The sequence below is a fragment of the Gigantopelta aegis genome, chromosome 9, assembly GCF_016097555.1.
Source record: "Gigantopelta aegis isolate Gae_Host chromosome 9, Gae_host_genome, whole genome shotgun sequence".
Classification (NCBI taxonomy): domain Eukaryota; kingdom Metazoa; phylum Mollusca; class Gastropoda; order Neomphalida; family Peltospiridae; genus Gigantopelta; species Gigantopelta aegis.
In genome coordinates this window covers 30,660,957-30,763,456 of record NC_054707.1, presented here as the reverse complement: position 1 = coordinate 30,763,456, position 102,500 = coordinate 30,660,957, and the positions used below count along the sequence as shown (strand labels likewise).

Here is a 102,500-nt window from a genome sequence, read left to right as displayed (position 1 = left end):
TGAATCAAACAGTACAATCATAACATGGCATGTATGGACCAGTTACAGCAGCGTGTATCTGAATCAAACAGTACAATCATGACACGAGCAGGTGCCGATCCATGTGCGGGGTCTAAAGGCTTTGGACTCCGTCCCCCCCCCTCCCCCCCCCACCCCTTCTGCTCAAGGTTGTAAAACAATTCCACTCATTTTAAAATATCTACCATATAGTTTTAATACACACATAAAGGTTACGCTTATTTTAAAGTATATTCCCATACAGTTTTAATACACAGGCAAAGGTTCCAAGTATCTATCCGTAGAGTTTAACACACACATACACGTTCCACTCATTTTAAAGTATCTACCGTACAGTTTTAGCATACATGTACACATAAAGGTTCTAATCATTTTAAAGTATCTACCATACAGTTTTAACATACACATAAAGGTTCCAAGTATCTACCCGTATAGATTTAACACACACATAAAGGTTGCACTCATTTTAAAGTATCTACCATACAGTTTTAACACACACACAAAGGTTCCACTCATTTTAAAGTTCCTACCATACAGTTTTAACACACACACATAAAGGTTCCAAGTATCTACCCGTACAGATTTAACACACACATAAAGGTTGCACTCATTTTAAAGTATCTACCATACAGTTTTAACATACACATAAAGGTTCCAAGTATCTACCCGTATAGATTTAACACACACATAAAGGTTGCACTCATTTTAAAGTATCTACCATACAGTTTTAACACACACACAAAGGTTCCACTCATTTTAAAGTATCTACCATACAGTTTTAACACACACACATAAAGGTTCCAAGTATCTACCCGTACAGATTTAACACACACATAAAGGTTGCACTCATTTTAAAGTATCTACCATACAGTTTTAACACACACACAAAGGTTCCAAGTATCTACCCGTACAGTTTTAACACACACATAAAGGTTTCAAGTATCTATCCGTATCCCTCCTCTCCCCTGCCCCCACCTTTCCTGTTATGGACAGAAGACCTGACCTATCCGTACAGTTTTGACACACACATAAAGGTTGCACTCATTTTAAAGTATCTACCATACAGTTTTAACACACACACACAAAGGTTCCACTCATTTTAAAGTATGTACCATACAGATTTAACACACACATAAAGGTTGCACTCATTTTAAAGTATCTACCATACAGTTTTAACATACACATAAAGGTTCCAAGTATCTACCCGTATAGATTTAACACACACATAAAGGTTGCACTCATTTTAAAGTATCTACCATACAGTTTTAACACACACACAAAGGTTACACTCATTTTAAAGTATCTACCATACAGTTTTAACACACACACATAAAGGTTCCAAGTATCTACCCGTACAGATTTAACACACACATAAAGGTTCCAAGTATCTACCCGTACAGTTTTAACACACACATAAAGGTTTCAAGTATCTATCCGTATCCCTCCTCTCCCCTGCCCCCACCTTTCCTGTTATGGACAGAAGACCTGACCTATCCGTACAGTTTTAACACACACATAAAGGATGCACTCATTTTAAAGTATCGATCCGTACAGTTTTAACACACACATAAAGGTTGCACTCATTTTAAAGTATCTATCCGTACAGTTTTGTTTAACGCATTGATTTATTAATCAATGGCTATTGGATGTCAAACATTTGGTAATTCAGACAGATTCTCTAAAAGTGGAAATCCCCTACATTTTTTTTTCATTAGCAGCAAGGTATCTTTTATATGAACCATTCCACAGACAAGATAGCCACGACCTTTAATATACCAGTTGTGGCTGGAACGAGAAATAGTCCAATGAGCCCACCGATTGAGATCAATCCTAGACCGACCGCACATCAGGCGTGCGCTTTACCACTTGGCTACGCCCCACCCCTACCTCCTACCACTGGGGTACGTCTCGCTCCTACCACTGGGGTACGTCTCGCTCCTACCACTGGGGTACGTCTCGCCCCTACCACTGGGGTACGTCTCGCTCCTACCACTGGGGTACGTCTCGCCCCTACCACTGGGGTACGTCTCGCTCCTACCACTGGGGTACGTCTCGCTCCTACCACTGGGGTACGTCTCGCCCCTACCACTGGGGTACGTCTCGCTCCTACCACTGGGGTACGTCTCGCCCCTACCACTGGGGTACGTCTCGCTCCTACCACTGGGGTACGTCTCGCCCCTACCACTGGGGTACGTCTCGCCCCTACGACTGGTGTACGTCTCGCTCCGAACTGTATTGAAGATTTAAAAATAACCCAAATTAAGGCCGGAAAAAACGTCGGTCTCTGGTCAGACCAAAGTTCCAGAATCGATGCGGCGATGCGGCTTTTTTTTCATTTTTGTTTTAAAGCATGGAATGCATGTAGAAAAGGGAGGTATATTTAGTTTTTTACGTCCTCCTCACCTACCTTGGACTATCCTCAGTGGCCATGGTGCCCCCTCTTTTGCCTTGGTACCCTAAATATTTTCCTAAACCCACAGGTTACTTCTACAAAATTAGACGTAATACCGCGGGAAATTTATTTTGTTTGGCCTAATATATGGATATTCGTTTCTTTGTTACCCTTGTAGGAAGACAAGCTTGTGTTTCTGTCAATAGAAAATCGCAGCTCTAAGTGCGACAGGCACGGAGCTGATGTAGATGCCCTGTAAGACAAGCCGCAACCGCAACAGACGCAATCGTCGAAACGCATTGGCCATCTTTACTGTTACTTACATATTTAGTAAACAGAGAGAATCCCAATAGGTCGACTTGTGCACGTTTCAGCTCGCTACGATATGTATAGGCCTACAACTATGTGTACTATAGTGGATTATTAAATGAGAACTTACACAGTCTTTAAAATCACGGTGCGATACATTTTCACATTCTTGCTTTTTTTTATATTAAGTGATTTCTTGATTGTCCTCGCGTACAATTACTGTAGTGTTTATTTATCACGCCTTTTTTTTCTGTCCCAACATCTTTATGTTCACTTGTCACCCGATAACATGACTCCCCCCAAAATATAACCCTGGCTACGCCGATGTCAAAGCACCCCACCTCCTACTCCGTCGGTCCTGATAAACAAACGAACAAACGAACAATCAAACACTTACCTCTATTGATCTAATATATAATATATCCAGAAAAATAGTACAACATAACAGCACAGTAGTTAGATGTTATAAAGGTAGTATTATATTATATTATATTATATTATATTATATTATATTATATGTTTATCAATGTCAAAGAGCGATTTTGTTCGCACATTTCTGAAGTAAAACTTTATTCAGAGAAATGTACGTAGTATCGCTTTGACATCAATACGCATATTACTATAAAACGTCAAAGCATTGTTGACGTCACGTCAAAGGATTGTTGACGTTTTCATGGTAACGTTCTCGGTAATTTTCGTAACTTAAGGGAAAATGTTGAAATACCATTGGAATGTGCACGCCCAGACCCTTACCCTGGATCCGCGCCTGACAGGGCATTAAAGTAGTGTAGAACTATACACAGTAATAATCCATTGTCCGTGAAAATGTAGTGTCATGTCGGTCATCATTGGATCAGGCTAGTGACCCTTAACTTTCTCTAAAGGAGGGGCCACGGGACCCCTGTGACCCCCTGGGATCATTGGTCCTCCAATACTAATCATAACAGATTTTCAGCTTTACGTTGATTTGATGTACGTTTATAGTTAAAAGCTATTTGGGTCATAGTCCACTTGTCCTTATGCATACATACGTAAAAAAAAGAGTATATTAAACTCGCTACCATTTCGTATCATGTTTATGTCCCTTGTGAAATAATTTTCACTGTCACTCATTTCACTCGGGACATAAATATGATACGAAATGGAAGATCGTTTGATATCCTATTAATACGTAATACGCTCGTGCTTTGGACATGTAGGTAGTACTATACCAAATAACTTCCGGCTGGGTCAAAGTTGGAGGTGCACCGAACTTTTGATAGAGAAGTGAACACCACAAGTCCTGTGATTGGTTATAAATGTGAGTGTGTTGGTTGTAAAAAATAATAGTTTCATCTGGGTAAAATAAATGTGCAATTTTATTTCATCTAGTACCAATGTGTCAAGTAGCCTTGTGCTTGAAACATGTATGGGGTACCTGTAAAAAAAAGTACTCAAATTTTGTGCGAAACTAGGGTAGTCATAGACGCTACCCGTTATCTCAGAAACGAGCAGCTTGACCCCCATTTTTTTCTGATTCACTTTAAGTGTAAGGGGTGGTAGTATTTATATCCGTGGCGTTTATGTAGGTTGATACGTTGCAGGTAGGAGTTTTAGCCATATATGTTACTATTGTCGTCTATGGGATTTGATTTGGTAGTATACACCCTGTAAGGTGAGAATTGATGGCGTTTGGGTTTGCATATAAGACAAATACTAAATAGGTATGAAAAGTGAACATAGTGAAATTCGTAGGGTCTATCCTCCTAATCACGACAATAGTAATACATATAAAATTATGTTCGTTTTTATGTCGTAATTATATTATGCGTATGCGTATAATTACGTATACGTATACGTATACATATAATATATATATATATATATATATATATAAAATCTATATGTATATGTATATGTATATGTATATAATAACATTTAATATAATTCGTAATGCGTATTTATCATAAAATGTCTTTCTAAGCAAATAGGTTGTGTAGATTCCACTTAAATGTGTCTTCGTTAGAAATGAACTGAATGTTATAGACTTAAATTTTTATGTCCTACTACGAACTTTTGAACAGAATGAACAAAAATATCAGAGAATTTACAAACATTAGTTCGCTCATAACAAATATAAAATTTGCTTCATACCACACACACATACATATAAAAGCATTTTATAAAACTTTCAGAGGTGTTATTCTTACCCCGACTACTCGTTTGGTTCTGTCAGCCCAGTCTGGTATAACAGCAAGTCTATAGAAAGCTTGAACCAAATATTTCTCTTGCACAATTTTGAGTTTTTTATTAAGGTTAAAGTTATTTGGGTTCCAGGTGCCAAGGACTGCCCAGCCACCCATGTCTGGTAGGACCTTCTTAATAAACGGGCTTCCTTTTAACTTCTCCGTCGTGTAATCATCCATGCACGAAGCGTACAAATCCTTCAGCTTCACTTCTGACGACCATGATGCCACGCGAGTCTTCGATCCCTCCAGGATCACACGAAGCTTTTGTCGGTTTTGGTAATACAGTTCGTTTAAAGTGGTTCTCGACTGACGGTCCGGCCGAATGGGCTTCCACGTCTTCCACCCCCCGCACGCATACTGGTGGAAGTTGTCGCACGGGTCTACGGATGTGTTCAGGTTGGCTAAAATGTAAGCAGCACTCTCCAGGCATAGCTTGGTGGAGCAGGACCCGCCCAGGTTCCCACTTAGAGCAGATGCAGAAGGATTCGAATGTTTAGCCACGCCAAGAAGAGATGCTAGAATGAGACAGATTATAACCGTAAAGATCACAACTGCGCCCAAGATCAGTTCACGCATAGAAAAAGACTGCAGAGAAACTTTAGTTCCGAATTGTCCAAATATTTGGGCTTTGTCGTGTTGAACTTCCTTAAACTCGTCGGCCATTTTTGTATTTACTGCTGGTACGTCTGATGCAGCCAGCGAGCAATGGAAATGACTGCACACACGCCCCCAAACGGCTTAAGCTCGTTAACCATGTGACTAGTATTTGAAACAAAGCCAGTATGACAGGTCTGGGGTGGGTTGAAGGTTCTAGCTGGATCCAGTTACAATTTGAACCTCTGTATTAAAACAATGGGTATGTGTGTAGGTGTGTACGTACATCAGCATATCTGTTTGTGTTTGTCATCCTCATGCTCGTCCACACTTCATCCTGCCCGCTCGCATGTCTACTTACCAACACACTTGTCTTCGCACCATGAGAGTACCTGCCCCACCCCCACCCCACCCTCGGATTAGACCTGAACTTGGGTTTTTATGTATATTCGCCAGTTGAAGTATATGTTAGCTTTACATATTTAAAATATTGGCGTTTACCAACACTTACCATTATTAATTTTACGTGCAGAAAGTAAGAAATTGCATTCTAGAACATCAACCGGCCTCGGTGGCGTCGTGGTTAGGCCATCGGTCTACAGGCTGGTAGGTACTGGGTTCGAATCCCAGTCGAGGCATAGGATTTTTAATCCAGATACCGACTCCAAACCCTGAATGAGTGCTCCGCAAGGCTCAATGAGTAGGTGTAAACCACTTGCACCGACAAGTGGTCCATAACTGGTTCAACAAAGGCCATGGTTTGTGCTATCCTGCCTGTGGGAAGTGCAAATAAAAGATCCCTTGCTGCCTGTCGTAAAAGAGTAGCCTATGTGGCGACAGCGGGTTTCCTCTAAACACAGTGTCAGAATGACCATATGTTTGACGTCCAATAGCCGATGATAAGATAAAAAATCAATGTGCCCTAGAGGCGTCGTTAAATAAAACAAACTTTACTTTTTCTAGAACATCAAGTTTTCAAAATGTTCCGCGGGAACATACCTTGAATCCGTGCAGAATTGACATAAATGCTACCAAATGAGTGAAACCAAGTTCAGATAAAAGTTTTAATATAAAGTCCTACATAGTAATTACATTGTTTGTTATTGATATTCATAGGTGTTTATAAATTCAGTGTTCACACTTGCATACAAATGTTATACGTTGTGAAAAAAAAAATGCATCTAAAAAGTGTAATAATGAATTTTGCTGAAAAGTGTAATGCAGAAAAGTAAATTTGAGAACATCAGTAGTAAAGATCACTCGCCTAATGTGCGGTCGTTCTAGAATCAATTGCCGTCGGTGGACCAATTAAGCTCTTTCTTGTTCCAGCCATTGGTGTAACAAAAGCTGTGGTATGTGCTGTCCTGTCTGTAGGGAAATACATATAAAATATCCCATATGCTGCTAATAGAAAAATATAGTGGATTTCCTCGAAGACTACGTTTCAAAAAGTACAACATTTTGGACATCCAATAGCCGATGATTAATAAATGAATGTGCTCTTGTGGTGTCGTTAAGCAAAACAAAAACATTTCGTGTATAGATATATCCCGCACTCATGAACAATCAAGAAAATAAACAAACACACCTACATCTACAAAAACTACAATCTTAAGCAACAAATTAAATGACTGAATAGTGAGCACCCCTAGGCCAGTAATACTTCCTTTGTTTTGATGACCTGACCCCCACCTTTTCCTTCTGAGTAGTGAAACGGCTACCTAAATATGCATGCTAAAAGATCTAGCGTTACAAAGTGCCACTATACGACGTGACGTGGTGAAACCGAAACGCTTGAAGCCTACCTTTGATTATGTTAATTCGTTTTGTATTAATCTGCACACGTCTCGGCTGATAGGAGGTTGTCTCGGCTGTATTGTTTCTCAGTTTAATTTCAGGTGACCCACCAAGACAAGATATTGGATACGTTATACCTACAGCCCATCGTATTTAGAAACATTGTCCGTACCTCACCCACTTAACCACCTGTGGGTTTTACATTTTGAATGATTTGAAAGAAAAGAAAAACTATTTCCCTCAATTATCTGTTATTTACGGATTAAATAGCTTAAGACATTAATTCACAACCTTTGCTTATTAAATAAAACAAATCTGCATAAAATATCAGTGTCTGAGTATTAAAGGTGTTTCTGATCGCCCTAGTATTAATTTGTTCTAGGTCAAAGGTCACATTATTTCCTAATATATAATAAGGTTTTCGTACGTACGAAATTATTGGGAAACCAAATCCAATTTTAATTACTTAAAAACTTTCGAACGAAAAGAAACAGTATGAATACATAGACACTGGTATTCTAAACAAGCATATATATATATTTAATGTGTAACTCTAGTCACGAAAAAGGCTCTGTCAATCGGAAATATTTTACAATGAACAAACCCAGGCCTGTAAATTCGTCTTGGTGAAAAAGGGCAATAGATTAACATGGCGTTGTTCTACGTTGCAGTTTGAACGGCTCAGTGGAAAGGTGGGGATCGTGTCTATGTTCCCTCAGCTCTATGTTCCTCAGCTAACCCTAATCCTAGCCCTAACCCTAACTCTGAGGGAACATAGAGCTGAGGGCCCTAACCCTAACTGAGGGAACATAAATCTGAGGGCCCTAACCCTAACTGAGGGAACATAAATCTGAGGGCCCTACCCTAACTGAGGGAACATAAATCTGAGGGCCCTACCCCTAACCCTGAGGGAACATAGAGCTGATGATCCTAGCCCTAACCCTGAGGGAACATAGAGCTGATGATCCTAGCCCTAGCCCTAACCCTGAGGAAACATAGAGCTGATGATCCTAGCCCTAACCCTAACCCTGAGGGAACACAGAGCTGATGATCCTAGCCCTAACCCTAACCCTGAGGGAACATAGAGCTGAGGGCCCTAGCCCTAACCCTAACCCTGAGGGAACATAGAGCTGAGGGCCCTAGCCCTAACCCTAACCCTGAGGGAACATAGCGCTGATGATCCTAGCCCTAACCCTAACCCTAAGGGAACATAGAGCTGAGGGCCCTAGCCCTAACCCTGAGGGACCATAGAGCTGATGATCCTAGCCCTAACCCTGAGGGAACATAGAGCTGATGATCCTAGCCCTAACCCTAACCCTGAGGGAACATAGAGCTGAGGGCCCTAGCCCTAACCCTAACCCTGAGGGAACATAGAGCTGAGGGCCCTAGCCCTAACCCTAACCCTGAGGGAACATAGAGCTGATGATCCTAGCCCTAACCCTAACCCTGAGGGAACATAGAGCTGAGGAAACATAGAGCTGATGATCCTAGCCCTAACCCTAACCCTGAGGAAACATAGAGCTGATGATCCTAGCCCTAACCCTAACCGTGAGGGAACATAGAGCTGAAAGCCCTAGCCCTAACCCTAACCCTGAGGAAACATAGAGCTGAGGGCCCTAACCCTAATTTTACCCCTGAGGGAAAATAGAGCCGAGGACCTAGTCCTAGCCCTAACGGAACATAGAGCTGAGGGAACATAGAGCTGACCCCGAAAGGTGTATGACCACTACACCGACTTCTCTCTCATTAATCACCAACCAGTAGGCCTACCCTGGATTGTCAGCATGGTTAAACTGCAAGTGGATATTATATCACACAAGTAAATGAATAACGAAGAAATTCACATTTTACGTGCGTTTCAAGCAAACCCAACAAGAATTAGAAAGAAAGAAATGTTTTATTTAACGACGCACTCAACACATTTTATTTACTGTTATATGGCGTCAGACATATAGTTAAGGACCACACAGATTTTGAGAGGAAACCCGCTGTCGCCACTACATGGGCTACTCTTTCCGATTAGCACCAAGGGATCTTTTATTTGCGCTTCCCACAGGCAGGATAGCACAAACCATGGCCTTTGTTGAACCAATTATGGATCACTGGTCGGTGCAAGTGGTTTACACCTACCCATTGACCCTTGCGGAGCACTCACTCAGAGTTTGGAGTCGGTATCTGGATTAAAAAATCCCATGCCTCGACTGGGATCCGAACCCAGTACCTACCAGCCTCAAGACCGATGGCCTAAACACGACGCCACCGAGGCCGGTCCAACAAGAATTAGATTATACATTATATTATAAATATTAATAGTCACGCCTGCTAGTTGGCTATTCAACGTCAAAACGTTCACAACATTAATATGAAAACCGAGATTTTAACCAGCCTGGTTTACTGGGACATTAGTCGTGAATGTGAATATGTTCATAGTGTATTAGCAGAAAACGCACGTGCTCTCTGACATGTTGATACAATTCAGAACACCTAGATCGTTGTTGCATTGGTGGTGTTTCCAGTTATAACGTGAACCACGGCTAAATAGTCCATGGGCCAGATACCGAAACCCTCCCCCTCCCCCCAGGGATTTTTGGAGACAAGTATTTTTAGATACCTCATTATATGTGAATTTAATATCTGCTTGTCTGCAGCAAAAATGTTGGTGGATTAAAAAAAATATCGCCATTTGAATGGGGGTACCGTTGCACATTTTGTGTCCCAAAAACACTATATTGAACAATTAAATATAGTGATAAAGTTGTCATCCATATACATTTTTAACAGATATAAGGCCAAAATGAATGATATTCATCCTATACTAGATGTTAATCGTAACAAACCAAATAACAATGCAATATGTGGTACGAATAATGATATACTCATCGGCAAAAGTTAAGCAATGCCTGAAATGCATTTTTTAAAAATATTTACACATATTTTGGGCTGCTTGAACCTTTTACTGTTAAAAATTGAACTGTATTTATTATATTGAGGCAGCATTATTCAAATATGGTTCAGTATATCTGCCTATACTATACTCAACAAAATTAATGAAGGTCCAATAGATATTTTAGCATTTTCCTTTAAATATGGGGGAAAATACAACTTCTTCCGTTGAAAGTTGTCAGCATTGTTGCATGTTCTTAAACTTAATGACTTAAATAACAATTTAGAGGGAACACAATGACAAAAAACATTCTGAACAAATATGTAATAAATTCTAGCCTAATGCTCATTTCAATATGTGAAATACCCAGTATTTTTTCGTGTATAACCAGTAAAAGTTTACTGAAACAATGTATAGAAGCCATATATATGACCAAAACATGCTAAAATAATATGACAGTAACAAAGAATTATATTATAAGAAAGTTTACAAGCCCTTAATTAATTTTGTTGAGTATACATGTATGTGCATCAATATTATGAATATGTCCCTATTTACTAAACACCAGTGTTAAAAATTTAAAGCATCAGTTTTGTGTACCTACCATAATTTCTTTTGCATTGCATGTACAAGTCATCTATCTCACAGAAGTTCATCTTATACTAGTCTGTGTTTGTAATATTTTTAGATTTGCCTTTATATTTACATTGTGCTTAACTTATGCTCAGGTATATATAATTAGTTTCTACATCAAATATTGTCTAGGAAAGTTTTGACTTCCTTTCATATTCCTTTGCATTTTCATGCAATTAAAATATGTCTGTCATGTTCACAATTTTTGGTATTCTCCTTCTCCAGACTCTGCTCTGGTTCCTCCATTAGTATGTCCATCAGCGCTCATAGTATAATATCACTATTTCATCTCTGGTGTTCCTTCTAAAATTTCTCAGCCATATGACCATTTGGTTGGGGAATAGCCTGGTATGTGTGGCATGACTGATACCAAATGACAACTTGGCAATTTGTTCTCTTTATGTGCATTCTCAGAGCATTATCAGTGAATACATGCATATAGAGTGGAGAAGGCTGATTTATACTCTACTGTAGTTCAATATTATCATCCAGGGCATTAAAGTAGTGTAGAACTATACACAGTAATAATCCATTGTCCGTGAAAATGTAGTGTCATGTCTTAGCATGTCGGTCATCATTGGATCAGGCTAGTGACCCTTAACTTTCTCTAAAGGAGGGGCCACGGGACCCCTGTGACCCCCTGGGATCATTGGTCCTCCAACACTAATCATAACAGATTTTTAGCTTTACGTTGATTTGATGTACGTTTATAGTTAAAATCTATTTGGGTCATAGTCCACTTGTCCTTATGCATACATACGTAAAAAAAAAAGTATATTAAACTCGCTACCATTTCGTATCATGTTTATGTCCCTTGTGAAATAATTTTCACTGTCACTCATTTCACTCGGGACATAAATATGATACGAAATGGAAGATCGTTTCATATCCTATTAATACGTAATACGCTCGTGCTTTGGACATGTAAGGTGAGAATTGATGGCGTTTGGGTTTGCATATAAGACAAATACTAAATAGGTATGAAAAGTGAACATAGTGAAATTCGTAGGGTCTATCCTCCTAATCACGACAATAGTAATACATATAAAATTATGTTCGTTTTTATGTCGTAATTATATTATGCGTATGCGTATAATTACGTATACGTATACGTATACATATAATTATATATATATATATATATATAAAATCTATATGTATATGTATATGTATATAATAACATTTAATATAATTCGTAATGCGTATTTATCATAAAATGTCTTTCTAAGCAAATAGGTTGTGTAGATTCCACTTAAATGTGTCTTCGTTAGAAATGAACTGAATGTTATAGACTTAAATTTTTATGTCCTACTACGAACTTTTGAACAGAATGAACAAAAATATCAGAGAATTTACAAACATTAGTTCGCTCATAACAAATATAAAATTTGCTTCATACCACACACACATACATATAAAAGCATTTTATAAAACTTTCAGAGGTGTTATTCTTACCCCGACTACTCGTTTGGTTCTGTCAGCCCAGTCTGGTATAACAGCAAGTCTATAGAAAGCTTGAACCAAATATTTCTCTTGCACAATTTTGAGTTTTTTATTAAGGTTAAAGTTATTTGGGTTCCAGGTGCCAAGGACTGCCCAGCCACCCATGTCTGGTAGGACCTTCTTAATAAACGGGCTTCCTTTTAACTTCTCCGTCGTGTAATCATCCATGCACGAAGCGTACAAATCCTTCAGCTTCACTTCTGACGACCATGATGCCACGCGAGTCTTCGATCCCTCCAGGATCACACGAAGCTTTTGTCGGTTTTGGTAATACAGTTCGTTTAAAGTGGTTCTCGACTGACGGTCCGGCCGAATGGGCTTCCACGTCTTCCACCCCCCGCACGCATACTGGTGGAAGTTGTCGCACGGGTCTACGGATGTGTTCAGGTTGGCTAAAATGTAAGCAGCACTCTCCAGGCATAGCTTGGTGGAGCAGGACCCGCCCAGGTTCCCACTTAGAGCAGATGCAGAAGGATTCGAATGTTTAGCCACGCCAAGAAAAGATGCTAGAATGAGACAGATTATAACCGTAAAGATCACAACTGCGCCCAAGATCAGTTCACGCATAGAAAAAGACTGCAGAGAAACTTTAGTTCCGAATTGTCCAAATATTTGGGCTTTGTCGTGTTGAACTTCCTTAAACTCGTCGGCCATTTTTGTATTTACTGCTGGTACGTCTGATGCAGCCAGCGAGCAATGGAAATGACTGCACACACGCCCCCAAACGGCTTAAGCTCGTTAACCATGTGACTAGTATTTGAAACAAAGCCAGTATGACAGGTCTGGGGTGGGTTGAAGGTTCTAGCTGGATCCAGTTACAATTTGAACCTCTGTATTAAAACAATGGGTATGTGTGTAGGTGTGTACGTACATCAGCATATCTGTTTGTGTTTGTCATCCTCATACTCGTCCACACTTCATCCTGCCCGCTCGCATGTCTACTTACCAACACACTTGTCTTCGCACCATGAGAGTACCTGCCCCACCCCCACCCCACCCTCGGATTAGACCTGAACTTGGGTTTTTTATGTATATTCGCCAGTTGAAGTATATGTTAGCTTTACATATTTAAAATATTGGCGTTTACCAACACTTACCATTATTAATTTTACGTGCAGAAAGTAAGAAATTGCATTCTAGAACATCAACCGGCCTCGGTGGCGTCGTGGTTAGGCCATCGGTCTACAGGCTGGTAGGTACTGGGTTCGAATCCCAGTCGAGGCATAGGATTTTTAATCCAGATACCGACTCCAAACCCTGAATGAGTGCTCCGCAAGGCTCAATGAGTAGGTGTAAACCACTTGCACCGACAAGTGGTCCATAACTGGTTCAACAAAGGCCATGGTTTGTGCTATCCTGCCTGTGGGAAGTGCAAATAAAAGATCCCTTGCTGCCTGTCGTAAAAGAGTAGCCTATGTGGCGACAGCGGGTTTCCTCTAAACACAGTGTCAGAATGACCATATGTTTGACGTCCAATAGCCGATGATAAGATAAAAAATCAATGTGCCCTAGAGGCGTCGTTAAATAAAACAAACTTTACTTTTTCTAGAACATCAAGTTTTCAAAATGTTCCGCGGGAACATACCTTGAATCCGTGCAGAATTGACATAAATGCTACCAAATGAGTGAAACCAAAGTTCAGATAAAAGTTTTAATATAAAGTCCTACATAGTAATTACATTGTTTGTTATTGATATTCATAGGTGTTTATAAATTCAGTGTTCACACTTGCATACAAATGTTATACGTTGTGAAAAAAAAAATGCATCTAAAAAGTGTAATAATGAATTTTGCTGAAAAGTGTAATGCAGAAAAGTAAATTTGAGAACATCAGTAGTAAAGATCACTCGCCTAATGTGCGGTCGTTCTAGAATCAATTGCCGTCGGTGGACCAATTAAGCTCTTTCTTGTTCCAGCCATTGGTGTAACAAAAGCTGTGGTATGTGCTGTCCTGTCTGTAGGGAAATACATATAAAATATCCCATATGCTGCTAATAGAAAAATATAGTGGATTTCCTCGAAGACTACGTTTCAAAAAGTACAACATTTTGGACATCCAATAGCCGATGATTAATAAATGAATGTGCTCTTGTGGTGTCGTTAAGCAAAACAAAAACATTTCGTGTATAGATATATCCCGCACTCATGAACAATCAAGAAAATAAACAAACACACCTACATCTACAAAAACTACAATCTTAAGCAACAAATTAAATGACTGAATAGTGAGCACCCCTAGGCCAGTAATACTTCCTTTGTTTTGATGACCTGACCCCCACCTTTTCCTTCTGAGTAGTGAAACGGCTACCTAAATATGCATGCTAAAAGATCTAGCGTTACAAAGTGCCACTATACGACGTGACGTGGTGAAACCGAAACGCTTGAAGCCTACCTTTGATTATGTTAATTCGTTTTGTATTAATCTGCACACGTCTCGGCTGATAGGAGGTTGTCTCGGCTGTATTGTTTCTCAGTTTAATTTCAGGTGACCCACCAAGACAAGATATTGGATACGTTATACCTACAGCCCATCGTATTTAGAAACATTGTCCGTACCTCACCCACTTAACCACCTGTGGGTTTTACATTTTGAATGATTTGAAAGAAAAGAAAAACTATTTCCCTCAATTATCTGTTATTTACGGATTAAATAGCTTAAGACATTAATTCACAACCTTTGCTTATTAAATAAAACAAATCTGCATAAAATATCAGTGTCTGAGTATTAAAGGTGTTTCTGATCGCCCTAGTATTAATTTGTTCTAGGTCAAAGGTCACATTATTTCCTAATATATAATAAGGTTTTCGTACGTACGAAATTATTGGGAAACCAAATCCAATTTTAATTACTTAAAAACTTTCGAACGAAAAGAAACAGTATGAATACATAGACACTGGTATTCTAAACAAGCATATATATATATATTTAATGTGTAACTCTAGTCACGAAAAAGGCTCTGTCAATCGGAAATATTTTACAATGAACAAACCCAGGCCTGTAAATTCGTCTTGGTGAAAAAGGGCAATAGATTAACATGGCGTTGTTCTACGTTGCAGTTTGAACGGCTCAGTGGAAAGGTGGGGATCGTGTCTATGTTCCCTCAGCTCTATGTTCCTCAGCTAACCCTAATCCTAGCCCTAACCCTAACTCTGAGGGAACATAGAGCTGAGGGCCCTAACCCTAACTGAGGGAACATAAATCTGAGGGCCCTAACCCTAACCCTGAGGGAACATAGAGCTGATGATCCTAGCCCTAACCCTGAGGGAACATAGAGCTGATGATCCTAGCCCTAACCCTAACCCTGAGGGAACATAGAGCTGAGGGCCCTAGCCCTAACCCTAACCCTGAGGGAACATAGAGCTGATGATCCTAGCCCTAACCCTAACCCTGAGGGAACATAGAGCTGATGATCCTAGCCCTAGCCCTAACCCTGAGGGAACATAGAGCTGATGATCCTAGCCCTAACCCTAACCCTGAGGGAACATAGAGCTGATGATCCTAGCCCTAACCCTAACCCTGAGGGAACACAGAGCTGAGGGCCCTAGCCCTAACCCTAACCCTGAGGGAACATAGAGCTGAGAGCCCTAGCCCTAACCCTAACCCTGAGGGAACACAGAGCTGAGGGCCCTAACCCTAACCCTGAGGGAACATAGAGCTGAGGGCCCTAGCCCTAGCCCTAACCCTGAGGGAACATACAGCTGAGAGCCCTAGCCCTAACCCTAACCCTGAGGGAACATAGAGCTGAGGGCCCTAGCCCTAACCCTAACCCTGAGGGAACATAGAGCTGATGATCCTAGCCCTAACCCTAACCCTGAGGGAACACAGAGCTGAGGGCCCTAGCCCTAACCCTGAGGGACCATAGAGCTGAGGGCCCTAGCCCTAACCCTAACCCTGAGGGAACATAGAGCTGATGATCCTAGCCCTAACCCTGAGGGACCATAGAGCTGAGGGCCCTAGCCCTAACCCTAACCCTGAGGGAACATAGAGCTGATGATCCTAGCCCTAACCCTAACCCTAAGGGAACATAGAGCTGAGGGCCCTAGCCCTAACCCTAACCCTGAGGGAACATAGAGCTGATGATCCTAGCCCTAACCCTAACCCTGAGGGAACATAGAGCTGATGATCCTAGCCCTAACCCTAACCCTAAGGGAACATAGAGCTGAGGGCCCTAGCCCTAACCCTGAGGGAACATAGAGCTGAGGGCCCTAGCCCTAACCCTAACCCTGAGGGAACATAGAGCTGATGATCCTAGCCCTAACCCTGAGGGAACATAGAGCTGATGATCCTAGCCCTAACCCTAACTCTGAGGGAACATAGAGCTGAGGGCCCTAGCCCTAACCCTAACCCTGAGGGAACATAGAGCTGATGATCCTAGCCCTAACCCTAACCCTGAGGGAACATAGAGCTGATGATCCTAGCCCTAACCCTAACCCTGAGGAAACATAGAGCTGATGATCCTAGCCCTAACCCTAACCCTGAGGGAACATAGAGCTGAGGGCCCTAGCCCTAACCCTAACCCTGAGGGAACATAGAGCTGAGGGCCCTAGCCCTAACCCTAACCCTGAGGGAACATAGAGCTGAGGGCCCTAGCCCTAACCCTAACCCTGAGGGAACATAGCGCTGATGATCCTAGCCCTAACCCTAACCCTAAGGGAACATAGAGCTGAGGGCCCTAGCCCTAACCCTGAGGGAACATAGAGCTGATGATCCTAGCCCTAACCCTAACTCTGAGGGGACATAGAGCTGAGGGCCCTAACCCTAACTGAGGGAACATAAATCTGAGGGCCCTAACCCTAACTGAGGGAACATAGAGCTGATGATCCTAGCCCTAACCCTGAGGGAACATAGAGCTGATGATCCTAGCCCTAACCCTAACCCTGAGGGAACATAGAGCTGATGATCCTAGCCCTAACCCTGAGGGAACATACAGCTGAGAGCCCTAGCCCTAACCCTAACCCTGAGGGAACATAGAGCTGATGATCCTAGCCCTAACCCTAACCCTGAGGGAACATAGAGCTGATGATCCTAGCCCTAGCCCTAACCCTGAGGGAACATAGAGCTGATGATCCTAGCCCTAACCCTAACCCTGAGGGAACATAGAGCTGATGATCCTAGCCCTAACCCTGAGGGAACATACAGCTGAGAGCCCTAGCCCTAACCCTAACCCTGAGGGAACATAGAGCTGATGATCCTAGCCCTAACCCTAACCCTGAGGGAACATAGAGCTGATGATCCTAGCCCTAACCCTGAGGGAACATACAGCTGAGAGCCCTAGCCCTAACCCTAACCCTGAGGGAACATAGAGCTGATGATCCTAGCCCTAACCCTAACCCTGAGGGAACATAGAGCTGATGATCCTAGCCCTAGCCCTAACCCTGAGGGAACATAGAGCTGATGATCCTAGCCCTAACCCTAACCCCGAGGGAACATAGAGCTGATGATCCTAGCCCTAACCCTAACCCTGAGGGAACATAGAGCTGATGATCCTAGCCCTAACCCTAACCCTGAGGGAACACAGAGCTGAGGGCCCTAGCCCTAACCCTGAGGGAACATAGAGCTGATGATCCTAGCCCTAACCCTAACCCTGAGGGAACATACAGCTGATGATCCTAGTCCTAGCCCTAACCCTAAGGGAACATAGAGCTGAGGGCCCTAGCCCTAACCCTAAGGGAACATAGAGCTGAGGGCCCTAACCCTAACCCTAAGGGAACATAGAGCTGAGGGCCCTAGCCCTAACCCTGAGGGAACATAGAGCTGATGATCCTAGCCCTAACCCTAACCCTAAGGGAACATAGAGCTGAGGGCCCTAGCCCTAACCCTAAGGGAACATAGAGCTGAGGGCCCTAGCCCTAACCCTAACCCTGAGGGAACATAGAGCTGAGGGCCCTAGCCCTAACCCTAAGGGAACATAGAGCTGAGGGCCCTAGCCCTAACCCTAACCCTAAGGGAACATAGAGCTGAGGGCCCTAGCCCTAACCCTAAGGGAACATAGAGCTGAGGGCCCTAACCCTAACCCTAAGGGAACATAGAGCTGAGGGCCCTAGCCCTAACCCTGAGGGAACATAGAGCTGATGATCCTAGCCCTAACCCTAACCCTGAGGGAACATAGAGCTGATGATCCTAGCCCTAACCCTAACCCTAAGGGAACATAGAGCTGAGGGCCCTAGCCCTAACCCTAAGGGAACATAGAGCTGAGGGCCCTAACCCTAACCCTGAGGGAACATAGAGCTGATGATCCTAGCCCTAACCCTAACCCTGAGGGAACATAGAGCTGATGATCCTAGCCCTAACCCTAACCCTAAGGGAACATAGAGCTGAGGGCCCTAGCCCTAACCCTAAGGGAACATAGAGCTGAGGGCCCTAACCCTAACCCTGAGGGAACATAGAGCTGATGATCCTAGCCCTAACCCTAACCCTGAGGGAACATAGAGCTGATGATCCTAGCCCTAACCCTAACCCTGAGGGAACATAGAGCTGATGATCCTAGCCCTAACCCTAACCCTGAGGGAACATAGAGCTGAGGGCCCTAGCCCTAACCCTGAGGGAACATAGAGCTGAGGGCCCTAGCCCTAACCCTGAGGGACCATAGAGCTGAGGGCCCTAGCCCTAACCCTAACCCTGAGGGAACATAGAGCTGATGATCCTAGCCCTAACCCTAACCCTAAGGGAACATAGAGCTGAGGGCCCTAGCCCTAACCCCAACCCTGAGGGAACATAGAGCTGAGGGCCCTAGCCCTAACCCCAACCCTGAGGGAACATAGAGCTGAGGGCCCTAGCCCTAACCCTAACCCTGAGGAAACATAGAGCTGATGATCCTAGCCCTAACCCTAACCCTGAGGGAACATAGAGCTGATGATCCTAGCCCTAACCCTAACCCTAAGGGAACATAGAGCTGAGGGCCCTAGCCCTAACCCCAACCCTGAGGGAACATAGAGCTGATGATCCTAGCCCTAACCCTAACCCTGAGGGAACATAGAGCTGATGATCCTAGCCCTAACCCTAACCCCGAGGGAACATAGAGCTGAGGGCCCTAGCCCTAACCCTAACCCTGAGGAAACATAGAGCTGATGATCCTAGCCCTAACCCTAACCGTGAGGGAACATAGAGCTGAAAGCCCTAGCCCTAACCCTAACCCTGAGGAAACATAGAGCTGAGGGCCCTAACCCTAATTTTACCCCTGAGGGAAAATAGAGCCGAGGACCTAGTCCTAGCCCTAACGGAACATAGAGCTGAGGGAACATAGAGCTGACCCCGAAAGGTGTATGACCACTACACCGACTTCTCTCTCATTAATCACCAACCAGTAGGCCTACCCTGGATTGTCAGCATGGTTAAACTGCAAGTGGATATTATATCACACAAGTAAATGAATAACGAAGAAATTCACATTTTACGTGCGTTTCAAGCAAACCCAACAAGAATTAGAAAGAAAGAAATGTTTTATTTAACGACGCACTCAACACATTTTATTTACTGTTATATGGCGTCAGATATATAGTTAAGGACCACACAGATTTTGAGAGGAAACCCGCTGTCGCCACTACATGGGCTACTCTTTCCGATTAGCACCAAGGGATCTTTTATTTGCGCTTCCCACAGGCAGGATAGCACAAACCATGGCCTTTGTTGAACCAATTATGGATCACTGGTCGGTGCAAGTGGTTTACACCTACCCATTGACCCTTGCGGAGCACTCACTCAGAGTTTGGAGTCGGTATCTGGATTAAAAAATCCCATGCCTCGACTGGGATCCGAACCCAGTACCTACCAGCCTGTAGACCGATGGCCTAAACACGACGCCACCGAGGCCGGTCCAACAAGAATTAGATTATACATTATAATATAAATATTAATAGTCACGCCTGCTAGTTGGCTATTCAACGTCAAAACGTTCACAACATTAATATGAAAACCGAGATTTTAACCAGCCTGGTTTACTGGGACATTAGTCGTGAATGTGAATATGTTCATAGTGTATTAGCAGAAAACGCACGTGCTCTCTGACATGTTGATACAATTCAGAACACCTAGATCGTTGTTGCATTGGTGGTGTTTCCAGTTATAACGTGAACCACGGCTAAATAGTCCATGGGCCAGATACCGAAACCCTCCCCCTCCCCCCAGGGATTTTTGGAGACAAGTATTTTTAGATACCTCATTATATGTGAATTTAATATCTGCTTGTCTGCAGCAAAAATGTTGGTGGATTAAAAAAAATATCGCCATTTGAATGGGGGTACCGTTGCACATTTTGTGTCCCAAAAACACTATATTGAACAATTAAATATAGTGTTAAAGTTGTCATCCATATACATTTTTAACAGATATAAGGCCAAAATGAATGATATTCATCCTATACTAGATGTTAATCGTAACAAACCAAATAACAATGCAATATGTGGTACGAATAATGATATACTCATCGGCAAAAGTTAAGCAATGCCTGAAATGCATTTTTTAAAAATATTTACACATATTTTGGGCTGCTTGAACCTTTTACTGTTAAAAATTGAACTGTATTTATTATATTGAGGCAGCATTATTCAAATATGGTTCAGTATATCTGCCTATACTATACTCAACAAAATTAATGAAGGTCCAATAGATATTTTAGCATTTTCCTTTAAATATGGGGGAAAATACAACTTCTTCCGTTGAAAGTTGTCAGCATTGTTGCATGTTCTTAAACTTAATGACTTAAATAACAATTTAGAGGGAACACAATGACAAAAAACATTCTGAACAAATATGTAATAAATTCTAGCCTAATGCTCATTTCAATATGTGAAATACCCAGTATTTTTTCGTGTATAACCAGTAAAAGTTTACTGAAACAATGTATAGAAGCCATATATATGACCAAAACATGCTAAAATAATATGACAGTAACAAAGAATTATATTATAAGAAAGTTTACAAGCCCTTAATTAATTTTGTTGAGTATATATGTATGTGCATCAATATTATGAATATGTCCCTATTTACTAAACACCAGTGTTAAAAATTTAAAGCATCAGTTTTGTGTACCTACCATAATTTCTTTTGCATTGCATGTACAAGTCATCTATCTCACAGAAGTTCATCTTATACTAGTCTGTGTTTGTAATATTTTTAGATTTGCCTTTATATTTACATTGTGCTTAACTTATGCTCAGGTATATATAATTAGTTTCTACATCAAATATTGTCTAGGAAAGTTTTGACTTCCTTTCATATTCCTTTGCATTTTCATGCAATTAAAATATGTCTGTCATGTTCACAATTTTTGGTATTCTCCTTCTCCAGACTCTGCTCTGGTTCCTCCATTAGTATGTCCATCAGCGCTCATAGTATAATATCACTATTTCATCTCTAGTGTTCCTTCTAAAATTTCTCAGCCATGTGACCATTTGGTTGGGGAATAGCCTGGTATGTGTGGCATGACTGATACCAAATGACAACTTGGCAATTTGTTCTCTTTATGTGCATTCTCAGAGCATTATCAGTGAATACATGCATATAGAGTGGAGAAGGCTGATTTATACTCTACTGTAGTTCAATATTATCATCCTTGGTTTGGCAACAAACATTTCCAGATATTTTTCAAATCATGATGTTTTTGTATGTTATTCGCACCTGCACTCCCATAGAGAAGATATATGAAATGATCTGCTTCTTAAATATATGAACATCAATGTTTGCTGAACTTCCATGAGCTAACAACATTTCAAGGAAGTCTTGGTGTTGCTTGAGAATATTCAAAACCTCCAGTTTTTCATTCTGCATAAAAGCACTGTTGGTATCATAGCCAGTAATGGCAAGCACAGCTGGAATTGCTAGTTGGTGTCGTCTTCCCTGCATCCTTAATGATGCTGTGCACATCTATAAGATGCCTCTTGTTGCCAAGTTGAGTGTATGAAATCTTTTGTATCTGGGATGGTGAACTGGCAGCAATGTACAGACATTGAAGTATAATTGTTATTCCTGCATCTTCTTGTGTACTTTACAACACCTCCAGACATGGTTTGCGTTTGAAACATGTACTTTGTCTCACAAATAGACCCCTCTTCACAACACGCTGAGGGCAGAGTTTTCTTTTTTTCATTTAAAAGGTCTTCCAGTCTCTTAAGACCTTTGTAGGGATTCCTTAGATCAAGTGTGGCTTGGAAGAACCCCTTTCACATGAGAAATTTAGTGCCAAACCACGAATGCTGTTATTATGCTACTGTGGATTAGTTGCAAACCTTCCATCCAGTAGATATTCCCTGAAAATATGCTGTACCAATAGAGCAAATTGGAAGAGAGCAAATTGCCATGGTCTCATATGGTATTAGTCATATCACAAAGTCCAGGGTATTCCTCAACCACACAGAAATGGCTGAGAACTATCCAAAGAAATACTAAGCTGAATTGGATGGCTTGTGATCTGATAATGCAAGAGCTGTTGACATATTGAGAGAGGAACAAGAGCAAAGGCCCAGAGGAAAAATAAGAATTTACAGATATTGTGAACATAATAGACATTATTTTTGAGTCAGATGATAAGAATGAAATAGGAAAGAAAGTCAAGTGCTAGATATGCCTGATGACTATATCTGATTTCAATTATATAAACCTAAGCATACATTAAGCACAATTTAAATACAAATATGTTTTTAAAAATAGTACAAGCTTCTGTGAGATAGATGAATTGTAAATGTTTTAACACACATGCCGAGGAAAGGTACTTATAATTGGCTGGTACCAAGAACAGAGGGACATCTTCATAAATTTGTGAACATAGTATATAAACTCCATATACTTAACCATATTTGAATAATGAAGCCAGGTCAATTTGTTTTTTTTAATAAAAGCTTCAGGCAATCCTAAGTATGTGTATACATAGAAATTAATACATTTCTGGCATTGCTTACTAGTAACTTATTTTGAGAAGTATATAATTATTCATACCTCATATTATATTGTTTTGTAATTGTTATTGACATCTACTTTATAGAATAAAAGGAAGGATGTAGAAATAGAAAATTGTAAAGTTCACATATATCATATTTGGGTCACATAAAATGATTGAGAATTGGGAATGAAAGTTAGATTTTTATAGTGCTAATATTTGCCTGATGACAATATTCTATGTAGATATCAATTATATACACCAAAACATAAGTTAAGCATAATATAAATAGAACTGCAATTCTAAAATATTACAAAAAGCAACAAACAAACTAGCTATTGTAAGATGAACTGTTGTGAGATAGATAAATTGTATATGTAATGCAGACTTGCCTAGAATGGTATGTAAATTCACTTTTTATGTTTGTAAGACTTGTGTGTAATATAAAAATATTCAAAATATCCATGTAAATGGTTTAGACGGCATGTACTGCACCATATTTAAGTAATGCTGTCCTCAGATATTAAATACAATACAATAATAAAAGGATCAGAATATTTTAGGTACGGTATGTATATATACATGTACACATGTACATAGAGAATTACATATATCGGGAACTGTGTAACTTTTGCTGATGAGTATACCCTGGTACTATATCCATACCACATATATTGCATTGCTTTGTGGTTTGTTGTTACGAACATGTAATTTAGCATGAATAACATTCATAATTTGGTCTTAAACCTGTTCAAAATATGTATGCATGTTAACTTCAACATTGCCATGCAGTTTTTTCATATTTCAAATTCATTGACTCACTATACTTAGTCAGATGCCAAAAACTTATTATTGTTTGGTGGAATACATTCACCAGTAACCCAGCTTTAAAGTAAAAGCAGTCATATACATGTAGTCCAGAATTATTTTCAAATATTTTTGAAAATTATATGGAACATTCACCGTGATCAGAAATTTGCCCTGTTAAAAATAAATAGGGTGCCTACACTCAAACGTGCCCTCTCCATTAGTTTATGATTAAAATTAAAAGTTTGTTCTGTTTAACAACACCACTAGAGTACATTGATTTATTAATCAAACATTTGGAAATGTTTACATAGTCAGCTACATTTTTACAATAGTAGCAAGATATCTTTTACATTAACTTTCCCATAGACAGGACAGTACATACCACAGCATTTAATATACCAGTTGCGGTGCACTGTCTGGGACGGGAAATGGGTTTATTGAGTTGATTCAGTCCTACAACCCAAACACCTTAGGCGAGTGCTCTATATTCCACCCCGCCCCATTATTTATGTTTTCTTTTAGACAATAACAATTATAAAAGTTTCAAATTTCTATTAATTTGTAGTATCAAGCTTTTAAGGAGATGAGTGTTTGTGTGAGTGGGATGCAGCCCAGTGGTGGTTGTTCTCTTGATGCTCCTCAACTGGTGGTTTTCTGTCGAATAGTGCATATAAAATATCTCTATAAAATATAAACAAGCAGACTATCAGCCTATAGAGCTCTGCTATTTAATTTCCAATTTAGTAGATAATTTGTTAATTTGTAAAGAATATCTATCATGTATATTTACTGCTGTTCAGTATTTATTTCTGTTCATATTTAAATTGCAAAAACAATATATTACTGTTGTGACGTATGTATTTTGGAGAAGGCCTAGTAAGTTGTGTAACTTGTGCCTAATCCATTTGCTCTTTTAAAAGCAATAAAATATGTTTCAATCAATCATGTGTCAAGTTTAAGAACTAACAAATTAAAACTGTATGAGACATATTTTGAGATTAGTAAAATAACTTTTTTATCATGAAATTTGTTTTGTTAGTTTTTGGAGATATAAACTGTCAGTGTTTAGCTGAATTTTATTTACATTATATTTAAACATTTATATTATTATTTTTTATTTTATTATTATTTTAGTTAGTGGAAGCAGCCTGAATGAATCGCTCTGTTTTTAACTACATTTCAAAAGTACCAAATCGATAAACCATCAGGAGACAGACTTACTTTTTATAATGTTTGGGTTTAATTTTAAAGTGTTTTAATTAAAGGGAAGTAAATGATGGAGTACATCAAAGAATGTTTGTACTAAGCTTGAAAATAAACAATTCTATTATCTCTATTAGTTTGTGAAGACTGCCCCTGAGAATAGTAGTACCAAGAGGCTGGACGTAGCCCAGTGGTAAAGCATCTGCCTGATACGTGGTCAGTTTGGGATCGATCACTGTCAGTGGGCCCATTGGGTTATTTCTTGTTACAACCAATGCACCACGACTGGTATATCAGAGACCGTGGTATGTGTTATCCTGTCTGTGGTATGGTGCATATAAATGATCCCTTGCTACTAATGGACCATATGTCAAAATTACCAAATGTCTGACATCCAATAGCCGATGATTCATAAACCAATGTGCTCTAGTGGTGTCGTTAAACAAAACAAAACAAACTTTAACCTTTTTTAGTTTGTGAAGGCTGTCCCTAAGAATAAATTCACAACTATCTCCAATTTAATAAAAATGCACAAATTAAAAAAATTCTAAATATCTTTACTGAATTTACCTATAGAAAATAAACTTTCAGATGTTCTATTTAAATTTTGAAAACATTTAATTAAAAAAAAAATAATGTTTCAAAATCTCTATTAATTTGTGACACCTTCCCCCGAGAAAACCCATACCATGTTTCAGAACTATCCAATCAAAACTCTACAAGATAAGACTTTTAAATGTTAATTGTTAAATTTATATTTAAAATGTTTAAATTAACAACAAATACACAAATATCAAAATTTCTAGTATATATCTCCATTAATTTCTGAAGTCTGCCCCCAGAAAAATCAGAATACAGTTTCTGAACCATCCCATCAACACTCTAGAAGATGGACATTCAAATTGTCAATTTAAACTTTAAAAACATTTACTAAAACTTAAAAATATCAATTAGTTCGTGGATAGTGCTCCAGAGGATCATTGTACCAAGTTTCAGAACTGTAGAAGATACACTTCAAAGGAAAACGGGTACCAGAAATGCTCCGCAGATGAATGTCATAACGGTGCTAATATTGATCACATTACTAATGTGATTAGCTCATGGAGTGGCAGCAGTAGGGTTTCTCTCTCTCATAGCCGTAAAAACAAGCATTTTGATAATACTGCTAATGCAATATGCGTCTCCTACCTGACCCAACAATTTTTCCTGAATTCAAATTCTGTGAAAGGTGGGTAAATCACCATGAAAGTTAAACTTGACCAGCTATATACAAAATTTCACCTCAATATTTTCAGGTATTGCAAAACAAGTCCTGATTTTTTTTTCATTTTTCCTAAGTTCAAGGGCAATAACTCTGTCAAAAAAAGGATAAATTTGCCATAAAAGTTTAACTTCATCTGTAACAGTACATGATAAAGCTATATACAAAATTTCAGTTCAATATCTCAAGACCTTCTAAAAAAGAAGTCCGCAAAACCAATTTTTACACTGCACAAGTTCAAGAGCCATAACTCCGTCAAAAATGGGTAGATCGCAATTGACATATAGTCTTAAGAGATGAAACCCGTTACTGTTTCCTTTAGTAGAAAGGAATCTTTTATATGCTCCATCCCGCAGACAAGATAGCACATACCATGACCTTTGGTGTACTGGCTGGAACAGAAACGGCCCAATGGGCCCTCCAACAGGGATTGATCCACCATGCAGGCGCTTTACCACTGGGCTACCTCCTGCCCCATGCAATCACAAGAACAATGATCATGGAAAGAGGATTAATTCACCCCTCCTTGGTCACTCGCCTGGTCATTTTAACCAGTCACTCCCACGTCATGGTGTCTCAACCATTCATTCAACATAGTTTTGTGCCTATATCCAATTAAGGTTCATGCACGTTTGACACACCTAAAGCTATCTGGGCTGTCTATCCAGGACAGTGTTAGTTGGTTAGTGAGAGAGAGGAGGGTGTAGTGGCCTTACACCTACCCATGAAACCTTAAAAACTCGCTCTGGCAGCAAACCCTGTACCTACCAGCCTAAAACCTGATGGCTTAACCACTGCGCCAGCGTGACCGGTCTCAACCACTGGTGTAGCCAGGCTTTTATATTGTGGGGGGGGATATATCAGTGGTGGGGGTGAAAATGTGTGGGTGAAAATGTGTGGGAGAAGACAAAGCATGCATGACCCCAACCCTCTCCTTTTTGGGAATTAATATCGTTGTTGGATTGGAGCTCTTGTGATAGACTGCAACATACAGTACTACATTTATAATGCATTATCAGTGTACTATCAGAAAACTGTCGGTGCCCCATTTTTAAAAAGGCATAACCCCTAGAAACATCCTGCACTCACCCCTTGGATATACCTGTCGGCATGGAGCCAGTCACAACATTTCGAATATCGGCTGCCAAAACCCATTACAGCGAGAATACTATTTACACCGTCAATACAGTAAGGCCTAACCAAAAAAAGGTTTCTGGAACTATGACCATACCTAAAATAAGACAAACACCCCCTTTTTTAATTTTACAAATTAATATGTAGGTTAAAAAAAAAAGCAAGCAAGAGACCTATCCTACTTAATTTGTTTTCAACACATTCCCAGAAACCCACACATTTTCATTTTCTATTTGGAAGACACACACTTCTCATAAAGACAAAGGAATGTTATATTCTTATCTACAAAGGGATTTTAAATAAAGTTCAAAAGAAAACAAGAATTAACTTGGAGATGTTTTTATTTCCTAAGCACAGGCAAATTTGTTACAACAATGCATGGGAAATAGACTTTTAAAAAAACAAAAAACAATACAAAAGTAGTCGGTTTTAAATATTAAAGTATGAATATATGTAAACACATGTCTTGGTGAAATTCTATCTTTTCGTGAATTCAATTTAAAATGGAATCCTTTCAAGTACGTATACAAAATGGAACCCAGATTATTCATGAAAACATGCAATTTTCTTCAAGATAAATGTCAATAACAATAAAATCCAGTACTATTACTGAAAGTAACTAGTAATATTCACCTAAAAATACATCATAATAAATAATCATAAAATAAAGAGATCCAAGATATGACACAAAAACGAAACAAAAATTAATCAACTGAAAATGCCTTTCAGCTACACAATAAAGATAAACAGATTCTACGTCACTAAATACCAATGTTACAATCAGAAATAGGACATGAAGAAATTACACGTTAGAATATTAAATGTTAATAACTTGCAACATAATTTTACCAGTTTAAATTATATTTATTTATCATTGCAGTCAGACCTAAAACCATTATTTCTACAAAACATTTCCAAATTAACTTCAGGTTTTAGGAATTTTTGGACAATTAAAGAAATGCAAAAAAACACTCTGAAAACCAATTTTAAAAACATAATACAAAAACAAAAACAACTGCAGTACAGTAAATTCTAACAAAATTTATGACTTTTTATAAAAACAATTTTTCCTACCTAAAATTAATCTGCAAAACAAAAAAGAATGGAAAAAAACAACAACCCCAAATTACATTTAAAATAGGCAGACAGCATAATTCATTAATGACTATTTCATCAAAACGCATCTGTCCAGAACTGCCAGTGCAAGAAGCAAATACTGAAAAATGTGAATGTCATTTGAAATTATCAGTCCACTTCTGTACAGTGCAAGTAAGAATTAAAGATATAAAGTACAATGTTTGATTAATATCCAACATGTATTTGTCATCTAGTGACCATATGGACAACTTTGTCAGATATCAAAGGATGGTATTTGTCATCAAGTGACCATATGGACAACTTTGTCAGATATCAAAGGATGGTATTTGTCATCAAGTGACCATATGGACAACTTTGTCAGATATCAAAGGATGGTATTTGTCATCAAGTGACCATATGGACAACTTTGTCAGATATCAAAGGATGGTATTTGTCATCAAGTGACCATATGGACAACTTTGTCAGATATCAAAGGATGGTATTTGTCATCAAGTGACCATATGGACAACTTTGTAAGATATCAAAGGATGGTATTTGTCATCAAGTGACCATATGGACAACTTTGTCAGATATCAAAGGATGGTATTCGTCATCAAGTAAAGTTGCACTAGTATTAAAATCAGTTGCAATTTCATCCTCAATTATCAGTTTCAACTGATCAACCGAGTTAAACAATCAGGTTATATATGAACTTGTGTATTTTATTGATTAGTAGTGTATACCAGGGTAGGTGTTATAAAATGTGCTAATTTCACTGTGTAGGACAAATTACAGTAAACATTTTCTACAACCAGTGATTCGGCAAATTAATTATGTGTGTTTGTCGTTAAACTTTACTGTAAAAAGAATCACAGCAAACCCTTATTTTTTATATATATATATATATGTGTGTGTGTGTGTGTGTGTGTGTGTGTGTGTATATATATATATATATATATATATATATATATATATATATATATATTTTAAAGTCACATGTTGCTGGATTCACTTTTAAAGGGAAGGTAAACTCAAATAAGAGCTTTATGTGTTGGAAAGATGCATACCCGGACCCCCAAATATACGTACTGACACTTTAACAAATGAAAAACGCGTAATTTTAAGAGTTAATAAAAAAACATGATTATTCCTGTTAACTGGGGGCCATTTTGTTTCGTTTTTGTGACGTCCGGTGGTATAGCTTTGGGCGAAGTAGCGTCAGCTCCGTCCAAAACCTCTAAGCACAGTGTAAACAAACACTCTAATTTACAACAAGGCGCTTCACTTTTATCAACCTGACTTGCAAAACAACATAAATGACTTGATAATATCATAAACTATTAAACTAAATATATTTCAATTTGCATCAATAAGAACGAAATGGAGTTCAAGTATTTTTCTCTTTAAAAAAATCCAAAGATTTTATTTTTATTATTAGGCCTATTGGTAGGGTACGTTCGAGCTAAAACGACCACTCACGATACCCAAGTGATAATTTTCTTTTCTTTGGGACTATGTAATTGGTAATTTTTGTGATTTTAGATGGGAAAGTCTACTTAATAAAGGGTTTTACAGATTACTTACAGTAATAAAGCCCATTACGATTTGAGGGGTGTCCGCGTGGCTATCAAACAATACCTTGTGATCTTAATAAAAGAGGTACGTCTTTTTAGTGTGTCTAGACACAGTGTCTTGGGACCGTCTAAATATACACCTGCCAATCAGGAACCACAGGTACAGGCCTCGGAAAGGAAAGACCAATTAACCAAGAAAACACTCCGATTATTTCAGTATGTGGGTTAATTTATGTACAAAACATAATAGTTATTTCAACACTTTGACAATGGTGGTTTATTTTGTATTGAAAAATAATATATACTTGTTGTCGGCTTACTAAGATGGACATTATAACAGAACATTGCGATGCATCCGCAGAAATCAGGTATGTTTTGTTTCTTCAGTTCGAAGACTAATTTCTGACGTGACACGTTAGGTATTAGGTAACCACCAGCTCGCCAGCAGGCATATTCACTGGAATGGTACAAAATGGCCACGGCCGTTATATATAATAGCCATCACATTTAACTGTTTTATTAATTAACTATAAGATTATACTTGTTGATATTAAGCAATAATGTGCATTATATATCGTTGAATATGCATACCAGGCCAAATGCCTTAATTGTCCCTTCCTTTAAACTTTGTCTTCTGAAATGACAAATTTTATCATGAATCACCGGATTTTACAAGACACCAAAGAAAGTATGACTAGCCAAAGTATACCAAATTTCCTGATGAAAAAAGATGCAAGATTGGAATATGGCAAACCTTGAAAACTTTTTGTACTTTATAAATATGTTGTTTTAGTTAAAGTACAATTTTGTTCACTTCTAAAACATGTACTGTATTTAAAATCCGACATGACTTTCATAAATAAATAACATAAAAAATACAAATTTTAAACATTACCAACACATAGTGGTTTTGTCATAATAAAAATACCCTTAAAAATAAAATTAAACTAAGCACCTCTGCAGGTTAAAATGAAGAAAATCATTAAAACCTTTTCTTTCTTTTGTGGGTGTGGGTAATTTTTGGCATTCTTCCATCAGAGAACTGTTCAAGCACGTCTGTCATGGGCACAACCTCAGACTTCCCCCAGAGTTCTGACATGACAGAGATTCTTTCTTTTTTCATAAAGAACACTTTATAATTATATGCTTTCCTAGTCTGTAAAGAGATTTAATTTTGAGTGTATTACAATAAAAACAAATTGTCAAACTATCAAACTCTGCCTCAAATGACAAAGTATCCTCTACATGCGAGCGACATGATTCTTAACATCTGGTTCTTACATGGGTCGTGTCAGGATGTGTGGTCTCACGATCACAAGAGGACGATAATAACCATGAAATGTTCATCTCCTGCTCAAGTTGGTGGTGAAATTCTTTATCACAGTCTGGATGCATGTGAAACATGTAGCAGGGCCCTCAAAACTCACCCGATTATTCCTATAAAAGGGCATAAAAATGTTTGGCACACAAATCATTAAATCACATGCCAAGCTACAAATCCATGCAAGTTATAAATCACTTGTTATTTACAATCATCGTGGATAACAACATTATCCTTCACTAGTTTGTTTCCTGGATAATTTGGACCGTGCCCAATATTACGGCTATCTGATGATAAAAAGGTGATGTGATATCATTCTCTCTTCTAGCATCATTAACTATCTTTTACTACAAACAGCACATATTAATAATAATATTACACACCTAACCCAAGTTACAACAAAGTAGTCATATTGCAAGCCTATGTATGATATGATAAACTGCATACAAACTAAGCAATATTTGATTATAATCTACATAATATATTGTATAGTGTACATGTAGTTTTTAGTATATTCCCCCCATCAGTCTGTATATGAACTTACTTGATGACCCGACTTTTTCAAACATCTATGTTTAAAAATAAGACATTACATTTTCTAAGACAAAAATACCAAAGTACCAAATGAAAATATGCTTGTTCAAAGATGCCACAGGTGGATTGAACAAACATATTTTATTTCACAATTATCTCAATAGAAGCACCAAAAATGTCATCAAAACTGTCTAGTGTGGCCATTCGACTGAATACAAGCAATATTGGCCAATAGTAGCAACCAATATGACATCAAGTTTAACGTTTCTTTTTATAGTGTGTACCTCGAACGATCTACATTATCCAACCTGAAACAGGAAATCCAATTTAAAATGTGCATCGAAAAGTTCAAATCTCATCTTCACCGCTGGGCTTGCTTGATGTGGCAGTTTCCGACAGACGGTTTTGCTAGGTCAGTCGTCTTTACAGGCACCTTGTATGTCGAAGAGTTGAATGTCCAATTAAGTTAAACAATTATTTAGTTTTAATGCCCCTATTAAAGGTAAACAACTCGGATACATGATTGTCATTTACTTCCTACTTCTCTGCCTCCATGCTGCCATCGTCTTCTTCTTCCCAGTGTCTGTGGTAGCCATTAGTGACATCACATGCTCCATTTGACACGATCTTCTTTCCAACTTTCTTCACTTCTGGCACCGAATGCAGAGCTGGAGGTAGTAGGGTAGTTATTCTCTCATGCTTGTACTCCATCAGCATGTGATTAACAGGCGCGAGTCCAATACAAGCACGGAATATGTTCTCGATGCATGCCCGCTGGCGGAACAGAGCGTTGATGACTGGGGTTCCCTTGGGAACCAGCGGAGCCTTGCACAAGAAGCTGAGGATGGACAGCACTGAGTTGAAGGTCTCGAAGTCGTGAGCGGGGTCCACTCTGAACTGAATGCGCTCGCACAGCTCTGCCACGATGACAAGGTCAAGAATGAGGGGGCAGGCCAGCAGGGAGTCCTCGCACGTGTTGTGGATGACGATGGTGTTGGTGCCACCCATCATGATCTCCGACGTGTACTCGTCCATCGCGCGCTTGCTGTCGCCCACACTCGGCACGTACTTGATCACCACGCAGTGGTCCGGCTTCTTCCCGTCTTTGTACAAGATGTTGTTTGACTGCACCATGTCGTCAATCACATTGCTCTTTGACAACTGCAAAACATTGATGGAAATTCTAAATATCACTGACAATGCCAGTAAATGAATTGTTATTGCCAACACAACAAAATATGAGCAAAATCAGGGCAAGCAGTAGACAACTCTCATGAAATGGGACATGGCAAGCAATCACATGAAGTTTCAAATAAAATGTATACAACATTTAACTGCAAGGTGATCCTCAAACTGTCCAGGTGAGAATAGGTTTTGTATTTTTTAGATAATTTGGCAAATGTTTTTGATTACCCATGACTAGCCTTGTGTGACGCCACCTGCCAATACATTTTTGTCACCCTCCCTATTTTCACTATTTTGAAAGTAACTGCAAAAACTACTGTAATTCCATATTGTGAACAGCTTAACACCATTGCAGTGTTCTTACTGGTTCATTTCAGAGAATTGCAGCACCAAACCCCCATGTGTTAATATTCTTCTTTAGTTTTTTGCATTCATCTTTATTTTTACCCACCCTTAAATACTACTCAAACCAGTTACGGGTCATATTAATATATTTTATGTCATATATTTTATATTTCACCAAATACCATAATACTGTTCAAATGTAAAAAGAATTACTGTTCAGGGGATCAAAAGTCCCACCACCCAACGCCTGAGTTGGGCAAGTAATTATTTTAACTGCATATGCATATATAGGCCCGATGACAAATGACTAATGTAACACCTAAAACTTATTTTCATTTTGTTACAAATCTGAACATTACAATTTGAAATGAGTTCCAATCGTTTGAGCATTTACACAGCTCTAAGGAGAACTAACTCTAACCCTAAACGCTGGAACGATCGGAACTCTTGCCTATGCGTTAACACACCAAAACGGACAACAATGTGTTGAAAAGTTCGATAACAATTTAGAGTTATTACCCTTTTACTATCAACTGAGATTGGTAATTCCCTCCACTGAACGTTCGATTGAAATTGTACAAGTAATAGGTTCGATGATCTTCAAATTGGAAATAGTGTCCAATACACTTTACTGCTTATATAAAAATAAAGTATACATACCTTGTGTGTGCAATCAAAATGTTTAATCATTACAAACATGGTATATGAGGTGGGAGCAGTTTAAAATTGCCATATTAAAATTAAATTAGATGGTAATGCGGTTCCGGAATCTGCTCTTTGCAAATGAACGGGGACATAAAGCAAGTGCTACTAACGAGTTAATAATTTCCGAGTTCACTCAAACAAAACATAAATATTATGTAGTGGATTCTTATAAAAGTTGTAAGATGTTTTAGTTTAATGTGATAAACCATGTAGCAGAACTTAATGTTTTTCAGGACTTTGCAAATATAAATAATTTTGTTTTGTTTAATGATACCACTGGAGTACATCGATTAATTTATCATCGGCTTTGCAAATGTAAATCTACGTTTGTGTAAAATGAATGTCTAAGGTGAAGTTAGATTTCATTAGCCCTACGCCATAATTGTGATGGTGCGATGCCCTCTAAACATACAAGAATATATGCATGATTTTTTTTCTGCTTTATTAATTTTGTTTTTAACAAATAAATTATGATAAAAATACAAGGCTGTAATCGATGTACAACTCCCCTCCCCCTGCTGTTGTTTACCAAGCCTGCAATATTTAAAAACATTTGTAATAGAGCTCTTGTTTACTTTGAGCCCAGTGTTTTAACCTATTGCCAAGATTATTACATTATTGAGCACTGTATTAAATTAAACACAGTAACACAATTGGTTACCTCAAAAAGTATGAGCTCGTGGAAAAATATATGGGGCAAGTGACCATCTGATTGGCACTTGCCCTGTGCGAGTAATATTTCTGAAAATGTTTAAACCCCTGCTGTTGTCTCTTAATAAGCAAATGCAGTTCTAAACAATCCTTGATGTTTTATCTGTGGCACTGACAGTCCTAATACTAGTGAATAGAATTAACAAAAACAACGAAACAATACCTCCCTCAGATTTGTATCAAATACACACAGAAGTATTTATTGTGTAAATGGTTAATTTTGACAAACATGAAATGCATATGCAATTGTTGCTGTAAGTGTGTATTTTCGTTCAACCTATTGGTCACGCCTGGTATGAACATGGATACGCGTAGGAAGAGGGTTCTTGCTTGGCTCCAAGGTGAACATTTACACACAAATGTTGCAATTTGACTAACACTGAGCCTGTGTGTAACAGTTAGTTCCACCGAGGTTTATTTCTAATCCATCAGTAATTCATCAGTAAATTGATATGATAAAAAGTTAATCTTAAAAGGCCAGCCTACAGAAAACGTGTTGCAGTGACTAACCAAAACAGAATGACTGCAAACAGCCAGGTCATCTGAACTCTAAATTATGGAGCAATTAATTACTACTTGCAAAACTTTTTCATGGCGGGGTCGGCTAAAGTATAATTTAGAAAGTGTTGTTGGTGTTTTTGTTTTAATTATCTCATTATTGACCGAGCTGAAGTGATCAATAGCAAAAGAGAATCTAGAATTATTTTTTTTTCAATGCATTGCTACTTTCAAAGATATAAACACCCACACGTACTCACTGTCCGGAACCCACTGAAGACGAAGGTTGCTGCAGAAAATAAAAATGGATTAAGACAAACTCACCTCTTTAGAACGGAATGTCTGAGGCGCAGAGAGGTTTTTGCCGTCATTGTTGCCGAGATGGTTGTAGCTCACAATGGAGATGGGTTTGATGCCAGCGCTGATCAAGAAGTCCACCAAAACAGACTTCAGCTTGGTCTGACCCGACTTGAAGTCGTCGCCAGCAATATGCACTTTTTTCTTCTCAGCTAGTTCGAGGACGCCTGGTACAAATGTATTCTGGGGTGACCCATTGATGTACGTGGCACCTTCCAGTATGGCCGCCGTGGCGAACAGGGTGGACGGCGACACATCGGCTGCGTTGTATTTGATACTGTGCAGCAAATTCTCGGCCGTGTCGTTCAGACCCTCCCGCACGTCACAGAAGCGCTCTGTGTTTGCCGTCCACAAGACGATCACCTTGTCGACGCCACTCGCCTCCCTGAAGTCGCGGATGTCCTGACGCAGGCGAACCAGCAGCTCCTGCTTAGTGGCCAGATTAAGGACGTTGTCCGCGCGGTCCGCCTGGTTGGCAGCGATGAAGTCGGGAAAGTAGACAGATGGGCGGGGCTTCATCGCCTTCATGTAGGGAACCAACTGCTGCTGAATGTTGTAGTCGAGAACACGAGCACGGGCCATCGCATCCGCCATGTTCAGAGACGAAATATCCCACCCTAAAGAACACAGCTTTCATAATTCACATAAATGGGCAATAAAGAAAGGAAATGCTTTAACAACACACTGAACACATTTTATTTGCGGTTATATGGCGTCAGACATATGGTTAAGGACCACACAGATATAGAGAGGAAAGCCGCTGTCGCCACTTCATGAGCTACTCTATTCGGTTAGCAGCAAGGGATCTTTTATATGCACCATCCCATAAACAGGATAGTACAAACCAGACTTTGTCACACCAGTTGTGGAGCACTGGCAGGAACAAAAAATAGCCCAATGGGGCCAACGACAGGGATTGATCCTAAACTGACCGTGCATAAAGTAAGCACTTTACCACTGGGCTACATCCCGCGCCAAATGGGTAATAAGTGAAATAGCAACTGCGACAGTATTGTGACCCACTGACTAAATTTGCCAATATTTATACAAAGTGGCTACAATATTTAATATACATGTATATATATGAATACCAGTTAAGCAAGAAAGAAAGAAATGTTTTATTTAACGACGCACTCAACACATTTTATTTACGGTTATATGGCGTCAGACATATGGTTAAGGACCACACAGATTTTGAGAGGAAACCCGCTGTCGCCACTACATGGGCTACTCTTCCGATTAGCAGCAAGGGATCTTTTATTTGCACTTCCCACAGGCAGGATAGCACAAACCATGGCCTTTGTTGAATCAGTTATGGATCACTGGTCGGTGCAAGTGGTTACACCTACCCATTGAGCCGTGCAGAGCACTCACTCAGGGTTTGGAGTCGGTATCTGGATTAAAAATCCCATGCCTCAACTGGATCCGAACCCAGTACCTACCAGCCTGTAGACCGATGGTCTGCCACGACGCCACCGAGGCCAGTACCAGTTAAAGGGACATTCCTGAGTTTGCTGCAATTTTAAAGATGTTATCGACTAACAGAGACTTTTTAACGATTGTAATTACATATCAAATATATTTTTTCTGCATAAAATTTTGTGGCTGTATATTAAATGTGTTTCTGATCATTCTAATATTTGTACTAGGTTAAATTTCATTTTATTTCCTCAAACATATTTTTTTCGTACATACGAAATTATTTGAACACAAAATCCAGTGTGGGCTTCTTACAAATATTAAGACTACCAGAAACAAATTGAATATACAGACACATATATTCTAAACAAGAAAATATATTTAATATGTAAGTTTAATCGTAGAACTATTTTATTAGTCGGAAACATCTTACAATGCAGCAAACTCAGGAATGTCCCTTTAATGACTTTAAAATAATAATAATAATTCCAGAAAATATATATACTCTGCACTGGGTGATTATAAAAAGAAATTTAAAGTAGGAGACTATTCATTGAAAGCAGCCCAAGCGAGCACAAACGTGCATCTGTAAATAGGGCATCTATCTAATGTAGCCAGTGCACGACAACTGGTATATCAACAACTCCTGCAATTGCCCGCAGCAATCGGCAATGCCCTGGAGATTGCCGCAGAGTTTTTTATTCTCTGCGGCATTTTTTTTTGCCGGGGACTATATTGGATTTGTTTTCAAGATGTATTTTTTCCTTAAAAATAGAATATACTTTGTGAACAGAAAACAGATTAAAAGAAAATATTAAAATAGTAACTACACTGTTATTACTAAAGTATTTGAATCTGAGCTCCATCGGGCATGATCGGAAATATATGTATTCCCAATCCAAAGTTCAACCAGTAAACATTTCGATAACGTTCGCAAACTATTTGATCTGGCTGTAGTACTGGTCCGAACAGATGGTTCATTAACTCTTTCACCACGACAGGCCGGTATACCGGCTAGCGATACCAGTGCCTCTCACCACGACAGGCCGGTTTAGCGGCTTGTAACACCTGTTCATATTTGGCGCCGAGTGACGCGTCAATATTATAATTAGACAAAATCTCGCGCGACCAAAGCTGCCATGTGACACACTGTAATGGCTGCGCCCATGTTCTAGCGAATTTTGAATGAGTTTTTCAAAGTGTATACTGATATTCTGACTGTAATTAAACATGAACCGAGGTGACGAAATTTCGTCTGTTGAAAACAATGGTTGCGATTCAGATGACGGGTTTTCCGATGATGAAATGTGGGATAATATGGACTTTGGTGCATTTGATTTAATCGAGATTGGCGATCGTGAACAAAATGTCATTCAACATGGCAATTTAGAAGAAAATGATACCGATGACAAGTTACAAGATGACTTGCCACTGTTTTACCACGCGCCTGAGTTTACCTGGACACATGAGCCATATTCGGTTACCTGCAGATCAACGTTTACTAAAAATCTGGGGCCCGTAAAAGTGTTTGACGTCAACACAAACGCCATAGAGTACTTTTCGCTATTTTATTCCAATACAGTGTATGGAAAAATTGTGTAATTTACCAACATGAATGCCAAAAAAAAGCGTGATACAGATCCTGCTAACAACAAAGGTGTGTGGTATGATATTTCTGTTGATGAAATGAAAGCTTAATTTTAAAAAAGCATTGTAAATATATATTTTAAAATTATAACTGGAATGTTAATTAATTAATTATCCAACAAGAAAAACATTTGTACTGTTTTTTTTTTTAAATTACCAGTCCTACCTACTCAAATAGGCGAGTAATATGCATAGTTTACCTGTAATTACCAGATTTATACCTGTTGAATCTCACATTTTTAAAGTATTATTTTTTTATCTAGATAGCCGTCCATTCACCTTTCTGGAAATGTATAGCCTATAACTAAAATTAATGATAAAACAAGTAGTTTTATCCTTTAACAAACATGATCATAAATCTGCTATTTAAACTCAGTGTGCAGGGAAGGTCAAGACTGTAAAACTTAGTGGTGAAAGAGTTAACCCAGGGTTGAAAATTAACATGAAAACCAAGGTCGCCAGCAGGGCTAGTTGAAGGGAAATCTTACTGGCCCTTCTCAAATTCAACTAGACCTCCAATTATCACATTGGAATTTAACTGCACAGGAAAAATTAAAACTATAGTGTTTTTTTTTTGTTGTTGTTGTTGAATAATAACCGTTTGCGTTAAAGAAAACCAATGAATTGATGTTTAACTTCATAATGAATAAAGTAAAAATTTATATAAAAATATGTTGTTAAGTTTTAAACCCATACCAACTCAAATAAAAAAAATGAATTGAAAAAGAAATCCAGTATAAATAAACGTTTCTTTATAAAGTACCATTAAATTAAACATATTAAATCACATTTTCAATACAGAGTAAAAGATAATGCAGTAGAAACAGACTAAATGTAGAACTGCGCGTGCTTTAGTAAACTAGTCTGGGAATGGCAGTCTTCTTTGTGGCGATGGAATATGGAATAAACTTTGTGGTGATACATGAGGTGTGAAATTCCCAGCAAATGATTTCCTCGGGAGTTGCTGTTCTCCTAGATAGAGATCCATGGAATTGTCAACTGTTTTGCGAAATGCCCATTCGACTCTGCTTTGTGCAGATATACGGCCCTGATCATGTATTACGGTTGTGTCATTCAGATTATCTTGGATGTTCCATCATTTACCTCAAAACTTGTATCAGAAAAAAGATGTAACCTATGCAGTTTGATGGTAATTTGTAAAAAAAAAAAAATGTTTTAATTTACACTGCACTTTTACCCCCCAATAAAATGTTATTTGAGACGGTATGGGTTTAAAACTTAATAAATTAATGTTTTTATATATGAATTTTGTCTTTATTCATTATGTTGGCGCTGTCAAAATATAGAACATGTTCTAGGTCTTCTGCTGCCAGATCTGTAGTTCGTGCCAACATAGATACAGTGTGTTTTGTCACATTCGATTCACTATCAGTGTGTACCATACTCGCCAGACACTAAAATCGAAGGTCGCTCAACGAACTACCTTTATAAAATTCTTAGTCGCTCTTAGCCAATAAAGGTTGCCCGTGGCTAATTTTCAACCCTGTTAACCTATTCACTCCGGCGGTCTCTTGCACTATAAACCCATGTCCCAAAAGGTCAATGCACAATATTACAAAATAACATGGGCAAAATACAGCCAAAAGACTTACCATTAAACATACATATTGTTTTAATTCTTCACCATTTCCTAGAAGTGAATATGTGAACCATAACTTGTGTCACAATTAGGAACTATAGTGGACCGTGATCAATGAACTCCACCCGGAAGTGAACTGTGTAGTGAGACCTTAGGTAAGCTCCGACACTAAACAAACCAGTGTTTTGACATCTGTTATGTGATTTTGTTTTTGAAATCAGATTAGGTCCACAATATTATAAGGAATTACACCTCTCACTACTGCTACTGTTAACAATATGTGTGACTTTATTTGACCTATTTTGCGTGGTGTGATAAATAACAATATATAGCTGTAATAGCTGCATTATATAGCTGCATTCCTTACCATCAAATACAATGTCATTTGGGTGAACCATAGGCAGCAAGTTGTTGAGTGGGACGTACACCTCACCATCCGGTCCAGTACCCAGGCACACAGTGCTGGCCTGCGTAATAGAACCGTAGTAGTTGGCGCATTTCTTCCCATCCTTCGTGTTCCAGCTCAGCCCCAGACGATTGGCAATCGTTGAAGCTATAACAGTCGTGCCATTATTTCCACCCATTCCAACAAGCATAACCCCGAGTTTGGGAACCTTGCGACGAGTGCGGAATGTGTACGTAGTACTAACAGGGGTTGCCACCAGTTTGCCATTATTCAGCTGCACGTTTGTCGTTTGGTAGTTGTACTTGCTCTCAATGTACGTTTCACTGTAGGTCACATCAGGGCTATTCACTTCAACAGACATCTTCGAGGGATTTGTTTCTTCAAGAGAACTACAAAATATAACAAATTAAAATCTAAACATATAAAAAGATCTAGGTAGATTATAGATTAAAAATTGCTAATGGATTAATTTTATAAATATTTGATTATTTTAAAAATATTTTTTTCAATTCAGTTATGCTTACAAGTGTCATGTCAAAAAAGGTTGAGCACTAGTAACTTCGTACCATGGTCATTTCGTACCTAATTTGGTCGTTTGGTACCCTGGTCATTTCGTACCACTGCAAAAAGTAATTTCGTACCCTGGTCATTTCGTACCATTGTAAAACGTCATTTCGCACCCTATGATTTTTTTTATGATAATGTAATTTCTTTCCAAAAAAATGTGGTAAGAAAGCAGCTCGGCTAGCCAGCAGAAAACACCTCAGAATAGCCCTAGAAGGGGTCAATTTTTCTAAATTTTCGGGGACCCTCCCAAACCCCCCACCACGGGCTTCGTGCCTGCAGCACTTGCGGTGTCGGACTTCGCCAGACACCTCGACCCCCCCCCCCACCCCCTGTAGAATTTCCTGCACACGCCCCTTGAGACCTAATAAATAAATAATATTTTGTTGGTCCATTATGTTGTTTTTGAAAGTTAGTCTAATTACATGGTGTGTATCTGGAGCCATTTCACAAAACATCGAAGTTGGAAGTTAGTAGTAAATACCAGGCCCGTAGGAACGACTTTGGGAGTGGGGGGGACAGTGTTCTACGTTCGGTTTTATAACTTGCTCTTCTCTGGCTAGTGGACAAAAAAAATTTACTCGCCAAGCTTAAAATGTTACTAGCCACACTACCATACCTGTCAACTCTCACGCATTTGTAACAAACATCACGCTCTCAAGCAACGTTACTATAATCTCACACCTTTTCTAAAAATAAAAATATTTTATAATCATGGTTTATATTTTAGAGCTGAATGGAATTATATGCTAATTATGCAGGTCTCTGAATTCGTTACCTATTAATAATAATAAAGCATATTGAACCTATCATCAGTTCAATACCAACAATCACTGATGACAGATTTACATGGTTTAACATTTACAGTATTAATTAGTAAAACATGCACTCCCTCGATTTTTTTTTTTAGAGATTTCCATTTTGGACTTAAACAACAACAAAAAACTTCGTCCTGAACCTGACCAAGAGCCTGCAGTCCCTGGACCCTGATTTCTAATTTTCTCAACGGTTGACAGCTCTGCACTACTCTTTTTGTATCAATTATGGATGTTTTGCAACCATCATAACATTATACATGACTTATTCTGCTGAATTAAATAGTTTGAAAGAATAAAACTGATTAGTTTTCACTGAATCGTGAATTTGAAATGAGGACCATTTCAGAATTGATCGCATGTGGGAAGGATTGTAATTATAATTTTATGCCTCATATATGACTGCCATTTTTTTCCCTACGTATCCTATCGTTTAAATAAAATATTTTGTAGGTGGTGGGTATACAAAAAAAACTGTCTCCCCTCATTTGATTTTAGATTTTCGTTTTCCTAAAGAATTTTAATATTTTAACATTTTGCCGCTTTGAAAGTTTTCGCCATGCTTCTACATGCCGAGCGGAAACAACGTATACATCTACACAGCAAGAAAAACAAAAACACGGCTAACTGGGTAAATTTTGAGAAGCAACCCCTCCCCTCTCCCATAACGTTTGTAACCCATCAAAGAGCGTTACGCAATTGTTGAAATGTTCATTTTGTAATGCATTGTTTAATAATCAGTCTCCATTTTGCATGTTTGATTATAATGTGGATAGTATGAACATGCAGTGAGTGAGCAACCTTTACTTGATTGTGTACTCGTGTTCTCAATCGAATGCAACCACCAGTAATGCACCATAGTGAATCTGTTATGTATAGTAGGCCTACAATACAGTATTCGGAACTTCTTTAGTCGGCCGATTACATACATGATCCAGAAATCGATACCAATTAAGATATTCCAAATGGTTATATGCATTAAAATAACACATCAATCGAAATATCTGGATTGTTTTCGCAAGTACATGTATCTGGATTGTTTTCGCCAAAACACTAAAATCAGTGATGAGTTCCGAACGGTACCGAAAATTAATACCGAATTCACAGTGATCAATCGACAACTTCGTAAATAACGAGGTGTTCAGACTGCACAATAAAGGCAACAAATTTCATTGGTTTTCGCTGTTAGGACTCTGAACGCACATGCCAAATAATTTAACACTTAGACGTTTTTGGAGTCAGTAGCCAGATGGCGACGATAATAAATTCAATCAGTCGCCATGCCAACATTTTGGTCGCATTGGTGACCAACGTAGAACACTGGGGGAGCGGGAGGGCACTGACGGATCAGGTACAAACTCTATATCAGAGTTTAGTTACAATGGCAAATAATGTGTTAAAAAAAGGCTCACAAGTGGGGAGCATGCCCCCCCCCCCCCCCCCCCCCCCCTCCTTCCTACGGGCATGAATATCAAATACGGCTCTTGTCAGGTAAAATGGAAATAACAGTTGATAGGTATTATGGGTGTCAATAACAATATGCTGCACAATATCGTGTACTGAATTTCAAACTGTCCAAATAAAGTTTAAAAAAACTAAAAAACCCACTGCTTTTATGCTATGGTCGATTCGTTTTCTATATACTGGTACGAAATGACTATGATTCTCCAAAAAAACCCACCACACAGTAAAAATTTACATTTAAATTTTAATTTTAATTTGATTGCCTTACTATTTTGGCCCATTAACCTGGATTCTTCTGTTCTATTTTCAAATAACATTATCTGTAATGGTAAACAATACGATGACGTTGTGAATTCTACTATGGTTGTAAGTTGTAACTATCTACGGTATTTTAAAGGCACAAGCCATCTCTGATTACAGTTTTAACTGCACAAAATTGGGGATGCAGACGATCCGTCCTCTGGACATTTCGTCCACAGACGATTCGTCCACCGTACATTTCGTCCACAGGCAAAAATTACCTTTGGACAATTCGTCCACTAGGTTTATTTTAATATATATTCCTTGCACGGCACCAATACAACAACAACAAAAAATTATATATATATATATATAACTTATTTGATATGGTACATATTTTTTTTTTTTTTTTAAATCGTTGTGTTTGATATCCCGAGGGTGGTATGTATGTCTTTATGTATGTTCACAAAATATTGTGCAAGCATGCTTGTTGTGGACACAAACGTTCGACTTTGGCAAGGCAATGTATCCAAATAAAAACAATATACTCAGGAAAATAAATTAATACCAATCCAAAAGATAAATAAAAATGTTGACGCAATTATGTTGTTAGGATTCTTAAATGTGAATAAATTTGAATCAAGAGTCCTAGATATAATTGTTCAAACATCCGTTTGACCGATGTTGGTGTGGGTAGGGAATACGAGGCTTAACGGCTGCCATATATAATTACATTGTTACTTTTACAAAACACATACTAAGGAAGATAATACAATATTTAATTGCTGTTCATGTTGGGGTGTAAAGCCCCTAAATTAGTAAGACCGATCCTTTGATGTCTCCGCCTGCCCCGTATTTAGATAGTCTATTAAGTTGTTTTGGGTTAATTGATCAAACTAATCCATTGATGTTTGATGTTTCTACCTGTTCCTGCTCACAAACTTAAAACAAATTCACTGTAAAAGATAGCACCGTTAATTATGAGTTGTTATCGTCATGACTCAAGTAGACAAGCAAGGGCATAAATAGGCCTATACCATAAGGTAAAAATGTTCGGAATTTGTTCACAATGAGTAATATTTGTCTGTCATGCAAAAGGAGCGTAAAGCCACGCCAAGAAGGATTGCAATGTGAAGGTTGTTTTAAATGGCAACATCGACGCTGTGGTACAGGTACGTTAACTTTGTCATTTTATTTGTTTGTCTTTCCACTTTCCATTAAAACGTTCCATTTCTTTAGTACATTTCTGTTTAGCTATATAATTAGGTACAAGCTATAAATTTGTTATTTCTATATAAATAAAATAAGATTTTTCATATGAACAAAGAACTAGTGTTGAATTAGAATGTAACTGTAACAATAGTAAAATGCTATATTGACCGCAAACGTCTTACTATATTTACGTACTCCCTCAAATCAATTATGATGTAATATATTGCGTTATACGGTCGCCATTTCGTCGTCCATGACTATATGTGCCTTTTAGTAATTATTTATCTAAAATTTCTCATTATAATCTGAGCCCTCAAAATATATATTTACGCACCATCTTTTTTACGTACAGGAATATCACGAGATATATATAGAGCAGCAGTAAAGAATGGGACGGAAATCGACTGGAAATGTGAGATTTGTGTTTGCACAACATCTGATACTCTGTCACCACCACCACCTAGCTTTTCTCTTCCTCAAGCGACGCCAGTACTTCGTCTTCCACCTCCACCAGGTTTTTCACTTCTACCACCACCGCCGGGATTTTCTCTGCCTCCTCCTCCACCGCCAACCACCAGTTCTGCTCCTCAACCACTGGTACAATCACATAGCGAGGTATGTCTTATTGTTATACCTTGTTTTTGTTTTAACACCGATATTAAAATATTATATACTTTATGCAGCTTGACATTATGTATATCGATGCTATTATATGTTTCATGTTTTTACATTAGACAGAACACTTAATGACTTACAGAGGTTTTTCCTGTTGTGCAATTCTATTCATTTAAAGTGTATTTTACATTTTAGAACACGTCGTCAAGGTCACAAATTGATGTTGGAACGTTTGCTGTTCAACTTGATCAGTCGAGCATAACGGGTGAACCAAGAGCAGAGAGCACACGCCTTTCATTTGAATGCAATGCATCGCAGACCATCGACATTTCTGCTGTGTTGCCTGAGGTGCCAGTTTTGCCAACTCGACCAAATATCTCCTCATATGCATTACAAGAAGAGTAAGTATGTCATTGTTTTGTTTAGGTTTTTTTTTGGTGGGGGTGGTGGTGTATGCGGTTGTTTTTTTGGGGGGGTTTTGTTGAAGATTTTATCGTATTATACATGAAATATAGACTTACAAAAGTAGTGCACTAAGTATTCTTATATTATAGGTCACTGGTTGAAACGAGGCCGATGGAGATTAGTGAAACGGAGAATTACACTCCGGTGTTTGTAGTGGTAGACCAAGGAACAGATAGAGGGAAACCGAAGCTGATTGAAACAATCGGTTATGCCTATACCAGAAAGGTAAATACATGTGCATGTATTAATATAAAACAATAGATAAATTATACTAGTATGTGATCTTTATTTATTAATACACAATTTTTATATTATGTATGTGTTGAAATAAATTAACCACGGTGTCTACCATGTATTATAGAAAGTGAATGGCGACCGAATTAACTGGACTTGCAGTGTTAGAGGAACCCACAACTGGTGCAAAGCTACAGTTAACCAAAATGGGAATATCTTTTCTCGAGGCAAAGTGGAGCACAACCATCAAGCAAAACCTGGATTGCTACATCGAACCGAAGAAAACAAACAGGTACATTTATTCCCATTATGCAATTCGTTAATGATGTTTTATTTAAAATATTGCACTTGCTAACGTTATTTGTTTAATGTCTTTATTGTGCGTAACTACATAAAACATGTTTTCTTCCATTTAGGTCAAAACTCTAGCTGCGGAGCACATTTTTCGGTCGGCAAAGGAGATTGTTGAAAGTGTGAAGCTTGCTGCCGACCAGGTTGAAAATATTCAGTCTGACTCGTGTACGTTTGATAGCTGGGCAAGGAAGGCCAATCGACATCGAAAGAAATTCCGACCCGATGATCCCAAAGACCTGCAGTTTGATGTATGTATAACTTACACGTGTTCTATTTAGACTTGAGGAAACTCCTGAAAAAGTTACACAATTGGTTCATAAACCATGGTTATAATGTGTTTAGTGCTACTCCTTTCTTCTTTCCTACCTTATGAACAATGTATTTAATATTTACAGGTTGATGTAGAGTACTTGTGCTCGGTAGACTCGGATGCAGAAACGTTTTTCCAAGCCTCAGTCTGTGTCAACGAACAGCGGCATCTGATTTTTGCAACGCCAGCTCAAGTTCATCAGCTGGCCCAGGCGAAAACATGGTACGTCGATGGAACATTTAAAATCATGGCGCCTCCTTTTGTGCAACTGTTTGGACTCCATGCATTCGTCAGATCGGGAGAGACAATGACCCAAGTACCACTGGCGTTTGTTTTGATGTCGCGAAGACAAACAATCGATTATTTAGGGGTAAGTGTTATATTGGTATTGGTATTTATACTTTTGTACATTTATTTTAATGTATTCATGGTAAAATACAACACGTATACAATGTGGGCAAGTTTTAAAAAAATTTAACATTTTCGCTGGGAGAGTCACATTCATAAGCCTTTATATACCAACAAAGATTTAAAGATATTTATTTACCGTATCTGTTGCAAAGTTATGTTAGTGTTTTAAGTATTCACTCACGATATTGACTAATTAATATTTTTCATTCATAGGTATTCAACAGTCTTCTAGAAAAAATGCAACAACAGCCACAAGTGAGACGTGTCGTGTCTGATTTTGAAGCGGCTACCTGGGCTGCGATACGCGCCGTACTACCACATGTTGAATTGAAAGTATGTTAACTATTTAGTATTATAATTATAATTTTACTGTCATCATTTTACGATTTGTTTACATTTTAAATTTTTAAAAATTTTATAATGTTTGTTTCGGGTTTTTATTTATATATATTTCACATTTTTGTTTGACGTTTTTCTTTTTAGGGGTGCTTATTTCACTGGACCCAGGCGGTTTTCAAAAGGATCAGACAAGAAGGACTGGAAAAATCGTACCATGACAAGGGACGCACATACGTATTCCTGAAACAAGTTCTGTCTCTGCCTTATTTGCCAGCTGAGGATATTGAGGAGCAGTTCGAGCGACTTTGCGCTGTTCCGGAAATCCCGCCAAAGGTGGAGAACGTTCTTGCATACATGAAAAGAACATGGTTCAGAAGTAGCGTATGGAAGGTGGAGAATTGGTCCATTTTTGGATTGCCAGTAAGTACATGTTTAGTATTGTTGTTGTGTTGTCCATGACTAATTTGTTATATATTTAGTTATTTTTATTAGTAGTGGTGGTAGTAGTAGCAGTAGTAGTAGTTTTTATTATTATATCTACATGGTGTGCTTTTTCACATTCAGATTCGAACTAACAACAACACAGAAGGCTGGCATCGGAGAATCAACGCAAGGGCTACCAGAGATGGAATCCAGTTTTACTTGTTGGTTCCTCTCCTTCTACGCGAAGCGAAGTTAGTCAAAATGACGATGGAGCGAGTTAGCGACGGACGGCTTGGACGTCTACAGAGATCCAAGCAGAGGACGAGGCAGGGGGAAGTTTTCCAAATATGGACACAATACCATGATGGTGAAATTTCTGCCAAACACCTTCTTCGAGCTATTGGACATTTGTTGTAGCATAGGCTGAAACGCAATGTCATATGTTATGACTGATAATTTAAATTAAATTGAAATGAAAAGACATGGTTTTTTGCTTTGTTTGTTTGTTTATTCAAAATGTTATTATTAATATTGTTACCTTGCTATTATATGAAGTTTACCTATTGAAGTGGGTCGGTGGTCTCAGAAAAGTTATTACTTTTCTTAATGCCAAATTACAACGAAAAACAAATTGATCTGATCTGGTCTGATCTGCCTACGAAAAGAAGATGCAAGTTGTGTGTGTGTGTGTGAGAGAGAGAGAGAGAGGGGGGATGGGAAGAACGGAAATCGGGTACAAACGAATCGTCGGTGGACGAAATGGACACGGCCAGTTAATAAATATTTTGAAAGTGTCATTGATTTGTGGTCGTAATTTATATTTCTTTGATAAAGCAAACCACTTAATAATGATAATAATCAACTACACTGTCAAAGAAATAATTATTTATAGTTATATAGTAAATTCTGTAATTGAGTGGACGAAATGTCCGATGTGGGTGGACGAAATGTACGTGGACGAAATGTACGGTGGACGAATCGTCTGTGGACGAAATGTCCAGAGGACGAATCGTCTAGAAAGCCAAAATTGCACATGTAATTATGTATATATATTAATTTGCGAATTGTTTCGTGAGCGCCTGACGTCAAACATGTGCCCGCCTCCAATATGGCAATAAGCGCCGTATCCTGGAACCCCCCCCACCCCACCCCCCATTAAAGATAAAAAGCGCCTGAACGCATATTGAAGAAAATACGGTAATCATAATCTCACGAAAATGTGTACCCGGTGGCTAGTAGAACACTCGATCAGCGCAAACCTGCCAGTTCTTACGTTAAATAATAAGCAAATGCAATCCAACTAACATTGGAATATCCCTGCTCTAGACACAGTGACAGATTAAAACGGTAAATACTAGGCTAGTAACCTGACTAGTCGGATGACACCACGCCACGTGCAATTCCTACCTTCAAGCGACAGCGAGTGACGCTAATGTAAATGTTCGCCAACTACTTGACTGGTTTACGCTAAAGTCATTCAGTTTAACTAGTCTAGAGGATAATTTTCTGATGGGTCTGGCTGAACTCGGACTTCTATCATAGATTCCAATGTACCAAATCAGTTACTAATAAAACTAATACAAGTAAATCAAATCACGTATTGTGGCCCTTTGTTACATGAACATAATGATATGACAAGCGCCTGCAAGCAATCGCGAGTTAGATTTAATTAATACTGAAATAAAACTAGCGAACTTTTCTATCCGCTGTGAAGCCTGCGAACAATAAGAGGTTATCGGATGTCAGGTCTTTCCAGAATATAGTTCCCATATTGATTTACTTTATTTTCTGTTTGTATCAATAGATTTATAGTGTTTTTGCAATAAACAATTATTTCTTCCACAATACAGTGAATACTAATATATTACAATTCTGAAATATGATTATTAGTTTAGGTATCAATGCGCATCCGGCTTCTCACCCCCTTACCTCTGCCATTTTGTTCGCTAGCTTCCAGGTTTTATTCGCCGAGTTAAAATTAATAGATATAGATATAAAAAAATTATTGCAATATTAATTTGGCATCACTTTAAGTCTTTTAAATAATTGTGCTTTAGAATTTGTTCATTGCATTGTTTACTACTTAGTATAATATTGTTGTTTTTGTTAAATTAAATTGTATCTAATCATAATATTTGTGTGTTTTTCACAGCCACAAACATGTTCAGTCCCGCTGTTGCGAGGAAATTAGTTTTTTTTCTCAGATTCCAGCCGATCTTTCTCCCGATTGATCCCCTCAGTTCGACGGATACAGAGGCCTACCCGGTTTACTGCTAGTCTTAGGAATCGACTTCAGCAGGCTCAGCCATTCAGGTTACTTAGAAGCTATCTCTTAGTTCTCTATGAAACTGAAATGTGTACTCTGGGTAGTATTGTCTTTTTCATCAGGTATTACATGGTATGATAATGACATAAATCCCTGTGCATGGCTGATGCCCTATTATAGAATAGAGTTTGGAACTATATAGTGAAAATAAGTTGTTGCCTATTTTCAGGCTCCATTTACAGACAGAACTAAATGATGTGACTTAAATCCCTATGTGTGGCTGATACCCTATTATAGTGTAGAGTTAGGAACTACATAGCCATTTTCGTCACGAAAATCGGTTTAAGGGCAGATGGGGTGGGTATTGGGGTTGTATGGGTGTCTGTGAAAATAAGTTGTTGCCTATTTTCAGGCTCCATTTACAGACAGAACTAAATGATGTGACATGAATCCCTGTGTGGCTGATACCCTGTTATAGAGTAGAGTTAGGAACTACATAGCCATTTTCGTCATGAAAATGTTTTTAAGGGCAGATTGGGTGGGTATTTGGGTTGTATGGGTGTCCGTGAAATTAAGTTGTTGCCTATTTTCAGGCTCCATTTACAGACAGAACTAATTGATCTGACTTAAATCCCTATGTCTGGCTGATACCGTTATAGAGTAGAGTTAGGAACTACATAGCCATTTTCGTCACGAAAATGTTTTTAAGGGCAGATGGGGTGGGTATTGGGGTTGTATGGGTGTCCGTGAAATTAAGTTGTTACCTATTTTCAGGCTCCATTTACAGACAGAACTAAATGATGTCACTTAAATCCCTATGTGTGGCTGATACCCTATTATAGTGTAGAGTTAGGAACTACATAGCCATTTTCGTCACGAAAATCGGTTTAAGGGCAGATGGGGTGGGTATTGGGGTTGTATGGGTGTCTGTGAAAATAAGTTGTTGCCTATTTTCAGGCTCCATTTACAGACAGAACTAAATGATGTGACATGAATCCCTGTGTGGCTGATACCCTGTTATAGAGTAGAGTTAGGAACTACATAGCCATTTTCGTCATGAAAATGTTTTTAAGGGCAGATTGGGTGGGTATTTGGGTTGTATGGGTGTCCGTGAAATTAAGTTGTTGCCTATTTTCAGGCTCCATTTACAGACAGAACTAAATGATCTGACTTAAATCCCTATGTCTGGCTGATACCGTTATAGAGTAGAGTTAGGAACTACATAGCCATTTTCGTCACGAAAATGTTTTTAAGGGCAGATGGGGTGGGTATTGGGGTTGTATGGGTGTCCGTGAAATTAAGTTGTTACCTATTTTCAGGCTCCATTTACAGACAGAACTAAATGATGTCACTTAAATCCCTATGTGTGGCTGATACCCTATTATAGTGTAGAGTTAGGAACTACATAGCCATTTTCGTCACGAAAATCGGTTTAAGGGCAGATGGGGTGGGTATTGGGGTTGTATGGGTGTCCGTGAAACTAAGTTTTTGCCTGTTTTCTGGCTCCATTTACAGACAGAACTAAATGATCTGACATGAATCCCTATGCATGGCTAATACCTTATTATAGAGTAGATTTGGGAACTACATAGCCATTTTCGTCACGAAAATCGGTTTAAGGGCAGATGGGGTGGGTATTGGGGTTGTATGGGTGTCCGTGAAATTAAGTTGTTGCCTATTTTCAGGCTCGATTTACAGACAGAACTAAATGATGTGACTTAAATCCCTACGTGTGGCTGATACCCTGTTATAGAGTAGAGTTAGGAACTACATAGCCATTTTCGTCACGAAAATGTTTTTAAGGGCAGATGGGGTGGGTATTGGGGTTGTATGGGTGTCCGTGAAACTAAGTTTTTGCCTGTTTTCTGGCTCCATTTACAGACAGAACTAAATGATCTGACATGAATCCCTATGCATGGCTAATACCTTATTATAGAGTAGATTTGGGAACTACATAGCCATTTTCGTCACGAAAATCGGTTTAAGGGCAGATGGGGTGGGTATTGGGGTTGTATGGGTGTCCGTGAAATTAAGTTGTTGCCTATTTTCAGGCTCGATTTACAGACAGAACTAAATGATGTGACTTAAATCCCTACGTGTGGCTGATACCCTGTTATAGAGTAGAGTTAGGAACTACATAGCCATTTTCGTCACGAAAATGTTTTTAAGGGCAGATGGGGTGGGTATTGGGGTTGTATGGGTGTCCGTGAAATTAAGTTGTTACCTATTTTCAGGCTCCATTTACAGACAGAACTAAATGATGTGACTTAATTCCCTATGTGTGGCTGACACCCTATTATAGTGTAGAGTTAGGAACTACATAGCCATTTTCGTCACGAAATCGGTTTAAGGGCAGATGGGGTGGGTATTGGGGTTGTATGGGTGTCCGTGAAATTAAGTTGTTGCCTATTTTCAGGCTCCATTTACAGACAGAACTAAATGATGTGACATGAATCCCTGTGTGGCTGATACCCTGTTATAGAGTAGAGTTAGGAACTACATAGCCATTTTCGTCATGAAAATGTTTTTAAGGGCAGATTGGGTGGGTATTTGGGTTGTATGGGTGTCCGTGAAATTAAGTTGTTGCCTATTTTCAGGCTCCATTTACAGACAGAACTAATTGATCTGACTTAAATCCCTATGTCTGGCTGATACCGTTATAGAGTAGAGTTAGGAACTACATAGCCATTTTCGTCACGAAAATGTTTTTAAGGGCAGATGGGGTGGGTATTGGGGTTGTATGGGTGTCCGTGAAATTAAGTTGTTACCTATTTTCAGGCTCCATTTACAGACAGAACTAAATGATGTCACTTAAATCCCTATGTGTGGCTGATACCCTATTATAGTGTAGAGTTAGGAACTACATAGCCATTTTCGTCACGAAAATCGGTTTAAGGGCAGATGGGGTGGTATTGGGGTTGTATGGGTGTCTGTGAAAATAAGTTGTTGCCTATTTTCAGGCTCCATTTACAGACAGAACTAAATGATGTGACATGAATCCCTGTGTGGCTGATACCCTGTTATAGAGTAGAGTTAGGAACTACATAGCCATTTTCGTCATGAAAATGTTTTTAAGGGCAGATTGGGTGGGTATTTGGGTTGTATGGGTGTCCGTGAAATTAAGTTGTTGCCTATTTTCAGGCTCCATTTACAGACAGAACTAAATGATCTGACTTAAATCCCTATGTCTGGCTGATACCGTTATAGAGTAGAGTTAGGAACTACATAGCCATTTTCGTCACGAAAATGTTTTTAAGGGCAGATGGGGTGGGTATTGGGGTTGTATGGGTGTCCGTGAAATTAAGTTGTTACCTATTTTCAGGCTCCATTTACAGACAGAACTAAATGATGTCACTTAAATCCCTATGTGTGGCTGATACCCTATTATAGTGTAGAGTTAGGAACTACATAGCCATTTTCGTCACGAAAATCGGTTTAAGGGCAGATGGGGTGGGTATTGGGGTTGTATGGGTGTCCGTGAAACTAAGTTTTTGCCTGTTTTCTGGCTCCATTTACAGACAGAACTAAATGATCTGACATGAATCCCTATGCATGGCTAATACCTTATTATAGAGTAGATTTGGGAACTACATAGCCATTTTCGTCACGAAAATCGGTTTAAGGGCAGATGGGGTGGGTATTGGGGTTGTATGGGTGTCCGTGAAATTAAGTTGTTGCCTATTTTCAGGCTCGATTTACAGACAGAACTAAATGATGTGACTTAAATCCCTACGTGTGGCTGATACCCTGTTATAGAGTAGAGTTAGGAACTACATAGCCATTTTCGTCACGAAAATGTTTTTAAGGGCAGATGGGGTGGGTATTGGGGTTGTATGGGTGTCCGTGAAACTAAGTTTTTGCCTGTTTTCTGGCTCCATTTACAGACAGAACTAAATGATCTGACATGAATCCCTATGCATGGCTAATACCTTATTATAGAGTAGATTTGGGAACTACATAGCCATTTTCGTCACGAAAATCGGTTTAAGGGCAGATGGGGTGGGTATTGGGGTTGTATGGGTGTCCGTGAAATTAAGTTGTTGCCTATTTTCAGGCTCGATTTACAGACAGAACTAAATGATGTGACTTAAATCCCTACGTGTGGCTGATACCCTGTTATAGAGTAGAGTTAGGAACTACATAGCCATTTTCGTCACGAAAATGTTTTTAAGGGCAGATGGGGTGGGTATTGGGGTTGTATGGGTGTCCGTGAAATTAAGTTGTTACCTATTTTCAGGCTCCATTTACAGACAGAACTAAATGATGTGACTTAATTCCCTATGTGTGGCTGACACCCTATTATAGTGTAGAGTTAGGAACTACATAGCCATTTTCGTCACGAAATCGGTTTAAGGGCAGATGGGGTGGGTATTGGGGTTGTATGGGTGTCCGTGAAATTAAGTTGTTGTATGGGTGTCCGTGAAATTAAGTTGTTGCCTATTTACTATGAAATTAGTACTGCAACAATCCTTGATGGAACAACATACAAGTTACAATCAATTGTTGCAGAAATGGATGGAAAATGGATTCTTTTTTGTATTGATGGCAGCAATTTAATAGAAATCATTAATGATAGTAGGAAAATCAGTAAAGCTGTATGCATTACTGATTTTAAAATATACAAAAATATATTATTGTTTTATGACAAAACTGTGCAAAAACAGATGTCTATTGAGAAGTTGCAATTCTGTAAAAAAGAATTAAAAGTTAAGAAATCTGAGCTATTTGTTGATTGCAGTCCTATAAAAAAGAATCAACTGGAAAGCACTGTTGCTGTTGAAATTGGAGGAATAACCATAACTGAAGACTTTTTAAACCTTATTCTTGATACAGATAGGTGTCTAAACAGCAACCACATTAATGTATACATGATTGCACTGCAAAAGCAACTGAAACATCAAGACATTCACATGGTAGACTGTGGTTGGTTTAGTCAAAAGTTGTTGGTTCATTGTAATACCCATCAACCAAGATGGACAATTCATATACCAGAAAGTAAAAATAAGAGATGGTGGGATTATAGATATGTAGTTATTCCGTTAAATGAAAATAACAACCATTGGACTGTAGTAGTGATGGACACATTACATAATATATTATATTATTGTGACTCATTTGGGCGAAGAAATGACTTGGTTATTTTTCAGATAACCAGATACTTGATGTTTGAACACGCAATGTGCTTTGGAAAGCCCTTAAATGTTAAAGCTTGGTCTTTGGTTATTTACTCAGAAATGCCCGGTTTCAATCGACAGACAGATTCAAGTAGTTGTGGGGTGTATGTTTGCGCAATGGCAAAAGCGATTTTAACAAACAAATGTGTTCCTAAATGCCCTAACCTGCATTTCTACATAAGGCAGATAGTTCGAGAAATACTGCAATACAAGTGAGATGAATATTTATGAAGTTATGTCGGGCATGAATAATTATCAATTTAGTTTTTTTTTTCTTTATTACTAGTATTAATTTTGTTTAGTATTACTTTAATTCAATGTTTAATTATAATTTATATTGATGTTTATCATGTTGCAGAAGTGGGTTGGTGTTTCATTTCATTGACACAAATCATTCAGAACAATCTTACTTAGTAATGCATGAGTCGTACTTACTTACATTATAAATTCAAAGGGTTTTTGTTTGTTTGTTTTTTTCATATTTGGAGATGGCTAAAGATGGGTGAGTCTAGCTGGGTTACAGCGACCCCAAGATGATCAACCTCTTGATAAATAACGTGTAAAATGTGTGTTCAGTTGCTTTTCTTATTATTACTATGACTTTTCTTTGTATTAATTTATTTTAATTTTTTAGAATATTTACAGGTGCTGTATGTGATGTTGCAGAAGTGACTTGGTGTTTTGTGTTATACACAACCCATTCTGAACATTGATGTGTATCATGTTGCAGAAGTGGGTTGGTGTTTCATTTGTTCATTCTGAACATTGCCACTTAGTAATGTATGAGTCGTACTTACCATAGCATTATAAATGCAAAGGATTTTTTAAAAATATTTGGAGATGGCTAAAGATGGTTTAAGAGTCTAGTTGGGTTACAGCCACCCCAAGATGATCAACCTCTTGATAAATGCAAGAAGGGAATATTGTTCTTTTTTTAAAAAGTTTACAATGATAAAGAAGATGATGGATGGTGTTTTCTTTTTGAAGACAAGCGACATAAAGTTCAAGTAGTTAAACATATATACATATTTTGTTCTCATACCCTGACTGATGACCAGCTATGGTTTCATACATGTACAAATTTTTAAAGTACATGAAAGGCCTATTGAGAACAAAAGTACATTTTGAAATGCTAACAATGAGGCCGAAACCTTTGTAGTGACATTGTTTTCTTCTGTCTTTCTTGATTTCTGAACAATGCACAGTGCATCCACTACTTATTTATTATAAAGAAAACCACCACTTCATAAGTATTGTAGTGACAATACCATTTATGAAATGTCCCTATACATAAAGCTCAATATGTACAGTAAACAAGTCACCACAAAGGTATCAGGGTTGATGCATTTTAGTAATAGTTGTAAAGTTTTTTTAAGATGCAATAAATGTATGATGCAAAGTATGGTTTGAATAAAAAGCAGGTAAGTTTAAATGTGTTCTACTCTATATTTAGATGATGTAGTTGGGGCATGTTGGAAGAGTTAAAGAAATTTAATTGTGAAGTTACATAAATGGGTTTGTATTTTTTAATTTATTCCATTTAACTTCCTTAAAAAAAACCCCACACATAATTGAATATATATTGGAAAGAAGTATTGGAATGCAGTATGTGATTTCGTTCTAATGTAGGGGAGACTACTCGTTTGCAGCATGTTTTTGGGTATAGGCTAGAAAAAATGTCGGGACACTCCGACCTCAAGATAAATAAACCACGTTAGCCAATTAACAGTATTTTCAAAATAAATATCGACAAAATCAGGCAACTACATGTTATCTGTTCCCTTGACTGTTTTTTTCATACATGAAATAACGACAATAAATGCACATCAGCAGAAATTAGTAAATTGTTACAGAATTAAAGTAGGAATCAATACACGGTCAAAATATTAATCGATACCGAAGACACAGTATCGTGTATTTTGTCAGCACTAGTATCGGGATATATTGGTGTATCCGTATCACCCCTTTTAATGACATGTATGTATAGTTAGTAGCATATAATATAACGTTTAGCTGCTTCCGGTTTTCTAAATATAGCTGTAGCGGGAATTGGTGAGTTAATGGTGGCATTTTGCCAAGCGTGATTACTGCCTGTTTTTAATTAATATTGTTTTTGTTTTCGTTTAAAAGTTATCATGTTTAGTAATGGAACTGGATTGTCCGACTACAATTAAACATTCTAACAATGTTATGCCCTGTAATGCTCTGAAACGCTAAACCATACCCCATCACACATTTTGTAATGTGTAAGTTAAACACACGCAACAATATTCACAAAATAGTCATGCGATATGTATACTTTAATTTTAAAGTATTTGATGATGTGGGAAAGCAGATTTCGACCACATGATAATTATTTTGTGTACATACGTTTACCTATAATACAAAACAAAAACCCCCCCCCCCCCCCCCGACTCCCCAACCCATCCCTGAACAAACAAAAATCATACCATTTAAATAATAATGAATAACTGCTTTGTGTAACAGTTTGAGACAACACCCCACATAAAGTAACAACATTTGGACACATACCCACCACCTCATGCATTAAATGATATTTGAACAATTGTTAAAGCAGTAAAATAGTAAATAGTTCATTAATGGTAATTTTTATATGCCCATCTATGATGTATTGTATTATGGTCTGCTAACATAATTAGAATTGAATCATACCCGTAACATATTCATTAATATCTGTGGTTTTCCATTAAACTCCTGATGGGTGTATCATGTACCTTGCTGGTACTCTTGTTTTTTTGTTTTTTTTTACAAACATTAAATATTACATATTTTCTCATTTCTTTTTTCAGATTATTGTACATCTTCAAAACTGTGCAACTGAATACATACTGGTATCCTTCTTTTTAATTACAAATATATACAGTGATATAAATTTTGTTCAACACTTTTAAATTTAACTATGGCAGAAAGAAAATTAGCCAAATTTATTGCAGAACATCAGGTTAATATTCCTTCAGTAGATCCCAGCTGTTTTGCTGTTTTATTAGCTGACAGCAGGGGAATATATTTGAAAAATGCACATAAGGAATTGCAATTGCCTGTAGTGTTCCTTTGTGAAAAAGGTGTCGTACAGCAGTACTTTTTAATATTTTGAAAGGCAGGTTGCCTAAATTAATTAAAGAGCATGGCAAACCACCTGTTGTGTATGTCTGGTTAGGTACCTGCGACATTACCAAAATCTTTTCTAAGGAAAGATACATTACATTGAGAGATGAAACCTCTCGAACAGTACAAGACATTGTCAGCATTTACAAGCAGTTAATGGCCTTTGTCTTAAATGTGGGTGGGAAAGTTAGGTTTGTCGGTACGACATTCCACTCAGCTGTTGACTGGAATGCATCGAAAGGTCATACAGCAACAGATCAGTTCTTGTTGGTGGATTCACAAATCAAAGAACAAGTGGATTCACTTAACAAAGCGATTGAAGATTTGAACAGTGATCTTGGTCGCTGTACCTTAAAATTTAATTGTGACCTTTGTCGTACTCGAACAGGCCGGCGAATTTTTACTCGAACACTGTTGAAAGATGGTGTGCACCCAATTCCAATACTTGCCCAAAAGTGGCTATTGCTGTTGCATTTGGACATTGTTGAGGAATGTTATAAAATTAACTGTACTGTTTCCAGTCCAGAACTGGAATTGCATGCTGATCGGCAAGAAGTGCTTGCCTTACTGTGTACTTGAAATATTTGTTTGGTGAATCTGGTACATGGGTTAGGCATGATGTATTTAGTGCTGTTGCAGCAAAGGTTACTCCACATTACCATTGGTCACATCTACCATATACTTGTATATGTAGGTTACTCTGTACAGTTGGTAGAATGGCATTCATAAATAGTATTTCCTAGACAGGACAGCACAACCATATCTACCACAAATATGGGTCCACCAGTGCACTTCAGGCAGATACTCTACCACTGACGTAATATATTTTATATTGTGCAGTGTTCGGGTCTTATATGAATAATGGATTTTTGGGGGGCCAATGGATAAAAATTATTGTGGATTGAATGGATTATTTCTTGTTTTTAATCCAAAGTTATTACTATAAAATTGCAGTAGGCAAAAGATTTTAGAATTGCTGTAGGCAATTATCCTTAAGTTCATACCCTGTGTCACATACCTAATTATAGTTTTTATATTTCAGGACATTGGCTACAATTATAAAGTGAACTTGGTACCATATGTTGCACATAATATATATGTGTATTGCTATTCGAAACGAGTGAGAATTATAGCTGAGCAATAAACACCTGCGAATTGAAAGGAGTCATAACCATGGAATAATCACATTCTTCATTATTTCATCACATTCTTCATTATTTGGGTTAAAATGTTTACTCCTGTACAAGGATACATATATAATTGATGTGTTTAATTAAATTATTGAAATATTAAAAACTTATAACACCTACAGATACTTTATATATATTTGCAAACATTACATTTCAAGTTCATATCATTTGGCAGTGTCTGTATATATAAAAAAAAGTATATGCAGGGCTTCTACATTATGGTAGCCCCACTCCCATGGCTAGTAATATTCAGTGTTGGGCTAGTAAATAACTACTAGAAAAAAACAACCTTGTCTTATTTTGTGAATATGAATATCCTGCCCCCTCTTGTCACCCCCAGTCTAGGGGTTTTTACGGTCTTATCTCTTTAGACAACATATCTGATTATTACTATTAGTGAAATTGTATATATTTAAAGTGGGGCTAGTTAATTTTTAATCATGGATAGTACATTTTTAAAATCACTGATCCATGGCTAAGGGATTTTTTTTATAACATTCTAGAAGCCCTAAGTATATGTGAACAACAGTTTCACTAATTGTTGTATGGATAATTAAATAATTAATTATTAAATGTAATGGTTGAAAATCTAGCTGGGTTACAGCGACCCCAAGATGATTGACCACATTTTATAAGTCATTGGGAATCTGGGTTTAACTACTTTCAGTTAATACATTATCTTTCTGTCAGTCAAGGTGGCACTAGAAGAAGTGTCTTTCTTCTTGAATGCAAAATAAAACTTAGTAGTTAGAAAAACCTTTTTGTTCTCATACCCTGACTGATGACCAGTTATGGTTTCATGTATAAAAAATTACATGAAAGGCCTATTGAGAACAAAAATTATTTTAGAAATACTGACAATTAGGCCGAAACCTTTGGGCTGACGCAATATTAAAAGAAATTGAAATTGAATGTGTAGGTAATATTTCAATTTTCTACAATAAATTTTTTTTAAATTAAAAAATTCAGTACTCCATAAATTATTCAATGGATTGTCTTTTCTATAAAATTAAAGTAACAGTATTGTACTTTTAAGTTAGTGTGTATGTACACTTAACTTACGTCACCACAAAGGTATCGGGGTTGATGCATTTCAACAACAAAAATATGTAACGAAAAGTTTAACATGTACAAGATGCAGAAGGTGAGTCCCACCCCCCCGACATAAACACACCAAAAAAACCCCTAATCAACAAAAACAAAAAACAAAGCAGGAATACAAAACAACCAATGGTTACAAATTAAAACAAACAACATGTATGCTTTATTGCTAGTAAGAAAGACGTATTGGATTGGGGGGGTTTTCAAAACAATATAAAAAGAGGAAATGGTAATTTTATTTGATATCAAAGAAATTAATTAATAAACTTGTTAAATAAATTTTACGATAAACATATAACAATTACAGTACGTTATGTTCATATACAAGGTCTCTTTATATTTATTTGTACGATATACCATTAAACAGCTCATTATTGGTATTGGGACAATGTCGAAACATTTAAGCTGGTGCTCCAAGTAAAACGGATAAAGTACAAAAGTAATAAAGAATTGTCTCCCTTGACAAGCTTTTTTGTTTTACCAATCGATAACTTCCGGTCAAAGTTCGCTACAAAAGTTCGCTAGAATCACAGTAGGTTAATTAATGTTGGCAATCCTTTCTTCTTCTTCTGAAAATCGAACCTCAATTTTTGGGGGTACCCGTAGTTCATTAAAATAAAACTCTAGCTAACGCGTTATGCCTGAGTTTTATTTTTAATGAACTAGGGGGACCCTACATTGGTTTCAACCTCTTGTGTATATTGCATAACAATTGTTTAACAAATAAAAAAGTGGGTTTTTTTTTGGACAATAGATAATAGTATTTGCACAAACAAGCAATGCCATATATTATTACCTATCAAGTCGGGTCACAGGTTTTAACGTACACATTAAAACAATTAGCTATTGTAGTACACGCCTGTCAACTTTTACCGGCTCCTCCGTCCAGGACAGGAAAAGGCGTGGGGTGGGAAGGGTTCGCCTGCGCTGGTATGTGCAAAGGAGCACAAGCAGCCCGACCAGGGTCGGTAACGGGCGAGGGTTGATTTTTGTGCTATTGGGCCAAATAGAAACGGTTGCGTAATTTCTTGAAGGTAATTTTGACGCATAATTTATAATGATTCATAGGCGAAGTCGTTTTTACTTCGTAAGATAATATCTGCACCTCGAACTTTTTGACACGAAAACGGAACTTTTTTCTTTGGTACAATGCAACCTATAACCGAGGCACAAGAACGAATCGAGACTTTTTGCAAATTCGACACGCGGTAATTATTGTGAATTTCGCGATCACGCGTTATTTTCACTAAAATTAGACAATTTAATATTTCTATAAGAAGTTTCGTGTAAATAATGAGATTCTTGGGGGTTTTAAAAATTATTATTGTTATTTTAAAAAGTAATTTTGACTTCTCTTTTGGAAACGAACAACTGTTCAGCCATTCGTTTGGCGTTTTAACCATTGATTTTTTTTCCTTCTTTTTCTTTTTTCGTCAAACCACTGAGAACTAGTCAAAATAGTTTGCAGATTTTTAGCGGAAAAACGGCTGGCTAAAATTATACCGTAAGTCACTGTAGATTTTTTAAAGAATAATGTGGGACTTTTAATTAAATCCACGACATACCGTATTAATTAATGAAGGGGGCGGGGGGGGGGGGGGGTAGGATGGTAAGGCATGTCCGCGTGTAAACAACTTTCGCGAACTACTAGAATGGTTCCCGACTTGGTCATTTGGTTTACCGTGAAGCGCATAAACCAGTCTATCGGACGTTTTTCTGCTCGGTCTGGCTGAACTCGGACTTGGGGCTACGCTAGTGACGTACGAATTTGCCTACTGGTACCGGTCGGCAGACTTGTAACCTTTAACCCGGTCACTTTATTCATCACAAAAAACCGCAAACTACACCATAAAGGCTTTATATTAAAAAATACGATCCTCATATTTTTTGTCATTGAAAAATTACCGTCATATCAACAACTGACGTAACTAATCTTGGATTTATGGATATTTTTTGGAACGGGTTACAGCGTTTCAAATAGGACACATGCAATATTCAAGGATGGGTTCAAAAATTTAAAAGAACACCCGCAGTAGTCATTAGTAGGCCTACATTAACAGGTATTATAATATAGTAAAAAGCATGTGCAGAAAATTGTGCGTGGTTAGGATGTCTAGACTATGTCCAGCGAATTTGCTTTTGTTGTTTTGTTATTTTTTTAAGGGGTGGAGTTAGGTCATGCTCCCGCAGAATATACATTTAATAAAAAAAAAAAAATATTATTGGGGTGGAATGGTTGAAGGGTAAAGGCTACACTAATGTGGACCACTGCCGAAGACGGATGGGCCAGGGCAAACTAGCCTACTTGTAGGGAAGCGCCTAACCGCAGCTCAACGCATTTCCGCTCATATGACAGAAGACAACAGAAACCTGATAGATGGTGCTCAACCGTTGGAGACCCGCCAGTGTGGAAGAGTACCGGGCCCTATGCCTTGAAAAGGTCCAACACAAGCTAAACTCTTTGGGCCCTTGGAGAACCTACGGAATACAGCAGCTTTTGTTCGAGCCTCTGGAGTCCCTGTCTGACCGTACGACGACGACGAAGAAGTATGACGGCCATTCTGCAGAACGCCACGATTGTTCGCGTTTAGTCTCTACATGTCCGAGCCCGTCCTAGCAGCACTGGAAGATTGACCGCCCCACTCTAAGAAAAAAAAAAGGAAGCGGGATCGGCCCCTACCACTCTTTTTCTAGACTGTACTTTTGTTTTATATTGATACCATCTCGTATCTTCTGGAGTCGGGCCCGTCCGCACCACCAGGCCTATACCAACCCATGACGACTGGACTATACCTCTAGTCTGATACTCTCTCTCGTTCAGACGGATACGGCTTCTCAAGATCTGTATTTCAGCACAGCACTATATTTTCAGCGTCTAATGACTGCCAATCTAGGGTTTTCTTGACGGGATGCAACCCATCTCGTCCCTACAAGCTGTGCACCCTAACGGCCTTAATGAGATCACTCACGTGGACATATAGATCGGATTTTAAACTTTTAGACTTTCGTTCAAATTTTATGTCGAAATTACTTCTCTTTTTTTTTTTTAAATATTATTAAATAGTCCGATCCTCTCTTCTTTATTTTTGGACTGTCCTAAAATGCTCCAAATTATATAAATATTCGGCCGAGTAGTCAATTCTTTTAATTTTTGGCTTGCAACTTTTTATTTAATTAAAAAAAAAATTCTATTAACTTTTTTTTTTACTAATTGCTATTTTCAAAATTCTGTCCATTTTTAACTGTCCCCCCCCCCCACCCCTTTCTGTCCCGGACCCAGTCGCTGACGAAGTCATAGATTGTGCCCGGGAGAGACGTGCTTGAACCTTAATTGGATATAATCACGTTAATATGTTATCCAATCCAATAAATTTATTGTATTCCTTAGATATATATATATTTTTTTTTTTACAAAAGCGATTATTTCATTGGCCAACAAAATGTTTCAAACTCAACCATGTCTGAAAGTGGAATTCCTATTCTTAGTCATTCGATCAAACAGTTCTGGGGACTCCCCAAGTAATTTTCCATACGTTAGAAAATTTCCACACCAAGTTTGCCGGCAAGCAGCCCGGTTAGCGTCAAATTGAATGGCAGAAGTAGGGCCTATCGGCAAGACACTCATCTTGCAAAAAGATGCTCGTCGACTAGACGCTAACATGCTTACTTGCGTCCTATTAAAATACTAAACGCTTCAATACTTGTCTACAAATACTGAATACATTAACATAGGAAAAGACGACGAGAGGCGGTGCACACTGAAACACAGCACATATTACAAGCTTTGCTTCTCGAATTAGCAATATTTGTACGTATCGATCGTAATGTTGAGATTTTAGTCGAGCCCACGTGAAGTATTTTCCGAATGCATTCCGACTGTACCCATACGTCGACTTAATGCTTATATATGTATTATATATATATATATATATATATATATATATATATATATACACACACACACACACATCCTAAATATATGTCTACCACCAACACCCCCATCCAAGCCATAATGATAACAAACTCTCCCCCATCAATAACCGGTCATACATTTATTCCAGGCAGCTGTGTGATTAAGGCGGGACGTAGCCCAGTGGTAAAGCGCTCGCTTGATGCGCGGTCCGTTTGGTATCGATCCCCGTCGGTGGACCCATTGGGCTATTTCTCGCTCCAGCCAGTGCATCACGACTGGTACATCAAAGGCCGTAGTATGTGCTATCTTGTCTATGGGATGGTGCATATAAAAGATCCCTTGCTGCTAATCGAAAAGAGTAGCCCATGAAGTGGCGACAGCGGGTTTCCTCTCAATATCTGTGTGGTCCATAACCATGTGTCCGACGCCATATAACCGTAAATAAAATGTGTTGAGTGCGTCGTTAAATAAAACATTTCCTTCCTGTGTGATTAAATCTCCATCATTCTCTCTTTACCGCCTGTATCAATGTGCTCTAGATATCATACGCGTACGAGACAGGGGAGCAGGGGGCAACTGCTTCCCACCCCACCCCCTACACCCAGAGATGGAGCAAATCCTCAAATTCGGGCAAAATGAGCTAGTCTGAAATCGTTTCACCATGTATTTCCATCAATCTAATGGCCATATTAATTGTAATTTATGTAAAAATGCGCAGCGATTCGTTTGACAGCAATGCTAATATAAATCAATGTTTTTATCAAGAATCAGGTATTTTCCTTTAAATTCCTGCTAAAATCAGCTGCCCCCACCCGCAACAAAAATGGGAGCCCATACGCCTATATGCTTTAGTGGTGTCATTGAAAAAAAAATAGACTGACTTTAACTATCTACTCTCCATTAAAGAAAGCAATTATTTTAAAGGAATGTGTCAAAACTCGCGACAACACGACGATATAATATTGTAAATGTATTTTAACAGATTCCTAAAACGAAAACATGGCAATATAATTGTTTTAAAGATATTTATTACAACACTGAATTTACCAGGGCCGTCTCTAGCCTAAAACAACCAGACCTGAGGTGACAGTTTAAACAAACACATAAATAAAAAGATTAAGAATGCTGTAAATAGGATACTCCTCGGTTCCTTTTTCATTTTGTGAGTTAATTTGTCCATAATCCCTTTCCTTCTGTCTTTACACCCTCTCCTTTTTACTTCTAAATGCACATATTGCGTGCGATGCCTTGTTTGTGTTTTAATTGTAGCAAATATGCTGTCTGATTATCGAATACTTTTATTGCTTCGTTTCTTTCTTTCTTTCTTTCCTTCCTTCTTTCTTTCTCTCTTTTAATATTCATTGCTGTTCATATTTAAACTAAAATTGCATATATATATATATATATTACTGTCATGACATGTATGTATCAGATGTTTCAGTCAAATTCACCGTTAAACACCATACTGTTGTAATAAATTTAAATTACCTGTATGATCCATATCTTTCAAGTACATGTATACCTTTAAGAAATACATCGATCCTACTAACTTGTTAGGAAGTTTGATGATTCAGAACACCTGGCTGATGAGTTTTTCAACGTCTTGTTGAATGCTGGATGAATATGTCGGCGATTTTGTACTTGCAAATCACTTCATCATGATATTTAGAAAGTCATATTTCAACCAAGAAACTAAGTTAAAACGTTTGTGTCGTTTTGTTTAACGACATCACTAGAGCACATTGATTTATTAATCATCGGCTATTGGATGTCAAACATGGTAATTCTGACAGTCTTATAGAGGAAAACCGATATATTTTTCCATTAGTAGCAAGGGGTCTTTTATATGCACCACCCGCATACCCCGCGCCAGAAGTTTAGCCATCTGGAAATACTGTGGATGTTGCAGGACCAAATACCTTAAAAGTTTGACACAAGCCTAACACGGATTACACGTAACACCAATATGTTTTTTGTGTGTAACAACAAGCAACAGGTAGAATAATCTACATCGAACTGTCTCAAACGATTCAATTGGAAATAAACGAAACAAGATTTCACTGGCCATGTAATCCCCCCCCCCCCCCCCCCCCCCCCGATCACACCTGTTTTCTCCACCACCTTTTATATTTGCTTGTCACCCTATAGCCTATAACACAACTCGGACAGTTTAAAAGCCTGGCTACGTCAATGCTAGAGGCATATATATGTTTACAGTTTGACTATTAATCATACTCCACAAATCTAATTTAACAGGTCAACAACACCTTGAGCTATAACAGCCATTTGCCATTCGGGGGGTCGAATCCCCCAGGCTCAAACTAATTTTTATAATCTTTTCACTACATTTTCCAGGGGAACATGTCTCGAACCCTCTATAAACTTCGATCGTTTCATTTTTGATCCCGCTCCCACTCCCCTTTCTAAAATTCCTACACACGGATGTTATCTACGAACTTATTTCCTTCTGACTAAAAACAATAGTTTATACTGTGGGAGCTACCCATGCTGTCTATGAGTCGTGCTACGGGGCGACAATAAATGTAAAAGATGGTGAGAACAAATGTGATCAGAGGGGTGTTACAGTCGTCATGCGCTCCCCGCCCGTTCCTGGCTACGCCATTTACTAGTGTGCAAGTAGGAAGGTGCCAAAACGTGGGGGAAGGGGGACACACACACACACACACACACACACACACACACACACACACACATATATATATATAAACGTATAAATATATATAATAAAAAAAAAACATCGCTGCTGCTAAACGGGGGGGGGGGGGGGGGGGGGAGATCCCTACGTCAGTGTAACAGCTTAACAAACCTGCACAAACATTTTAACCGCCGTTTGCCAACCAAGCCCAGCAAACCTGCCCATACCCTTTTGTCAGACCTAAAGTTGCTTAGCTTACGTAAGTCCCACCACCTCGACATTCTATGAAACAAAATAACTTATGGCAATAAAATGTGATTTAATATAAACAATAATACTGCGGATAGTCGGAGCTCAGCAAATCGCAACACATCTCTATAATTAATCATGATGTTGGGTATTCCCCAACCTGTTCGGAAAACCCCCAATCTAGCCTGTGCTTTTCTTTTGATAGTTTTGAAGCGTAATGACCGGCCTCGGTGACGCAGTGGTTAAGTCATCGGACTACAAGGTTGGTAGGTACAGGGTTCGCAGCCCGGTACCGGCTCCAACCCAAAGCAAGTTCTTAAGGGCTCAGTGGGTAGGTGTACGGCCTCTACACCCTCTTCTCTCTCACAAACCACTAAACAACTAACCCACTGTCCTGGACAGACAGCCCAGATAGCGGAGGTGTGTGCCCAGGACAGCGTGCTTGAACCTTAATTGAATATAAGTACAAAAATAAGTTGAAATGGAATGAAATGAAGCGTAATGTCACCTAGAGACTGTTCAACTATTTCGTTATGCTCTAGGGTAGGGGAGTCATTCAACGAGATATATACATGCACCTAGTGTTGTTGTTACATTACAGATGATAATACATGTAATACTAATAATAATTCGACTTGACGGGGATACATTGTTACCAATATTCTGAAAGTAAATATGTACCGCTTCCCTCAAACTGAGAAAATAATGGGTTTGCTCCCATCATCCACCCTTTTCCCCATTACCATAGTTTGACACCCAATAGCCGATGTATTTTTCGTGCTGGGGTGTCGTTAAACATTCATTCATTCCCATCATCCACCCTGCTTTCGAAAACTCTGTCAAAGCAATGTTACGACCTAACAGGCCCGTACTCCCATGAACGATATCTAGATGGGGCACAAATCTCTAGTGGGGTACCTTATTTATAATTATAATTATATATATATATATATATATGCACACACTTAGACACACAGACACAAAAAAAAAAACGTACATTGTCGTCCCAAGTGTGTATGGAGGGGGGGGGGGGGGGGGGGGGGGGGGCGGCAGGTCCCCGGTTCCTACCTGCCTGCCTAATCGTTATAAACTGGGATTACTTTTGCATTCTCGAGAGGAGTATTTCGTTTCCATAAACTAAGAGCTGCACTGACGAAAATACCAGAAGTAAAGACAGGGTCATATCTAGCAGGGGGAGGGGTGTTAGTCCGATATATTATTATGTCATTGTGCTGTTAAACGAGTGGGGGAGGGGCAACAGTGGTAGCTGCTCCACCCCACCCCCGAAACATATAACGTTTTAATTTTAAAAGAAGTGCCCCTCTTGTCTACTTGCAGAAGATCCTTTATTGTTACTGTGCTCCGATTCTTTTTGTATTTGTTTTAGGTTATAGTTCGATCATTCATTTTAATCTTCATGGATATATATCATGTTGCTGTTATTGCGCGCTTGTCAAGTAAACCGTCCAGCTGCCTGATCGACACTAGAAGGGTTTACGGCTTATTGGTACACACGAGTTCTCGGCGTGTAGTCGCAGTGTCAATAACATTTAAATATATAGTTTTAATCAAACAACGTAGAGGTTGCTTTTTGTTTGTTTTTCTACAAATTATATGCTAATTTTTTTTTTAGCATTTATTTTTGCTGTAAAACCTTACGAAAATATAAAAATAATGAAATTAAAGAAAAACATCTTTCAGTTGCCCTATATATATTTTAAAGTACATTTGACACATATTGCATCTATTCAGTTAAACAAAAGGTGTCATTGCGGTTTTCTGTTTTAAATAGATTACCGGCATTCGGCTATTTGTGACCTATAAACAGAAATATCACATCAAAAAAAAGACCCCACATTGTTTTAACACAATTTAAAAAAATATATATATATCTTACCTGTCACCGCTTTGGCGTTCACTAAAAATGAAGATAACCGACAGCAGCTAACTAATTTAAGTTGGAACAGCTTCGAGAATTTTCTATGTCAGCGCATTTGTTATTAGTGGGCTAAAAAAGGTCGCAATGTGGAAATTTTCCGTCAGCTCTCTACTCCTGGAATATCGGTACATATCCTCTGTGTAATGCGGTTCGCGATCAATTTTGTCAGCACCGGTCTAGTCGACAGTTTCTGTAATTTTCCGTAACAATACAATCGTATACGAACGCCCCCGAATATACTCGAAATAACTTCCTTATAAATTAAAACGGTTTGACCGATAGTTTAACAAAAATAATACAATATACACCTAACAATTCATTATACACACAAAGTATTATATTTTTCATAAATGATCACTCCAGGTTATCATAATTTATGACTAAAAGTGCCATGCACATCTATTCTCGGAACCGAACATACGGGTACGTCGACCCTGGCCGCCATTGTTTATCACGTGACGCGGTGAAGCTTCTCCTTAGTTACGTATGGTTTGATAGTGAAATGAGGCAACTTTGGTCGATCATTTACAACAGTTAACGGTCACGATGCCTAAAACATGTTGTGCATTTGGCTGCATAAACCATAACATGATGTTAAAAAAAATATCGTTTTACAAATTTCCAAAAGAAGAGACTAGGCGCCGCTTATGGGTAAAATTTCCAAAAGAAGAGACTTGGCGCCGCTTGTGGGTAGGGTCATTAAAACGAAAATATAGGTCGTCCCCCCCCCCCCCCCCTCTCTCTCCGTGTGTTTAGTATTTACTTTGGTGCAGAGGGTAAATAATGTGTGTGTGCCTTTGTTTCAGTATATATATATATAATGTGTGTGTGTGTATATATATCTATATATATATATATGTATATATATACACACACATACATATACACTGTACATAAATCTAAAAATACATAAAAATCTATTCTATTGTGGATGAATATAATTTGGTGGTTGTGGTACATTTGTAAATTTTGCTTGTTCAAGTTAGAAGACTTACCTTTTTACATATATATATATATATATATATATATATATATATATATATATATATATATATATAGTTCCATGGTATTCTACAGTTCAGTGTATGTGTGTGTTTGTGTGTGTAATCTGCTTTAGCAATTACCTGCAATAAAATGAATGGTCAACTGCCATATCTGATATTTGTTTTCCATTTTGAAAACGCTGTTTGACATGGAGAATATAGCATTTAACCATCTCATTCATATATTTTCCTTGAATATGCTACATAAGCGCATCTACATGAGGTAATTTAACCTGGGTTAAAAGCAACTTAGGTTAAATATGTGTAGTCTAGTAGAAGGCATACCGATATAGATCAGTTTATTAACAAACATATTTGCCTCCTTTCTCCAGCTGTATACTATTAAAAATTAGTTTTGTAGATATTACTTAAATTGAACTGCAATAACAATTCCAATACAGCACAAGACTGAACAAGAAAATATCTGCAATATCCATTGTGACTAGATATAAAACAACACCAATATTATATATATATATATAGTAACCATTATTTACTCTGGTAAGTTTTTGTGTTTTATTACTAAATATACCAGGTTAAACCCTATTATTAAAACATTTGCATGTTTGTTAGATGAGGTAACACTTGTGTTTTATTAGGTTGTAGACCTCGACATGAAAATAACTGAGGGAACTGATTATTTGCTCCCTAATGTAGTTTATGAGGGGCAATTTAAAATATTACCATATTGATACTACATGTATATAAATTCACATGCCAAAGGAAACTATATATTATTCTCCTTGAACTAATCTCAGGTGTGATGGGTAAGTAGAGAGAGATATTGCTCCCCCTAGACGTCAAGGTCTGAGGATGGCTATGTTTTATTATTGCTATTTTTTTTTTGCTTGCATTCAACCTGTAAGGAAGGGCAACATCATGTGGTAATTTTGCAATCTGTGAAAACGAAAGCATTTCATTATTTCAAGAAACTGCATTTTGTTTTAAGAATAAAAGAATGTATTCAGTGGAACATTATAACTGTTGCCAATACATCTATATAATAAGAATGACAATAATACTATTGTAATTTTGAAGTTGTAAAGTAACAGCTTTGCCATTGTTTAATTATTACATATTATTTGGAAATAAAATAATTATTAAATCATAAAAATAATTAACTTAATCATGCATACAAATTTTATTATAAATACAAATTATATATTTTGTAGCCCACATCATAATTATTATATTAATAATTATCTTATCATTTCAAAATTGTTAAAATTTATAATTAACATTACCTGAAAATTGCATCAACAAAAATTATACTCTGCCCAACCTTCCCTGTCCCCATGACATTCAAAGTACACGGAAACACATCGGTACTAAATATAGATTATACTAATTCAGATTCCCGTTGTTCGTTTCTCTTATATGGCAACCCAAGCTGTTATTATACACATAAGACGTATTGCAACTATGTGTTAGCTACAGAAAATAAATGACAATATGCAAGGCATGTAAAAAGTTAATATAACTTTATTCTATGTAAACCAGTAGGCCTAATCACTAAGGCTTTGCTTCACCCCCAAAATCCGGATGATCGGTAACTAGGCCGTGTGACGTCACGCCGGTTCCGAGAATAGGCCTAGGTGTCGGAAGATGTCAGCAAAGGGGACGAACTTAATATTAATTCGCCCTTCAGTTAGGGGGCAACATTGTGTAATTTTTGGTTGCGATGACCCAGTGTCCCCATTCCCACCCCGCATTTTTGGTGTATGTAACATGGTGTTATTAACAGCATGATTTACACATGGCGCGAACGGACGACCAGTCAGGTTGTAAAACGACTGCAGGCCCACCGGAACGATATCTGAAGTTGATGAACAAATATCTAGTGCAGACGCGGATGCAGGATTTCCGAAGGGGGGTGTGTTTGTGTGTGTGTGTCCAAATGTGATGACTGATCTCTCTTTTTACACGAAATATAATATATAATATAATCACTTTCCCATTAAAGGTTATGGTCGGTTTTCAAAGGGGGGGGGGGGGGGTCCGGACCCGGCCCTAGACCCCCCCCCCCCTCTCAGGATCCACTACTGTAGTGGGCCAGAGTTTTATCTTTATCAATAGGCCTATACAGAAGGCAAAAATAAATAAATAAAATAAATAAAACAAAATTAAGCAACAACAAAAACAACAACAACGTACCTTGTTGTCAACAAATGGAGGGACCTGTACCCTACCCCACCCCACCCCGCCCTTCGTGGCGGACTTGTCAAACTGTTATACAGTAGCTCACAAGCCTCTGTTACCTCATTGCTGGGATCGATCCTCGTCGCTTGGCCCATTAGGCTATATTTCGTTCCAGTCAGTGCACCACGACTGGTATATCAAAGGCCGTAGCATGTGCTATCCTGTCTGTGGGATGGTGCATATAAAATATCCCGTGCTACTAATGGAAAAAGGTAGCGGGTCACAAAATAATTACATATCGACATTTAAATTTGAAAGACTATATTACTGTGCCTTAATTCGGCGATAGAGCGTTCGCTTGAGGTGCTTGCGTCGTAGTATCGAATCACCTCATTGGATCCATTCTCTGATTTGGTTTTACCCGTTCCAACAAGTACACCATAACTGGCATGTCAAAAGGTGTGGTATGTGCTGCCCCCTCTGTGGGAAGGTGTATATAAAGGATCCCTTGCTATAAAAATACAGTGTTTTTTTTTTAAGACTATGTCAGAATTACCAAATGTTTGACACCCAGTAGCCGATGATTAATAAATAAATTTGCTCTAGGGGTGTCGTTAAACAAAGCGAACTTTAACTTTGCAATCCCCCCTTACCCCGTTGCTTTATGCTACCTACAGCCAGTAAATTTCCACTATTTTAGCGAAACGACTGGTTTCACCGGCTGACAATAGCATATAGGCCACCAGCTGAGTTGACAATTGTCACTTAAAATAGCTTTCGTTCCACGTACCTGAGCACTAAATTTCTTTTAATCTAACCTATCATATTTTATAAAAGAACTTTCCCATCTGGAAACCTACAGCGTTTTATAAACCTTGACCTTGATTTTGATTTCGATTTTTTCTTCTTCTCCAGGGGTTGGATTTAGCTCAGTCGGTTGAGTGCTCGTCTGAGGTGCTTGCGTCGGAGGATCAAACCACCTCATTCAATTGACTGGTTTTTTTCTCTCATTCCAACCAGTGCATTACAACTGGTCAAAGTGGTATGTGCATATAAAAGACCCCTTGCTACTAATGGAAACATGTAGCGGGTTTTCTCTCCAAGACTGTCAGAGTTACCAAATGTTTGACATCCATTAGCCGACGATTGTTTAATCAATGTGCTCTAGTGGTGTCGTGAAACAAAACAAACTTCTTCTTCGTACTATAAATATGATCTATAGCTTTAACACTAAGTCTTGTCTGGTCGTGGCGAAGAAGTTTGTTTTGTTTAACGACACCACTAGAGCAATTTTTATTTTTTTATTGTCCCAGATCACAAACATAGCAGTGTAAGGGATGGGAGCCCCAAATCACTGCTGTACATATTCTAAATATACAACACATATATCCATACACAAAAAAATACGTACACACGTACCCGGATGTCCTCCGATACATACACATATGTACATATGTGACGGAACATGCTCTTATCTTTTCGCCTGTGGCGATGTTAATTGATTTAGAGGGCCGTGTGCAGCTTGGTTACGTAATACCTCTGCGCGACCGTACCCCCTAATACACACCCAGACCAGGTGTGGAGCCATGTGGCCAGTAGTTACGTAATAACTCCGGTAGTGCGGTTTTACGACCGTGGGTTCTAGCGAACTAGGCGACGACCAGTCTAGGCTTGTAAGGGAATATTCCGACTCTGGGAGTTGTGGAAAATCACATGATAGGTGAGGTACCGCGTTGTGCCCCCAGGCGATATTCGCCGTCTCTGAGATTTTTGAATAAATAGATATATTTCATATATTTCATTTAATCGTTATCATTAAATAAATTAGCCCATGGAGCCCATTGTTTTTAAACATTTCGTATTTGCAATTTTTATATAAAATAGATCTTTCTATTTCAAACTTTTGCTTCAACAGATTTTTAACAACTTTGATTTCTAAATATGTTTTTGGTATCTTAGTTCAATAAACATATTATTTTATGTTAATAATTAACCAGTTAAGGAAGTTAAATTTTTCGTTATTAATAATACCAAAGATAACACTATCTTTATTGAAATTAATTATAATACCAGTCTGAGTCAATATCCAGTTTTGAACTGCAACCCATAAGTTGTGAACTTTATTGCATTCGAAAAATAGATGTGGTATGGTTTCTGGATGGTTGTTACAAAAGCTACACATGTTTGACTCAACATAGTGAATAATATATAAGAAAGTGTTCGTAGCTAAGATTCGGTGAACTAGTCTATATTGAAACCATGTTAATGTTGAATCCTGACTGCTCTGAAAAGGAAGTAAATAATATTCTGCCCATTCACTTGATGAAAAGATAAAACCTTGATTGGTGTATTTAGCTTGCGGTTTGAGGATTAAGTTCTTTCTCTGTTTTTAGCAAGCTAAGTAGGGTGTCTCTCCAAAATCTATTTGCAATATTTTTAATTTTTCTTGTTAAATAATAGTCTCCGTATTTTAATATCTCTTTTGTTGTATACCAGTAACCGAATTAAATAGGTTTACCCATTGTGAATTACTTATAAATAATCTTCGTAGCCATGAGCATTTTAAGGCAGTCATAAAATTGTTTAAGTTTATCATTTTAAGACCTCCAGCTTCATAGTCTTGAGTTATTAAATTGTTTTAATTTTTCAGGTTTATTCTGCCATATAAATTTTAAAAAATAACGTATTTAAGTTTTTTAAGATCGTTTCTCCAGGATTAGGTAATGATATTAAAAGATGTGTTATTTTAGGTATTATTAAAGTTTTAAGAACAACTATTTTTCCTAAAACTGTTAGTTTTCTAATAGACCACAGTTTCATGGAGGTTTGCATTTCTTTTATTTTAGATTCATAATTAACTGCAGTAATGTTTTTCAAATCTACTGAAAAATTAATACCAAGTAAATTGAATTGTGTTGCGCCCCAGTCCAATTTCCATCTTGTATGGTGGTAAACATCTTTAGAAAACGTTTTGTTCCCAATCCATATAGCTTTTGATTTTGAATAATTTATTTTTAGGCCTCAAATCTGTTCATAATAGTCTAATTCCATTAGTGTACTGCGAAGGGACTCGGTAGATCCATCTAGAATAAAACATGTGTCGTAAGCATATTGCGATGTTAAATATTCTTCACCATCTATATTTATGCCTTTAATAGTTGGGTTATTTCTAATAATAATTGCAAGGATTTCAGCACATATAATAAAAATGTATGTCGATAGTGGGTTGCCTTGTCTGCATCCTCGTTGTAAAATGATAGGTTGAGATAGAAATCCATTTTGTATTACTCTTGACATAGAATTATTATAAAATGTTTTGATCCAATCTTTTATTGATGGATTAAAATTGAAAATATCAAGTGCTTTGTCAATAAATGACCATGATAATGTATCAAATGCTTTTTTCGAAGTCTATAAGAAGTAGAAATCCAGGAATATTATTCAGTTCGGTACTTTGCATAATATCATTAACGAAGTCCGGATTATATCAGATAAATTACAAGCTATTTGTAATAAAACTAACTGAACTGTAGAACATTAGGTAAAAAAACCAGTAAACCAGGTTAGATTGAAATGGCCGTTTTATTAAAAACGACATAAAATTATAACATCACATCACATTATGTAATAGTAAACACCTGACAAAAGTAGGTGTTCAGGAAAGTGAAATGACATAGTAACATTACATAACAAATGAGAAAAGCACTGTTGTAGGTGGGGGAAATCCGCCCATCTGTTAACTCTACATAAAAGTATATGAAGAAATGTCAATTGTTCTTGAACGTATCAATATGGAAACATTTATGTATATAACAAAAATGTGTTACATTAAATATCTGATGTACAAGATATCCCGTGTGTTAATTATAAACAAATCAAAAACATATGTCAATATATAACATAAATTAGAAGCCATTGTTATTTATCTTTCTTAACAAGATATCATTTTCATAATGGTGGCAAGACACGGGGAAGGTGGTGGGACTTTAGACTTATCAGTTAGTGCTGCATCAATGAGTCGAAGGACTGTCTCGTTTAAATGCGCAATAACTGCTGTGGAACTGTGGTTGGAATTCTGTTCATCTGTGGGGCTGCTTGGTGAAAGTATGCCACCTGTAAACGAGACAGGTAATCAGCCAGTACATTTAGTTTTCCTGGTATAAATTAAAAATAACAATTGCGTCTTACCTGTACGAAATTATTTGAAACTGACGCTGTTGTTAAGTGACGTCACGACGCGAGGCTATTTAATTAGCCAACGTGATCTTCCTTACGCAGTCCTTTTGCGCCCTGCTAAATGGCATACAAAGACATATGTTTATGATTATAACCGACCTCTTAAATACAATTAAAAACAGTTGTATTTAAGTGTTGATTTACGAAGTCCGGATTATATCAGATAAATTACAAGCTATTTGTAATAAAACTAACTGAACTGTAGAATATTAGGTAAAAACAACCAGTAAACCAGGTTAGATTGAAATGGCCGTTTTATTAAAAACGACATAAAATTATAACATCACATCACATTATGTAATAGTAAACGTAAACACCTGACAAAAGTAGGTGTTCAGGAAAGTGAAATGACATAGTAACATTACATAATAAATGCGAAAAGCACTGTTGTAGGTGGGGGAAATCCGCCACCTTGCTAGATAAGCTACTGCCAGCCGGCAATATCTGAAACTAGCAACCCCCACCCACAGCAGTTTGACTGACTTAAAAGGCCATATCAGCCTAACCTGAATCGAAACACCCATCAGAATAAAAATACGATACAATGATCCACGACAGCACTGGGTTTATTAAAGCTATTAATAATAGTAAGTACATACAATCTAGGTTTGATTCACAAGAACCTTTAAATACACACGTTCCCTTTTACAATAATCTACGAGAATGCCATGCATCCGACGCAGTTTTTTGTATTGAGGTGTGAGAATGCATGTTTTATCAACACATTTTTATTTTTATGTAAGAAGCTACAAGAATGCCATGCATTCGACGCAGTACGTTAGTTTTAGCTATTAAAGTAAGAAAATCCCATGCATTCAACTCAGTAAAAGTAGGATTTCCATACAGTAAGCCACAAGAATGCCATGCATCCGATGCCACTGCCTGTATGATAGTAGTGTAAACTGTAATTCATCATAATTCGAAAGATGGGATTCTAATGTATCGCTTAAACGCGTTAGAATTCCACCTGCCCATAGCTTGTATCTCTGCCTCTGATACCCATTGACTAGCAGCGGTGCTAGCAGCACCTATTCTAAAACTGTGACTTTTGTAATGTTCGGACCTATATCCTGCTGCAAGCAATGCATTTTTCAATATATTGCAAAAATATCTGTAAGAAACCGTAGATCCTCCCGGGAATACAAAAATACAACCCGGAGAAGAACCTCGAAGATGTAGATACCTGTATAAAGTATGTACTGGGCAAAATTCCTCTATTGCTTGAGCATTAAGAGATAGGGTAATTGGGGCAGTGTGATAATGACCCTTGAAAGAATGAAAACTTATCTCCACTCTGGAAGGATTTTGCAAACCCTTTTTGAAGAATTGCACATTCTTTGTCTGTAGAATATTCCTACTGTTTCCACTGTAGGTGATTTCCCCAATGCGCAAAAATGCATGAAAAGCAAGTAAAAACATTGACCGGAACATAAGTTTGTTGTATCTTTTTGGACAAACTTCATCCAGAGCATTTATAATTTGATACAATATATGTTTTGTCAGTGGGCGCCTGAAATCTTGTCTTTTATTTATTTTCTTTAATCCTGCTAGCATTTTCCGAATAATGAAAAACTGTGTGGGATCTTTAAAGGCCCCCAACTTATGTATATATCCTATAGCTGACATATAAGTTGTGATGGTTGAACTAGCAAAGCCAATGTCCACTATGTGGGCAATGAATAATGCCACTGTATGTACACTAGTTGGCATGGAGCACTGCATATGCAACCTTGTGTGTATGAATTGTTGTAGCAAACTGAATGCTCTACGATATAACTCTTTAGACTTATCAGTTAGTGCTGCATCAATGAGTCGAAGGACTGTCTCGTTTAAATGCGCAATAACTGCTGTGGAACTGTGGTTGGAATTCTGTTCATCTGTGGAGCTGCTTGGTGAAAGTATGCCACCTGTAAACGAGACAGGTAATCAGCCAGTACATTTAGTTTTCCTGGTATAAATTAAAAATAACAATTGCGTCTTACCTGTACGAAATTATTTGAAACTGACGCTGTTGTTAAGTGACGTCACGACGCGAGGCTATTTAATTAGCCAACGTGATCTTCCTTAGCAGTCCTTTTGCGCCCTGCTAAATGGCATACAAAGACATATGTTTATGATTATAACCGACCTCTTAAATACAATTAAAAACAGTTGTATTTAATTGTTGATATATTAGTCTTATATTTTCTCCAATATATCTTCCTTTTACAAAACCAGTTTGGTCATTATCTATTATTTTGTCCAAAGTTTGCTTTATTCTGTTAGCGATGCACCGTGAAGCCATTTTATAAATGCAATTTAGTAGAGTTATATGTCTCCATTTTTTAAGAAATTTCTTTGGTTTATTTACTTTCGGAATACATGTAATTATACCTAATGTTTGTACATTTGACATTTCTTTAATAGAATAGCTATAGTTGATGACCCTGGTTATAAAATGTCCTAAATCAATCCAAAGCATTTTGAAAAATTCAGCTGAGAAACCATCTGAGCCTGGACTTTTATCATTTTTCATGGTTTTAAGATATGACAGTATTTCTGAATAAGTTAATTCGCCTTCTAATCTATTAGCTTCTTCATTAGTTTATTAAATTTTAAATTATAATTTTTTTCAGTTATATCATTATTACTTTGCCCAAGTGGCGCAGAATAAAGTTTTTCATAGAAATTTCTTGTTTCTTTCAAAATTTCTTCCTGTTTTCTAATTTCATTTCCATTATCTAATTGAATTCTTGAAATTAGTTTGCTAGAATAATTCCTAGATTCCATATTACAAAAATATTTAGTTGGCTTTTCTCCTTCCTTTATCCATTTTGCCCATGCTCGAATGTAGTGGCCTTTGAGTTTCTCTTTTCTTAATTCTATTAGTACTTCTTTTTTATCTTCAATTTGTTTTGTATCTTCAATGTTTTCATTTTGTTCTAGCATTTTAATTTCCTCATATAGTTTAACTTCTAATTCGTTTCTTGTTTTATTTTTAAAAGCCGAATACAAAATTGTCTTTCCTCTAATTTGCATAAGTAATGTTTCAAGAAATAGTTGGTCATTTATTATAAATTGAATTTCGTTATCCGCAATTGATTTTAAGTTTTTAACATTAGAAATTGGCACTGCATACTGACATTTTATTTCTCAAATGGTTTCTTTAATTATTTTGATGTATTCCTTAGAAGTTAATAACGAATTGTTAAATTTCCATAGTCCCCTACCTTTTTTAATTTGATTAAATTTAATATGTAAAACTACACCAGAATGATCGGAACGATAGCTATTTTCAATTGTTTCCTTTTCAGCAAATAGCATTAAATTATTAGTTATAAGAAAACAATCTAATCGAGCTTGTTTAGGTGGAGTTTTTTTTCTCCAAGTATATCTTTTAAGATTTGGATATAGTTCTCTAAATGGATCTTTTAAATCTAAAATTTCCATAGTTTCTATGATTTGTTTTTGTGACTTTGGATGACTGACATGTAAATAGTTTTGAGTGTCTAGATTTTTTAAATTTAAAACCAAGTTATAGTCCCCACAAATTATAGATTTATCATTATCCAGATCTACAATATTGTCAAAAATATTTTCATAAAATGTTTTATTGTCTATATTTGGTCCATATATGTTTACAGCACTAGAGCAACTTGATTTACCAAATGTTTGAAATCCAATAGCCGATGATGAATAAATCAAGTTGATTTATTCATCATCGGCTATTGGATTTCAAACATTTGGTAATTTTGACGAGAGAAAACCCGCCACATTTTGTTTTCATTAATAGCAAGGGATCTTTTATATGCACTATCCCACAGGCAGGAAAGCATTACCTAGATTTTATTGTTTAGATTATCCATTTCCGTACATCCGAAATGATTCTGGTCACCCTGGTATTTTTAATACCACAAAATGCATTTTAGATATTTTTAAAAACGCACGTACGTCTGAGAAGTAACGGTTACAGAGACGAGTTGTAGTCTATTTGTAAGGGTATTTCCCCGTTTCAACGACACACACTCTTGTTTCACTCTTTTGTAACTTTATCTAAATGTGGTACAGGTTTGTAGATTAATTAAACTTAAGCACCAAACGCATGTACCTATTTATTTATGTAAGTATATTTCCTCATATAAGTAAATAATCTTATATGAGTATATATGTCATGCGAACGAATTTACTGAGGTCGTGCAAAAGTTTATTTACTCATATGCAAATTTGCTCCATATGCAAAATCGTCATGCAAACCCTTAGCAAAACTACACACGTGAGTATATTACAATCCACTTGAAATTCCGACAGGGGTGGGACGTAGCCCAGTGGTAAAGCGCTCGCTTGATGTGCGGTCGATTTAGGATCGATCCCCGTCGGTGGGCCCATTGGGCTATTTCTCGTTGCAGGCAGTGCACCACGACTGGTATATAAAAGGCCGTGGTATGTGCTATCCTGCCTGTGGGATGGTGCATATAAGAGAAATAGCCAATATGTGTGTATGTGTGTCTGCGTGCATGCGTGTGTGTGTGCGTGTGTGTGTGTGTTTAGATCCTAGGTTCGGTGCAATTTCTCGAGCCAATCATTCAAAGTGAAGAGTGTGTCACAAATGAGACCAAATGATACTTTCTTCTGACAATATGGAATGGAAAGAAGGCATCCTTCTCACCCTTGGAAAAACCCTCGGTGTTTCAAAACTAGCATCACAGACACACCTATACCAGCCAATGTTAATGTTTTTGAACTTGTATTTTGTATGATCGCACACATATATAAATTGTTGGAACGAATAAGCGTGAAAGGCACGATGCACCAACAAGCATGTGTTTAGGACATTTTGCAGGGAGTCTAGTATGTGGCGTGCCAAATTCGAAAATTTTGAAAGTAAGATTCTTCATGATAAATGCCGGTAAATACAACACTTTTAAAATACATTTTTTACGACGTATAATTTGTGTGTTTCGCTGACTATATACAAATGTACTAAACTGTTTGATCAAATGAAAAATCCAAAACTTGTAAACAACAACTATACATTCCAATCAATTCATTCGTTACAAGTACAGTCGTACCTATATATTATTTTCAAGTGACGTAGTTACTTTATATTTAAAATTTAGCTGAACTAGTTTGACTTCCTTAGTAACGCATTTACGTAAGTTAATGGGCAGATTTAGGAGATTAGGGGGTGTGAGGCATGCTCCTGCAGAAATGTTTGAAACTTAGATATCCTCAAATGAAATGTTTTGCATTCTAATGCTTCTCTCACACAGTGGCGAATATCCTTGCGAATGTATAAATTTGATATTCGCGACAAATTCGCCAAAAATGATACGATTGGCCAGGAGAATTACTGAAACAAGTGAGGCCTTACAAAGGGTTACGAATGCTTGCGAATTTCTTACGCATCCTTGCGAATTTCTTACGAAGCTTACGATTACTTAACAATCAATTTGCCGAATTTCTTGTGAATCCTTTGCGAATGTTAAGAATACTTACGAATGCCCTTGCGAATTTTGCGAATGCTTGCGAACGCCTTACGAATGAAACGACTACACAACACATGCGCGGCGAAACCCCTTGCCAATGTTTCGCTGTGTCACTTTTATTCGCCAGGCTATCTTGAATAGTCAAGATTGTTTTATTCGTCCTTCATCGTGCGCAGGGCCGGCAGAAGGGGCGGTGGCGGACGAGGCAGGGCCAGGGGCAAGTCTGACGACAAAGACTCTGCTTCCGATGGTGCGGCATCCAGTGATGACCAGACCAAGAAGGCTGCGGCATCCATTGACCCAAGAAAGCCAAGACGTCCAGTGAGAAGAAGGCCAAGGTCAAGTCCAAGAAGCCCAGGCCAGAGAAGGCAGACTCTGAGCGGGACAAGATGTCAGACAGTGAGTCAGGCCCCACTCACTGTCCCACTCCTCCTCCACGCTCTCCGACTCCACCTCCTCCTTCAAAGGTCAAGAAGTCCACAGCCAAGAAGCCCGACAGGCGCAGTGCCAAGCTGACTGAGGCCCAGCAAGACATCATGTTCGAATGGTTGGAACAGACTCCTGCCATCTACGACACCAACCATGATGACTACACGCGGCGCATCCAGCTGTTTGGGGAGCAGGCAGTGAGGATGGGTGATGGTCTTGATGGTACTACCCTTCAGCTGTGGTTCAAGTCCTGCCGAACCGTCATCAGTAAATGCAACACGAGGAAGTCTGGTACCAACTGGAGCCCCCTCATCCATGGTACCCCCAACGAGAAGAGGCTGTGGACCAAGATGTCCTGGCTAGTGCCCTTCATCAGACCCCCGCGGCGACACAACCTTAAGTCGGTGAGTATGAAAAATAATTTAATATCTAATGTTAAGCATTTATTTTTACAGTTTTTTTAAATATTAAATTGAAATTAAAAAAAAAAAAAAATTGTAAATTTGCTTGGGCTTCTTGGTTGCTTTCTTGGACTTGACCTTCTTTTATATGTATAATTTGTATTTGCAGTTCAAGCGGGGTCGGGATGAGTCTGGTGACAGCGATGAGTCTGATGGCAGCGATGAGTCTGACAAAGAGGATGCCATGTCGCGGCACTCTCAGCAGTCCCACCAGTCTCAGCACTCCCAGCACTTGCCCGGGACCTCTTCCACTGCCAACTCCAGCAAGTCCGTCAAGTTCAGCAAGTCCGTCAAGTCCGGCAAGGCCAAGGCCCAGGCCAAGGGCAACCGTTGCGAGCAGGCACCTAATCCCTCGGTCCAGCTGGTCGCCGACTCCAACAAGTTCCATGCGCGGATCCTGGACATCATCCAGAACATGCGGCCCACCATGGACCCCCAGCGCCAGGGGATGATGGACTACACTGCTGGTGTGGTCCGGAAGATGAACGAAGAGGAGTGGGACGACTTCGAGGAGCAGATGTTTTTCATAGTCCGGCAGTTTGCTGCTCGGTGAGTTTTCATGTTCATATCACTGTTGTATTTTCATAACTGTTGTATTTTTTGTCACTGTTGTATTTTATTTTTACCTTATTCTTTGTTTTCTGTCTTTTCAGTTTGCATCGGCGGGAGAAGGCTGATCGCACCTAGAGTTGGGCCTTGCTCTGCAGGTGTCCTGCTATGTCCCGCGACGCCCCGCCACGCAGTCGCAGCCAGGGGAATCTCGATTCCAGGGGTCTTCTGTCCCGGGCTCATCCGTCCAGGGGTCTTCCGTCCAGAGGTCTTCCGTCCAGGGATCATATGGCAGCGAGTGCTCCCAGGGTTGGCACCCTATGCCTGGTCCTGAGGGTTGGTCAGGGCAGACCTTTCCCAACGTGACGCCGTGGCAGTCCCAGGATGCCACCTGGATGCGGCAGTACCAGCAGCAGAGGCAGCAGCAGCAGCCATTTCATCCCCCTCAGCAGCCATTTCATACCCCTCAGCAGCAGCAGCAGCACCAGCAGCAGCAGCAGCAGCAGCAGTTTCAGGGCCCGTCGGATCTGAACATCTCCAGCACATCCTTGGGGTCGTTCTCCAACATCCCGTCTTTTCAGGCGAGCACACCGGACAACACTGGAGACAACTTCCGCCTGTCGCAGGTCTTACTCAACACACCTCATCCCGCTGTCAGCAACCCCCCAACACCGCGACAAGTAGATGACGAGAAAAGTGACAGTGAAATGTGAAATTATTATGATTTTATAGTGACAATTTTACAGTCACAATCTGGATTCCAGACTGTTATTTGTTCTTAATTGAACTTTTACTTGTTTGTTTTATTATAGAATTGTTAAAATACATAGTCCCTAAAAGCATTACAAATTAAAAACATTACAACATTAAACATTAAGTCCCAACATATAATAAGCCACAAATTATATATATATTTTTTAAATACATTAAATTCCTAAAATATATTTCAGTCCTAAAATGTCTCAGTCCCATAATACAGTAGGTGCCCAAAACAAATATATTCTAATTCACTGAAAAGAACTCGAAGTGTTTAGTTTGTTGAAGACTTCTTACACCATGCTGTCCTGCCATGGGACTGATCCTGCTGGGCTGTTGAAGTACAGCTTCAGATATTCCCTTTTTTGCTTGGCCTTGGTGGACTCTCTTGTTGGGCCTCTTGCTTGTTCCATGTCATGCATGTTAGCATTACGCCGCCAATTGCCAGGGATGAGGTTGCCGTTGGCATCCTCCTGGTCTACCAGTGCTTGATGGTGGCCAGGATACCTGGTACGCATTATGTTGTGCAGTACCATGCATGTCTTGACGATGAGCTGCACTGTCTCAGTACTCTGCTGCATGGTGGTGAGAAGGACTTGCCAGCGAAGAGCCATGATGCCAAATGCGTTCTCCACAACAAGTCGCCCACGGGATATGCGGCAATTGGCTATCTTCTCCTCGTAGGTCATATTCCTGCGTGAGTACGGCTTCATCATATATGACTTCAGGGCGAATGCGTCATCACTCAGCATGAAATATGGATGTGGTCTGTCGTCATTTGGAAGATGCTCATCGTCAGGCAGGTTGATCTCTCCACTCTGAAGGACTTCTGCCAGTTCCGAAGCGTTGTAGATCTGAGCATCAGACTGAGAACCAACGCCACCAACATCAGCCCACAAGAAGCGGTAATTGGCATCCACCAATGCCAACACAACGATGAAAAAGAAACCCTTGTAGTTGAAGTACTCTGATCCGGAATGAGGGGGTTTCTTGAGGGCAACGTGCTTGCCGTCAAGGGCACCGCAAGCGTGGGGCACATTCCAGCATCTCTGGAACTCTTCAGCGATGGCTTTCCACTCATCTTTGATCATAGGTGCCGGAACAGCTTCATCAAGGAACTCATCAATGATGGCTTGGCACACCTCTGGCAAAAACAGGCTGATGCTGTTGTCTCCGACACGGAAGCTGTACCCCAGGTCAACATATGAGTTCCCAGTTGCCAAATGGCGCAGCGTCACAGCTAACTTCAGGCCAGGTTCTATGGCATCACGGTACGAGGTGTTCTGCTTGGTGATGCGCAACCTGAGGCGGTCCAACAGCTCATCAAACAAGGCCGGCTCCAATCTGGTGAAGTTCTTGAACCTGTCCGGGTCTCTCTGCCGAAGACTCTCCATCAAGTTGTAGTAGTGCGAGTGCCGCAACCTCTCTCCGTGTGGCAGCCAGTCCCTCACCCAACATGACCTTTGCCTTGTTTGTCTGCGTCTTCTACGTTGGGTCTGATGCTGCTGCCTTCTTTCTTGTTCTTCTTGCTGCAGAGCAACAACAGCAACTTGTGTGACAACAGCATGGTGAGAAACCAGCAATGCCAGTGTTGCCACTTGCCTCGCAGCCTCGGCCATGGCTGAAGTACAAATGTATATAGGACAAGGGAAGATGGGGTCTTTTATACCAGTTTGGCTACCCTAGTGGCCTCAACTGCGGCGAATGTGCAATATTCGCATTCAAATCGCCAGGAATTATCAAAGCATTTGCAAGACAATCTTAACGTTTGCATGTCATTCTCAAGCATTTGCAAGTACTCGCAAGTGTTGGCAAGCCGTTCGCAAGCATTCCCAATGCGTTCTCAAGAAAATGGCCCAAAAATCGTAACCGATTTGCTTTATTCGTAATGGATTCGCAACGTTTTGTTTGCATGCGTATGGATGAATGCTAGCAGATCCTTACAAATGTCTTACGATCACTACAAATGCCTTGCCATCAATAAGAATGTCTTGCGATTGCTTACGAAAATGTGGCGATAACAATAAGAATATGCTTTCCTAGCGAATTTTAGGAGCATGTTCCTAATATTCGCAACACCCCATGAACGACCGCGAATGCTTACGAACACCTACGAATGTCTGGCGATCACTTTGTGATCATTGCGAATTGGTGGCGAATTGCATTCGTAAGCCCATTCGCCATATATTCGCCACTGTGTGAGAGAAGCATTAGTAAAATTCACCATGACAAATGCAGGTATATCCATCTTTTAAAAAAGATTGGGTGTTTTTTTATTGTTGTTGTTGTTGTTTGGTTTGTTTGTTTGTTGTTTTTGGGCTGTCTGTCCAGGACAGTGGGTTAGTTGTTAGTAGTTAGTGAGAGAGAAGCGGGTGTAGTGGTCTTACACCTACCCACTGAGTCGCTGGGTGGGAGCCGGAACTGGGCTGCGAACACAGTACCTACCAGCTTTATGTCCGATGGCTTAACCACTACACCACAGAGGCCGGATGCTCGATTCAAAGGCGTTGGTTGAATATTTTGTATACAGCTGTTTGCCAGATCATTACTATACAGCCCTATATTGTTATCATACTATGTGACGTCAAGGCTTCTAGATTATGGTAGCCCCACTCCCATGGCTAGTGATATTCAGTGTTGGGCTAGTAAATAACTACTATTGCCATGCCCGATGGCTAGTGAAAAAAAGTTGTCAAATGTTGCATTTTAGTCTATTTTGTAAATATGAATATCCTGAACCCACCCCACCCCCAATGTTAGAGTTTTTAATCTCTATCTCCCTCTTTAGGTAACATATTCGATTATTACTATTAGTAAACTTATATTAATTAAAGTAGGGCTAGTGAATTTTTTAATCGTGGCTAGTAAATCTTTAAAATTATTGATCCCATGCCTAGTGGACCGGCCTCGATGGTGTCACGGTTAGGCCATCGGTCTACAGGCTGGTAGGTACTGGGTTCGGATCCCAGTCGAGGCATGGGATTTTTAATCCAGATACAGACTCCAAACCCTGAGTGAGTGCTCCACAAGGCTCAATGGGTAGGTGTAAACCACTTACACCCACCAGTGATCCATAATTGGTTCAACAAAGGCCATGTTTTGTGTTATCCTGCCTGTGGGAAGCGCAAATAAAAGATCCCTTGCTGCTAATCAGAAAGAGTAGCCCATGTAGTGGCGACAGCAGGTTTCCTCTCAAAATATGTGTGGTCCTTAACCATATGTTTAACGCCATATAACCGTAAATAAAATGTGTTGAGTGCGTTGTTAAATAAAACATTTCTTTCTTTCTTTCCATGCCTAGTGGATTAAAAAAATTCTAGAAGCCCTATGTGTGTGTTGTGTGTCTGTCCGTGTTCATGTAAGTGTGTGCGTATATGTGTGTATGCGTATTTATGTCTGTGTGGTATATGGATACAGATATGTGTATTAAATCTGTTGTGTATTGTTGTTATAACTAGGTCTGTCATATGTTTGCTGTTTAATGGGAAATTGTTTCCTTAACCAGTGTAAACATATAATGGTTACAATAAAGATTGTATTGTATTATATTGTAATTGGTTTAACAACATCTTGTGGTCTACACAAATAGAGAATTAAAATTGATTAGCATTTGTTTTTTGTTTAATTAATAAAAATACTGACGGTTCATTAATATCATGAGGACGTTTAGCAATTTTGCTTTTACTTATGAAATTTGTACATGGCAGTAAATTTTGTGCATGCGTTTGGGGGCTTTAGTGTTGATTAAATTATTATTAAATATTATTTTATTTTATGCTGTTTGTGTTTTAATTAGTGGGGTCAAATATGACCATTTTTCGGGGACCAAGGTTTGAGGGTGGATTTTAAGTCATTGGGACCTATAGATAAATAATAGCCCCATGTACCTCTCACAAACACTGAGTAACTCCACCAGGGGGCCAAATCCACGATGGCTGCCGGCGGCCATACTGGAAATAAAAAATCGTCATTACTCTCTTAATGTGCTAGAATCACAAATAAGGTAGACTTAGATTACAGTTATCTTCCCATTTAGTTGTCCGGAAATTTGTCTGCGCAAGTAGTCTGCTGTCTGATTGTGATTATTTCATGGCAGACAGCTATGAAGTGGCAACTATTTGACTGAAGTGACAGGGGAGAGCATTTAGTTTGTAAACATGTGTTAACTTGTTGACATTGAACTTGTTTGTAGTAATTCCGGCCCATGTACAAGTAGTACACCCATTTGTGTGAAATGGGTGTAATCCGGCCAGGTTTAGAGGGTGTGTTTGTTTATACCAATATACTGGGAGAAAGAGATGGACAACAGGGGTTGTTCTTTTCAGGGTATGTGTCCCCCAGGCAGGCAAAGGTACATACAAAAATCCACGGGCCTGCTGATATTAATAAAAATGTTATAGCCACTAAGGCTATATAGAAACATATATAGCAAAATTAATTGTGGTCTGTGGCCAAGTGTCTATTCCCATTACACAGCGGGTTCCTATTCTTCCGGTGGAGTTATTTTTGCACTTTAAGGTCATCTTCACATTCATCTGGAAGATGGCCGTTGTCCACCATATTGATAATTAAAAAACAGCGGAACTCTCAAAATATTTGGACTAAATCTTAAAGTGTCTATCTGAACAAAATGGAAGATGTACAATATTTAGGTGAGTTAATGTTTGCATTTTCAGGTATCTCGATCTTAAAATCCACGATGGTCGTTGTCTACCGTATTAAAATAAGAACATGCTAGAGTCCTTAAACTAATAGGGTTAGAATAATAAACGAGGTATCTATTTACACCAAACATGGAATTCATAACCGTTTTTGTGTGGTCTTTTTGTAATTTGAAGTCATTTTGACCTGGGAATCTAACATGGAGGGCATGGCAGTTGTGTTGAAACATTAAATTGCGCTATCATATTTATTTCAAAATAATGTTATGTACACCAGAACTACAAATTAAACAAAGAAAAATTCATAATATATGATTGGTCATAATTGAGACCAAGTCTGTTTCACACAATTGAACTTCATTTGTCATAACTAAAATCGGACACGTCAGATTCTGGTGATGTGCTGTCAAAATCTATTTACTGAATGTTCCACAATTTGGGTTTATGAGAGTACTTGGTAAATATTGCTTACGACACAGCATTTTCTACTGACCAAACTCCAGTCAAAATAACATCTTTGTCATGAACTTTGTGTATTGTAACATGAGTAGCTCAACCCTTTCAGAAACCTTGGATAAAAGTGGCACTAACAAAATAAAAAAGCAACAATAAACCTCCCATCAGAGTAAGCATCAGTGTCCTAGCCTTCGTCTATCTCTACCATTCCTTTCTCACATACCCCTATTGTGTTGGTGGCACTCCAATGAACTTCCAGTACACAGTTGGTAACAGATGTTGACAGCTCAGTATCAGTATCTGATATGTTCAGTTTTTCTAAGACAGACTACGTTTCAGTTATAACCTATATACACTGAATGTACAAGACAAAATATTATTTCGAAATATATTGCGCTTTCCATTGTTTCAATATAGCTAAAAAGGAACCATAACACATATGTGAATCCCCTGTTTAGTGCAAAATAAACCCCCCATTTATTATTATATCTCAATTAGTTAAGGGTTTCAGCATTTTCTCCTTTTAAATATGATGGACAACGACCATCTTGGATTTGAAGATCAAGATGATCTTAAATTTCAAAAATACTATCACCAATAGATTGTGCATCCACTTTTCAGTATAAAAACACACTATTCACTAACCCAACTATTTCAAGAGCTCTGGCATTTTCTAACTATCAATGTGGTGAACAACGGCCAAGACATGGGCGTACATAGGGGGGAGGGGGGGTCGATGGGTTCGACCGAACCCCCCCTGAAATCGCTTTTTTTATAATTTAATATATCTGACATTGATGTCTGACATTATTATATTTACTCAACATAGAAATATATGCCCAATATCTCTGCAATCTATTTTGGAACCCCCCTTTTCAAAATCCTATGTATTGGAACCCCCCTTTTCAAAATCCTATGTACGCCCATGCAAGATGCCTTCAAATTACAAAAATAGATTAGGCATCTTCTTTGTAATGGGAAGTTATATATTAAGTAACTTATATATTAAGTAAGATATGGCTATTTTTGATTTCCAATGTGGGCGCCGGCGGCCATCTTTGATTTAGCCCTCTAGTGGAGTTAGCCAGAACTTTCGCGAGGTACATGGGGCTAAAACAAATGTCTAAAGATCCCAAAGAATTGAAATCCATCATTAAACTTTGGTCCCCGAAAAATTGTAACGGGGCTGCCAAATATGACCCCACTATATCGTCAATGTTCCATCACAAATGATTTCTTTATTTAAGGATTCTTTGTTATTCTTTTACGTTCATCGGGGTATGAAAAAAAAAAAAATCATCCGCAAATTGTGGGAATTGGCGAAGTCAGTACACCTATGTTTGCGGATGATTTGTTTTTGTTCATACCCAGATGAACGTAGGGCCTCCACTAGTCCAAAATATTGGACTCGAGTACTCGAGGGTCAAACTCCACCCGGACCCGAGTACCCGACACTTACACTTTAGATGATGTTGAGATTAAGGAATAAAGTTAAATAGTATTATGCATCTTAATTCCAGCGCTGAACATGGATGTCAAATCATGACATTTTATTGCATTTAGAAACCGGTTGATATGTTCAGTGTTGTGATGGATGGACGGCCAGTTTAAAAAGAGAAACTAGCGCATGGTCATATAATTATTGTATAACTTATATTGTTGATTATCTACTGCTGAAATTAGTGTCCTACATTATCCAATGTTTTATAGTTGAAAATTGTATTCCACCTTTTACGGGTACTCGAGTCCTGTGAACGGAATCGAGTCTTGCTAGACTCGGCCCGTGCCCGATTACCCGAGTACTCGTGGAGACCCTAGATGAATGTAAAAGAAATAACAAGACAATACTTATAATTAAATTTGAAACATACTTACTAATCATAACATTAAAAGTTCATTATTTTATTTTGAATTATTTTTTGGTTAAAACAATAACTCTCATTCATACAAATTACCAATATAAAATGAGGTCATCAGGTATGACGTTTCCTGACGACGTAATTTTTACATTCATCTAGAAATGAACAAACTCACGTTGCTACGGCTAGACCAATGGGATGACGTTATATTGTAATGAATGTAATTGAAATTTAATTATTTAACGATTAGGCCAAACAAAATAAATTTCTGGTATCTGGTCAGCGCGCGCGTCGTTTGTGTTTTTTTAATTTCCCGCTGTATGATGTTGATTTTTGTAGGAGTAACATGTGGGTTGTACAGACCCCCCACCCCACCCCCGTGCTATTATTTAGGAAAATATTTAGGGTACCAAGACAAAGGAGGGGGCACCATGGCTACTGAAGATGGACCAGATCAAATGAGGAGGACCTACAAAAACTAAATGTACCCATCTTTTCTGTGCAAGGCATGCTTGAAAAAAAGAAAGAAAAAAAGCCACATTGCCGCATCAGTTCTGGAACTTTGTTCTGACAAAAAAACATTTTTTTTTTCTTTTTTTTCTGGGCCTTAAACTCGGATAAAACATATTGTGCAGTTTTTAACCCATGATAACGACATTTATATATATAAAAAAAAAACATTTTAACATAAATATTCTATGCAGGTCTAATGAACAAGAAAACCCCCGGGAATATTTTAATATATCTATCTATCTATCTGTGTATATCTATATCTATATCTATATCTATATTGTCATGGCTGTCCCAACAATGTTCATAACTGTGTGCTGTGACATGGACCTTTCTTAAGTAATTTTAATATTGGACAAAACAGAATATTTATTTTTACATTTAGTAGTAATTATTTGCATATTTGCTCGTATTCTGTAATGTCTGGAACTATGCCATTTATTATAGTTATTGTTTAATGAAATTCTTACTAGTGCAGTTTGTCGTGTCGCGCACTATAGTCATAGACAAAAACGAAATTGCGTAACCATTGTTATTTGCGATCGTTTGGATGCTCAATGCGATCTACATTTAGTTTTATTTCAAAATAATATATTTATAGTGTATGAAACTATGTTTGTAAATATTTGCCGTAATTTATTTATGGGATATTAGTATATTACGATCGCTAAATGTGTTAATTTAATGCTTGACGTCCGTGTTTTGGTCTTGCGGTCTTCGACTTTATTTAATTCCCAAATTCCTGTGCATATAAAAGCTCAATCGGAACACCTCGTCACATTCCGCTACGCTAGATGTAGGCTCGGACACAAGTTGTAGGATTACACCAAATTTTCATGTATTTGGTGACGCGGTTAGGACGAAGTTCGTAACACAATGTAGTTCGATCAAATATGGAACATCTTTTGACACAACGTTTTTTTTTTAATTATAAAATTATTATTCTGGAGTTACTTAAGCAAATATTATGTGTGGGATCGAGTAAATTGTAGTTATTTATCACATGTGAAAATAGCATAATATTTTAATTTAACTCTGACATTGGACCTTTAAGATATTTTTAAAAATGTTGCTAAACATGGACAGTGGGTGGGTGCATGCAAGCACATGTGTAATGCAATATTTTAATTATAACATTTAAGAGTTCTATGGTTTAGTATTTTAAATGTCCAGTATCACAATAAACTATTTTAAAAAGCCCCACTTAGTTCTTTGGAGGAGCTGAACCTAATGGCAATCTGTACCAAGAAACAGCTGATTTAAACAGACTGATGTTTTGATGAAATTGTTCTTAAATGTGAAAGCGCTGGATTGTTTAAAAAGCTGACTTGTCACTATTTCTATGTAACATGCTCGCCAACTGCACACATTAACTGTTATATAGATTTAACCGTGGTTCATGAGTAAAGATAAAGATATGACGACTAAAAAATTGTTTCGTGATGGATTTGTATTTTCATTCTGTTTTAGAAACTTCAGAAAAAGTTTACTTCAACATATTTAATTATAGTTAAAATTGAAGAAATTGTAATAAATTTATTTTGGAATTTAATAATTTTATTTACACATCTGTCACATATTCTGTAACTGTCAGTAGGTTTAAAGCCTAATGTGTCTGCTATCTTTTGTATTATATCATTCTCGCGTATTCTCTTCGATGCATTTGTTGTTGTATGTAGTTGTCTATTCACTGAAGCACAGCATGAGCAATTATATTCCATGGCCATGTTTTGATCATGTGACTGAAAAAGTTCCGTCCAAAATGGTGACGCATTGTGTCCGAGTTTATATTTCGTAGAAATGTACGAGGAGTTCCGGTTGATAAAAGCTATGACACAACGTTGACATTAATATTATTGATGTAAATATTTCCATAATTGCAAAGTGTCTGTACTTACACACTGAAAACATCCCACGGGTTCATAAATAAACCTGGGATGAATTTCCGTTTGATTGACTGTTTTAACATGGCTGCCGGGATTGGTTGCTAGTCACTTCGTACCATGGTCATTTCGTACCTAATTTGGTCGTTTCGTACCCTGGTCATTTCGTACCTTGGTCATTTCGTACCATTGCAAAAAGTCATTTCGTACCTTGGTCATTTCGTACCATTGCAAAAAGTCATTTCGTACCCTAGTCATTTCGTACCTTGGTTATTTCGTACCATAACTGAAAGTCATATCGTACCATGGTATAACAATTTATAACAATCACCCCGGTAATGTCTTTTACAAAATAACATTAAATTACAAATTTGTGGTTAATTTAAGGGATATTTTATCAGCAAAAGACTAAAAATTATTGCCACCTTGTATAAACATTAGCAATTGGCTAATTTGTCAATCAGTAAGGTAGTTAATGTTTTAATGGCTGTTATTGTTTATTTCTTAAACAAATAAGATGCAAATAAGCAAGTTTGAAAAGAAGACCTAATAAATAAATAATATTTTGTTGGTCCATTATATTGTTTTGTTGTTTTTGACTAATTATCTGGAGCCATTTCACACAAAATCGAAATTGGCAGTTAGTAGTAAATATCATATACGGCTCTTGTCAGGTAAAATGGAAATAACAGTTGATAGGTATTATGGGTATCAATAACGAAATGCTGCACAATAACGTGTTCTGGTTTTCAAACTGTCAAAATAAAGTTTTAAAACAAAACCCACTGCTTTTATGCTATAGTCAATTCGTTTTCTATATACTGGAATAAAATGACTAGGGTACGAAATGACTGGGGTACGAAATAACTTTTCACAATGGTACGAAATGGCTTGCGTACGAAATGACTTTTAGCAATACTATGATTCCCGGGATTGACCTTGCCCTTCAGTAAAGTATTTTCATCCAAAACTTGTACGATCGATTAGCTATTTTCTTAGTTAAACATATCGAAATATTATTTGTACATTGTGGCAAATCATTTTATTAATTAATTGAGATTATAACTGTAAAACTGATTACTGTAATATTAGTGTTTTTAGGAACTATATCCTTGTACGCTGAGAACCTGTTTACGCATACAGGTTGCTAAGGTCTGATATATCGGTACACAATGTTTGTAAACAACAGTATATATGGGGAGGGGGGGTTATTCCATGACACCTCCCCAACTCCAATCTAATTAAAATTAGCTCCACAATTACATGTGGATCTAACACCAGCCAGTTGGAGCTCATGTCCACCAATCAAAACCTTACTTGCAGAATCCTGCCAGTGATTTAAAAATAATTTGAAAACATTCCGAATTATCCTGAGGGTATACGACATGTTTCGTGTGAATTACGAATGCCTTAAAACATGTTTTATTTTATAAAATAAATAATTTGTAATGTAAAACTGAAGACTGATTTAGTTTTTTTTTTATATAAATAAATAAATAATTTTTAATGTAAAATCGAAGACTGATAACCCATCCCGTACGTATTGGTATGGTTCGCTGTACTGCGGCCACTAAAATAGACTCGCCCGATATTTTTAGAATTTGTATGCTCCCAAATAACGTTATAAAAGGCGAAGTGTGATTGGTTAATATTTAAATTATTATTTACAGAGGAAGTGTTACCTGGAGATTGGGGACTATGCAGTGTTGTTAGTTTTAAATCACTGGCAGGATTCTGCAAGTAAGGTTTTGATTGGTGGACATGAGCTCCAACTGGCTGGTGTTAGATCCACATGTAATTGTGGAGCTAATTTTAATTAGATTGCCCCAACTCTAACCCCTACCCACCCACCCAGCCACAGACTATCCCGTTATGAATGCTGGAAATGCCGTATTTTAAAGGGACTATACAGGAGTTTCTGGCGATTGTTACGATGATGTATATGGATCATTCCACTGAAAAGGTGAAAAATTCAGATTTTGTTTTTCTTAAAAATGAAACAACTTCAATCTATTTTTTATTTGCAGTACTGTATTTAATATATATTTCTGCACATAAAATGATGGTTTGGCATACTAATAGCCATTTCAGTTTGTATGTGTGTTTTTTAAAACTGTCACCTGTAAGAAACAGTGTCATTGCACTAAACATACACGGGGGATATTTTATATGGTACTACAATTTAGGCAAGCTGTCCCTTTCTATGATTTAACGTCACTTTGTTACAAGATAAGGTTATATTTTATGTAATTACCTAAATGTTTACTCTTATCATATATTTCTTACAAACTATCATTTATAATTTGAAAAATATTTCCTATATGTTGCAAGAAGTAGTTTTACTATATATCAACCAGCACATCCTTTTACTGTCCTTGTAAATATATGCTAATATCCATTAACAACATACATTTTAATTTTTAAAAATACATTTGTTCTTGAAAGTAACCTAGTGGACATGCGGTAACATAGTAGACCAGGTTTAACTTCCACTAAGTTACTTATAATAACCATCTAATGAACTAACTGACTTACAGTAAAAACTTTGATTATTTATATTTAATGATCAGAACAGGCTGATACAGTAATAAAAATGAGTAACAAGGTCATATGTCTAAATACAGACAAATAATTATTTTACTGATGTGAGGTCATCATCAGATGTAAATGATTCAATCGGAATTGACAATAAATAACAATTAAAATCTTAACTGTTACACATTGAATTCAAATGAGTAAATGAATGATTAAAGACACCTCATCATGAATATCATAATATTTGGAATCAAACAAAATGTTCCATGGACAGTGTTTCTGCCAGAAAGAAATGTATGGGTATGGCGGTATGGAATTGAATGCAACCACAGTATGAGGGCCTCCTCCAGAAAGAAATGTATGGGTATGGCGCTATGGAATTGAATGCAACCACAGTATGAGGGCCTCCTCCAGAAAGAAATGTATGGGTATGGCGCTATGGAATTGAATGCAACCACAGTATGAGGGCCTCCTCCAGAAAGAAATGTATGGGTATGGCGCTATGGAATTGAATGCAACCACAGTATGAGGGCCTCCTCCATAAAGAAATGTATGGGTATGGCGCTAAGGAATTGAATGCAACCACAGTATGAGGGCCTCCTCCAGAAAGAAATGTATGGGTATGGCGCTATGGAATTGAATGCAACCACAGTATGAGGGCCTCCTCCATAAAGAAATGTATGGGTATGGCGCTATGGAATTGAATGCAACCACAGTATGAGGGCCTCCTCCAGAAAGAAATGTATGGGTATGGCGCTATGGAATTGAATGCAACCACAGTATGAGGGCCTCCTCCAGAAAGAAATGTATGGGTATGGCGCTATGGAATTGAATGCAACCACAGTATGAGGGCCTCCTCCAGAAAGAAATGTATGGGTATGCCGCTATGGAATTGAATGCAACCACAGTATGAGGGCCTCCTCCAGAAAGAAATGTATGGGTATGCCGCTATGGAATTGAATGCAACCACAGTATGAGGGCCTCCTCCAGAAAGAAAATGGGTTAAGTTTTGGAGCTAGGGTTAAGACAATTATACAGTACTGATAAAAATAATTAATTTTGTCAAAAGTTAATTAAAACAAAAATCTACCCAAAAATGTGGGTATGGCGCCATACCCGTTTTACCCTGATGGATCAATATAACAAATACAAAATTGAACTACATGCCAATACACATTAGCTGTTGTTTTGGGAAGGAGACAAACAGTTTTCATAAATATACCCATAAATGTCCTTATTGTTGAGGCAGAATGCACTCCACCTGTATAGCTGTCTCAATGTACACCTTATGATACCTTGTTTAACACTGAATCGTAAAAACAAAATACAGCCAGATATATTTAATGCAAAGATGCACGAATATCCTTCATTTGTAGTAGTTTGAGGTACAAGAATAAGGAGTGTACACATCAACAGCGACCCATGGGATTATATATATATACAAGAAGATACAACAACAGTCAATTCAGCGTTGATAGAGCTATTTGTGCTGTAGTTTTGAGTAAGAGTAGTGTTAGCCAATATTTCATAATTAACGTGACTCTACAGAAGTTAGAATATAAGAACTCTGCAGAAAGAATGTATTTGCATTTGCACAGGTCAGCTATTAAACAAACATAACTGGCACCCCCCTGGTCAGAATTCAGTGTGTGTGTGTGTGTGTGTGTGTGTGTGTGCAGTGTTCTAGATAGGATTTTGATGGGGCAGGGCACTAATTTAATTGTAGGGCATTTTTAACGCGAAAATCTTATTTTTGAGGCAAGTGCTGGATATCATCGAATTTTTTACATTAAAAAATATCATATATGTAAGAATATCTATGCTGGTTTTAATTTACAAAACGTTTTTGGAGGGAGGGGGACAATCAATTTCTAAACCCAAATTTATTATTCTTAAATTTGGATGTTTGATGAAACAGTACATTCATCGCCGTATGCAATATTATTGTACTAAATATAGACACTATTAAAAAAATCTCGTCCCAACCAGTGCAAAACGACTGGAATGGTGTTTGCTAGGTGGTGTGTGGTTATGTGCGTAACAGTGTGAGGATTACTTCGCATTCAAGCTTTGTAAGACTGCTTGTCCGCTCGGCTGCAGTCATATCGACTTACAATAGAAAAGAAAAAAAACACATCACGTTACTGCTGTCGGCTTTCACAACTGTGGCCAAACAATGTATTGTCAAACGTTTTTAATTTGGGAATTCAGACTCGTAACAACACTGTACACGCTTTGAGAGGAAAGCAAGATTTTGTATTTTTGTTTGACAATGAATTAGGGCAGGGCGGCGATAATCTGGGGCGGTTCGGCAACAAACAAGGCAGGGCGGCACAAAACGGGGGCAGGGCGCAGCGCCCCTCTATTTATTGCTAGCTAGAACACTGTGTGTGTGTGTGTGTGTGTGCGTGTGTGTGTGTGCGCGTGTGTGTGTGTGTGTGCGCGTATTGTTTGTTTGTTAATTTTTTATTTATTATTATTTACTTCAGTGACACTTTCATGTGCCAGGTAGAGAACACATTCATTAGGATATATATCACTAAATCAAACTGAAAAGATGTCATTAGTAATAAACACAATAGTGCATACAGCAGCTATATGTATAACCATTATTTTAATCAACATATTACCAAAAAATTTAAATATTAATACAGTGTACACCATAACACCTGACCCTTAAAATGTTTTATATATCGGGACACATCTCTGACTTCTGACTATTCTAGTTCCACATAAAAAAGTTCATCCTAATTTTACTGGCACTCTTCAAATGTTATAAACACGGTATATAGTAATTAACTGGCACACTGGTAGTAGTTTAAATAAAATCTACCTGTAGTTATTAAAATAACTGAAAACAAGTATGTGTCCATCATTAACTATTAGTATAAATCAATGTGATGACAACTGTGATGTGTTTTATACTGGTAACTGATATACTGACAGTGTGGCCACTAAGTTACTCTGTTGTCCGCTATGTTACTGAAGTGTCACAAATGTACAGTAAAGCTAATATTCTAGGACTACACTTTAAATAGGTAAACTATTATTCATTATAAACATGTAGGAGACGTATTAATAGTAACATTTTAGCAATAACTCCATGTAATGATGGCATTTCTACCCATTTGTCTACTAGGTTACCAACACTGGTCTACTAAGTTACTTTGTTGAAGGTAACTTAGCAGACGGTAACATAGTAGACATTTTCTTAAATGTCTCATCCTATGACCTTGCTAGTCTGACATATTACCACTCAGGCTTTTGTTTTAGGTTTTGGTATACTTAACCTACTTTGTGGTATAATGGTCAAACTCATTCAGTATACTGGTGGATTACTACATTGGTAACCTTGCAGACATATAATAAAGGAACGACTCGCGTTTCCAAAATTGAAAATAAATTAGAAATGTGTCACATCTGATCAAAACCATGCTTCTCATTACTGACAGGGATTGCAATGCCATCTGGTGAGTATTTAAAAACATTCCATATATATCTCTCAGTGACTGTACTTGTCTAAAATAAAATAATAACATAGTGGACATAATAAATGGGGACACAAAGTAAATCCTAAATAATTTCTATAGTTTCAACAACTGTGTCATTTATATAATTGATTTCAACACTGGACACTATCCAAAATAAAATGGTTTTGAATGAAAAATAATACTACCTGTTTATTTGGTTCATACAACAGACTGTATGTATAGACTTACTGTTTGGGACAGTAACTTAGTGGACAAATTTGACAAAATTTGGTTTTTGACTATCAGTTTCGGTGAAATAATTATTATTGAAATGATGAATGTTTATGTTCTTGCTAAAGCATGATCCACAATATTTATATTCATATAAAAGATAAAAGTGAAGTAATTTTTTACTGAATAAATGGATGGGGACAAAATCATCCATATTTGTTTACTTTTTCTGTGGAATGACCCATATATGTTTTCGTACACACGAAATTATTCAATTTATTGGGATACCAAGTCCAATTTGGTCAACTTACGACTATTAGAACAATTAGAAACAAACTGAATATACATACACCGATTTTCTAAACAATAAAATATATTAAATTTATTTGTCGAATTTTTTTTTACAATTCAACAAATGCAGGATAGTGTCATTCAAATGTATGTCTGGGGAGTATAGCCCAGAATAACACCCACCTCGCAACAAGTTCTGGCCATCAAACACATGTATTTTCAACTCATACACAATCGAACTGATTTTTTTTCAACACCCCACCCCTCATCACTGCCACCGCCATTTTCAAATAAATCCCGAGGACCCTAGATGAGTTATATATTATGATAATGTCTACATATAAAATGCAACCATCTTTCAGAGTACATGTAAACACCATATATCCTGAGAACAGTGCTGAAGGTAACGAATACGAGGAAGGTCAATGATAAACAGTGAAAAATGCAGCATAAACATTATAATTTTGTCGCCGCGTCATTCACCTTTTGTAAGCTTGAACTATTTATATACATACATATACTCTGTTTAATGATAAGCTGCCTCAGAACCATATTAGTGCACAGGCCTAGGGCGCTAAATTTTAGAGGAGGTAAAATCTTCCAAAAAACAAGTGTTTGGTTTTCTTTTCTTTTTTCTTTTATATATATATATATATATATATATATATATATATATATATATATATATATATATATATATATACACACACACACTTTTCCACTGAGTGGAGTCTACCTGCTCATGTTTAGCCGCCTATCTCAAAAGTGTTCTGCTATGAAGTAGAATCTACGCTTTATGCCAGACCCATCCGCTATCCCCCTGTAACATATTATCCATGCCTTAAGCGACGTACAAGAATAATGTGTTGTGTGAGACCCTTACAATCCGTTTTCTGCTGTCATAGCCAGTGTTACGATTCCACAACGGCCCAACATGTTTGGTCACACTTCCGATTATTATCCTCAGGCAAACAGGTCTAGACATTGATGACAAATATAGGTTATAAAGATCTGAAACTATTTAGATTTTAGGTAATTGTTCGTATTTCACATGTCAGGATGTTAAACATTATGTTCCATACGATTTGCAGTAGGCCTTCACAGGCCTATATTGACAACATTTTAAAATATGAACGAAGTAACGTAAGGTTTACCTTTTCAATTCCCGTATTTTTTCGTTCAACATCAACTTACCATTTAATAAACGACTATAACTATTATTAGCTTCTCTAAAAAAAAAAAATCAATCTTTAATCTTTAAAATGCAATTATGATGGCAATGTTTGGTGTATTCTGTACAATGTAGTACTAGTGGTTTATAAAAATCATGTTAAAAATTAACTCAACGGATTTGTCAACTAGGCTACCCTATGTCTGGTTTTGTCATAAGCAATAGTTAAAATAATGTATGGTTTAGTTTTTCAGTGTTTCATTTGAAACAAAATATTGA

General features: G+C 37.9%; 4 protein-coding genes and 1 long non-coding RNA gene across 9 annotated transcripts in view; 2 read left to right on the top strand and 3 right to left on the bottom strand.

Moving 5' to 3' along the window:
- LOC121381888 (endothelin-converting enzyme homolog) overlaps positions 1-5,636 on the bottom strand; it is a 36,513-nt gene extending 30,877 nt beyond the window's left edge. The window contains exon 1 of the mRNA XM_041511284.1: positions 4,909-5,636. Coding sequence (XP_041367218.1) covers positions 4,909-5,610 — 702 coding nt within the window. The 5' untranslated portion in view covers positions 5,611-5,636. The remainder of the gene's footprint in view (positions 1-4,908) is intronic.
- Positions 5,637-30,787: 25,151 nt separating this feature from the next.
- On the bottom strand, positions 30,788-70,258 carry LOC121381956 (inositol-3-phosphate synthase 1-A-like). Of its 3 annotated transcripts, none has more exons than XM_041511390.1 (4): positions 70,035-70,258; positions 40,978-41,405; positions 35,912-36,561; positions 30,788-33,304 (listed from the first exon to the last, which is right to left on the bottom strand). In XM_041511390.1, exons 2-4 carry the CDS (start codon positions 41,375-41,377, stop codon positions 32,681-32,683), a joined length of 1,674 nt encoding a protein of 557 aa, XP_041367324.1. In that variant the 5' UTR covers positions 41,378-41,405; positions 70,035-70,258; the 3' UTR covers positions 30,788-32,680. The 3 variants fall into 3 exon arrangements, with proteins under 3 accessions (XP_041367324.1, XP_041367325.1, XP_041367326.1); XM_041511391.1 differs by lacking the exon at positions 70,035-70,258 and adding an exon at positions 49,870-50,099; XM_041511392.1 differs by lacking the exon at positions 70,035-70,258 and adding an exon at positions 49,830-49,852.
- LOC121381957 lies at positions 45,656-49,492 on the top strand. Its single transcript, XM_041511393.1, has 9 exons — positions 45,656-45,926; positions 46,122-46,327; positions 46,481-46,616; positions 46,753-46,917; positions 47,042-47,227; positions 47,375-47,659; positions 47,914-48,033; positions 48,184-48,459; positions 48,604-49,492. Exons 3-9 carry the CDS (start codon positions 46,503-46,505, stop codon positions 48,877-48,879), a joined length of 1,422 nt encoding a protein of 473 aa, XP_041367327.1. The 5' UTR covers positions 45,656-45,926; positions 46,122-46,327; positions 46,481-46,502; the 3' UTR covers positions 48,880-49,492.
- On the top strand, positions 50,399-60,337 carry LOC121381959. Of its 3 annotated transcripts, XR_005959097.1 has the most exons (5): positions 50,399-50,419; positions 50,615-50,775; positions 56,537-57,417; positions 58,713-58,754; positions 60,071-60,337. It is a non-coding gene; the product is annotated as an uncharacterized LOC121381959 (long non-coding RNA). The 3 variants fall into 3 exon arrangements; XR_005959096.1 differs by having other exon boundaries at positions 50,405-50,775; XR_005959095.1 differs by lacking the exons at positions 50,399-50,419; positions 50,615-50,775 and having other exon boundaries at positions 55,150-57,417.
- A 15,189-nt stretch (positions 70,259-85,447) lies between the features above and the next one.
- On the bottom strand, positions 85,448-86,773 carry LOC121381526. The gene has a single exon (XM_041510853.1). It carries the CDS (start codon positions 86,771-86,773, stop codon positions 85,448-85,450), a length of 1,326 nt encoding a protein of 441 aa, XP_041366787.1.
- Positions 86,774-102,500: the final 15,727 nt, after the last annotated feature.

Coding starts and splice junctions, on each gene's coding strand:
- LOC121381957 (XM_041511393.1), top strand. CDS start 46,503: ATGGAGATTAGTGAAACGGAGAATTACACTCCGGTGTTTGTAGTGGTA. Junction 46,918..47,041: donor GAACCGAAGAAAACAAACAG/GTACATTTATTC, acceptor TCTTCCATTTAG/GTCAAAACTCTAGCTGCGGA. Junction 48,460..48,603: donor GGTCCATTTTTGGATTGCCA/GTAAGTACATGT, acceptor TTTCACATTCAG/ATTCGAACTAACAACAACAC.
- LOC121381956 (XM_041511390.1), bottom strand. CDS start 41,377: ATGTCTGTTGAAGTGAATAGCCCTGATGTGACCTACAGTGAAACGTAC. Junction 36,562..40,977: donor AAATGACATTGTATTTGATG/GTAAGGAATGCA, acceptor TGTGTTCTTTAG/GGTGGGATATTTCGTCTCTG. Junction 33,305..35,911: donor AGACATTCCGTTCTAAAGAG/GTGAGTTTGTCT, acceptor AATGTTTTGCAG/TTGTCAAAGAGCAATGTGAT.
- LOC121381526 (XM_041510853.1), bottom strand. CDS start 86,773: ATGGCCGAGGCTGCGAGGCAAGTGGCAACACTGGCATTGCTGGTTTCT.